At 45.6% G+C, this 118,168-nt stretch overlaps 7 protein-coding genes across 15 annotated transcripts; 4 read left to right on the forward strand and 3 right to left on the reverse strand.

Moving 5' to 3' along the window:
• The first annotated feature begins 5,626 nt into the window (after positions 1-5,626).
• Positions 5,627-41,509, forward strand: LOC121296970 (rho GTPase-activating protein 7-like). Of its 3 annotated transcripts, none has more exons than XM_041222947.1 (14): positions 5,627-6,188; positions 29,531-29,602; positions 29,845-29,926; positions 30,949-31,012; positions 31,257-32,584; positions 33,063-33,233; positions 35,122-35,281; positions 35,740-35,938; positions 36,028-36,244; positions 38,214-38,328; positions 38,520-38,723; positions 39,022-39,239; positions 39,588-39,761; positions 40,162-41,509. In XM_041222947.1, the coding sequence occupies exons 1-14, from the start codon at positions 6,074-6,076 to the stop codon at positions 40,268-40,270; spliced, it is 3,228 nt and encodes a 1,075-aa protein (XP_041078881.1). In that variant the 5' UTR covers positions 5,627-6,073; the 3' UTR covers positions 40,271-41,509. The 3 variants fall into 3 exon arrangements, with proteins under 3 accessions (XP_041078881.1, XP_041078883.1, XP_041078882.1); XM_041222949.1 differs by lacking the exon at positions 5,627-6,188 and adding an exon at positions 25,802-26,003; XM_041222948.1 differs by lacking the exons at positions 5,627-6,188; positions 29,531-29,602 and adding an exon at positions 29,609-29,739.
• A 5,116-nt stretch (positions 41,510-46,625) lies between these two features.
• LOC121296971 (protein KIBRA-like) lies at positions 46,626-65,781 on the reverse strand. Of its 2 annotated transcripts, none has more exons than XM_041222951.1 (22): positions 64,489-65,781; positions 57,360-57,469; positions 57,026-57,229; positions 56,769-56,845; positions 56,347-56,426; positions 55,613-55,742; positions 55,235-55,381; positions 55,082-55,155; positions 54,466-54,708; positions 53,884-53,973; positions 52,657-53,222; positions 51,845-51,959; positions 51,576-51,743; positions 51,101-51,293; positions 50,858-50,983; positions 50,644-50,744; positions 50,260-50,404; positions 49,918-50,082; positions 49,538-49,630; positions 48,924-49,157; positions 48,455-48,573; positions 46,626-47,452 (listed from the first exon to the last, which is right to left on the reverse strand). In XM_041222951.1, exons 1-22 carry the CDS (start codon positions 64,605-64,607, stop codon positions 47,386-47,388), a joined length of 3,366 nt encoding a protein of 1,121 aa, XP_041078885.1. In that variant the 5' UTR covers positions 64,608-65,781; the 3' UTR covers positions 46,626-47,385. The 2 variants fall into 2 exon arrangements, with proteins under 2 accessions (XP_041078885.1, XP_041078884.1); XM_041222950.1 differs by having other exon boundaries at positions 51,845-51,962.
• Positions 65,782-66,402: 621 nt separating this feature from the next.
• Positions 66,403-72,102, forward strand: arl10 (ADP-ribosylation factor-like 10). The gene is made up of 4 exons (XM_041222960.1): positions 66,403-66,719; positions 67,388-67,553; positions 69,555-69,730; positions 70,121-72,102. Exons 1-4 carry the CDS (start codon positions 66,549-66,551, stop codon positions 70,295-70,297), a joined length of 690 nt encoding a protein of 229 aa, XP_041078894.1. The 5' UTR covers positions 66,403-66,548; the 3' UTR covers positions 70,298-72,102.
• A 102-nt stretch (positions 72,103-72,204) lies between these two features.
• On the reverse strand, positions 72,205-75,298 carry nop16 (NOP16 nucleolar protein homolog (yeast)). The gene is made up of 4 exons (XM_041222961.1): positions 74,586-75,298; positions 74,239-74,308; positions 73,513-73,619; positions 72,205-72,445 (listed from the first exon to the last, which is right to left on the reverse strand). Exons 1-4 carry the CDS (start codon positions 74,751-74,753, stop codon positions 72,302-72,304), a joined length of 489 nt encoding a protein of 162 aa, XP_041078895.1. The 5' UTR covers positions 74,754-75,298; the 3' UTR covers positions 72,205-72,301.
• Positions 75,299-78,077: 2,779 nt separating this feature from the next.
• On the forward strand, positions 78,078-88,711 carry LOC121296974 (RELT-like protein 2). Of its 2 annotated transcripts, XM_041222958.1 has the most exons (7): positions 78,078-78,210; positions 82,589-82,820; positions 83,446-83,520; positions 83,618-83,681; positions 84,976-85,155; positions 85,361-85,539; positions 88,631-88,711. In XM_041222958.1, exons 2-7 carry the CDS (start codon positions 82,613-82,615, stop codon positions 88,666-88,668), a joined length of 744 nt encoding a protein of 247 aa, XP_041078892.1. In that variant the 5' UTR covers positions 78,078-78,210; positions 82,589-82,612; the 3' UTR covers positions 88,669-88,711. The 2 variants fall into 2 exon arrangements, with proteins under 2 accessions (XP_041078892.1, XP_041078891.1); XM_041222957.1 differs by lacking the exon at positions 88,631-88,711 and having other exon boundaries at positions 78,084-78,210; positions 85,361-88,568.
• A 758-nt stretch (positions 88,712-89,469) lies between these two features.
• On the reverse strand, positions 89,470-101,961 carry LOC121296972 (F-BAR and double SH3 domains protein 1-like). 5 transcript variants are annotated; one of them, XM_041222955.1, is made up of 22 exons: positions 101,644-101,960; positions 101,224-101,374; positions 100,857-100,935; positions 99,927-100,024; positions 98,696-98,741; positions 96,664-96,737; positions 96,179-96,347; positions 95,970-96,085; positions 95,767-95,830; positions 95,529-95,657; positions 93,550-93,672; positions 93,228-93,323; positions 92,808-92,927; positions 92,419-92,523; positions 91,914-92,075; positions 91,643-91,756; positions 91,477-91,560; positions 91,231-91,390; positions 90,515-90,735; positions 90,256-90,412; positions 90,088-90,143; positions 89,470-89,558 (listed from the first exon to the last, which is right to left on the reverse strand). In XM_041222955.1, the coding sequence occupies exons 2-22, from the start codon at positions 101,259-101,261 to the stop codon at positions 89,496-89,498; spliced, it is 2,274 nt and encodes a 757-aa protein (XP_041078889.1). In that variant the 5' UTR covers positions 101,262-101,374; positions 101,644-101,960; the 3' UTR covers positions 89,470-89,495. The 5 variants fall into 5 exon arrangements, with proteins under 5 accessions (XP_041078889.1, XP_041078886.1, XP_041078887.1 ...); XM_041222952.1 differs by having other exon boundaries at positions 90,256-90,735; positions 101,644-101,961; XM_041222953.1 differs by having other exon boundaries at positions 90,256-90,735; positions 101,224-101,443; positions 101,644-101,961.
• A 5,611-nt stretch (positions 101,962-107,572) lies between these two features.
• On the forward strand, positions 107,573-108,430 carry LOC121297480 (proline-rich protein 2-like). Its single transcript, XM_041223830.1, has one exon. The coding sequence runs from the start codon at positions 107,573-107,575 to the stop codon at positions 108,428-108,430; it is 858 nt and encodes a 285-aa protein (XP_041079764.1).
• The last annotated feature ends 9,738 nt before the right edge of the window (positions 108,431-118,168 follow it).

A 118,168-nucleotide genomic window follows, 5' to 3' on the forward strand; every position in this document is an offset into this window, starting at 1 on the left:
AGATCTGATTATGCTATTAACTGCAATTACCATGAACTTTTCAACAAGCAAGCGTAAAGCTCTGTAAGCAGGCACAAGCTGACTGCTGGAACAAATTAGTTAAAAGTTCAAAACATCCCGGCACGGTTTTAATGTATTTATCATTAACTGGCCCCTGTGATAGAAATGGCTTTCAGATCGAGCTGAAAAAAGGCAGACACCATAGCAGATTGAGATTTGAGAGCCCAGGCAGCATGGATCCACTGGGTAGAAAGCAGCGTTCTCTGTTACTAGAAAGTATACTTACATACCATATAGTCTTACTCTGTGCAATAGGGCTAGGGCTAAGGATAGGGCTAGGATTAGGGCTGAGGATAGAGCTAAGGATAGGGCTAGGATTAGGGCTGAGGATAGAGCTAAGGATAGGGCTAGGGTTAGGGCTGAGGATAGAGCTAAGGATAGGGCTAGGGTCATGATGATTAGTGGCAATCTTCACAAATGGTAATTATAACAAAGCAAGTGTCCAGTACCATACAGAATAAGTCTGAACACAGGACACTTTTTCAAATGAAACATGTAAATGCGAAAGGTAAGCTGCAGTTCAGATAAATAAAAAATAACCCTTTAAGAATGGCTGAAGGACATTGAAAACAGAGTAAAAAGGGCAGGGAATGAACTGAGACAAAAGATTCATTTAAAAAGAACAAAGATCTACAAGAACAAATGATCTACAATAAAGTCACAATTGCATTTTATGTTGCTTAATAGTTCTGGATAGGGCTTATGGAGCCGTAAATAATTTTATGGGTATTTTCTTATTAAAAATGGTTTAATTGCTGTTGGTTGTTCCTTGAAACACTGCAGTAGTCAGGGCAACCTTAATTGATTGATGCCTAGTCACATGCCCTCTGACTATATGGGTGTTTCTTCATTGATTGATGCCTAGTCACATGCCCTCTGGGCTTAGAAAGTTTCCTACAGAAAAAAGACTGTAAAGTGTAATACAGTGAAAGCATGATAAAGCATAGGTAAGCATTGTAAAGCATAGCCAGTGTAATAGATCTTGCAACTCTCAAGGTTCGTTGCCCCTTTAATTCAGGACACAGAAATTGATTTTTCTAGCGCTAACGCGCACTTAATAAACACAAACAGAAATAAACAAAACAAACACCTGGCTCTTTCCTGAGCACTAACTACTACACACAGGAACCTAACTAACACAGGACAGCTGAGCCGTTTACCTGTAACACACACTGACAAAGCAGGACACACAAAAAAGGCTTTTTCACACTATCTTTTTGTTTCGGCTGAAATCACCCTCAACCGGGCTCCTCGCACACCAGCAGCCCTGCAAACTGGCTGCTTTCTTTAAATACCCTGCACCTGGCTCTAATTTACAATACATACCAGGTGCAGGAGACAACTAATAATTAAAAAATAAACCCATTAAACACCCAAATGTGCATTCTCACATATTTTAGGAAGGGAAGGATTAACCCCCTCCCTGCCGTATTACACCAGGTATGGTAAAGTATATTAAAAACACATGGCAAACCTGGTTTAACTATGGTGAATGCATGAGGAAAGCATAGTACAACTGCAAAAATACAGTGGTAAACTTTTACAGGTATAAGGCCAGGTCTCTTGGAAACAGGGAAAGTGAGGTTTTGTACGCTTCTTGATAAACTGACTTGTCATTCAACCTACAAGAACAGTCAGACTGTCTGGACGTCAGACTCACTGATGCCGCATTCATATCTCCGGGATCAAGGCATTTGCTGTTAAAATGTGCTCTCCAATTGTGCGAAAGCTGCGCTATCAGAAATCAGATGCTCAAACAGAGTACAGTAAACGATAAGCATTATCATGATTAAAACTGACTGTGGGGGGTTCTTTGTCCAGACTCAGACCACCATTCATGAAGCACTTCAAGACCTGCTCCAAACTTTGGTCACCTCCAAATGTCTTATGAAATATTTGTATGATTATTAAAAAAAAAGTTAATGATTGTGAAAACAAGTCAATGATGCACTGCTACTGTAAAAGCTTCCTGTCCTGACAGAATGTAGTTCATGTCTTGAGACTAGGCAGGTGTACGGCTCTCCAGAATGCCCTCAAACTGAGCAGGTTTATTTCCCAGTTAGCATCATAGCAAAGAGTATTTAGAGAAGAAAAGAAAACATACAGATAACAACTGCCATAGAGAACCTTACAAATAGATTTTGCTAGAAGCTGGTTTCATATCTCCAAATTGCAGGAGTCACAGTGTTGAGATAACGTGCAATCAGGTTAATGGAAACAATTTGCTCAGCAGTTTCGTCAAAACAAATGTGCACGGCTTAAACCAAAATAAATAGTGACTATTCAGCGATTATTGGAACAAAAGCAGAAGAAAGGGCTTTACTTCTTCTTCCCTGTCCTCCTCACCGCAGGCTTGGTCTGTCTGTGTCAGAACTGCACGCCATCCAAAACTGTTTTGAACCTTCCTGCTTAACCGCTTTGCTTTATAAACACTGGTGCCTGCTGTTTCAATACAAACCGCTCCCACAGATACTGCCTGCTGCGTGTTGCAATCAGTTAATGACAGAATTGGGCAATTCAAGTAAATCCAGCACAAGAATATTGCACTCTATAGACAGCGTACACAACCCCTGGGATGATAGCAAGTTTCCTTATCTTCAGGTGAATTTGCAGCGTTCTAGCTATTATTCACGCTCTGAAATACCCTTTTGAAAGCAGTGTTATTTAAACAGTGCAATGAACATATGAAAGTGTGATTATAGCATTATTATTGACCTTTATATCTTAAATAAGTCATGCATTATCATTAAAGACACTGGCTGTAAAAAGATTTCTGCAGCCACAATTTTGTGGTGGCTTTGTAATGCACACTAAAGAAGTGCCTTTGTTATTTGTATTGGGTTTAAAACCACAGCTTGTATTTAATAGCTAAACCCGGGGCTGACTAGAACACATCTGCACTGAATAGAACCACTGTCATTATGAGCAGCACAAAAACAAGACTCCACAGAGGATAATGTGCAGTCCTTGGAATGGCAGCCAAGAGGGAGCGCAATCAACAAGCCTCTCGGAGTCTCCAGAGACACAGACGAGGGGCAGTACTGTAGGAAGGGGGGTCAGCGTGCATGCCTGAAGATGTGCTAGTGGACCAGGACAAGGCTGCACGGCAGACTCATCTGAACACCATGCAATGCAAGTGCCTGAGCAGGAGGGACAGACGCAACCAAGACCTACCTAGTGATTCATCCACAGTGAAACTGACCAGCTGGGGGAATCTCAGTCCAATATTGACAGATGGCTCAACCCTGTTTTTAATAAACTAAACAGCAGTGGAGCTAAGCACCGCTGTCTTCAGACCAGCACTGACACTGAAGTTATTAAGAGGTCTTGGTATTTGTGTGCTGTATTTAATGATGTCAGTAAGGAGGTCAATAAGTCATTCCACGTGGAAAACACAAGCAGGATCAATAAGGGCAGCAGCATTTCGATGAGATCATAAAGCTGCCCCCTACGTTTTCACAGAACATGGTTTTATTTGTCTTCCTTGTTCTGCACTCTCATTGTTATTTAATAAGGACAGTAGCAGCAGACAGGGTTGTGTTGTATAATATTATAGAGTAGATGCTTATTTCAGGTAAAAACATGACCCCGAAACTGGAATTTTTTTTTATTTTTTTTTTTTATTTTAAACAAAAAAAAAATAGTCAAAAACAAACAAAACAAAACAAACACATGTACAGGTCCCTGATTAACTCTCAGGACAGCTAAGCCGTTTACCTGACATACAAACAAAAACACTCTGGTTTACAAACAAAAAGGTTCACGCAGTATCTTTTCACACAGAATACCACACACAGTCAGGCTCTTCACACAGCAGCAGCCCCGAATGAACTAACGCTGGGGTTTATATGCCCTAATTTAACAATAATAAGGTCAACTGCCAAAACAATAAAGCCATTCATTAATAATTAAACAATGAACGTAAATCAAACAATTTTAGGCTGGCAGGGAGGCTTTTAACCCTTTCCCTGCCACAGAACACACACATTTACACGTGCAGTGCCCCTGTCCTGTTTGTTTAGTTTTTCTTCTTGGTACTGGTTCCATGGACCCACGGGTTTCTGTATTCTTTAAAGCTGAAGGGTCTTCAATATTCCCAAAGGGCTGTGTTCTCTGGGACATTGCTAATGTAGTTAGAGTCCTTGCGAAGCATGGTAAAACACAATCAGCTTTTCAAGATAACGCAATGATTTATATTTTTAAATTGGTTCTTGTGACATTCAGGTAATAAAATGCATATCTTTCCTGGAGATTAACATCTTGTTTTCTTTGCCTTCTCCACGGGGATCCAGCAAACAATCATAACTGGCTGATAAGGGCTGTGGATAGAAATGGCTCTGCCTTTGGATTTGCATTCGCCCAGGCAGGATTGGTTTAGACCCTGGATATAAGGGCTGTGGATAGAAATGGCTCTGCCTTTGGATTTGCATTCACCCAGGCAGGATTGGTTTAGACCCTGGATATAAGGGCTGTGGATAGAAATGGCTCTGCCTTTGGATTTGCATTTGCCCAGGCAGGATTGGTTTAGATCCTGGATATAAGGGCTGCAGATGGAAATGGCGCGTCAAATTTAATGCATATTTGACGGAGCGCTCGATGGGACCATGAGGTTTTATTCTACAGGCACCAGAGGGCGGACCTGTGCATGGAAGGAGCGCTGATAGGCTGATTTCTCATTGAAGCGCATCATGTCGATTAGGGGTTCAGTGAAGCGCAGTGAGAATGTGTCTTGATGAATGGGGGTTTAAGGGGTTGTTAGCTCACCCAAATAAACCCATCAACATGTCCTTCCACTGATATAGGATATGCTGCATCTTTCACTGTCAACTTTCTGTTTTGCACACACAGCATTACCCCCTTCGTTCCATGCATTAGATATGGCAGACCCCATTATCGGATAAGGCTGAAGTAATTCAGAAAGGAAATTTATGGGTAAGCTATTTGAATCCCATCCCCACCAACTGACTCGATTTAGAGGAGCTCTTGTAAAATCCTTGTAACGTAAAGCAGATGCTGATGTTGTTTTCGTTTACAAGATTTATCTTTCTAAATTCCATTTTAAATGTTTCTTCCGGACCGGTCGAGTCATCTTTTGCAAGTAATAGGAAAGAACATTTCTGCTTACATTAGCCTTGCAACAAAAGAGTTTTCGGTGGGAAAATAACGGGTTTGTGTGAAGAGAATATTAATGTTTCTCCTGTAAAAGGGAACAGAACATTGTGAATATAAAGAACTCCTCTTACTGTGCGAATTTACCTTTAACAAAACCAAACTACCTTTGTTTACACAATGGTAACTTAGTAACCAACAGTTCATAAACAAAAAAAATGAAGTCCACATGGCACAAATAACCCCATATGAAACTAAAATGATTCAACCCCACGATAGTGACCAAGCCTGCCACTGCACACAGACAGGGAGCTCTTGATCAGTGGGTCACACGGTTCAAATGTTACGTGCCAGAGGGTTTATTTAAGTGATCTGGATTCAAAGCTAACAGAGGAATAGCCTTCAAAATGGGAAGAAGCAGGTCTGTGCACTAGGGGAAGTGCAGCAATGTTAGCGATGAAGGAACTCGCTCAGTATTTACTCTACCCAATGACTCTAGTTTCTTCTTATTTATTACTCCATCTATGGGAGAAATGAGTGTGTTTATAAAATGTGGCAGCTGAGATGCAAGGCTGTGTTTTGCTCCAAGGCAAGGGGGACCTAGTGGGATGCAATTTCCTTTCCAGCCTGGCCTGACCCCAGCTTTCCTGGAAAAAAAAAAGAAGAGAAAAAAGCTTTTTTTTTTTTTTTTTTTTGCTGTGAGAAGAAGGGTGTTAGCAAATTACAGAGAGAGACTTTTCTTTCACGAAGTGTCAGGCAGGGAAGGCAGTGAGGGAGCTGCTCCACTGCAACAACTTGTGTTGCATTTCTTTTGATTTTCATCCTGGAGCTTTAGGGTCTCTCTTAATGGATTAACTTAAGTGTTGACTTGGGGGATTTGCTGAAAGCGGACCCCACTAAGGGGATGGCAAGCCGGGGGAAATTGCCTCTGAGGAGATCGTTCAGCGAGCACATCAAAGACTCTACCAACAAGGCTTGGGATCTGTTCTGGAAGAGCGCAAGAGAGAAGCGGCTTTCAGGTCAGGAAACACATCGTACAGCTCCTTCTCTCACCCTTTCTACAACTAGGTTTTGTGCAACAGAATCCAAGTAGTATATGCCAGTAGCACAGCCTGACCACTGGATTGTCTGTGTCTTGTGAATGATCTGTGTTAAAGGTACCCGAACAGCGTGACAGGAGTTTAGAAGGCAGAGGCTACTTTTGGAAAACTGTCAGCTACTCGGGTCACCTCTGTGCAAAAAAAGAAAGTTAATAAATAAATAGTAAGTTTTAAAATCTTCATAGTCAATAGTGGAGTTTGTCATGTTATAAAATGTTTTACAACCCAACAAGGCACCATACCTTTGACCGATTAAGTGACAAACCTTGTCTACATTATTTTCAGTGGTTGGGCTTCTTTGATGTTCAGAGTCTTTTTCAGAGCTAGCTCCTGGGAGTGTAAATAGTTCCCATGGTGATTTTGCACAGATATGTTACATTATTGTGATCGTGGAAGAAAACTTTTATTATTACAGCCAACGCTATGAACTTTATACAGACCATTAAAACAATCCTGCCGCCGACTTAAAAGAGTTCCCTGGTCCAATTCTGGTGTTTAACAAGCCCATAAAAAAAAAAACATCATTTTGAAGGCTAACCATGCTTTGTAAAAATCAGTCTTTTTTTTCCCTCTTGAATTAGAAAGTTTTGCAAGGGCACAAGAGGTCTCGTATTGCACAATGTTTTTTAGCGCAAGCCCACCCACCCCCTTTCACAATGACCCCGTACTACCCCCTCCAGGAGGTCCTCCCAATCTGACGCTAGTAATATATTGTACTCCCCCGAGGTCCTTTGATCTAAGCCCCGCCGAGGAGGTCTTTTTCTAAAGACCTCCGGTCCGGACCCTGCTCGTTAGACTGCAGATCTACTTTGATCTTTATAACATGAGATTTCGGGCTCCAGAAAAAGAAACTAGATTCGGGGCTGAAAGAGAAAAGATTGAGATGGACCCAGCTGGGACCACAGGGGCTATAGGAACATCTGCCACCCCTCCCCCCCTCTCCCCCTCCCCCCCCCCTCCCCTCCCTCCCCCTCCCCTCCCCCCCTCCCTCTCTCCCCCTCCCCTCCCTCCCTCTCTCCCCTCTCTCTCCCCTCCCCTCTCCCCCTCCCTCTCCCCCCCCCCTCCCCTTCCCCCCCCCTTCTCCCTCCCCTCTCCCCTCTCTTCCCTCCCCTCTCCCCCTCCTTCTCCCCTCCCCTAGGCCCCCTCCCCTTCCCTCTCCTCCCTACCCTCTCCCTCCCCCTTCCCCTTCCCTCTCCCCCTCCTTCTCGTCTCCCCTCTCCAATTGAAAGATAATATCTAGCTAGTTATGTTGCACAACTCTTTGTTAGGGTCCAGCGCTCTGAGAAATAGATCTGTTGCACACGTTGAGCTGAGCACCACAAGACAGCCTGGAGGCATCTGCCATGGTGCTGAGCATTTATTACATGTTTTATTAGTAAGAGCCACTACACAGGCTAATAGACTCCTGGGGGCCCACTGTGAGTAACAGCTTCTAATGGGGTTAAACCCAGCTGTGCCGCTTTCTTTAAAACAGCTGCGTGATTCAAGGGGATTGCAAATGCGAAGGTGACTTTATAAGCCCTGTAACAGGTATTGGAATAGTCAGATGCAAGCACTATTGGACTCCTCACAGTAGTCGACATAGTGGCTAATCCAAGCCCAGGTAGTCCTCACCTGTAACCCAAACCACGCTGCTGTCATAATGAAATGCAGCTTGATAGCAGCTGTGCAGAAAACACACTGCAGGACCTCGTTCTGTGATAAGTGAATAATACCATGCGTCTTTCAAATACAAGTCCACAGAATGAAGACGAGACCAGGCATTGCTAGCATGGTACAGATATAGCTTTGGAGCATTTGTGATTTCTTTGGTTCATTCGCTGATAGTTATTGAAATGAGAGTGTGGATCGAGAGTCCACAAACTGGACAATTGAAGCAATCCTGAAATATCACACACTGTCCATTAAACTGTTCTGTCTCAGGACAGGAGGGGAGGGGGGGAGTGCCAGCCACCCAATCCTGAAATATCACGCACTGTATACTAAACTGTTCTGTCTCAGGACAGGAGGGGAGGGGGGGAGTGCCAGCCACCCAATCCTGAAATATCACCCACTGTACAGTAAACTGTTCTGTCTCAGGACAGGAGGGGAGGGGGTGCTCCAGCCACCCAAACTTGCGTAAAGAACACATTGAGACCTTCTGAATTCCATTTAGCAAGGACAATGTGCTTCTGCAATCTCTAGAGTTACTCACTGTTGTGGTTTTTCAATGTCTTGTTGCCTTGTTGTAGTATTAAAGTACTTTTAAAGAGAGCAAGGACAGTTAATAATAATGTAATGATAATACATTTTATTTATAAATGCTTTTCAAGAATCTCAGTGCTGTACAAGGATACACACAAAAGTACATGACAGTACATAAAAACCACACAAAATTGTACCTTAAAAGCCATAATGAAAAAAAGAAGTCTTTTAACGAGATTTAAAAATGTTGATGAGTTAATAAGACCGACACCAGAACAAGGCCCGTGCTGACCTCTCCACTACAGAGCTGGCTCTCCAGGTGACCAGTAAAACGTTCGTCTTGAATAGCACGGTTCACGGTTCACGGTTCATGTCCAGCCCTTGCCTTTCTATTCAGTTCAATGGGCTGGGGTGCCAACTCATTCCAACATGAAGGTTTTGCAGGTCCAGGTATAATAAAGTCATCAATCTCTCCGTTTCTACTGAGCTTCGGGTCACTGGGTGGGCTGAAAAGCTTGATGCAATAACCTCCAAATCCAGGAAGATAAATCTCAAACAGATGTCATGAAGTAAGAATTCGGCACCAGGACATATAATAATAGAATCAAGCGCTGATCTCATTTAACTGCGAGATGAACTAAGAACCCACTGATGTAACTAAGGGGGGGGCGGTCTTGTTGCTATTCCCTCACTCAGGGCTGGAGAACACAATGTATTCATTTTTTTGCCTTTGATATTTTTAAACATGTAGTTTAAACAAACCTGTTGAAAGTGTCCGATTGTTAACAAGCAAACTATTTGTGTACTTTGACTGCAAATGCAAACCCCATGTGTGGCATGCCTCGTGGTGCCTTTGGCAGATACATCAGCGTGCAGTTATGTTATGCTCAGCACGAAACTGCTCAAAATTGGCATTCGATAAGCAATCAGTGACAAAGGTATGCAGAAACTGTGCGAGAGCAATGAAAACATACAGCACTCTAGAGGATCAAAACGCACTAGTGGAAGAGATAACTGGAAGTGTTCTCTATAGTAAGAGCAGCACAGCCCAGAGATAACTAGAAGTATTCTCTATAGTGAGATTAGCACAGCCCAGAGATAACTGGAAGTGTTCTCTATAGTGAGATTAGCACAGCCCAGAGATAACTGGAAGTGTTCTCTATAGTGAGAGCAGCACAGCCCAGAGATAACTGGAAGTGTTCTCTACAGTAAGAGCAGCACAGCCCAGAGATAACTAGAAGTATTCTCTATAGTAAGAGCAGCACAGCCCAGAGAAAACTGGAAGTGTTCTCTATAGTGAGATTAGCACAGCCCAGAGATAACTGGAAGTGTTCTCTATAGTGAGAGCAGCACAGCCCAGAGATAACTGGAAGTGTTCTCTACAGTAAGAGCAGCACAGCCCAGAGATAACTGGAAGTGTTCTCTACAGTAAGAGCAGCACAGCCCAGAGATAACTGGAAGTATTCTCTATAGTGAGATTAGCACAGCCCAGAGATAACTGGAAGTGTTCTCTATAGTGATATTAGCACAGCCCAGAGATAACTGGAAGTGTTCTCTATAGTGAGAGCAGCACAGCCCAGAGATAACTGGAAGTGTTCTCTATAGTGAGATTAGCACAGCCCAGAGATAACTGGAAGTGTTCTCTATAGTGAGATTAGCACAGCCCAGAGATAACTGGAAGTGTTCTCTATAGTGAGATTAGCACAGCCCAGAGATAACTGGAAGTGTTCTCTACAGTAAGAGCAGCACAGCCCAGAGATAACTGGAAGTATTCTCTATAGTGAGATTAGCACAGCCCAGAGATGACTGGAAGTGTTCTCTACAGTAAGAGCAGCACAGCCCAGAGATAACTGGAAGTGTTCTCTATAGTAAGAGCAGCACAGCCCAGAGATAACTGGAAGTATTCTCTATAGTGAGATTAGCACAGCCCAGAGATGACTGGAAGTGTTTTCTACAGTGAGTTCAGCACAGCCCAGGCAGCGCATCCCGCTGGCATGGCTATCCCTAGCTATGAGTACACCATGGTCGTGTCCTCGCTTGTTGTTTTGCATCGTCAATGCTCGATGGTCGTGTAAAAATTCTGATAAATACTCTTTCATGTTCTCTGTTGGTTTGCAGTCTGACAAAGACTGGGAGGTTGATTAATGAATACCAAGCAGTCGTGTACATACTGCCAACTAGAACTTGAAAACTCTGTTTAACATAAGAACATAAGAACATAAGAACATAAGAACATACGAAAGGTTGCAAACAAGAGGAGGCCATTCGGCCCATCTTGCTCGTTTGGTTGTTAGTAGCTTATTGATCCCAGAATCTCATCAAGCAGCTTCTTGAAGGATCCCAGGGTGTCAGCTTCAACAACATTACTGGGGAGTTGATTCCAGACGCTCACAGTTGTATAAGAAAGTGTCTCCGACCTCAATAGAATGTCAGCTCTGGTTACAGTCCTGCGACTGGGGATTTTATAAAGACTTCAAACACAGCTGCAGCTCTGTATCCAATGAGAATGAGGATCCAACACGACACTAATCACTGGAAATACTTCATGAAGAAGAAACCAGCTAACCTTAAGGGCTGAGCTGACTACCTTCTCCTGTCGATTTCCCATTTTAAAATATATATATTTTCCTTCACTTTGAAGAAGTGTCCCAGTTTGTGCTCTGACACTCACCTCACTCCAGCAGTTCAAGCCCTGGTGTCTGCAGTTCATTTTCGGTGTGCTTTTCTGAATTGAAATAGGTTGGGGGGGGGGAGTGGTGGAAGCAATTTGAGATACAGTCCTAACACAGGAAGGTAAATAAGAAACCATTACCAGATGTTCACCTCCCTCCCCCTCTCTCTCTCTCTCTCTCTCTCTCTCTCTCTCTCTCTCTCTCTCTCTCTCTCTCTCTCTCTCTCTAATCTCTCTCTCTCTCTCTCTATATATATATATATATATATATATATATATATATATATATATATATCTTATATATATATACATACTGGGGTTCAGTGATATATCACATTTGCCTGTGCACGTGTGTAATTTACATTAGCACATACAGATATCAGCGTTCTTTAAAATTTCCATTACTGATGGTCACCATGACGACATGTGGAAATACCAGAACAGCAGAAAGTTCCCCCGGGAGAAATCCATCCAGCCTCTAGCGAACGGAATTGTTTCCAGATCCCGAGGAGCAGGCTGAGCTCTGTGCCAGAGCCCTTTTCATTGATGCGGACACCAGCACACGTGTGTGAAGTGCAGGTGGTCGAGGCGACTGGCTGATTAAAGCCCATTTCTAGAAAGTTTCCTTCCAGGAACACTGGCTGTTGTGAGACAACCACCTGCTTCCTTTGAGGCGAGGAAAACCCGTCTCATTTGAACTGAACTACAGGACCTGAAGCACACACACACACACAATGTGGGACTGTTCACTTAATATCTGTATCCTATTGATTAGTCATCTGCTTAGCATTGTCTTTAATAAGTCACTCCTGAGCCTAGTAATGCAAACCATAGATGGGAAAATCTCACATGGGAAGCTCATACTGCTGTGTAATGAGGGTCTTGTTATTTTCCCTCTGTATAGTTATATAGGCAATAGAGACATTTGGCAAATAAAAACAGTCTCAGCATGGTGGAAAACAATCCCGGCGAATCGGGGAATTCAGAATGCTGAGCAACGTCAGAACCTCAGCTTCAAAGAGAGCAAGACTGGAGGAAAAGGTCCAGCCTGCCCCGAGCAGCCAGCCCTATCAGTGAAGGCGCAGAACCCGCTCCAAAATGAGCGTCCCACAAGCTTGTTTCACAAAGGCAATCTTCAATGCTCAGTGTGTTTAATGCCAGCATTATAATGTTAAGCCCTGGTCTTTGTGGTTCATTTAGTTTGCCTCAGTAGTTTTATAAGCTTTAAATACTATTTCCCAACTGTGCAATTATCACTTTCATTACAATCTACAATCTCACAGACACCGCTCTCCTGTTCAAAGCCAGTTCTAAGTCGTATCATTTATTTATTGTATTTGCTTCTGCTCCTGCCTGTGATCAGGCTTTCTATAAGCTGAAACGAATGCATTCACTGTACATTATTTATCCATAACAAGCTCTCCGTTTAATGCTGTTATCAAAGATGAGAGCGTCTTTATTATATACAGTGGATCTGAAACAAATTTACTGCCAGCCCTTTTTTAATAAAACATATCCAGAGGTCAAGATTTTTCACTACAGTCCTGCAGATTCCCACAGTCATGTGAAACCGATGGATTCATTGCCAAGCTGAGCCCATTACACTTTACACTGAAGAATTGGACTGGATTCTGCACTCGGACGCTTTTACACTTATTGTCTGAAATCTGAAATACATGCATTGCCAAGCACCCAATGAGGTGTCTGTGCTGTATGCAATTAAGCAATACAACGACAATATAAGCTGGTGTAACAAATCCCTTTCTTTATTTCATAGACTGATGTGACATATGTTCAGACCAGATACTGTATCACATACTGGCAGGGGATGTCTGCTTCCTTTTTATTATCATTCATGTACAGAGGTTCTCATGGTCAGCCACTGGAAAACAGACTGCATATTGAACCACTAAACATTTACTTATTGCTAACATTTTACAAAACAGCAGCTCTTAACATGAGCTCTCAAAGCGTAAAGTTGTTGTTTTATTGTTTGTGCGTGCGTGTGTGTGTGTGTGTGTGTGTGTGTGTGTGTGTGTGTGTGTGTGTGTGTGTGTGTGTGTGTGTGTGTGTGTGTGTGTGTGTGTGTGTGTGTGTGTGTGTGTGTGTGTGTGTGTGTGTGTGTGTGTGTGTGTGTGTGTGTGTGTGTGCGGTGTGTGTGTGTGTGTGTGTGTGTGTGTGTGTGTGTGTGTGTGTGTGCAAGTGTGTGTGTATGTGTGTGTGTGTGTGTGTGTGTGTGTGATGTGGGCGGTGTAAACAATGTGTGTTTGCTGTTTTAGTACCCAGCAAACTCATCCCATTTACTGTATGGATAATTTTGGCTGCAAAGCCGCTGAATCGGTTAATACTGTACTGTGCATCAAGGTCCTAAAAACAGAACGCAATTAAGGAACTGCTACCAGCAAGCTACACAAAGACAGCTGAAAACTGCATGAAAGAGAAGTGAAACAAGATGAGAATACAATGGAACCAAAGATAGTCAGACACATGCAGAAGTAAGAAAGCCACCTACTTACTGTACCTCGCTCTCTGTGCAGTGGTTTGGGTTAGTTTAGTTATTCACTGCGTGCCCCAGGCAGGGCCAGCACAGGTACATCTGAATAGTGCAGTACTAATACAATGAGAGACCCATTCCAATGATAACTAGATTGAATCTTGATGAATAGACATTATGTGTAGCACTAAGGCAGAACCATCCCCTACACAGTGCAACAGACCCTGGAAAGGTACATTTCTATGAATCAATAAAGCTACAAATGGCCCCAGAGAGCACGGCTGTATGCAGTTAAAATGTTGAGACGTCTGCTGGTTTCGTAAATTGAAAGGGATGGCTTCAAAAGCTGGTGAGTGATAAAACAATAAATCATGAGCATCACTCTGCAAGGCAGACACAGACAAACACAGACAACAAGAGCGGGGACTGCACCGTGATGTGGCCATGCATCAAAGAGCACTGCAAAGTGAGTTCACAATAAACCAACAGCTACCAGAAACAGAGTTCCAACTGGTTACTTCTCTTTAGATGCCTGGGTATAGAAACCCCTGTTAAAATCCACTTGCATGACTTGAGGAACTAGAACAGCAAAGTGAACAGCAGGTGTGCTAGACAGCATTTTTATATCAGGGCAAACCCATCACAGTAACAAAAAATGTCTAATCTGATCAACAACATAGTGTGCTGCGCTGCTGCAAAATTTTCATGAGGATTTATGACTGCTGTCAGCAGTTCGGACCCCAAAATCAGAAACACTGCATAGCGTCTCCGATTATTGTGTTTGCATGGTAGATACTACATGGTAATACATGTGTATTTACACGTGATTCCAATGTTATTATGCACAGTTACAATGTACTTAACGTGTACGTCTTTTTGCACGGTATATATGTAAGTACACAATGGTATCAGAAAAGAGTAAGGGTTAAGATTATATCATGTCTAATACTCTAAAAGGCTCAAGCATGCCTGAAAATATTGAGCAATGCAAGGGAATCTACCTCCAGTTAGTGGCTTGATGGTTGTGAACACATGAGCTGGAAATCCTCAGGCCTGGAGCGAGCCAACAGAGGACGTTATACCAGCGGACACCACAAAATAAAACCATCACGCATTACTGTATTGTTGTTTTAATAATGATAATAACAAGGGGAGTAGAAAAGAACAGACTATAAGAACACGGGTAAGATGCATAATAAACCAGGGGGTTTTCAATACATAAACATTTTGTTTAATAGCTGACAGCAAACGTGCAGAGTTTTAAAAGCTTTGACTGGCCATTTGACAGGTGAGGGAGAGAGCATCATAACAAAGGCCCTCTTGAGCGCAGTGATCAAAGGGTACGGTGGAGTTCTTGCCATGCAGGTAAAGGCAGTGCTAGGATGGAACCGGAATTAACAGAAGAAATACTTACAATTCTGAACTGGAACACCTGAGATTCTACATGAGGAAACAGGAAGGTTAGAAGCCATTTGGGCAGGCTGTATAGATTTAATAAAACATATTATACTATCTATACAATATATTACATGTTTAGTTTAATAACACAAATGTGTTCCAGCAGTTAAAGAACACACCTGCGTAACCTGCACATACTGGTGCATCTGTACTCCTTGGCATTCATGAAAGCCATCAGGGTGAGAGTCCTGTGGTTCTGTTTCATTCTTCTTGAGATGGTTAAGTACTTCACTGGAAAGCAATACTATTACTACAAGTGATTTGTCTTACTGGACTGATTAACCTTTTCTGTCTAATTATTTCTGGGTAATTTCACTCAGCGAGAGCCGTCTCCAGATTTTTCTTTTTAATTATTTTTCTTCCAGACTGCTCTCTTTTGTGTAGATAATGGAACCTGCCTTAATGTCATCACATTTTCCCCAGGAACGGTAATAGATTACATAACAGTTAATATGTAAAACCAAATTAACTTCATTGTTCGTTTAATGTGCTTTGATAGTTCCATAAAAAAAAAACAAAAAAAAAACTTATTGTAGAGTTGAAATATAGCAGCCCTTTAAAACTCTGCGCAGCTCCTGCAGAGTCTGAAAAGAATTATTCAGACTTGATTCAGCTTTTCTTAAGTACCTAATTGTACCACTAGGTGTCAGACTGGCAGTTTTAAAAAGATGGTCAAGCTGTATTTGGGATTGGAGCTCAACATCAAAGGTGCTGTGTCCTTGTTCAAGCAAAGCACTGCGCCATTTAAAATGAGAAGTGTAGTCAACACCTACAGGACGTGCTACAAGCTACAAGCCTCGAAAGGCTTTCATTTTGTTGTACAATGTTTTGAAACGTTACAGTGTGTTGCTGGTTCCAGACAGTAAGAAAGGAATGCTGCAGATACAGAAGTGCTTGTTTCCTTACTGTGGTGTGTTGAGGGGGGTTAGGACTGCTTTTTAGGGCTGCACTGATAAAGTACAGCGCTCCCTGTCCTTTGTAACGCAGAGCAGGTTATAATGTGCTAAGGTCCTGGCTCCCATCTGTCCCATCATGCTATTCCACTCTCATACCTATGGTTCCCGACTACAGTCTTGGCATGTCAGGATCCACACAAGCCCTGCTTTTCATTGCTAGTTAAACTGATGTTCTAAACTGGGAAGTGTCATTCTGTGCACTGTGTAGTTTTCAATGCATGTTCACAATAAAATGCTGGTGAAGCACCCATGTTATCTCTCTATCTGTCTATTCTCTATCCATCTGTCTAGCTATCTATCTATCTGTCTATTCTCTGTCTATTTGTGTATTCTCTATATATCTGTTTATTCTGTCTATTCTCTATCTGTCTATTCTCTGTCTATCTGTGTACTCTCTATATACCTGTCTATTCTCTATCAATCTGTCTATTCTCTATCTCTCTGTCTATGTCTATTCTCTATCTATCTGTCTATTATCTATCTCTCTGTCTGTTCTATATCTCTCTCTATTCTCTATCTCTGTACACTCTCTATCTCTGTCTATTCTCTCTGTCTATTCTATATCTATTCTTTATCTGTCTATTCTCTATCTCTCTGTCTATGTCTATTCTCGATCTGTCTATTATCTATCTCTCTGTCTGTTCTATATCTCTCTCTATTCTCTATCTCTGTACACTCTCTATCTCTGTCTATTCTCTCTCTGTCTATTCTATATCTATTCTTTATCTGTCTATTCTCTATCTCTCTGTCTATGTCTATTCTCTATCTATCTGTCTATTATCTATCTCTCTGTCTATGTCTATTCTCTATTATCTCTCTCTATTCTCTATCTCTGTACACTCTCTATCTCTGTCTATTCTCTCTCTGTCTATTCTATATCTATTCTTTATCTGTCTATTCTCTATCTCTCTGTCTATGTCTATTCTCTATCTATCCTATATCTCTCTGTGTATTCTCTGTCTCTGTATACTCTATATCTCTGTCTATTCTCTCTGTCTATTCTATATCTATCTGTCTATTCTCTATCTCTCTGTTTTCAATTCCAGAAACGTTCACTCTGATCAGGATTTGATCAGTTATGGAATATCACAGTATGTTATACTGCAGAAGTTATCTTGTGAAAACACTGCTAATCCCTGGAAGCTCTCTGGCACCCTCTGCTGGAAAAAGAAAGAATTGGATTTACACCTGAAGCAGAAGCGCACGGGGTAGAGTTTGATTTGCCATGTGCTTTGACACGGGCTAATTGCTAGTGGCAGTGCTACAGAAACTCTGGTCACCATAATCTGTATTACTGCAAATCAACCGATACAAGTCAAAGATGAGAAATATTACAGAGCGTTTTCAATTTCAAATGCAGTGTTATTTGTTTAACCAGGACTGAACTCTTGAGCTATGCTGTACATCTCATTTACAAGAGGGTCCTGGCGAGAAACGCCATGTTATAAAATCAATAGCAAAAACAAAAAGAAATGAGTCATTGGAAGGGTGGCTGCATCCCCCTGCGCATGAAAGAGCGATGGGTTTCCATAGCAATGCCGTGATTCAAGTTGTTTTGTTTAGTTAGCATCCTCGCATGGGAATGTATGAGTAAAACCTGGGCACGCATACGGAGCAGAGCATTAATCCTTGCAGTGCTGGACCCACTGATCCTCTCTGCTGTCTGGGACGAGAGCCAGGTATAGCACTAACTATCTGAGACTCCGTGCGAGAGACAGAGAGGCTGGATCATATGGAAATCAGACAATTTGTATATTGCTCTACATTGCACTTCAAAGCTGAGTTATGGATTAGCTATGTAAGAGGTGTAATTTTCCACAATACTACTTATCTTTACCATTCATGTTTTATTAGGGTTACAATGAGGTCCTGGATAGCATAGATAATATTCTCTCTCTCTCTCTCTCTCTCTCTCTCTCTTTCTCTCTCTCTTTCACTCTCTCTCTCTCTCTGTCGCTGTCCATTACTAACATGTGATACAAATGAAAGTCCCTTGAAGGATGAATATTTTGTGAAGGCTTGCACAGAATGCACCCATGAGGGCCAGCGCAGGACCCCATCACTTCTCCCTCCCTCTCTTTAGCTGTGAGGACGACAGGGTGAGAGCACTGGGGCAAAGCGCTGGGACTGGGATGAAGCTGACTAGGAGGGGCACTGGCTTTCCTCAGCTGGCACGGGCTATAAAAGGCAATTCCACAGCTGGTATACTTGGAGCTTCCTGAACTCCATGTTAGGTCATCCTCTGACCACTGTAACTAACCGGAGAAGAATCAACAGACTGGTCACTGCGGTAACATAACCCCACGCACACACACACGCACACACACACACACACACACACACTCCATTGTGCCTGTGCAGTCTGACCCATTCCTCCATGCTGACTCACACACACACACACACGCATACACACACACACTCCAGTCTGACCCATTCCTCCATGCTGAATCACACACTGTGGCTGGATATCTCAAACCGTTCTCTTTGTTGATTTGTATTCTCTGGAACTCTCTTACTCAAGTCTTACATTAACAGCAGGTTCAGAGCTTTGCGATGTTGAGAACAAACCCAGTTCACTTGGTGGAGCAACAGGGGTGGACCAGGGCAGCTTGTTATTTTTTGCCAAGTTTGGAAGCACTAAGCCTAGTCCTTTTCAGCTGCAGTGTGCTACAGACAACCAAACAATCTGTTCTGCTCATTAACTGCGCATCTTGTTATCAGACTCAATAGATTATAGCAAAGAAAGCAAAGAAACAGTATCATAATGTTCTGAACCCATGTTAGCTTGTCTTGGCTAAAATAAAGATTGAACTAGCTGACTAACAAAGGAGAAGAAGGTGTGCAATGATCGCTGGCACCCGCTTCTGCGAACGCTGCCAGCTTTGTGGCCCTTTGGGTTTTGACAGTGAAAAACAGGCTGTTAAGTGTTTGCATACATTGTAATTGTATACATTGGCTCTTAACTGCGTTTATTAATCAGCTGGCCCTGTGTGAGTGATGCCACTCTGCTGGAGTTGCAGCCATATGTGCGTCCTGGTTTCATTACAGAACCATTTGTAACGAAGAGAGAACAGTCAATCCCACATCTGCATTCTATCAGGCATACTAATGTTATTATACAACACAATACACTAGAACCCTTAGAACTTCCATCCACCAATCAGGGATGGCCGTGGAACATTCAGATAGAACGTCTAGACAGCAATGCCTCTGAATCCGGGTTCTGTTGTTTAAATGCAGGTGATGGGACATTCAGAGGTTTCTCACAAGTGCGGATGCACGCTGGTGCACATTGACTCATAATGCATGTTGTGATTTTTGAACAGAGCAAGCAGATCAGGAGATTCCTGTTTCAGCACAAAGCTCAATTCGGTTTGAAACAGTAATTTCATATTGGATGCGAGGCACCACTACTGTGCTATCGGGGAAGCAGTTGTGACAGACGAAGACGCTGATCAAATAAAAGCATGTGTCACTGTCTCTGTGCTTCATCTTTACAAGTGCATGGTGATTGGGGTGGTCAGGGGTGCGTAGACTGCAGCCTGCAGCAATGCTATCTTATACTGCACGCCACAGAGCTGCTGTGTCAGGCACAGGGAGATTGAATCGTCTCTTGTGGGAGACAATCACCACTGGCCAGGACAGAGGAAGGTCAGCAGGCTCTGAGGAGACAGCTGGATTCAAGCTCCAGTGCTTTCAGTCCCTCATAAGCAGTAAATTACATTTACAGATTAAGATAAATACTCAGTTACAGATTGCAGGTACTGATAATTAGCATTAGCATCAACATATTTAATGGTCTGAAGGTCAGAGAAGTGGATGACAGCAAAGGGCAGGTGTTTGAAAGTGGGGGGCTGGGTTCAGCTGCTTCTCAATCCCTTAATAGTGAAATCCTTTAAAGCCTCCAGCCCTTATTGTATCATCAGCCTGTTTTTCTCTGCAGCGTTGTAGGATCAGAGCGGAGCCAGCGTGTTCATGCAGCTCTTTGTGACAGGCACCAGGTGGGGATGATTGCGTGGTCTTCTGCCCTGGAACTGGAGGCTGTTGTGTGTGTGTGTGTGTGTGTGTGTGTGTGTGTGTGTGTGTGTGTGTGTGTGTGTGTGTGTGCTACAGGTACCCAATGTGACATACCTGTCAGTGGACAGCCCACGGTAAAAGGATTTGAAATTCTGCAATTTGCAATTGTGGTCTGAGTTCCCCTGGCTCAGCATTTGGAATGACACTCAAATCTGATTTTCTAAAGGAAATCAATTTATTTCATGCAGGGTCAGTGTGACCTTGAACTATTAAAGCAGAGCGGTGGAGCAGCATCGATGCACGGCACGCTCTCAGAATGACCAGTTTTGGAAAGAGCTCAGCAGTTAGCTAATGCAGTGCTCACGAGCTAGCTCCTCTACCCCTGTATTTGCCTGTTTCCTGGACCGTTCAAAACCACCCGGCACGTCTTCGTCAATTTTCACAAAGCCTCACTCTGCAGATGCACAAGGATTTAATTACATTTAGTGGATGATTGCAGGTTGTGAGATTAAATTACCTGCTGCAATTTGCCATTTGTTCCTATATTGGTTTTTATCATGCATGTAGACTACATAAGTAGTCCAAACTACTTGGCTGCTTCATTGATATTAGTATCTGAATTCAAGACTCCATAGCTAGTTTTAAACCTGGGTGTGAGCCTTTATTGATTCTGCTTTAGCAAGCGCCACTAGAGTAGAGATCGTTATCCCGAATCAGCTGGGGATACCTCTATAGATTCATACCATGCAAGGCACGGGTGTACAAGAGCATTATGCTAATAGCACTGGTTCCAGCAGCAGGATGAATGTATATAGGCACCAAGGACAGTCTTACCCACGAGAGATGTGTAAAATGATCCAGACACTTTCCTCTCCCAGAACGCAAACCCATCTGAACTCTCTGACGTTAGCAGCTTGATTGTGCTGGGCTCCTGAGCTGAACAAATATTCCACACACTCACTATCACAAAGCATGCACTACATACACACAGAGCCTGTCATACTCACATAAATAAATAAATACATGCATATTATTTTAAACAACAAGTTAAGCTAAAAACAATGATTGCAATCATCCTGATTGTCCAAGCACATGGGGTGATGCTGTCATACCTCCCTCCAAAACCCAGCCTTTCCTTGTTTTGAGGCCCAACGCTTTGCTTGGTGTTCAGGATCTAGGAGATATATATATATATATATATATATATATATATATATATATATATATATATATATATATATATATATATATATATATGAGGTATATGTGTAAGAAATATAATGCAATGCAATGGCTGTTTTCACCTGATAACAATGTTGTTATGTGAGTGGCACTGCTTACACCCTCTGGATCTGCAGGCTAGACTCTACTATTTTCATGACATTGTCAGACTCCTAATATAACTCTGATTAAAAGTGACTCATCACACCCTAGCAGAAAACCCCAATCTTTCCATCAGCCTCTGTTAATGTATCCTCCTATGCTGCTGTGTCTTTGCCAGGCAGGAATCTCCCTTGTTTCTTCAGATAGCGTCTAGACAGCAGAGGTTTCTAAAGCAGTGTGGATGCATCACAGAGCCTGGGTTTCCCCCGGGGGTTAAGAGACTAATAATTGCAGCCACTTATAATGATTGCAAACATCATATAAAGTTGAGACAGGAAACATCTAATTTATTGGTGCACTGCAAAGGGTGAACCAGGAGTCTCTGATAGTCAGCTACCGCAGCTACTGTACGTTTCCTGTCCTCGCTACCCTCGAATCAGATGCATCTGCACCTAACGGATAACATGAAATGCCTTTGAAGGAGCGATGTTGTTAAAAGATAATGACTGTCATTATGCAGCTGATGAACCGGAGAGGAAGAGAGGAGTGCATGCAGTACAAACACTCAGAGCTGTGCACGAGAATCGGAAATACCAAGCCAGAGACTCAACGGCTGGCTTTAGATGAAGTACCCCAGGGAGCTGTGCACAAGAGCACACTGCACACAGGGCTTTGCAGGCTCACTCCAGGGAAAGGACTATTCAGATTTGAAACCCTTTAACAGACTCCGGGAAAAGGAGATCTGGTTTTGCTAAACCTTGTTTTCAGTTGTGCACATTAGCAGCGGTGACAGAGAGGTAGTGGCACACAAGCTGAGACTGAGATCACAGAGCAGCAGATTGGGATGAATACAGTTCCTCTGCCAACACATCAAGAGTGCATGATTCTAGATGCTATCAGCTGCCATCAGGTGCACCAAGCATAAATCCATGAATTCATACAGTGAACATGAATCCATGAATTCATACAGAGAACATGAATCCATGAATTCATACAGAGAACATGAATCCATGAATTCATACAGTGAACATGAATCCATGAATTCATACAGTGAACATGAATCCATAAATTCATACAGTGAACATGAATCCATAAATTCATACAGTGAACATGAATCCATGAATTCATACAGTGAACATGGTCATAATGTTTCCACAAGGTGTTTCATGCATCAATATTCTTTTAAAATATGAATTTTAGAATAATGTTGCATGAAAATGGCTTTTCTCGACATAGATCCACTTTAAATTAGACAGTAAAATCTCTCTGTTTTCTCCTGGCCAAACAAAAGCCACATTAAGAAAGACAACGACAGAGTGCTTCCATGATTAATAGAGTCTGAAAGCATCCAGCTTCGCTCTTCTTTCAGCACCAAGAGGCACGTCGAATGAAGCAGTGCATGGAGAGAAAACCAAGTCAGAACAGCCCTTCCTTGCCCCGAGGAAACTGTAATTAAGTAAGCCGATGTATGGGTTCCGCTGGGTGACATCATTCCTGGCTGTACGGACAATGCAAAAGGGTGCAGAGTGGCTGTGGTGCAGGACTCACTCCAGGAGGACCAGATTAAACAGAGATCTGCAGTGTGTTAATATGTGTCTTTACAAAAGAGAGCGGATTCATACTGCATTCACAACAGATCAGCAAACAGTCATCTAGCATGTTTCTAACATTTTATTATACAAACTAATACTTCCAGTGGAAATCTTTTTATTTTTTTTTTTAATTTATGGAAACAAACTTGTGAAAAAAAATATATGAACTTGAATTTAACCGATCGTTTGTCAGACTTGGATTGCAGTGGTCTATTTTTCATACATCCGTTCATGAAAGTGTCTCTCTCTGTGTCCTGGATAGCATAGACAATACTCAATACTCTGGCTGCTGAAGGAGTTCAGCAAGGCGTCGAGCATCCTACAGCCAGAGGCGTACAAAGCATGCTTTCCTGTGTTTAAATTCCTCACATTTCCTTTGATACAGTGGGTAGTGGTTCAGCATCCAGGGGGGTAGTATAGAGCACAGTCTGTTCAAAGGTCCCCTGTGGTGTGCACAGTTGAAAGCAGAGCTCAATGCTGCTATGGAACATACTGTAATGGCAACAGCACTGTCCTCGCCGCCAGTGAGACGTCACCATTGCTGGGAGTGTGGCATGTTTACATTGTCTGTGTATACTGAAACAGAGTGGGGTGGGGCAGGTTATAAAAGGCTTGACGTCACCTCTGACACTGCTGTGCTGTATGTGTTCTCTATCTGAACAGGACTGACACTGCTGTGCTGTATGTGTTCTCTATCTGAACAGGACTGACACTGCTGTGCTGTATGTGTTCTCTATCTGAACAGGACTGACACTGCTGTGCTGTATGTGTTCTCTATCTGAACAGGACTGACACTGCTGTGCTGTATGTGTTCTCTATCTGAACAGGACTGACACTGCTGTGCTGTATGTGTTCTCTATCTGAACAGGACTGACACTGCTGTGCTGTATGTGTTCTCTATCTGAACAGGACTGACACTGCTGTGCTGTATGTGTTCTCTATCTGAACAGGACTGACACTGCTGTGCTGTATGTGTTCTCTATCTGAACACATTGCGGTGCAGAAGTAAACTTTTGGACTAGTTCAAGTAGTTTCCCTGCAGGACAGCGCGGGTGTGGCCAGGGCACTTGAGACTCGCTTTTCCTTGTCCTTAGGAGGGGTTCTGCATATTCCTGACGTGACTTTCTTACTCAATTGTGTTCAGGAAAAACACAATAACTTTGCTATACCAGGAAGAACACGAAGACACCATTTCATTCAAAAAGATGCTAACTGAGTTACTAAAAATCATGTTGTCAAGAAACGTTGCCGTACATTTTGGAGTAACTGGTGAATGCAGAGTGTTCTTAGTGAGGCCGGTGTTGTCGAAAAATGAATGGTTTTACACCAGCAGTCATCCTTTTCAGGACTTCACTGGGCACCAAGAGTACCGATTTATGCATGTTCCAGCATTTGCTCCTCTATCGCAGCTACTGGTGCAGAGATACATTATCCATCAGTTTAATACACAGACGCGTTTCTTCCTTCAGTTCCCTACAAACAAACCCTCCTGCAATCAATTGCATTCTTTCTGAAATCAAGCCTCCAATTGGAGACAGCAAGTTTCCCCACTTCTTGATTGTTAGGCTAGGATGCAGATATGTCTCGGTTCCGCACAATAGACCGGAGCCAGGGAGATCAAGCCACACACGCCAATCAAAACCCAGCATGGCTGAATCATAACAAGCTGCATAATATGAAGGTTTACTTTGCATGGCATCAAGAGTATTTAACTGATATGCAACTGCTCAGTTAATCAGCAGTTATTCAGCAGTTAATAAGCAGTTAAGAAGCAGTTGATCAGCAGTTTATTGATACAAGTGAGTGATTTGATAGGTTAGGGTTAGAGTTAGGTTCAGGGTCAGGGTTAGGGTCGGGGTTAGGGTTAGGGTTAGTGTCAGAGTCAGGTTTAGGGTTAGGGTCAGGCTCAGGGTCAGGGTTAGGGTTACAGTCAGCTCTGCCTCGCGGTGAATCTGCTCCAGTTGGTTGGTTGGTTTAGCTCAAAAGATTAATCTTACTTGTTCTTACTTTCAATAAAAACAACTCCCACTTGAAGATGGGTCCTTCTTACCCTGTATGTACATGATGTACATGAGATGTGAACTTAGCAAACTATTTCTGCAGCTGCTAGTCTGTGAGAAGCCGCAGCTGTGTGCCATCCAGGCCATGCACCCTCGGGGTCTGTGAAATCACTGGAATGAGGGCTCAGGAATTCATAGCAGGAACTATGGGATAATAACTAGAGAATGGTGATACATGGGTGGGAAAGAGAAGACTTGGCAGCCCAGTCTCTGATCTCTGACTGTATGTCTCGTTCGATGTCTGAGCTCAGAGACGGGTCTGAAGCACTGCAACAACGAAGCATGTGTTTATGAGAGTGGATTCTAGGAGGGGACGGAAAACAGCCAAGCGCACAGAGTGAACACAGTAGTAATCTGTGAGTTACTTTGAAGGCACTTTTCTGAAAGATAATGAATTGACTAATCTACAAAAGACAGTGACCGACTGCTCCTCCAGAGCCATTGTGACAGTGTGCAGGTGTTGGGGAGGGACATCTGGGGTCAATGAAATGCACAGTGGGGGAGGTCTAATACACTGGAACACTCCATTCGTTAATGTCGGGGAGGTACTTCACCACAAACTGGTTCTTCTATCTCTGTAGATTTATATTACATGCTTACTGCTTTCTAAGTTCTGCAAGAATACACACTGACACACTACGTTACTGCTGCTCTTAAGGTTTTTCCAATGTTCTTTTAATCACTTGAATCAGACTGACATTATGAGTCACCCCCATGAAGGCTGAGTGCAGTTGGTATAGTCCACCGGGACAATGAGAACGCCTCTGCTTTCATTTCACTCCTAAGCCAGATGTGCTGAAGGATAGCATTGTGGTGTTGAGAATAATTTGGTAATAAAACTTAAAGGCCAGTTAGGATTTATTGTTAAAGCAAACTCTGCAGAATGTGTCTTTAAAAATAATTAAAAAGAATAATTAAGAACCATCTGGAGATTTCATACCGTTAACGAGGACCTGAGAAAACAGAATGATCTTAACAAGTAAGTAAAGGTTATGTACTTTTAATGAGTTTAGAATCTTTTAATACAAGGTAATGCATCAGTATATGTGATCTGTCATGCTCTTACAATTACTTACTGCATAATATAATATTTGCTTAATGCATAAAGCAGGTTGTATTAAGCATAGACATAAAGCCAGTCATGTCTATTCATATTTTTGTATCTGTAGTTAACAGACCATTAGGACTAAAGTAAGCTAATGTTTTAAATAATATATTAAAGTCTCATGAGAGAACATTACTATGGCTATGAGCAAAAAAGTTGCACTTCTGGTTTGGTTTTCACTTCTGTAGGAATTTCTGAGTAACAGAAGTTTTGGGTATTTGAGCTGATTATTTATTACAGTGGTACTTATTAATTGGGTTCGTGTTGAATGGAAAGATTAAAACAAAGTCAATTTACTTTACGGTCAGAGCCAACCTGGCACTGCTTAGTATAACCGAAACAACAACTTGAAACGCATCAGCAATTAAAAATGATTAGAACCAGCTGGAAATGTTTTCAGTCACAACACTGCTGTAGCACTGCTTCCATGCACTGGGTAATATAAACACAAAACAAGCCTGTTTATACAGTGTGTGTGTGTGTGTGTGTGTGTGTGTGTGTGCATCAACTTGTTGGGCCTGGTTACTGCTGTCCTTACAGTAACACTCACACCAAGTCACTTGCTGATAAGTCATTGTATTTGCAAGCTAATTTCAACAGCAACGCAAAGGTTAGTGTTAATGAAGGATGTAGTGGAACTCAGCTCAAGAGCATGTTCCTGGAGACTGCAGAGTGTGCGAAAACGACAGACAGCAAGTGGGAGTTAACCTCGGGGCAGGGGTAAGGAAGGAGGAGGACAGGACTGTCATTGTGCACAGTTTACACTAGATATATATGTTTTGTATAGTGTATTGTGTACAGTATATATTGTGTATATTTTTTTGTCTACTGTGAAATATATATATACACAGTGATATATATCCACATAGCATAATGTACTGCATATCCCACAGAGAGAAAACGGTTTTCAAATAGATATTTTAAGTTCTTTCAAAAGTGTACAAACATATATGAAATATGCAGAATATTATATACCCTTTTGTGCCCCCGTCCCGTCCCCACCCGTGTGCCTATACTGTGCGCTGAACAGATGCTCACATAAGGATCTCATATTATTTTGGCCCGTAGAGAAAGCTGCCCTGTAGTGATACACCAGTGATACATCTCTTTTCTGTGAGTTTAACACATCAAGCTGGAATGTCCGGCCTCACTTAGTCCCCACTGCACTGTGTAGCTGGATATGGTGCCTGTTCATTTCCATGATGACACACATCCATGTGGGATGAGCAAGTGAAAGTGCAGCCTGCACTCTACTAACTCTGGGAATCCTGCCGCCTGACTCCTGTTGTTAGCAACCAGCTCACACAACAGAATAGAGAGTGACAGCACACTGGGAGCCACTGCCAGCTGCAGCACCATGAGAAAGAAAGAAAGAATGCCTGCTGAAGATCAGTGTCTAACAGCTAATAATTGGGTCGAGTGTGGCTACAATGCTCTCAGCACCTGCTACTATTAGCTTGACGCATCACATGGGGAGGCTGCTCAGGTCAGAAAGGGAGGAGATCTCTCACAGTAATCAGGTGGACTTACATTGGCAAAACAGATGCTTTTCTTCCTTTTTTTTTCACTTTAAATGTGGAAGCCGCCCCGGGAAAGCAAGCAGCATGGCTGTCTGAGGCCAATCTGCTCTTAAAAATAATAATAACCAACCAACCAAGCAAACAACCATGTAGGCTTTAGGAATGCATTCTCTGCACGCGGACAAGGCTGCACAAGCCTCTGGGTGTATGCTGAGTGTGTGGTATGCAGCACAGGCAAGTCTGCACGTAGCTCTCCAAGTACCACCCTATCCAGCTCTCCAGCTTCCTGAGGGAGGGGGTGCAAACTCCTGATCTGTTATCAAAGTATCTTCAGACTGGGAAAGAGCTTCCTCTGAGGGGAGCCAGTGTTTCCAATGGGAAATGCCTCTTTTGCTCACGGCTCTCATTATATTTATTTGAACAAGGCAGATATGATCGTTCTCATAGCATGAGGTCAACCCTCTCTGCTGTTGTGAGCTATTGCACTGCCACAGTACAAGCATACATGAAAAGTAAAATCTTTCATCCAGAGAATGGTAGCGTTGAACAGCTTTGTCATATTCGTTTTATATGTACATGTGTTTCTCATGGACCATCCTTGTTTGTGGAGTAACCACAGTACCTTATAAACGTTCATGGGGTGTCACCCTTCATCTGCCGCAATAGGATCCCTCAGAATGTAACTTAAATCTCAATATCGAAATGACTCAAGCGTTACATATTTCAACCTGATTGTCGGTTTTATTGTAAAATAAAGAGAAAACTGTATTTGCTAGGGGGCAATTTAAGAAGTTTGAATTACAGTTAGAGGTTAAGCAGTGGATGCTGGGCCATCTATAGGCATAACCTGAATGTTACATTACACTGTGTAACTGGGTACAAAAGATTTAGAAGTGAGTAGTTTTTCGAGATACTGTATTTACAGTATGATTGTAAATCTCGAAAAACTACTCACTCCTAAATCTTTTGTAGTCATCTTTGTATTACTTTAGTATAAATACATGTTAATTTGTATGCTGTTTTTTTCTGACTTTATGTGAACGAAAAGACACACATTTGCCCGTTTTCCCATTGGAAATAGTGATATTTTGAAATATCACTGCCCTGGTCACAAAAGCAAAGTTTGTGGGGAATAATAGCCATTTTCTACACTTTTGAGGCATAAGCAATTAGGAAATAACACTTACTACCCAGGAACAAAAATTGTGTTACACAGTGTTATCACTTTGTGTTTTGGGTGCTGCAACAGCCCTGTTGTCTAAACCCATACTAGTACACTTCTGCCTTGTTATATGGTGTCCCTTTATAGAAATGAAATGGAACAATCTCTTAACCATGAGTCTGGAACACACCATTATAAAAAGTCCTTGTTTCATCCTGCACAGTGTAAAGGGTTTATATGAAAGAGATGCTCTGAGCTGTTCCTTATTAGACCTGGAGTCTTGAGCTCTGCAAAAACCGTGCAGATAAAGAGATGGAATGAGGGACTGAACTCTTTCACAGCTTTCCACCTTCTTTTCCTTTCTCCAAGATAAAAACGTGAAGATATCTGGATGTTTGGAGAAATGTCCCTAGCTGCCGTTGGTGAATGTTACTACATTCCCAGGCGTCGATCCTCCTCTGACACAGTGCTGGTGGTGAGTCCATGGGAAAGTTACCACCCCAGCACAGAGTTTTAGAAATGTCCTGGAATCGCATGCTTAATGTCCCCCACCTGCTCTGGGCTGTATTGTGAAGGCAGATGGCTGGAGAAGCACAGTAATGTGTTAGAATGGGATGAGGCTGGCTGATCCATGCTCCAGGATTTTACTATGTGTTGAAAATGACCCTATTCCAGGAATCACAGAGTATATGTTTGTTTGCTTATTTATTTCATTTCAGAGATTGAAACAAAGGAGGCTTGCGACTGGCTTCGGGCAGCTGGATTCCCTCAATATGCCCAGTTATTCGAAGGTAAAACTGACTGGTGATAGTTCTTGACATCATGTGGGGGTACGGGCTGTATCATCTGATGCTGTTCTTTCACCATAATGTCCTGCTACACGTGCCATCCACTGAAATGCTATTTGCCATCCTACGGCATTTTCTATGTAAGAGTTGCCCTTTGCAAATCTCTAAAAAACATTGCTTATATGCTGTTTGACATATAACAGATCACTAGTAAAAACCTTCAAGTTGTTGTTTGTTTCTCATAGATTCCCAGTTTCCTATCAACATAGACCTTGTGAAAAACGACCACGAATTCCTGGACAGAGACTCCATCGATTCACTCTGCAGGTAAACTCAACCCCCACTCTAAATGATCAGTCTCAACAATATAATACTTTTCACTGGACTGAGCAGAACTAGGGTTTCATTCGTGCAACGTGTGTGAGAAAGGATTTGATTGTTCCTACTGAGCAGTTAAAAAAGAAAACGCCCACGTTTGTAGATAAACAGTAACCACCGAACTGATGCAAAGCCACATCCTAAAAGAACATGTTTCCACTTTTGCTTGGGTTCTTTTGTTCAGGCGGAAAGTTTAACTTTAACCGTGTCAAAGCATCGCATTCCCTCTAGTGGTTTTGTCAAAGCATCGCATTCCCTCTAGTGGTTTTGTCAAAGCATCGCATTCCCTCTAGTGGTTTTGTCAAAGCATCCCATTCCCTCTAGTGGTTTTGTCAAAGCATCGCATTCCCTCTAGTGGTTTTGTCAAAGCATCGCATTCCCTCTAGTGGTTTTGTCAAAGCATCGCATTCCCTCTAGTGGTTTTGTCAAAGCATCGCATTCCCTCTAGTGGTTTTGTCAAAGGCATTCCCTCTAGTGGTTTTGTCAAAGCATCGCATTCCCTCTAGCATGCATTCCCTCTAGTGGTTTTGTCAAAGCATCGCATTCCCTCTAGTGGTTTTGTCAAAGCATGCACTCCCTCTAGTTTTGTCAAAGCATCGCATTCCCTCTAGTGGTTTTGTCAAAGCATCGCACTCCCTCTAGTGGTTTTGTCAAAGCATCGCATTCCCTCTAGTGGTTTTGTCAAGCAGCAGTGGTTTTGTCAAAGCATTCCCTCTAGTGGTTTTGTCAAAGCATCGCATTCCCTCTAGTGGTTTTGTCAAAGCATCGCATTCCCTCTAGTGGTTTTGTCAAAGCATCGCATTCCCTCTAGTGGTTTTGTCAAAGCATCGCATTCCCTCTAGTGGTTTTGTCAAAGCATCGCATCCCCTCTAGTGGTTTTGTCAAAGCATCACACTCCCTCTAGTGGTTTTTCTTGCTGTTATGTAGACTGAATGAAACACTAAATACCTGTGCTTTCCCTTCCATTGTAGGAGATTAAATACTTTAAATAAATGTGTGGAAGTGAAGCTAGAGCTTGGGCAGCAGAGTCAAAGGGTAAGTCGGTTCTAGTGACTATAAACATTATTTATATACGCAGGGTTAATTGCTTGGTGCAGGCAGACAAGCATCTAGGCACTCAGCTCAAGCACAATCTATTGAGCTTTATAAGGAGACAGCCACTGTGGAAGTGGCATTTAACAGTATGCATGTTAAATTTGTTCAACCTTGTTTGAATCTGTTATAATTTCCATCACATCCCGCAATCACTCAAAACACACTTCTGTCTCTCCTGTTGCAGAGTGAGGATTCAGAAGATGAGGAGCCTTGTGCCATCAGCTCAAAATGGGCCTTCGAAAGACACAGCAAGAGATGGTCCCGCTTGGAAGACCTGGAGTTCTTCAGCATTTTGGCCCCCAACAGCTTCTACCTCAAAAGAACGAGCAGCGCTGAAACCACCTTTTTGGACAGCAGAGAGAAGCAGGATACATGCTCCTTGCACAGCTCAAGCAGCGACGGATCCTGCGTTCAGAAAACAGCCCTGGACAATTTGGTGACCAGCAGGAGCTCCTCCAGATGTTCCTCGAGCAAGCCAGCATCCCTGGACACCTCCTTCAGCGAACCCCCATCCCCGAGCGAAATCCAGAGATGCGGCGGCGGCGAGGAGAAAGTCTCGGAGAAGCCTCCAAAGAAAAGGGGCAAGAGCCTGCTGAGGAAGATGGAGAAGCTCCGAATGCACAGCTCCAGCCTGAAGAGGCCGCCCCGCGGCAAAGCCAAGCCGCTCATCAGTGGGCCGGTCCCACAGGAGGGCTTCGACGAGGACAAGCTGAGGCGCTTCAACTGCGTGGACATTTCAGAGCTTCAGGGAGAGAACAGCAGGAGCAACTTGTCACTTTCCAGGCTGTCGTGCAGCAGCAGCAGCAGCATCAGCATCAGCCCATCCGAAAGCAGCAGCTCCATGAGCACACCCAGCCCGGTCACGAGGGTCCGTAGTCACGCCAAGAGGGCCGGGCTGCATGATGAGCCGGAAACAGCAGACCTGCACAACGGGAACCTACAAGAGAACCTCTTCTTTCAAATCCCACAGGGGCATAAGCCAGGGACTTTCCCAAAAGCACTCACCAACGATGTTTTGTCACCCATAGACAACACCTTGGTAAATTGGAGAACGGGCAGCTTTCACGGGTATGGAGGCAGAAGGTCCAGGACTTCAAAAGACCATGAACTTGCCCGCAGCCCACTCGCTGTCGCTGACCACCGGATCAGCATTTATGACAATGTTCCAGGCGTCCACATTCATCTCAGAAAGCCGGGAGAGATTGGTGACGACAATGTTTTTTCGGAACTGGATGAGGTCATGGAACGCATCAATGGCATCCAACAGCTGGTCAACCAGTGGACAGAGAAGATGTCCGACGATGGAGACTCTGATTTTGCCAACGGCTCAATCTCCCCCTGCCCGTCTTCTCCGAATGAAATGCACCTTGAAATTGACAAGCATCTACAGGGGGATGACATGGGTTCAGAAACAGAGGTGGATAATGCAGATAAAAATGCCAACCAGCTCCAGTCTGCAGAATTCAGCTTCGTCAGAAATTCTGGAGTTGGATCTTTAAGACATCACAACAGGTTAGTTCTGCAATGAATTTAAAAATGTTTTTGATCCGAGAACTCCGTGGATCGACTTGTAGGTTCCCCAGAATACCAGCACCTGGGTTTTGGGTCAATATTGTCAGCTGCCAATATAGACAAGATACGGCAATACCTGGAACATATTGTTTTGATGCGAATTAACAAATGATGTAAAAAGTAATCATGCCCAAGTGGACTGTATTACTAAATATGCAATGTGTGTTTTTATTTTGTACTAAAATTCCCTTTAGAGCAATGAAAATACAATAATTGTCCACCAAGTAAAACACTTAAAGGGTAGGACCTTTTAAAACATACTTTTTATTTCATTTCGGCATTAATCATTTTCTATGAAACGATGCTGCATTCTGGTTACACCTGCTGGCTGTTTAATGCAGCCTGGTGCCTCGGGCACATGAAAACAGGATTGTGCACAAATACAGAACTATAAAACCTTGCTGTGTTTTCCTCATAGGAGGCAGAGGTTTCACTGGCCCAGCGAGCACAATCTCCACTCGGAAACATCCTGCCTGCAGATTGACAGGCAGTCAGCAGCTCAGCTGAACCTGCTACAGAAGCTGGCTCTGCTGAAACTCACAGCTCTGATGGACAAACACTCCCCCTCCAGCAGGCAGGGCTGGAACTGGTAAGGGATTAAAGGCAGCTTCTCTATTTACTGATGCGTATGACCTTGCAGGCCCCCATGAGGCCAGACAATAAACACTGGACAACAGGAGCTGCGAGCTCCAACAGTGCCACTGCAAAGTGAGGCAACACCAGCAACCGCGTGATCAGCATGTTGTGGCATTAGCTTGCAGTTCAATTCCTCTAGTGCCACTCTGAAGCAGTCGGTTGTGCAGGGTGAGGGAGAACCAGCAAGGAATAACTTTTTGTTTTGTTTTGTGTTGGCTGTAGTGGTATGAAATCTAATCCATTAGTACTGCAGCTGTCTCAGGGGAATGGAATATGGATTTCTAGGTATTATTTTAAAATGGTACTAACAACACAGTAGGGCTTCTCAAAGAGACAATGTGCATGGTGCAAATATATATAAATAAAAACAAGTAGCTTTCGAGTTAAGGTGAATGAAAGCAAAAACAAACGTGTTTTAGGGAGCTATGCAAATAAAGCATTACAAGAGCCAATCAAATACAGCTACTGTATTTTGACTTTTAAAACACTGTGACTGTAAAAGCCGTTAGGGGCAACTTTCAAGCGATTTAATTGGTTCTTGTAATGCTTTATTTGCATATCTCCCTCCAACATATATATATATATACACACACACACACACACGCACGCACGCACGCACGCACACAGATACACACAGACACACACACACACACATACATACAGACACACACTCTCACACACACACACACACACACACACACACAGACACACACGCACGCACACACGCACACACGCACGCACACAAATAAAAGAGTAAGAAAACATTTGATAATTTTTCAAGGAGTTCAGCTAAAGGGCAGCTGCTGTAAACAGAGACTGGGTCCTCAGCAAAGCTCTTCTGTTAATATTTATTTTTCATTTCAGTTGTGATCAGTGCTGAGAGACGTTTCATCAGCGCAGCTCATTCAGCACTAATGTACCGGCGTGTGCTTCCACAACTCGCGTCTGCACTCTGCAATTACTCTAAAACTTTAGCTGTTCCTTTTCATTTGTTTCTGTATTTTAAACCCAGACAGAATAATGTAATGGAGTTCTTTGAGAAGGAGGAACAGTGATTGCACTGTCCATCTAGAAATCATCACGCTAATCAGAACAGAAACAGGCATTGCAGCTTCCAGGCATTTCCATTGATCCTCGCTCCTTTAATCAAGGCCTTTATTCAGGGATAAATGACTTGATTTCAGAAGGTCGGTCTTGTTTCTGAATATCTAGAATATATTGTAAGCCAGCATGTTCCACAGCTAAACACTGCCTGCTGAGAGACAATCCCAGGTTCTGTCTCACATCCTTCAGCGTGTTCCTCCGGGGATAAGGAGAATGGAACTGGGCAGCCCCAGCACTTTCTCTCTCTAGCGCTGTGCAATGCTGCAAAGCTGTTCTCTCCTCCACCTCTTCTGTGTGAGAGTGTCAGTCTGCAGAGGGAACAGGCTATAAAACTGCGGGTGATTATAAAATCACTTGGACAACTCCTCGTGCTGCTTCTGTGGCGGTATCACTTACAATAGACAGGATAATGTGCATTGATAAAAGCACATTGACTGTAGCCACACCCATGCTTGAACTTGCATTAGTGGTTCTACAGGAACAGCTTGATATAACACTGGCCCCTGTTCACAAAGCTCACGGGTTCATGAATAAAACACACTTCACTGCTCTTCAAACCATTCTAGAGCTGGTGCTGAATTCTTGAACAGCCTGGACCAGTTTCATTCATGTAACAATTTAACAACGTTAGAGGAAGCTGACTATCAGACTATAGAAGAGCCGCACAGCGTACACGACAGCATTGTTTTTATCATTAGTGGGTGGTTAATTCCACAATATTCTCTGGTTTTTTTTAGGACAGTTCCCAAGTTCATCAGGAAAATAAAGGCTCCGGATTACAAAGACAGGACTGTGTTTGGTGTCCCACTACTTCTTAATGCTCAGAGAACGGGGGATCCTTTACCGCCGAGCATACTGAAGGCAATGCACTACCTCAGAAACCAGTGCCTTGACCAGGTAAATGTGCTCTACAGCAGGGGTGCTCTCTAACTGCTGGCTCTTTCACTTCACTCCAGTGCAGCATGCTCTTCAATATTGAATCAAGCAGATCAGAGTCTTGTTCCAACAGGTTATTTCATTGTTCATTTGAACCCAGGTGTCCAATCAAGAAGTCAAGGTCCCAGCTTGAATTGGACAGAGCCTCCAATGAGTAGCACTGCCCTGTATTAGCATCCTGAACTGCTTTGTATTGCCTTTCCTTAGTATGCTGTTAAATGAGAAGCAAAGGATTGTTCAATGCCTCCTAATGCAGTGCTCTCCACTGCAGGACAGTAGAGTTCTGCACATGCTGCTTTCTGTAATATATGCTTCTTGTATATTGCACTGATAGTGGGTACACTGTCATCGGTTTTACAAAGTGCAATGATTCAGCAGCAGCGTATTGACTTACCTTATTTGCTGTCCTATTCCCGCAGGTTGGACTGTTCAGAAAATCGGGAGTGAAGTCTCGTATCCAGCACCTGAGGGAGATGAACGAGACGGACCCGCTGAGCATGAGCTACGAGGGCCAGTCAGCCTTCGACGTGGCAGACATGGTGAAGCAGTATTTCAGAGACCTGCCTGAGCCCATCTTCACCAGCAAGCTCTGCGAGTCCTTCCTGCACATCTACCAATGTAAGCCTCCTTCACAATCCCCCTGTCTCGCGGCTCTCATCCACACAGGCACTGCAATGACGCTCTTCTTCCAATGTGTTTCATTGTAGATTTCCCCAAAGATCAGCAGTTGTTGGCAGTTCAAGCCGCTGTTCTCCTGCTCCCGGACGAGAACAGAGAAGCTCTCCAGACCCTCTTGTGTTTGCTCCGTGACGTGGTGGCCTGTGTTGCAGAGAACCAGATGACTCCTACAAACATCGCGGTCTGCCTGGCTCCATCTCTCTTCCACCTCAACACCTTGAAAAGGGAGAGTCCCATAACGTCCAGGTGAGCCGCCACGGGCTATTGAATCCAAGCTACAGTCAAACGAAAGAAAACAGACATCTGTGGCTTTGTTGTGTCTCTCTCATCAGCCCAGGTGTTGATGGTCACACTGCCCATTGTTTGGAGGAAGGTTGTTCCAAGCTTTGCTAATATTTATATAATAATCTTTTGCTGTTGTGGGTAGCAGTGGAGCTCAACTTGAAAGCCGCAAAAACAAACAAAAAAAATTGGGAACATTTGGAATTATTAGTTTTGTCTTTGTTGCAGTTCATCCATAAAGTTTGAGATGATCGTGAAACTATTAAAGAGGCCAACAGCAGCCCAGGACAGATTCCCCATCTTCAAAATGTATTGTATTCATTAAAACAGAAATGCTTTCTTTAGACAGCATCTCAGCCTGGTAGAGCTCGTCTCTGTTTTCACATGTTTAATACATGATCCGTTCACTTGCTCAGCAGCACATTCTTAGCCTGCTGTATTAACCTATGTGGCCCCCAAAGAGCTGCGGTACCCAGTCCAACACTTACCATATCAAAGATAGCAATATTATTCCAGTCCTGCTGTTTTATCTGGGAATGACATAATAAGCACGGGGGGGAAAAAAAAACACAAAACTATGCCTCGCATTGTGGGCAGCTGGGCACAAGCCTGGCTTATGCAATGCATTGCAGTCATACGTTCAGCAGTAATTACTTGCCGACAAAGTAGAAATTGTATCTGTAATTCGTTTGAGCTGTGTATGGAAACGCGGCTGGACTGGAGAAAGCGTCTTCATCTTTGAACTGGGTGTGCTCAGATAAAGATGATTCAGTGTTTGACATTGGGCCTCACATTTCAAAGTCGAGCTTTATCTAGAGCAGTGAAGCTGGCGGGCTCCGTTCAGAGTGCATTAGAAAGAGCGTCCTGCAATAACACTATGTAACACAATTTTTGTTCCTGGGTAGTAAGTGTTATTTCCTAATTGCTTATGCCTCAAAAGTATAGAAAATGGCTATTATTCCCCACAAACTTTGCTTTTGTGACCAGGACAGTGATATTTCAAAATATCACTATTTCCAATGGGAAAACGGGCAAATGTGTGTCTTTTTGTTCACATAAAGTCAGAAAAAAACAACATATGAATCCAAACTAACATGTATTTATACTAAAGTAATACAAAAATGACTACAAAAGATTTAGAAGTGAGTAGTTTTTTGAGATTTACGATTATACACTGTCCTGGTCACAAAAGCAAAGTTTGTGGGGAATAATAGCCATTAGCAATACTTTTGAGGCATAAGCAATTATGAAATAACACTTACTACCCAGGAAAAAAAAAAAAAAAGAAAAATTGTTACACGGTGTAACTGGAGTGCAGCGAGACGCAGCAGGACCGGGGTGATGTCATGCAAGGACAAACAAAAAAGGGAAAGGCTAGCAGCAGCACAAAACATTTCCACTGAGCTTCCCTCCTTTCAAAAGCTTCGGGTCCTGTTTCGAAAGACGTGCAGAAACCAAGGCTAACTGCACCCAAGGTGTTTCTTGCTAGCATTGTTCAGTTAAAATTGCTTAGTTCTTTTGCTTCATTTCAAAATAGGACTCTGTGTTTAAAAAGCAGAAGTGCCGATTACAGCCAGTGTGGCCCTATTCCTCTGAGTGCACTTTGTTCTCTTTGAAAAGCCCTGAATACCTTCTCCTTCAAGCCATGCTTTCACTGTGTGTATCTGTACCAGGCAGTATTGTGTGGTACACCGCCAATCTGTATGAGATGAGATAAGGGTAAGAGCTCTAGAACCAGGAATGGAGACAAGCCCAGCTCTATTGCATAGTGGTTAGGACGCTCACTTGAGGTGCGCGGGGTCGCCAGTTCCCTCCCAGCCTCTGTTACATATATCAAAATGGTTGAACTACGTGCACTGGCACAGTTGGCTTCAGCTTCCATGTGAGCGGTGATGGTGTTTAACTACAGTTTTTTTGCTCTGTTCTGATGCAGGTCTAGCCAGAGGAAGCACAGTCTAGGGATGCCAGACCAGAGAGATCTGAGTGAGAACCTGGCTGCCTCTCAAGGGCTGGCGCACATGGTAGCAGAGTCCTCTCGGCTCTTCCAGGTACATTCCACACCCCTTCTGGCACAAGAACAGAAGAAAGAAATCAGGAGCATGCAACCTGTGCAGCCCTGCCTGCTTTATGAGACCAGGAGCATGCAATCTGTTCAGACCTGCATGTATTAAACACAAGGGTGACTAAACCAAATGCTGGAATCCAAGTATAATGGAATATTTCTATATGTTTCTTCCAGGTGCCAGAATACTGGCTATTCCAGAATGAGGACTCTTTCAATGAAGAGATGAGGCAGAGTGAAGGGGGGCAGTGTCCCACACAGAACAGCACGCAGGCTTACCTGCACGATTCAATGCAAATCGTGCTGACGGAGGCCAGGGATAAATTCAAAGGCTGGACAACCTGTGTGGCCTCTGAACAAGTGGAGCTGGCTTTCAAAAAGGTACCGATTCAATTCAACTCTCAGTGCCGCAATGATGAATGTCCCGTCAATAGCTGCTGTGAGCACACATCCACAAACAGAAGAGACACTTAGAAAGGAACAAGCACAAAAAACAGCAGTCTAACTTCCTAAAAGCATTGCCACTCTCTATTAAATGCCATTTTATTTTGCATGCCAGAAGGGCTGTTTTTATTATAAAATGTTTCCATTGGCTCCTGTGCGCATGCCATGTTCTTTAAACCCGATAGGGGTTGGCCAAGCAAAAATTGTAATGTATTATTAATACATTATAAATTAGGTAGACGACGCACATCCTTTGCGAATCTGGAAAGCATCGGCCGAGATCGAGGCGTCCCAGGAGGAGGTTCTCAATCGAATACTGAGGGAGCAGAATATTTGGGACAAGAACTTGCAGCAGTCGAAGGTCATTGAAGCCCTGGACAATCACACTGAGATATATCACTATACAACACAGAGCGCCGTGCCTCAGCCACCCCGAGACTACGTTGTGCAAAGGTAAGCCAGACCAGTGCTTTATCCTGCAAGCAGCAAGCTATCACAAGAGCCAGGTGACCCTGGTGCCAAGCCTGCACTTCTGAATCACTGCAGGGCTCCACATTAGACGGTGTAAATTGTGCTATGCAGCAGCCTCTTTATCAACCCCAGTATAATAGAGTGGAAAGAGTCTTCATGAGCTGAGTGATCACTTCATGAGTCTCAGATGAATTATACAAGCTTGTTCATTTGCAACAGTGTACTGCAAATGATCCACACAGTAAAACTTGCTTTGATATTCTGCTGGTGCTTTTCATGGGAAGTGCAGTGGAGTGCAGTGAATATAAGCACCTGTGTCTTTCCTCCCAGGACCTGGCAGGCTGACACTCACACAGGTACCTGCGTTTTAGCTGCTGTCTCGGTGCAGCACGCTGGCGCCCTGTGTGAGGGGATCAGAGGAGAGGTGTTGGCGTGCCAGTACCTGATCCAAACCACCGGACTGCGGAAAACCAGGCTGACTCACATCTGCAGAACAGACTCCAGGTACTGCAGCTTGGAGAGAACGACAGCTTACTGACAGAGAGCTGGGTAACAATTAGCTGTATTCACCAGCACCTGAGCATTGCAATAAAAGAGAAATCATTCCTACATCGTAACTTTCTCCCACTTACTCAAAACCATGCACCTGCTGCTCTTCTGCATTTAATGAACTGAATTCCACGCAGAACACCTATTAGTGCACCAGAATGTCATTTTAGAATACAGTGTAGGTCTCTAGGCACACACTGTACAGAATAAAACAAGTAGACAGGGGACTTCTCGTTGTGTGTCCTGCTTAAATCATCTTACCCTTTGCAAAGGCGTGCATGTTTTATTGATGCCCCTTTCCACCTTTATGCCTGCTTTGTCTTGACAGAGTTTCTTCTTGTTCCCTTTTCCCCAGGGGACGAACCCCAGAGTGGTACAATAAGGTGTTCGGCCACCAGCTTGCTGCAGAGCTGCTCCGGGTACGAGACTCCTTCAAACCCGAAATGAAAGAGACAAAAATCTAACCTTCCTCTGTGGAGGACAACGGACAAACAAACACAACACAACAAAGGCACTTGAATGACTTCAGCAAACCAGGATGAGGCACTCTGCCAGCTGAAATGAAGGGCTTCTTCAGAAGTCAACCCTACAGTAATACAGACTTCTGTTTCTAGGCTCAGAACGACGACTGTTTGATGAACTGACAAGTGTGTCCAGTGGCTATGCATTATCAACCCTGAGAATAAAGGTCCAGAGCATGACACACTCCCGTTTCTTGTTCCATTCTGCAGTGCTCTGAGCCCCCAGGATCTTACTCTGCATTCAGTTCACCTGCAAGATGTTTAATTCTACCACTTTGAGGAAATAATATCTATATATCTATATCTATCTGTCTATCTATCTATCTATATATTGAATGCAAACAGATTGAAATGTAAGAAATAGAAGGCTCTCACTTCAGTATCGTCATGTTATTTAATTGCTGTTATTTGTGTGTCAGTTTGTTTTTTTTAAGTATCTAAAAGTCCTGTTAGAAATATTGGGCCCTGTTCACAAAGCTTTCCTTCCCGAGTTATTTAACAAAGCTTTTTTTTAAAAGACAATACAGTTCCTATTCAGAAATGTGTGCAGAAGAGTTGAAGATGTGTTTTGTCCTAAGACTCCAGGAGCGAGTGCTTGGGGAGCACGGCCTGCAGGCAGCTGCATGGTCTTGTGAGACCCTGGCATTGGACAGCGATAATCGCACACTATATTGTGATTCCCTTTTGTGTTTCTAATATTTCAGAATTTACTTTTTTCTTTCTGAAAGTCTGCGTATTCTTTCTGGAGTGGCCTAACAAGCGTATAACGCAGTTGTATAAAAGGGTTTCATTGTTGAGTGCCAAATATTACAGAAGAGAATATAAAGCAGCTGCTTTATTACAAACATCTGAATACAGAAACATTATCAAATCATGAGAATAACATAGCATACAAGTTACAGGAGAAGCCATACTGTATGCAAGGAGCTTACTTTGTATTAACTGAATATATTATTGTATTCTTTTTTACTTGATACTTCTTTAAAAATTAGGTTTCTTACAAGAATAAAGTATTTATGCCGACATAACATTTCTAAAAAAGAAGTTCCAGTAGTTTTTATCATTCCCTCCCCAACCCCCAAAAGAACATTTTAAAATAGCAGTGAAATGTCAAATTGCTTGCTTTATATAGATATATAATTATTGAAGTCTTACAACCAAAAACTGAGATAATACGAGAAGCTGCGGCTTCAGCCCTCACTCCTTATCCTGGACACACCGAGACAATACGAGAAGCAGCGGCTTCAGCCCTCACTCCTTACCCTGGACACACCGAGACAATACGAGAAGCAGCGGCTTCAGCCCTCGCTCCTTATCCTGCTGGACACACCGAGACAATACGAGACGCAGCGGGGTCAGCCCTCGCTCCTTATCCTGGACACACCGAGACAATACAAGAAGCAGCGGCTTTAGCCCTCGCTCCTTATCCTGCTGGACACACCGAGACAATACGAGACGCAGCGGGGTCAGCCCTCGCTCCTTATCCTGGACACACCGAGACAATACGAAAAGCAGCGGGGTCAGCCCTCACTCCTTATCCTGCTGGACACACCGAGACAATACGAGAAGCAGCGGGTCAGCCCTCACTCCTTATCCTGCTGGACATACCGAGACAATACGAGAAGCAGCGGCTTCAGCCCTCGCTCCTTATCCTGGACACACCGAGACAATACGAGAAACAGCGGGTCAGCCCTCACTCCTTATCCTGCTGGACACATCGAGACAATACGAGAAGCAGCGGGGTCAGCCCTCGCTCCTTATCCTGGACACACCGAGACAATACGAGAAGCAGCGGCTTCAGCCCTCACTCCTTATCCTGCTGGACATACCGAGACAATACGAGAAGCAGCGGCTTCAGCCCTCACTCCTTATCCTGCTGGACACACCGAGACAATACAAGAAGCAGCGGGGTCAGCCCTCGCTCCTTATCCTGGACACACCGAGACAATACGAGAAGCAGCGGCTTCAGCCCTCACTCCTTATCCTGCTGGACATACCGAGACAATACAAGAAGCAGAGAAGCACAAGTAACACCAAGAGGAATCAGGAAAACTAAAGAGCACAATAATAATAATAATAACAATACATCAGAGCTGTGTCACAATGAGGATGGGCTGTCTGCTACTGAACTGACAGAGGATCATGAGCACATGTTCCTCTTCATGGGAGCAATCACACTATTAACACTGGGGTGGAGTCTACACCACCCAGCGACAGAAAAACATGAACTCATTTCAACTCTGAAGACTCTGAGAAAGACTGCCAGTGGAAACGTTAGCCATTGGAAAATTCACACTCAAGACTCTGAGAATGACTGCCAGTGGAAACGCTAGCCATTGGATAATTCACACTCAAGACTCTGAGAATGACTGCCAGTGGAAACGCTAGCCATTGGATAATTCACACTCAAGACTCTGAGAATGACTGCCAGTGGAAACGCTAGCCATTGGATAATTCACACTCAAGACTCTGAGAATGACTGCCAGTGGAAACGCTAGCCATTGGATAATTCACACTCAAGACTCTGAGAATGACTGCCAGTGGAAACGCTAGCCATTGGATAATTCACACTCAAGACTCTGAGAATGACTGCCAGTGGAAACGCTAGCCATTGGATAATTCACACTCAAGACTCTGATAATTCACACTCAAGACTCTGAGAAAGACTGCCAGTGGAAACGCTAGCCATTGGATAATTCACACTCAAGACTCTGAGAATGACTGCCAGTGGAAACGCTAATTGGATAATTCACACTCAAGACTCTGAGAATGACTGCCAGTGGAAACGCTAGCCATTGGATAATTCACACTCAAGACTCTGAGAATGACTGCCAGTGGAAACGCTAGCCATTGGATAATTCACACTCAAGACTCTGAGAATGACTGCCAGTGGAAACGCTAGCCATTGGATAATTCACACTCAAGACTCTGAGAATGACTGCCAGTGGAAACGCTAGCCATTGGATAATTCACACTCAAGACTCTGAGAATGACTGCCAGTGGAAACGCTAGCTATTGGATAATTCACACTCAAGACTCTGAGAATGACTGCCAGTGGAAACGCTAGCCATTGGATAATTCACACTCAAGACTCTGAGAATGACTGCCAGTGGAAACGCTAGGTACTGAATTCACTGGGCTTCTCTGAGTATTTCTAACCCTTTCTGAACAGCACGACTCCGAAGCCAGCATGCTCCTCTCTGGTCACCTTGGTGTGGTACCAGCCGATCATCTGCACTGCGGCGAACATAGCCTGGAAGTGACCCGCCTTGCACAGGAAGAGGGCACAACATCACACTTTGAAATGATTCAAAAACTGAAATTTTATGGGTACCTCCTGAAGCAGTATAACCCTGGTCTATCACTTATAAAAAACTAAAAAAAAAAAACTAAAAAAAAAAAGTTTTCTAGCCGCAGGTAGCGATCTCATTGTGACATTCACACAGGTGTTCCCACAGCTCCCAAGTATATACCGTTGCGTGAGGCGTCTGCAATGCAATTACACTGGGACACTGCGCCTTTAACTGCCAGGCGTGCAGTGTGTCAAAGTATTGCACCGGCTGTGTGATCGGGGGTGCACTCGTGTTAGTGCGAATCAATAATGCCAGTGTGCTTGCTTGCGCGGTACTGACCTGCTGTTGAATTCAGCGACAAGGTCTGCCATGCTCTAGATTCAGCCGCACTCGTAACTCACTCCCCTCGGAATCGCCACACCGGCTTGACACTTCCTGTTGACAATAAGCTAAAGAGCTTTCCCCCTCCAAAGGAACAGAGCGCCACACTCTGCCCTCTTGTGGCGTGTATGTGTACTTGCAGTGATTATAACTACACTGCTGTCTAGCCTGATAATAACCAAATACTTACTTTAATAAAATGCATTGCTCTGCATATTTAGAAAAGATTATTGTTGGTATTTAATATTAGGATTTATAATTGTATTATCCTCTTAGACCGGTATCTATGTTAAAACAATGCTTGTGGTATCCTAGTTGCCAAGGTTACAATCTGAGAAAATATCATTATTATTATTATTATTAGGCAGAGTAGAGAGCAGAGGTATGAAGATAAACAGACCCCACCGTCCTCTGCTCTGTAAATCAATGCTGCTCTTACACTGGTGCTGTCCACAAGCTTGTCTCTCAGGATCGTATTATACAGAACCTTCTGCTCTATGATAAAGAAGAATAATTTCTTACTGGACTTAAACTACGGGATCCAGATCGGTTCCAATCAATACAACCTTTCAGCAACAAAGGAGTACACAAGAAAACACAACATACAGGAAAACAATGTACAAATTTTTATTGTTTTTTTATTAAACTACAAAACATTGTTTGTGCTGCTGGTGAAGTATTGTTTACAGGACTGGTGGGCGTACCTGGCATGAATCAAATTCACAGCTTCTACAAATCATCAAAACAAAACCAGGACATTGAAATCCAAAAAGTGCAAGAAATCCAGCCTGGATCTGAGAGGAACAAGAAAATCCCTGGTTTAGTACCTTAGTTTAAACAGCAAACAGAAGTGAAGTTATACAAAGATTAGTACTGTAAAACCCAAAACAGGAGGTGGGGTTTACCAGCAAGAGGAAGCGGCTCCTGTGAAACACATGGGTGCAAGTGTCTACTCACATGCTGTTCCTCTGCAGTGCTGATTGGCAGCTGAAGATCACACTTATTCTTTATGAAAACACAGAACACACAGGAAGCAGCAGAAGCAGTGTTAAAAAAAGATTAGAAAATAGATCTATTAACGAAAAGAGCCATGCCAAGCTGCTGGTTGCTTAGCAGCAATGTAAGAGTCAGGAGCATTCTGAGTGTCTACCTAGGAGAGTTCTAGTGGTTGCTCTCCACAGCTGAGCTGAAGCAGAGTAAGAGAGGACAGCGCCCCCTCTCTGGGAGTCTGGCTCAGCCCCAATATGAAGAAGTGGAGGGGAGAAGCCTGCGGCTGAATCTGTTTGCACTCGGAAGGGCATCCTGGTTTACAAGGGGAACTCATTTCATGAACTCTAAAGTTATTAGCACAGCACAGCTAGGCAATCAGACTGATGTGAAGACAAATACAAATGTGGGTTTAAGGCAATCACATGCTTGAGGAACAGCTGACATGAGGTTTATTACAAAAATAACATGTATATAAATAGTGTCAAACAAAACCACAAAATCAAGAAGGATTATATCATTGTTTCAAAAGCGTAGCCTTATATATATAGGGGTGGAGGGTGGAGGCTGGGAGCAAACCAGTGACCCTGCGCAATGCATGCAAGTGCCTTAACCACAATGCAACACAGCCGTGCTCGTGTGCATTCCTAGTCTCAGTAGTGATTCACACATTGTTTAAGATTCACAGTAACCCCCGCTCCCCCATTCCCATGCCCTAGTTCTGCAGCACAGCCTCATTCAAGGCCTTTGATCTCGTTCCATCTTTCAGTTCTACTTGCTTCTCACTACTCCTTTGCCTACAATAAGAATGAGCAATTTGTTTGGAACACACTGCTGGCGATACAAAGCATTATTCCACAGAAACACCTTTATTGGTAAAGCACTTGTGCGTAGACTGTTTTATTACTGAAATATTATCATCCTTCATTGGGAAAAGGCAGGCGGAAAAAAAACAAAAAACGTATTGATTACATTCCAGTCACACGCACACACAGCTTGCAAGAAAATAAAACGTTGTCTTTGTGAAAGGGGCATGTAGGAAATAATACAAAATTGAAACACTGACAAGGAATCAATCAAGTGCTACAACTTCAAAATGAAATCAACACAAAAACTAAATATAGAAGAACACACAAAGATCATACTCCCAAATCAGCAGAGACACTCTGCTGGTACCAATAAAGGTGCTTTTCTTTGGAAAGCTTTCCCGTGGAGAATTTAACCAAATGAAACAGTAAAAGCGAAACAATGAAACAGTAAAAGCGAGCTGCTGTAAAGATGCTTTTGTTCTGACACATGAACAGCAACACAAGGAAACTAACATTGAAAAAGTGCACGTCTGTTACTTCACAGTACCTGAGGTATGCTGGTGTCCAAAAAACTAAACAACTACCTAACAAAAACAAGCAGAAGAGAAACGGCTCTACAGTACAGTACCGAAGGAAATAAAACGCTAGACACTGGCGATTCCCTTTAGAGAAGGGCGACTCAAATACCCAATAGCTTGTCCTGGCTTTTCACTAAATGCAATCAGGGACAGCAATACGACTCCTATTGCACAGCAGTTTCACCATTCCAGGTTTTAATAGACACAGTGTATAGGTAACAAGCTCAGATGTGTCGGATTAAACCAGGAGTGTATCAAACTGCTATGCAATGGGAGTCTTATTTCTGATCCAATGAAACACAGATTTATACATACATACATGTAATATCGATAGCAAAGGCAATTCTGCATTTGTTGTGGTGCTGCACAGCAGTGTGATCATCACAGAGTCTTGTGCTTGCCAGTAGTTGGGGACTGAGAATGGCTGCTCCCTATTGGAACACTTGGTGTTCAGTTTTGCAATGGCTCAGTTTCATACTCTCCTGTAAGAAATCCCACAAGACTTGAGATGCACATCGCTGCTGCAGCTCACCTCTCTCCTCTCAATGAGATGCACATCGCTGCTGCAGCTCACTTCTCTCAATGAGATGCACATCGCTGCTGCAGCTCACTTCTCCCTCCTCTTAACGAGATGCACATCGCTGCTGCAGCTCACTTCTCCCTCCTTTCAATTGTTGTTCAAATGTTTTGGTACCAGTTTCAGTTTCTTTTCTACAGTTAAATAAGACAGGGTTTAACTCTACCAATCATGTTAAACTAACAAAAAACACAATAAAATAATAGTACAAGTGACAAAGTAGTTCAAACTGTTTGTTCTTTGTGCATTTTATACAAAAACTATACACAGCCTAACAAATGACAAATAAAACTAGAATAAATCTGTACATTCAAAGGGTGAGCCTCGATTTCCAATGTACACATATTTCTTTTCTTCATAAAACCACTACAAATAAAATCAATGTGGGTATGCGTGAAATATAGCAGTTGAACTCTGAAACACTTGAAGAGCTTTAAACATCCTCCACAGGTAGATCGGGTATATTAATCTTCGCTCTGGTGAAAAATGCCATCTTCTCTCTAAAGCAGACAAGAGGAAAAGAAACACACATGAAAGACTCCACTGGTTTGGGTGGTTTGTGCACAAACCAGTCTGCTGACACGCTGTGGTGTGTGCAGACGGCACCCAAACCAGTCTGCTGACACGCTGTGGTGTGTGCCCAAACCAGTCTGCTGACACGCTGTGGTGTGTGCGCAAACCAGTCTGCTGACACGCTGTGGTGTGTGCAGACGGCACCCAAACCAGTCTGCTGACACGCTGCGGTGTGTGCAGACGGCACCCAAACCAGTCTGCTGACACGCTGCGGTGTGTGCGCAAACCAGTCTGCTGACACGCTGCGGTGTGTGCGCAAACCAGTCTGCTGACACGCTGCGGTGTGTGCACAAACCAGTCTGCTGACACGCTGCGGTGTGTGCGCAAACCAGTCTACTGACACGCTGTGGTGTGTGCTTTTCATGTTGAATAGAATGGCAGCGATGGAAACGCTTGCACAGTGTTGATTGAAATACAGCTGTGTGTGTCCTTTATATACCTACCTGCATGAAAACTTCTGGGGCAGAACTTCAGCATTCGCTCAGTAATCAGTGACACAGAAACAATAGGCACTCGTGTGTGAAAATGTGAGACCACGCTGTTCTTTAATTAGGCATCTTAAACAACTTCTAAAAAGTCTCAAGCATCTGATCACTTGTGGCTGTGAGTTAATTTTCTTACTATTGTAAATGAATTGCATGTGCAGCCTATTAAAGTCATCAACGAAATTACACAATCTACTATTTCCCCAGATTTTCAGTTTCTAGGGGTTTGATTTCATATGCACAACAAATCAAAACAACAGAAGCAATGGGGGTGTTCTAATAACTATGAATTTTCACAAATGTTAGAATGGGGCTGAACGTGTATAAAAAGCACTCCAGATGCGCTAGAAGACAAGTCTTCTGCAAGCCTATAGAGTCTCTCTTGTTGGCTGGTTTTGAACACATCACGCCCAGAGTCTTACCCCAGAGAGCCCCTGGCCTTACCGGAAACTCTGCACCTCCAGATCCCCCTTGTGGCTCTGCCCTCGTATCCTGTGCACGTCCTTAGCGGCCGTCTTCATGATCCTCTCCACCTGCTGCTCCTGCGTGTGCTCTCCTGGAGTCTGTGCCAATCACAGCACAGGGAATAAGATTTACAAGCAGTGCAGTGCCGTCACATTCACTTACAAGCACATGAGGAGTGAAACTCAAGCTAAGGGAAGGGCGGATCCACCCTCACACTGTAACCAAACAGCAAACAGAAATAAGAAAGCAGGGGAACTGGTTTGATACTGCCACAAGGAGGAAGTGCTCTGGGGGATCAGTATATATGTATAGAACTACATACTGAAACTGAAACACTGCAAACATTCGTGCTCAGATTTTGCCCCTCAGTATGATCCACACCGATACCAGTGTATCTACTACATACAGTAATTATATAAGGGGTAAGGGTAAGGAGAGCCACTCCCACCTGTTTCTCTGCTTGTCGGAGGAGTAGTTTGAACCTCTCGTCCTCGTTGACCCACTCGGGCAGCTCCGTGTGCCCCAACGCCTTCGCCTGCTCCAGCTGCTCCTTCATCTCCCGCAGCACCAGGATCTCCTGTTTGAGCCGGCTCTCCCTGGTCCGGGACGCCTGCAGGTCCAGCTCCAAATCCAGGGATGTGCGCATCAGCCCGCCCTCCTGAGCCTTCGCTTTAAGCAGAGGCTGGGGAAAAAAATAAAGGAATGCCATTGGACCTTTGCAAAGTTTCATGTGGGAAAAGCCTAGCTTGTGCTTGTGTTCGTAGCTTGTGAATTCCTAGTTTGACGGCCTCAACACTGCAGACCTCTAAAGAGATACCAGACACAGAAGTGACTTGACAAATCAGATCCCGTCTCAGGTCCTGGAAAGTCCCTGTGTGCTTTCTGTGCCTCATGTGTGTCTCTGTGCCCCTCTGTGCTTTGTGTGTGATTCATTAACACACACTGCCACTGTTTATTCACTAATAGCACGGTTTGTATTTGTTTTACAGTCACTTGGTGCTGAAAGAGGAAGGTATTGGAAGTGCAATAGAAAGCTCTTTATCCAATGAGCAACGGCCTCACCTTCTTCACCCAGACGCTGCGTCTCTCGGAAGCGTTTCGAACAAAAGCCCCCTTCTTGGACAGGGTGGAGCTATCACTGTCGCTTCTGTTTATCTGGGAAACAATGAAGAAAAGTCTGAAAAGTGTTGAATATTTCCCAGATATTTACCCCCTGCGTTTACACAGGAGGCATCCAAACAGCAAGGTAACAAATACACAAAGTTTCCTTAATATATATATATATATATATATATATATATATATATATTTTGGGGGGGATATTGTATAGCTCGATTTGGTGAGCCAATTGCATGCGCTTACCTACTGCTACACATTGTCTGTCAAACCAATCAGATGTACAGTGCATGTGTGCTTTCTCTGGTGCTCAGTTGGGATCTTACCCTGCATACATATCGACTCTGGGCCCCGGGAGAGAATGTCTTTGAGCGGATGATTGGGCTTCCTCTAACAAAGGGGTTCTGCTGGGCAATGGGGGCTCGCCTCTCCTTGGGGCGCACCGCTGAAGCAGACTGTGCAATGCTGTCAGTGTTGGTCTCTTTATCCACCTGGAGAAATGACACCCATACTGCTAATTACACACTTCGCTCAGAGATTCAGCCCAACACCAGAAATGAGCATCCAGCAGCCGTTCAGCATAATCTAGCTTGCTGATTTAGCACTTTATTTGAACCGTTTCAGACTCTTTCCTGACAGGCTTACAAACGTGCAGAAGCTGAACTTGCCTTTTCTGAAGCTGTTTCTGTGCCAGACTCCTCCTCCTCTCGTCCCACCTCCTCCTCCTCCTCCTCCTCTCCTCCCTCCTCCTCCTCCTCCTCCTCACTGCAGCCCCCGTCCGCCCAGAATTCAGCCTCTAAGTGCTGCCTGTGCCTGTGGAGAAGAAGGGACTCCTTAAGAGATCTCCCTGGACAATGACTCTGTTCTCACTGCCATCAACACTTCATTCTCTCAGTGCTGAAGCTCAGCAGTGTGACCACTCTACACAGACGTGTACAGTCGCCCTAGACACACCTGAGCATGACACTTAAAACCTGGAATGGTCGAAACTGCTATGCAACAGGAGTCTTACTTTCATCCTTGAATGGTCTTTATTTAACTCTGAAACTGACCACTCCTCCTGTGCAGTCGGTGTGTTTTCTGTACCGTCCGCCCTTTTCTCTACAGCTTCCAGCTCTGCTGCAGTTTCCTCCAGGAGATCAGAGACAGAACCCTGTAATAAAGGGGCGAGGATCAATGCCTCCCAGAACGCACGACAATTCAAATCAAGGTTACAGCAGCATTGTAATGAAGCACAGCCGGAAACCCAGCTTTAAAATGAGCTACCTTTCCCTCCGTGTCTGTGAGCTGCTTGCTGGGCTCCTTCACGTCCTTGTAGTTGAGAAGGTTGTACCAGCTTGTAGACCTCTCCCCAAGGCTGCTCACTTCAGCAAGACTAATCTGCGCTCCAGCCTTTAAGAGACGGAGCACAAACAGGATGTTAGCGGAATACTGAACTGGAGGAAAAGCATCTCAAACTGCAGTGCCCTCAGTCAAGCTGAGCAGCTGCACGGCGGCGCGGATACGAACCAGGCAGTCCTCCCGATGAGATCGAGTCGTGCAGCAGACGTCCACTTTCAGAGTCTTCTGTCGCAGAGTGCTGTGCGACACAGAGACCCAGAACACCTCACTGAACTGCAGGCTCTCACAGGGGAACAGAGGCCTGCTTCGGAAGAGACAGATGGTGGTTTCGGAGCAGGGGAGCACCGCGGCACGGACATACCTGCACAGGGGCGACAGCAGCCAGTTTTAGGAGGAGACTATCGGACGAGCCTCATCTACATTGTCTCTTGCTTCAAGTTGTTTTTAACAAGCTACAGGAAGGAGGTATGTTATATATGTATACATATACATATATGATATATATATATATATATATATATATATATATATATATATATATATATATATATATTATATATATATATATACACACACACACATATATATATAAAAATTCGATTGTGCGGTTCTGTGTTTTGCACTAAGCACCCCCTTTACTTACACTTTCTCCTCTGGTGGCACTGCTAGCGCTGTGGCGCTGCGAATCTGAATTAGAAGCAGTGCGAATCTCTTCTCTTTAGCGTCGTACTGCATTCCCAGCTGTATCTGCGCAGTGCCCCGAGATCCTCCTTCTTCATCACCGTGAAACACATCGGATGCCTGGCTGGGTCTGAGAAACAGATAAGGGATGGTTTTAATCCACTTCGCACAGCACTGTAATGGGAGGTACCATGGGCTTTGTCTTTTTAACAAGCTACTGCTGTTAAGTACCGTGTCTTTGCCGGCTCGTACACTCCACTGTCTCCAGCCACTGATTCATCAGACACTGATGAAGAAACCCCTGGCTTTCTCAACACGGGCCCCAGCATCTTCGCTTGGGCCACAGCTTCTTAAAATAAGAATAACAACATATAACAACAAAAGCAATTTAAAAAAATAATAAAAGATGATTTCTAACCCAACCCCTTACTTGAACACAAAAACACTGAACACTAAAGCACCGTTTGCAGAAAAGCGATAACCATGCAATAACCATGCAAGAGAGAAGCATGCAATAACCGTGCAAGAAAGAAGCATGCAATAACCGTGCAAGAGAGAAGCATGCAATAACCGTGCAAGAAAGAAGCATGCAATAAAGGTGCAAGAGAGAAGCATGCAATAACCGTGCAAGACAGAAGCATGCAATAACCGTGCAAGACAGAAGCATGCAATAACCGTGCAAGAGAGAAGCATGCAAGAAGCATGCAATAACCGTGCAAGAGAGAAGCCTGCAATAACCGTGCAAGAGAAGAAGCAAGAGAGAATGCAATAACCGTGCAAGAGAGAAGCATGCAATAACCGTGCAAGAGAGAAGCGTGCAATAACCGTGCAAGAGAGAAGCATGCAATAACCGTGCAAGAGAGAAGCATGCAATAACCGTGCAAGAGAGAAGCATGCAATAACCGTGCAAGAGAGAAGCCTGCAATAACCGTGCAAGAGAGAAGCGTGCAATAACCGTGCAAGAGAGAAGCGTGCAATAACCGTGCAAGAGAGAAGCGTGCAATAACCGTGCAAGAGAGAAGCATGCAATAACCGTGCAGTACCTTTCAGTTGTTCTCGACGGACAGCATGCTGTTTGACCCCGGGCTCCTGGCCGCTGTAGTGATCCGGGGGGACAGGTCCTGCATCTCCTCCCCGGCTCTCCTGGTTTTCCAAGCGGAGCTCCGCAAGCCTGCTCTGTGCCTCCTGATTGAGTCCAGCGCCGCCCTGGCTGAGGAAGCCGTCTCCAGACAAGAAGTGAGAGTCCGTCACCAGCGGTGAGCAGGGTGGGGACAGGGAGGACAGGGAGGACCTCGGAGACAGCGAGCTCATGGACAGACGCAGAGCCTGAACCCGGGAGCTGGGGTCCAGGTTGGGGGTCTTTATCACCTCGTTCTCGTGGATGGTTGTGATGGAGCTGGACGGCCGGAAGCCAGCGGTCCCCTCCTGCAGCATGAGGTCCAGCTTGTACTGGTAGTCCCAGTCGGCCGGCTCCAGCTGCTCCAGGTACAGGTCTGTGAAGCTGAGCGAGGAAGAGGAGCCCTGGCTGGAGGTGGCGAGAGAACCTCTGCTGGAGCTCAGAGACCCCCGACTGCTGCCCGAGGAACAGGACAGAGTGCTGGCAGAGAGGCTGTGAACGGATACCAGGAGGGTCAAACTCAGCAATCCCTACTCAGACAACGACTGCTCACTAATCCAGCAAAAACCCCTGACCCACGCCACTGAACACAAATTATTAGAGCCTTTAGTTGCACAGCAGGGATGGAAATAATTCACCTACTGTATAGCAGTTTGATCCAATCCAGGTTTTACTACGAGCTGGATTAGCTAGTGTATAAGCAGCAAGCACAGGCAAGTCATAGTGAAAACCAGGAATGGATCGAACTGCTATGCAATGGGAGTCTTATTTACATACCTGCACAGGAATGTTTAATTTGTCTGACTGAGAAAGTATGCATAAAAGAAAGGAATATAAATAAAATCTAAAAAGATGCAAGTGTTTCTCCTTGTGATGCTGTCATGTTCCAGCCCCTGTGAAACCTTATCAGAGTTTTGTAACACTAACCCCCCCCAGATTCAAAGAGACATACATCAGGCCAGTCCATCTTGAAGGACTCCACGGGGACTGTATCCACAGTGAAACAGAGCAGGACAGCCACATTTATAGCGTCTCTTTAAAATGATTTTATGGCTCACTTTCTCAACCCTAGATTATGAAGAATGCATTGTCATTCAAATGGCTTTGGAATTCGAATTTGAAACCATTCATGTAGAAGCACAGTCACCATCACCTTTTCAGCTGGGAGTGGAGCGAGGAGGCCAGTCGCGCAGTTTCTTCCAGCTCTCTGACTAATTTACTCCTCTGGGAATGCAACTTCAATCTAAATAAATACAAGAAAAATGAAGACGCTTTAAATCCTGACTCATTCTTTTAGTGTTTTTTAATCCAGTACTATTGAGTCTTTCACAGTCCTGGGTCGTGTTGATTTCATGCGAAGCCTGGCAGAACCCACGAACATTAAACACACTGAAATTCAAAGAGAACAGCAACAATAAGAAATGCCCTACACATTTATCTGTTGCAATCAAAAGACAGAGGCAACCGTTTGTGCTCAAAGGAGCTCCAGAATGTACAGAGCGAACCAATCGCTGCTACTCCAGAAACATGAGCACACAAAGCTCATGTCTACAGCCAAAGAGACACGAGGAAATGTGGACACTGCCCTAGGTCAAGCTACATCCATCTTGCATGCACAAATGAAAGAGAAATGTGTGACTTGTGAGATACATTTACCAGCTTTGTCACATATAAAAACATTACATTACAGAGCACAGACACACAAACACAGACAGAGACAGACACACGCACACACCTTTCCGTCAGTGCTTTACTCTGACTGGCCCTGGCTGTCTGCAGGTCCTTCTCCAGCCTCTTTCTCTCCGTTTGGAGCCGCGCAGCGTCACACGGAGCTCGCTGGCAAGGCTTGGTGTACTGCAGTTCTTTCAGAAGCTCCTCTTTCTCGTTTATTAAGATCAGCCGGTCTCTCTCGGGGTCCATTAAGCCAGGCCAAGCCTCGCTGTCCAGCTTTGCTATCTGCACCTCAATGTTAGCGATCCTACAAACACACACAGAAACACATCTCACCAGGTACAGGGCAGCACTCCAGGCAATCACAAGATGGGCAAGACTGTGGATTCACAGGTTTTCATTCAGATTGCTGCAAACATTTCAGAGATGATCTTGTGATGCAAGAGTAAACAGCACACACAAAATCCACCCACTTCGCACCTACTGCATGGCTGCTTCTCCCACTCCAGGATTTATTACGAGCTGGATTAGCCACAGTGTAGATGTAACAAGCTCAGGTCTGTCCTGTTAAATTCACAGTCGAAACTAACTGCTATGCAGCCAGGCCAGGGTATGATCCTGAACACACACATAACACAGCAAGGACACAAGCACCAAATAACAGGGGTTTGTATCATTACCTCCTCTTAGCATCTTCATACTTCAGGCTTACTCGGACCTTCTCAGCCAGCTTATTGTTATTGACAGATACAACCTGCAACACAAATAAACAGCAGTTAGGAAGAACACACAAACACAATTCCTAGTTTCTCTCAGCACACACATCGACTCACATCTCCTGCGATGTCAGTCTGTGACCCTGCATCCGAGCAGAGTGCAGGAATGGACAGCTTGGAATCAGCTAGGGAAGAGCTGCTGGCCCAGAGGTCCGAGTGAGACCCAGAGTCGATCTGGAATCCATCCTTGAGCCTGGCAAGGGTCTGAAACGACAGGTTAAAGAGCCTGGATCAGGGTTACAATGACTGACAGCAGTGTGGCTGCTGTGCTGCAATATTACAAACGTCACTGCTTTGAAGGGTGTCACTGCTCAGCAGACTGCAGCACTGCGAGGGTTAACGTTAGCATGCCAATGAAAGCTCTCTTTGAGGCGAGTGCTGGCTGTACTGATCAATAAAGTCAGTATTCCTCTGTGCCATGTTTCATTTCTTTACCTGCAGGAGTTCGTGCTTCTCTTTCTCCCCTGAACGGATTGCCTTGTTGATGGATTTGACCTCGTTCAGAATAGCCTGTGCTTCGTCTAGTTGATATCCACACGGAGCGCCGGACAACTTCTCATCAATCCTGTTGGGAAAACAAAGGAAATTGTGTTCTGAGGAAAAGGGGGGATGGAATGAGAACACCGGTTCATATGAACGGTGAAACAAGATCGTGGAAGAAAGTGAATCTGGATGCCCTGTTTGCAGAGCCTGTCTGCTGCTCTTGATGTGAATATAACAATGAATCCCACAGGCACTGGAGCAACAGGTTTGTCTGCATTCCCAGCAGGGACAGCAGCACAATGGACAGGCCCTCCAGCTTTGAAGCACGAGGAAACAAGATCTCCATGCATTCCTCTAGAACCTCACAGCATCTCTGCTATGCCATAAGCCCTCCAGCTTTGAAGCACGAGGAAACAAGATCTCCATGCATTGCTGTAGAACCCCACATCATCTCCACTATGCTTCACAACAACTCCTCCGTTTATCAGCATGCATTCCCTCCCAAACAGTCTCAGGGGAACACATCTTTTTAGATTGGGTTACTTTTTGCACCTCTGTTTCACCCGGTTTGAAAATGTATTTTGAAGATCAGAAACGTGTTGATATTTATTAAAGTTTTAATACCAGGATATGTGCAGAATTTGCAGGGGAGCCTAAATTCAAAGGAAAACCGGTGTATCACTTACCCTTTCAGTGTTTCATAGCCCTGCTCTTTATACTGGAGTTCCTGACGCATACAGGACAGATCTCTCTTAAGCTTATTAACCTAGAAAGCAAGAAAAACACACAATCATCTTGTGCACGAGACTAGAAGATACAACAGTTAAGATTCACAAAGCTAATCGTTATTAGTAAAACATTTTTTAAAAAGGTACCAAAAACAGAAATAAACAACTCACGCATTTAATTTGGGGGCTTGTAAGAAGTCAAACTCTGTTCATTATTTGTTTTATGTTGTAATTGATGCTTTTTTTGTAGCTTTGAGAACATGCAGTAGACTTGTGGATAGTTATTAGTTCAATAGTCTAATTGAAGCCTGCTTAAAAAGGTCCACACACTTTCACTGCAAAAATGGCACAACTGAAGCGAGTGCAGGTTTAATCCTTACCCTGATTTTTGCTGTCACAATCTCAGCTTTGAGGATCTCAGGGTCATACTTACTGCTGGAGGAGGATCCTGAATTTACTGAAAGAAACATTTACATTTTGGATCAGCTGCATATGATTGGAGCATTTACATTTCTCATAAGCTGCATCTGATTGGTTAATATGTTTTTTTCTGCTTACATCATGTTTGTGGTTTGCAGAGACGCTTGCAGGACCGTGTTTTGGTTGGTTCTTGATTATTAATTCTCTCTGTACTTACAGCTGGTCTGGGAGGTCGATTTGTCCCTCCATGCCTCGCTGAGTTGCCTGTACTCCTGCTGGGCGAGCTGCAGCCTCTGCTCCTTCACCTGGAAAATCTGCTTCTGAGCCACCAGGGAGTCCTGAGCGACGCCCAGGTAGTCCTTCAGCATGCTCTCCTGCTCCCTCTGCCATTGCACCCGCGGGTCCTCTATCTGAGTGCGCTCTGAGGACCAACAATAACCATCATATACAAGCACACACAGCAGAGACACTGAAATCACAATGCAATCCCCTTCCAGTCTGCAAGGAGTCCGCTACGCAAACACATTCTATACCAGCATGTCAGCACTCACGAGTATTGTGGTCCACATAATAGCTCCCGACTTGTGGGTCGTAGGCTTTTTCCCAGCCCACTGGCAATTCATCTCCGATGCAGTCAGCAAACGATAGAGGCTTGGTGTTCCTGTTGGGGGAAGAGAGACTAATTAATGCCTTTATAAATATGAACAAAAAATGCCTTTGATTAAAATCTCATTAAACTTTTAGAGCATGTTAAGCACAGTTTCAGTGTTGAAGACAACAGTTTCAGTGTTGCGAGCACAGTTTCAGTGCTGAAGAGCACAGTGACTGCTTTCAATACACAGGTCACTTTTCAAGTTATCTACTGCATTCTTAAGCAAATGTTTTGCGGCACATCCATGTACAGGTATACATGTTGTTTGCCTTGACAGTGTGCACATAGCCTCTAGGGAGTCCCTCTCCCCTGACACCACACAGTCAAGCTTTTATTAGAACACTTAGCCGATCTGCTGGAACACTTTCAATTTGCTGCAGGCAACCCACTTTTCAAACCACTGCCTCAGCCCTGGCATCAGGGAGCCCCACGCTGACAGTCTGGGCATGTACTGGCAAGCACGCAAGCAGGCAAGCAAGCAAGCGGGCAGGCAATCAGGCAAGCAAGCATGCAAGCAAGCAAGCAAGCAAGCGTGCAGGCAAGCACGCAAGCAGACAGGCAAGCAAGCAAGCGGGCAGGCAATCAGGCAAGCAAGCATGCAAGCAAGCAAGCAAGCGTGCAGGCAAGCACGCAAGCAGACAGGCAAGCACGCAAGCAGACAGGCAAGCGGGCAGGCAATCAGGCAAGCAAGCAGACAGGCAAGCAGACATGCAAGCAAGCAAGCAAGCGTGCAGGCAATCAGGCAAGCAGGCAGGCAAGCAGGCATGCAAGCAAGCAAGCAGGACAACAGAGTAAAATAAATACTGAACCGCATTACAAATACAAGCAGACGCTTTTCTCCCCCTCCCCCCATTTCTTTTTTCCATTTTATCGTTTAACACATGCTTTGATGGCCGAACAGTTCATTATTGAAGGCCATTGCTTTAATTTAGTGGTTTAATTACTTATTGAAATGATTTAATGGATGGTAAGCAGTGCAGTACATACAGTCAGTGATTTACTGATCTTCCTCAAATAAAAAAAAAATCTTTAATTACATGATGCATCAGGCTCCACTGCAGTTCAATCTTCCTGGAAGACATCTCTGCCAAGTGGAGTGACGCTCACAAAGGGACAACCCTTCACTGACGCAAAGACATACAGCAAGTGCTAAAGAAAGGTTCACCTTGACGAAATCAACGACGACACCTTTCTACAGAAAAGCATCAAATAAATGATACACACACACACACGCACGAACACATGCACGCACACACACACTGCCCAGCACCTGTTACTTGATACAATGTCAACTATATGACATTGTAATTGCAAGAAGAATCCAGCTGCAGCAGTCCTGCGAGAGAGTCAGTGCGAGTGTATTGTTATTTCACTGATTTGTGTGGTGCCAAGGGTTATTCTGACATAAAGCATGTGCAGATCCCTCCTGAGCGCCTGGTGTGCCGTGCCCAAAGTGATTCACATGCATTTCTCTCATGCCTGCCATTGCTTAAGGAACCAGAGAATACACTCCTTTCACCCCCAGGGCGGCTCCACACAATACACAGCTCTGCCCAGCATGTGCTAGGGAACAAAGGCATGCATTCCTGCAGTCATGCCTCCATATCTCCTGGAGATTGCACAGGCAAAAGCTTTTCAAAATCCCTCCGCAGCAAAGAAGAAACAATTACAGCTTGCGTGTTTTTATTCTTTTTTATCTCAAAGACTCTAAGCCTACGTTAAGACTACTTAATATCTGAAATCAATAGAACAGTGGTGGGAACGTTCCCGGCGCTTGGTGAACACTGGAGCTGGTATCGATGGCTACTGTACAACACTAGATAAAGGGGATTTACAGTGGGGGTTCAGGGATGGAATAAGACTCCCATTGCATAGCGGTTTGATCCATTCTTGGCTTTGCTATGCAGTTAATAAGACACACCTGAACTTATTATCTATATACACTGTGACTAATCAAGCTTGCAGTAAAACCTGATATGGTGACACTGCTATGCAATAAGAGTCTTATTTCCACGCCTGCTGAAAATTCACTCAAATGGCACATGGTCCTGCTCTGCTGATCACATCCCATTGCTCTGACTGTGCGGAGCGGTCGTCACAGGGAAGAGACGGCAACACTCCCTGTGCTGTGCCCAAACATTTCAAACCCCTTTCCAGGACCTATTGCAGGAGCATGTCCAGCATTAATACAAACTGATGCCATCTTAACATTATGGATCCCCTTTAAAAATGTCTACTTCATCCCAGCTTTTTCTTTTTTTTTTTGTTTTTGCAGACAACCAAATATTTCCCTTCCACCTTTTCAAGGGGCAACCAAAAAAAAATTACAAAAATAATAACAGTAACGCACGCCTGCCTGCGTCTCTTGCTCTGTGTCTCTCTCGCTCTGTCTGTCTGCCTGCCTCTCTTGCTCTGTCTGCCTGCCTGCCTGCCTCTCTCTCGCTCTGTGTCTGCCTCTGCCTGCCTGCCCCTCTCTCGCTCTGTCTGCCTCTCTCTCTTGCTCTGTCTGTCTGCCTGCCTCTCTCTCGCTCTGTCTGCCTCTTTCTCTCACTCTGTCTGCCTCTCTCTCGCTCTGTCTGCCCCTCTCTCGCTCTGTCTGCCCCTCTCTCGCTCTGTCTGCCTCTCTCTCGCTCTGTCTGCCTCTCTCTCTCACTCTGTCTGCCTGCCTGCCTGCCCCTCTCTCGCTCTGTCTGCCTCTCTCTCGCTCTGTCTGTCTGCCTGCCTCTCTCTCGCTCTGTCTGCCTCTCTCTCGCTCTGTCTGTCTGTCTGCCTGCCTGCCCCTCTCTCGCTCTGTCTGCCTCTCTCTCTCGCTCTGTCTGTCTGCCTGCCTGCCTGCCTGCCTCTCTCTCGCTCTGTGTCTATCTCTGTCTGCCTGCCTGCCTGTCTCTCTGTTTTAGGTAACTTGGCTGTGGAGGGCGATTTATCCATACCAACAGTGATAATTACCCTGCTCTCCTGTAATACAGTTTGATGGGCGTTCACTGATCAGACAGGACCAGGTTTAAAGAACACAGCACCATGCTGGCACACTGGAAAAGAGGAGGAGCTGCAAAATCACAGACCCTGAACATGGCATCTACTGTAGCTCTGGACCTGGCAGCGCCCGGAAGGATTACAGAATTATTTGATTCGCTCTGTGAACTTCTAACAAGGAACAATGGAGCACTGTGCTGTTACGATAAGCCATGACTAATTTATCTTAGCAATGTCAAAACTGGTGCTACAATCCCGCTTTCTGCACCTTTCCCCTTTAAACTACACATTGTGCATCTCTAACACTTTGTCATTTAACTTCTGCAAAGGGCACCGTGCCAGGGGAAGCCAAAAGCACAGTCTAGTGTTATTATGAAGGCTGATTCTTATTACAAGTTACACTGAGTGAAGTCAGAGACAGTTATCCCAATATAAACCACGTGCTGGGGTCTCATGTAGTGACAGCTTCAGCCAGTGAACAGTTTTGTTTTTGTAACCGACTCTGTGCATTTGTCTTTCAGATCGCTCCTCATTCAAAGAAGATGCAAAATGTAATTCCCACAGCCACTACACCAGATATATGCAAACCCATTCAGGGGAGACACACAGCACATATTCAAAGTGGTTCCAGAGTGCTTTCTGCCAGCCCAGGACAGGCAGGCTCTTCCAGTCCATGTCCTCCATTGCTTAACTGATTACAATGTTACCAAATTGAACCTGAAATGGAACTGGCCATTCATTCTCAGCCTATTCCTTTGCAAAAGAGATTCCAAGGCTGCCAAGCATGTGTGTGCAGCTCCCTCTGCACTCAAACCCACTGCACTAGCCTCCCCCTTTCTATGTGTCCTCCTTACTAGCACAAGCACACATCTGTGCCGGTGTGCAGGGACACCTGTAAATACAGAGTGCACCCATGGAAGCGTTGCACAAACGCTGTACACTGGTAATGCAATATCAAAAACAGGTCCACAAGTTCAGCTTTCAATGCAGCATTATTTTTACCCAAGGTCTCAATGTGAAACTGAGTAGACTGGGCCACTTGTGACAATGGTACGCTTGTCACACTAATAAGTCATCCTTATCACATGAACTGCATGCCCAAGATGTTTGTGGTCGTGGGTTTGTCCTTGTGATAAGACAGGAGTCTGATGATGACTAATCTAATGCAACAAACCCTGCATTTTCATGGAATGCGTCTGAATGTGTTTGCCATGTTCCTTTTCAATCTTAACTTAGTGAGTGTCGTTCCATTGCCTGTAAATGATGCTGAGAAGCAAACACTGTGACCGTCATTCAAATGCAGAGCAAGTGTTTCAATAATTCATGAGCCAAAGCTAGCGGAGGGTTCTGTGTGGAATGACAATAAAATCAACAGACTCAGGAGACTGAAAACAAGGACATCCATTCCACAGGACAAGTACAGCTTTAAACTTCACAATTGATCATGAAAAGTACAGGCCACAGTCCAAAACCTTTATGTCTTTCTAGGACTCCTACAGTGTTGATATGAAGCTACTTTCCCATAATCCCACAGTGTCTCAGATAACCTGCATTCAATCAGAAAGCAGATCTAACCAAATAAAGATGCATTGCCAAGCACACAGCACAGTAATGAAACCTGCTTGTCTGATTACTACTGAAACCAGCACAGCACTGGAAACCCTTCTATCCAGCACACTGCTGTGTTTGTATTATTACTGACCACAGCACTGGAAACCCTTCTATCCAGCACACTGCTGTCCCTGCTCATTCACACTGCTGTGTTTGTATTATTACTGACCACAGCACTGGAAACCCTTCTATCCAGCACACTGCTGTCCCTGCTCATTCACACTGCTGTGTTTGTATTATTACTGACCACAGCACTGGAAACCCTTCTATCCAGCACACTGCTGTCCCTGCTCATTCACACTGCTGTGTTTGTATTATTACTGACCACAGCACTGGAAACCCTTCTATCCAGCACACTGCTGTCCCTGCTCATTCACACTGCTGTGTTTGTATTATTACTGACCACAGCACTGGAAACCCTTCTATCCAGCACACTGCTGTCCCTGCTCATTCACACTGCTGTGTTTGTATTATTACTGACCACAGCACTGGAAACCCTTCTATCCAGCACACTGCTGTCCCTGCTCATCCACACCGTCCTGCTTGTTTTGCTGTGTTTGCATGCTCTGCTTCCTAGTTACCTGCAATGAAGGAAATGCCGTTCACATGCCAGGCATATCTGGAGTTCACCTATAATACAGTCATGAAATGAATTCCAATACTACAGTAGGTACAACAGGCCAAGGCACAAGCTCAAAGTCCCGCTGCCAGCCTCCTCCACTGCAATACATTCCAGGAATGCGGTGCTGGTGTCTTGTTTATCCTTTTTCACCTCTTTGTATCCAGGATACCAAAGTGACCTGACACATTCCACGAGCCAAATACAAGCCAGTTTGTGTGTGTGTGTGTGTGTGTGTGTGTATGTGTGTGTGTGTGTGTGTGTGTGTGTTACCATTCCACTGCTCTGAAAATACCTTCTATCCCTAAGAAAAGGGTCTACACAGCAGCCTGGCTTAAACTTCTCATTAATGAGTACCAGACATTTATGACCTCGGCTGAAACTGTTCAGGGGATCTCCTTCACTGAACAGGCAGGCAGACTCTGGAATTTGCTCATGATTTTAAGAATTCAGGTCTACAATAAGATCTTAAGCACATTGGTCTGTGGGAGCACAGAACAAGCACCCACTGTCACCTTTGCCAATGGATTACACTGTGCAATTTCCTACATTACTGCATGAACACAACTTCTTCAAGAACTAGTGCTCTCAACTCTTACCACCAACTGAGATCTATCTTATACACAGCACATGCTGCCCAGAGCTGGGAAGATACAATACTGGTGTGGAAAGAAGACTCATTGCAAAGCAGCACCACCCATTCCAGGTTTTACTGGGAGCTTGCTTAGCCCCGGTGTACAGGTAGCATTGACGCTGTTGCTTTGGTCTTCCATACTGATGCATTAGGACAATGTGTCCAGTCTTTTAAAGTAATCTTGACCCTTGAAGCTGTTCATGCACACAGTGCATTGGTACTCTTCCCAGATCCTAACTGAGAATTTTCTATCAGCACTGCTTTGATGTGCATGCATGAGACAGGCTGGCCTATAAATCACCTTCTCGATCACACTCAGTTCGATTTCCAAACAGGGACGCTGAAAGAGGACGCTGATGCAGTCCGCTGTAGAGCGGTTTGGATCCTCATTCCTGAGCAAGGTGGGGTATTACAATGTAAGTATTGATATATAAAGAGAAAGGGCACTTGGTATGAACCCAATCCGACATGTTATGCGGCTTTCATTTTGACAGTAAAGCTGGGGATGACAACGTTAATACCCCGTGTCAGTTTCACCTGTGCATTAACCTTGTCCACTGAAGCGAGACACAGAGCTCTCTGTCTCTGTTTAAAACTACTAATTACACACACACACACACACACACACACACACACACACACACACACACACAATATATATATATATATATATATATATATATAGATATAGATATAGATATATAGATATTATACACACACATACACACACTTACACAGGTGTATGGTTTCCAATGTAAAGTGTCCTACACCCCAGCGGCTGTCACAGCCTACCACACATGCACAGCGGCTGTCACAGCCTACCACACATGCACAGCGGCTGTCACAGCCTACCACACATGCACAGTGGCTGTCACAGCCTACCACACATGCACAGCGGCTGTCACAGCCTACCACACATGCACAGCGGCTGTCACAGCCTACCACACATGCACAGCGGCTGTCACAGCCTACCACACATGCACAGCAGCTGTCACAGCCTACCACACATGCACAGCAGCTGTCACAGCCTACCACACATGCACAGCGGCTGTTACAGCCTAAGACACATGCACAGCTGCTGTTACAGCCTACCACACATGCACAGCTGCTGTCAATCTGTTTCAACTCAGTGCCGCGATTGTCATGGTTACTTGTCGCCGCGTTCGCTATTCGTGACGTCACCGCTCTTACCTGTCTCTCGGGTCGATCCAGCTGGTGGTTTTGTTTTTGTGGTCAATGTAATAAACTTTCCCGTCGAAATCCAGCGCCTCTTCCCAACCCTCTGGCAATGGCAACTCCTCCCTTGGCATTTCAGGAAAGTGCCCACATAGCCTCCTCTCTACTGCATCAGAGTGACAATTACACAGACAGTGCCGGACAGCAACGGTCCCAGTTTGAAAAGTGTGAATGACTTTCCCGTGTCATGAGACAAGTGATAACCGCTCTGCTTCACCAAGACAAACAGCCTGCTACTTTACAATAATAATAACAATAATAATAATAGTAATAATATCCAAACACTCCTTTTCTTCAGTGTATGTCTTCTGTTATGCTTTAAAAGTAGCGGGGGGTTTTGTAATTGATGTCAATGTTTCATTCACGTCATGAAGTCAGGCAAACACGTTTTTTTACATTTAAATATATTTTTTAAAAAATCCACGATCTTCCTCCATAGTTTATTTTTATTTCCTTAAAAATGGTGTTTTTACAAAGCATTGCTTCACATTAACACGTACGTGTCTTCGCTCTTGGAGCAAGTAGATTGTGTTTTACTGTTTCCTTTGCTACCCGCTTTTTTTTTATAATGATTTAAAAATAATAATAATTCTGAAATGCGTGAACAAAAAACTAAACTTTTCCTTCTGGTTTCTTCCAGTGCATTTCTCTCTCCACCGGGTCCCGTGTTGCTTGTGTTGAGCCCGCTCGTCTTTCATTCATTCAGCCTCCCGCTCGTAACGATGCAAACAGCAGGTCCCTGCCGGGCTCCCGGTGAGGAATGCTTGCCTGCAATGTTTAAGGATGCCGCTCTTAGCTTTGCCCCATACCGTCCACCATATTTATCACGCTCCCTCTCGACCCAAATTCAACCCTTCCAGATCACCGACTGCAGCACTTTGCACCGGCAACGAGATTCCTCTGATCCTTCACCGAGGGACTGTTTTGCGTTTCTTTCTTTCTTTCTTTCTTTCTTTTCTTTTCTTTTTGAATGTTTTTCTTAAAGGCACAGCGCCAGTCGCTCTCCTGTCCCTGCGCCGGTTGCTTCTGTCGTCGTGATGCGGCTGATGCAATTACGTCATCCAGGTGATTACCGTAATTCGCATAAGAGTAAGAATAAAACTATTACTGTAATTAATGTAACAGAGCGGCAACTGGCAGCGCATTGTCGCTGTACAACCGTGTTATATTCGGCATTTATCTCAGTAACTCTGCTTCAGAACCAGGAATCAATAGTAAAACAAGCCCCTATTTTATATCCTATTACTGATTTGTACCTCCCAGCAGTCTAAGATCAATTTAACTAAGCAGGTAATATAACCCAGCACTGCAATGATATGTTATTATACTGCTGGCCAATTATACCAAGGTGCATGCTATGGGGCGTGGCTTTTAACACTATCTCATTAATATTGAATAAGATAGGCCCTAAATAGAACAACAGAATGACATCAGATTAGGAGCGTCTTTTTCTTTCTTTGTTTCTTTCTTTTTTCTGCAGATTTTTTTTTTTTTCAGAGTGCATGGCACCCCCTCCTGGTCGCATATCGGAATTGCACCCAAAAAAAAACCACATTCTGTAAAACAATATGCAACTTTGCATGTGCTGAACAAATAATGTGTAAATGCACGACCCTATATAGTGCAGTACACACGCTGTGAAGCTGTCGTTGTCGGAGCGTGTTAACGATTTGTTTATATACTTCTGGTTTCATATATTGACTCTTATTTAGAACATCGTCCAAAGAGATTACTTACAATAGCTTGGCCAGCCGAGTACCAGTGCTGATAAACACACACGATTAACCCGTTCTGCTTCGTGATTACCACACGAACTAAACCGCAAGCACGGTGCGGGCACACACGTCGGTGCCCTGTATTAGCACCCTCCCCCTGTAAAAGGGGGCGGGGGGGTGACGTGTGTGTGCGGTTCTGAATGGACAGTGCGGGTATCACATGACGCGGTGGGTACGCTGGCTTGTTTTCCAGGCTCCGGTCCGCTTGCCAGCTGGGTGTCCCGGGAGTCGCTGACACACATGGTCCTGCTCCGGCAATTCACGCTGGCCATCAGCGCCGCGGTGGCAGCCCTGGGCTCCCTGCTGTTCATCGGCTGGAACTACTTCTACAGGAGGCGGTTACCGGTGTGCGACTCGGGGTCCCGCCGCCCCGCCGTCAGGAAGATTAGGACGTCGGAGCCGGGGAGCGGGGTGAGTGGCTGAGGCAATGGCTACTTACTATCGACCGAACTGATATGCTAACATATACGGCATTGTACTGTGGACCGTTTGAACTCTCTTTGGAATAGATAGACCGTGTGCGTATTCGTTCATGCAGCAGGAGTACCATGCGAAGAGACCCGAGGCATGTAGAGATCTGAAATAAGAAATTTCTAAAACACCCATTCATTCCACTGCACACACAAGTGTTCATCTGCGCTTGTTAACAGATCTAATGAATTACGTTTTCCTGCTTATTAAAAATGACCCTGATTTCACGATCTAAAAGGCATAACATATGTGAGTTAGTGAAGGGCGTATACCGGAAAATAAAGGACTTTTACAATTCACTGTTAACATTACACGGCCTGACAGCGAAATAATCAAATGAAGTCAATTATTGAACGGTGAAAGTGGGATGGAAATAACGCTCCTAATGCATCGCTATTTCACCCATTCCAGCTTTTACTTCAGGCTTGATTAGCCGCAGTGTAGGGGTGTCTCACTAAACTCATAGTAAAAGCAGGAATGGATCAAACTGCTTTGCAATGGGAGTGTGCAGCATCCAAGGCAGTGCAGTACTGGGACAGGTTTGGATTTTGAAGGGATGTTGGTGCGTGCGGGTCCCTGCAGTGCTTGCTGACGCGTGTGTCTGGCAGGTGTGTCCGGAGAGGCAGGTGCTGGTGCTGGGGCTGGATGGTGCTGGGAAGAGCAGTGTGCTGCGGTGCCTCTCTGGAGCAGGGGTGAGACGAGGCTCTGGACCCACCTGGGGCTTCAATACGGTCTGTGTCAACAACCCGGGCTGCCAGCTGCACTTCCTGGAGAGTGAGTGAGCTTCCAGGGAGAGGGGAATATTATATGGGTCAGAATATATGATCACACATTATGTCTGGAGATGGATTTGGGCAGTAATGCATGAGTGGTGCCTATGCACAGACACACAGCTGGATGTGTGCTAGTAATGTCTGCTTGACTGTCTGAGAGCTGAGCTCACTGCTCCTCCCATTACAGGTAAATGCATTTTCATTACTGTACTGTCAAGACAGACTTCTGATTCCCACAGCCCAGTTAGTAACAGTGTGAGTGCTGATTCCTGTATGCAGGGTTCATGCAGTGTGTGTGTGTGTGTGAGTGCTGATTCCTGTATGCAGGGTTCATGCAGTGTGTGTGTGAGTGCTGATTCCTGTTTGCAGGGTTCATGCAGTGTGTGTGTGAGTGCTGATTCCTGTTTGCAGGGTTCATGCAGTGTGTCTGTGTGAGTGCTGATTCCTGTTTGCAGGGTTCATGCAGTGTGTGTGTGAGTGCTGATTCCTGTATGCAGGGTTCATGCAGTGTGTGTGTGAGTGCTGATTCCTGTATGCAGGGTTCATGCAGTGTGTGTGTGAGTGCTGATTCCTGTTTGCAGGGTTCATGCAGTGTGTCTGTGTGAGTGCTGATTCCTGTTTGCAGGGTTCATGCAGTGTGTGTGTGAGTGCTGATTCCTGTTTGCAGGGTTCATGCAGTGTGTGTGTGAGTGCTGATTCCTGTTTGCAGGGTTCATGCAGTGTGTCTGTGTGAGTGCTGATTCCTGTATGCAGGGTTCATGCAGTGTGTGTGTGTGTGTGAGTGCTGATTCCTGTTTGCAGGGTTCATGCAGTGTGTCTGTGTGAGTGCTGATTCCTGTTTGCAGGGTTCATGCAGTGTGTCTGTGTGAGTGCTGATTCCTGTATGCAGGGTTCATGCAGTGTGTGTGTGTGAGTGCTGATTCCTGTTTGCAGGGTTCATGCAGTGTGTGTGTGTGAGTGCTGATTCCTGTTTGCAGGGTTCATGCAGTGTGTGTGTGAGTGCTGATTCCTGTTTGCAGGGTTCATGCAGTGTGTCTGTGTGAGTGCTGATTCCTGTTTGCAGGGTTCATGCAGTGTGTGTGTGAGTGCTGATTCCTGTATGCAGGGTTCATGCAGTGTGTGTGTGTGAGTGCTGATTCCTGTTTGCAGGGTTCATGCAGTGTGTGTGTGTGAGTGCTGATTCCTGTTTGCAGGGTTCATGCAGTGTGTGTGTGTGAGTGCTGATTCCTGTATGCAGGGTTCATGCAGTGTGTGTGTGTGAGTGCTGATTCCTGTTTGCAGGGTTCATGCAGTGTGTGTGTGTGAGTGCTGATTCCTGTTTGCAGGGTTCATGCAGTGTGTGTGTGTGAGTGCTGATTCCTGTTTGCAGGGTTCATGCAGTGTGTGTGTGTGAGTGCTGATTCCTGTTTGCAGGGTTCATGCAGTGTGTGTGTGTGAGTGCTGATTCCTGTTTGCAGGGTTCATGCAGTGTGTGTGTGAGTGCTGATTCCTGTATGCAGGGTTCATGCAGTGTGTGTGTGAGTGCTGATTCCTGTTTGCAGGGTTCATGCAGTGTGTGTGTGAGTGCTGATTCCTGTTTGCAGGGTTCATGCAGTGTGTGTGTGAGTGCTGATTCCTGTTTGCAGGGTTCATGCAGTGTGTGTGTGAGTGCTGATTCCTGTTTGCAGGGTTCATGCAGTGTGTCTGTGTGAGTGCTGATTCCTGTTTGCAGGGTTCATGCAGTGTGTGTGAGTGCTGATTCCTGTTTGCAGGGTTCATGCAGTGTGTGTGTGTGAGTGCTGATTCCTGTTTGCAGGGTTCATGCAGTGTGTGTGAGTGCTGATTCCTGTTTGCAGGGTTCATGCAGGGTTCATGTGTCTGTGTGAGTGCTGATTCCTGTTTGCAGGGTTCATGCAGTGTGTGTGAGTGCTGATTCCTGTTTGCAGGGTTCATGCAGTGTGTGTGTGAGTGCTGATTCCTGTTTGCAGGGTTCATGCAGTGTGTGTGCTTGCTTGTTTGGCAGTTGGCGGTAGTGTGAACCTGCGCACATACTGGACGCAGTACCTGCAGAGCGCGCACGTACTGGTCTACGTGGTGGACTCTGCTGATAGAGAGCGCCTCCCTCTGGCCAAGGCAGAACTGCACCGACTCATGGCAGCGGACTCAAAGCTTCCCTTGGTAGTGCTGGGGAACAAGCAGGTGAGGCTTTATTCTCTTCAAGCGTGATGACATCTATAAAAAATATTAGATTTATTTAAAAAAATGAGTTATTTAAAATAGATTTAACAACATAACTGAGCTCAAGGAAATATATATTGACTGTAATAAATCTAGAACACTGTAGTGTTCAGTGCAGTACAAACGGACATTCACTCAGACAGCTGCCCTCTAGTGGGATCACAGGCCACTCTGACCTTAAGACTGATTCCTGTGTGTTTATATATTATTTGGTGAAATCAGCGTGATTAAACAGTACAGCTCATTGTAATGTGACATCTGATACAAAAACCAGTCCCTCATTGAAAACAGTATTGGGAGCAAACTCTTTTTGATAGCTCAGTTGTGGATCCTGTTACTATCCCTCCCCAGGATAGACATGCAGCCCTCCGTGTCCCTGAGCTCCAGGAAGCTCTGTCCCTGGACGCTGTGGGGGACGAGAGGAAGTGCTTCCTGCTGGCTGTGCAGCTGGATTGGGACGGTGTGGAGCTTCCTCACACCCTGAGGGAGCTGCAGGAGCTGCTGCTGCAGCTGGTCTCCCCACGCTGAGGTCGGGGGCAGGGGAAGAATGGCTTTTCAGAGTCGTTCTCCAAATAGTTATTCGACAAATAACTTGAAGCACCAAGTCACTGGCTGTTTTTAAACTTGACTTTCAACGCCACCGATTCGTGCACATTGGGAGGTATGAAACTAGTGTTAAATTGTACTTTTAATTCATTTCACTTTTTTTCCCCTCAATAACTTCTTTTAAAGTTCAGAGCACAACTCGTATGTGCAATACTTTGTAGATCCAGCAGCGGGGGCTAGAGTGAATCAAGGAGACTTGAGCTGAGCTCCTCCTAACAAAGGAATCTGTGTTTCAGAACAGCCACACTTGCACAAAGCAGCCTGTGTTTAAGCTGAAGAAACACATTCAAAATGTTAATTAAGGATTGCAAGGTTTTTTTTTTTTAATTCCCCAGGATTTTGCACATTTCAGAGTATGTAATTATTTTAGACACTTATGTTTAAACAGTTGTTTTAGACACTCACAGGGACCCCATGGTGAATGTGTGAAATGTGTTTTTAATGTGTTATTCAAACTCGTGTCCATTGCTAGATCCGTTAATATGCCATTCAGCTGCCCTAATGTTCTTGGAACGCAGTCCTTGCTTCAATTGTGGGAAGTCGATCAGCATTACATTATCATGTCTTGTAAGACACATGGGCTGCCCACTTACCTGATTAAATACAACTAGAAACTTTAACTGAGCAGAAATCTACCATCATGAAAAATCTGCAAAATCTAAGATACTGCTCTGAATTAACAAAGCGACTGGGACAGTGAACTGCATATCATTACTGAACTAGATATGCACCAAATGCCTAGATTCCTCTCAGCAGTTATTTTACTTCTCAACTTTGAATACGTTGTATCAGTCTGTCTCAGTTGTTCCACAGAACATTCCTTTTTTCCAGTCCCTGTCCGAAGCCTTCCGCATCGGTAGCTAATTCGTGTGTTGGTTGTTTCTGTCTGCTATGTATACTGTATACACTCCTTATTACTAACAAAGACCAAATGTTTAAAATCTTATTTTTTCTTACGCCATGTTGCCTTAGCATTGAACTAACGATCTGGGGCCTCATAATAGTTGCTGCCAGGGCCATTGCTGTACTTTCTAATGGCCAACAAACACGCCAGTCTTTGTGATTGAATTGATTGAATCCAGGACACAGGCTGTGCTTTTTTTTTTTTTTTTTAAATACAAATGCTCTGTATTTTTTTTTTTGAGTATTTGTTTGGAGGGCGTGTTTACGTGAATCACTGTATTTCAATCAGAATGCACTTTTCAAACTGTGTTATTAATGATTTTAAAAACTCTATCCTGCATTGCCATGTTCCAGTAAACCACGGCTTTGTTCAGATTGTTATTTTTATTGCCACTATTCTATTTGTTTGTTTAAAATTCACAACAGGAAACCTCTACCTCAGACTTGGTGATGTACTACTGATAAAAAGAAGTTTACGCTGCTGTATGATTAACAGAAATTAAAATGAATTATTGAACACAGCGTGTGTTTATTACTGGGTATTGAAGCTGTGTATCAACAGTGACAGGAAGCACCATCTAGAATGGACAGGGCAGGTTCAGTCGAAGGACTCCTACCCATGCTGCTGTGGACTGTTAGCAGAAACAATACATTGATTTGGGGGGTTGGTGGGGCTTTTGCTTCTTGGTTCCACGGCGAGTATCCAAAAAGGAACCCCTCTATGAGATGACCTTCTGAACACAGCAGAGAAGCACTCTGTAAAGCACAGTGGTTTCTTTCGATTTGGCAGCGATAGATTTTCGGTCACACTTGTTTATACAGCCAAGCTGTGTTACACAGACATGGTAAACTGTGCATCAATCCATTAAATTTTCTTCAGTATCCCCGCACCTCAAAGGAGACGAATACCAGAAATGTAAACACCCTTAAAACGACACAGTTTATTGAGAGCTAAGGAAAGTAGATTGATTCGACACCTTTGTCTACAACAGGCATCAAGTATTGCAGGGGGAATAGGACAGGCTAGGACAGTTCCATTTTCTGTTGTTTCAGGGACTGCATGAATGCCTCGTACTCCTGGGGGTGGTAGCGTCTGTACAGCTCCACTTTCCTCCGGATCTGTTTGGGTGTGTCCTGGTAGTAATTCTTCTCGTCCTTTGCCATTTCCTTCAAATCACAGAGAGACAGAGAGATGCATTAGCACATCAGGGTGCAATAAAATAGACTGAAGACACCGAGCAAAACTTGTAATCAAAATGTTTGTCATTGAAGTCTCTTGCAGTAATTCTACAATAAAAAGAAATTCATAATACATTAAAAGACTATAGCTCCAGCACTGTGCAGTTTACTTACGAGGGGCATAACAATTCACTGTGCATCGATGATTCGTGATACTTTCTTTACATGGTATTCATAACATAATACAGTTATCGTTTGTATTGTGAGCCAAGACTGCAAGCACAGCACGGCTCACTGGAATTCTCCAAACGTTTCTTGAATGAAGAGTAAGTGTGTTTTATAGTTGGTATGAATACAGCTCCCGATCTCATTTATTTTTTGTCTCTTAAAACAGTCCAGCACTAAATGACCATTTGAAAGGAGCGTGCTAATAGGGTGGTCAGCCTCGTACCTTGTAATTGTCTCTGTGATGCTTGATCATGTACTGCACATACTCAATCATGTCTCTGGAGATAGAGTGTGTCTTCTTCTCTGGGAGACTGGCCTCCGCGACCAGGGCTGTGGAACAGAAAGAACCAGGAGGAAAGGGCATGAACGCTTCATATGAGGCTGTGTGAATCGAAGAGCAGCACTAAGCATTGCCTAGTGTTCGCTCGTCGTGAGTGCTGGCTGAACGCACTAGCAGACTCGCTGCATTGTTGTGCAGTCGTCCCCCGCGCGGTTGTGTGAGACTGACAGGGCGTGCACACACGACAGCCTTCACGTCGCACCACACAAACCCACGTAGCTTTTGCCGCACACACAGAAGTGCCGGCCACGGTGCACACACACGACGGACGGGCGCGCCAACACTACGAGACTTCCCACGACTTCGCACACGCTAGTCCCAAGGGGTGGCGCGCGTGACGCGACAGACCTCGGGCTGTTGTGCACATCGACAAACTTTCCCACTGCTGTGACAACACATAGCCTGCGACGCGGCGTGTTGTGTTCTGGTCTGCAGCACTAAATGACCATTTGAAAGGAGCGTGCTAATAGGGTGGTCAGCCTCGTACCTTGTAATTGTCTCTGTGATGCTTGATCATGTACTGCACATACTCAATCATGTCTCTGGAGATAGAGTGTGTCTTCTTCTCTGGGAGACTGGCCTCCGCGACCAGGGCTGTGGAACAGAAAGAACCAGGAGGAAAGGGCATGAACGCTTCATATGAGGCTGTGTGAATCGAAGAGCAGCACTAAGCATTGCAGATACCTTGCACAACACACGACAGACTTCCCACGGCGCGCACAACACACGACAGACTTCCCACGGCGCGCACAACACACGACAGACTTCCCACAGCGCGCACAACACACAGACTTCCCACGGCGCGCACAACACACGCACAACACACAGACTTCCCACGGCGCGCACAACACACGACAGACTTCCCACGGCGCGCACAACACACGACAGACTTCCCACAGCGCGCACAACACACTACAGACTTCCCACGGCGCGCACAACACACGACAGACTTCCCACGGCGCGCACAACACACTATAGACTTCCCACGGCGCGCACAACACACTACAGACTTCCCACAGCGCGCACAACACACTATAGACTTCACACAGCGCGCACAACACACTACAGACTTCACACAGCGCGCACAACACACTATAGACTTCACACGGCATTGATATCAATAGACATTCCTGATCTGGACACTGAACAGCGCGCACAACACACGACAGACTTCCCACACGCTTTTTTTAATAATGCAGTTCCTTGTTCTTACAATCCACAACGTAGGGTTTCTTCACCAGTGTTCCACTTGCCTCCGAGGTCTCGATCTCCATTGCTGCCGCCTGCAAACAAAACACACAAGGGTTACAGTATAGCCTGCGCTTCCTGTAGCTCCACAATACATAGTCTAAGAGTCACTGCTGTATAGGGGTGGGGACCAGACTCCTATTGCATAGCAGATTCACCCATTCCAGGTTTCAATATGAGGTTGATTAGCGACAGTGTCAGTAGGTAACAAGCTCAGGTGAGTCATATTACACTCATAGTAAATCCAGGAGTAGATCAAACCGTTATGCATTGGGAGTTTTATCTCCAGTCCTGCTTGTATTGTATACGCACCTTTTTCCTGAGGACGGGGAGCGCCTTGTTTGGGTCAAACGCCAGGCCCATTTCTGCCAGGTTCTGAGCCACCGACTTCTTCTCATTCCATGCATTCCTGAGCTGGGCACTGAACAGAGAACACGACACGCAGCGAGACACGGTCATCTCATTGATATCAATAGACATTCCTGATCTGGACACTGAACAGAGAACACGACACGCAGCGAGACACGGTCATCTCATTGATATCAATAGACATTCCTGATCTGGACACTGAACAGAGAACACGACACGCAGCGAGACACGGTCATCTCATTGATATCAATAGACATTCCTGATCTGGACACTGAACAGAGAACACGACACGCAGCGAGACACGGTCATCTCATTGATATCAATAGACATTCCTGATCTGGACACTGAACAGAGAACACGACACGCAGCGAGACACGGTCATCTCATTGATATCAATAGACATTCCTGATCTGGACACTGAACAGAGAACACGACACGCAGCGAGACACGGTCATCTCATTGATATCAATAGACATTCCTGATCTGGACACTGAACAGAGAACACGACACGCAGCGAGACACGGTCATCTCATTGATATCAATAGACATTCCTGATCTGGACACTGAACAGAGAACACGACACGCAGCGAGACACGGTCATCTCATTGATATCAATAGACATTCCTGATCTGGACACTGAACAGAGAACACCACACGCAGCGAGACACGGTCATCTCATTGATATCAATAGACATTCCTGATCTGGACACTGAACAGAGAACACCACACGCAGCGAGACACGGTCATCTCATTGATATCAATAGACATTCCTGATCTGGACACTGAACAGAGAACACGACACGCAGCGAGACACATCATCTCATTGATATCAATAGACATTCCTGATCTGGACACTGAACAGAGAACACGACACGCAGCGAGCTTTTACCGCCTCACGATCATCTCATTGATATCAATAGACATTCCTGATCTGGACACTGAACAGAGAACACGACACGCAGCGAGACACGGTCATCTCATTGATATCAATAGACATTCCTGATCTGGACACTGAACAGATGCTATTATCTATGATATCAATAGACATTATTATTATTATTATTATTATCTGGACACTGAACAGAGAACACGACACGCAGCGAGACGCGGTCATCTCATTGATATCAATAGACATTCCTGATCTGGACACTGAACAGAGAACACGACACGCAGCGAGACGCGGTCATCTCATTGATATCAATTCCTGATCTGGACACTGAACAGAGAACACGACACGCAGCGAGCGGTCATCTATCTCATTGCAAACAGATCTCAAAGCGCCTGATCTGGACACTGCTGGTTTGGCGTCTTCCCTGCTCTCCTCTCCTGTCTCACACGTGTTGTCGCCCAATCGTCTATGCTTGTGTGTGTGAACTTCGACCCTTCCACCTCGTTAATATTAATGAGAAGGCGGGGTAATGCTCTGAGCCATCGCAGAAGCTGTCTGCGCAGTTCTGTGCAGCCGAGCGCTCGACGCATCTTCGGCAGCCTGGCTGCACAGATCTTGCAGCCGAACACGCAGCTGGGTTTACAGATTTGTATGAAGGACCTGTCTTCTAGCTGTCCCCTGTACTGCGGGTCATTTCCACTGAGTGGACGCGAACACGACAGCATCGTCTTAATATCCCGTAACCCTGGCCTTAGCACACAAGGAATCAAGCGCTTGTTCAAACAGCTTCTTCTTAAAATACACCTGATAGTGAGTCAGGTGTCGAGGATCCTGACAATGTATTTGACCAGATCCAACCTATTAATACATTTTAAACCTGGTTCGTACGCGCCATTGCAGAATTAGCAATACACATGCGCGCAGAGTCGATATAACCGTGGTGTTTATCGTATTCAATTAGTTTTATATCTGATCAAACAAACAAAAGGGTTTTTGTGGAGAAAAGCCAACTTCCCAACCTTTCACTGTGGTTAACATACTTTTGTCAAGGGAACCTGTTTTTAAAACAAGCAGTCGAGGTACTTCAAGGTTTTTGATCTCAAAGCAAAGTAAAGCAAAGCAAAGCAAGGGATCTCAAAGCAAAGCAGTGGATCTCAAAGCAAAGCAAGGGATCTCAAAGCAAAGCAAAGCAGGGGATCTCAAAGCAAAGCAAGGGATCTCAAAGCAAAGCAATGGGTCTCAAAGCAAAGCAAGGGATCTCAAAGCAAAGCAAGGGATCTCAAAGCAAAGCAAGGGATCTCAAAGCAAAGCAAAGCAAGGGATCTCAAAGCAAAACAATGGATCTCAAAGCAAAGTAAAGCAAAGCAAGGGATCTCAAAGCAAAGCAAATCAAGGGATCTCAAAGCAAAGCGAATTATCTCCAAGCAAAGCAAAGCAAGGGATCTCAAAGCAAAGCAAGGGATCTCAAAGCAAAGCAATGGGTCTCAAAGTAAAGCAAAGCAAGGGATCTCAAAGCAAAGCAAGGGATTGCAAAGCAAAACAATGGATCTCAAAGCAAAGCAAGGGATCTCAAAGCAAAGCAAAGCAAGGGATCTCAAAGCAAAACAATGGATCTCAAAGCAAAGTAAAGCAAAGCAAGGGATCTCAAAGCAAAGCAAATCAAGGGATCTCAAAGCAAAGCGAATTATCTCCAAGCAAAGCAAAGCAAGGGATCTCAAAGCAAAGCAAGGGATCTCAAAGCAAAGCAATGGATCTCAAAGCAAAGCAAAGCAAGGGATCTCAAAGCAAAGCAAGGGATTGCAAAGCAAAACAATGGATCTCAAAGCAAAGCAAGGGGATCTCAAAGCAAAGCAAAGCAAGGGATCTCAAAGCAAAACAATGGATCTCAAAGCAAAGTAAAGCAAAGCAAGGGATCTCAAAGCAAAGCAAATCAAGGGATCTCAAAGCAAAGCGAATTATCTCCAAGCAAAGCAAAGCAAGGGATCTCAAAGCAAAGCAAGGGATCTCAAAGCAAAACAATGGATCTCAAAGCAAAGTAAAGCAAAGCAAGGGATCTCAAAGCAAAGCGAATTATCTCAAAGCAAAGCAAAGCAAGGGATCTCAAAGCAACGCAAGGGATTGCAAAGCAAAGTAAAGCAAAGCAAGGGATCTCAAAGCAAAGCGAATTATCTCAAAGCAAAGCAAAGCAAGGGATCTCAAAGCAAAGCAAGGGATCTCAAAGCAAAGCAAGGGATTGCAAAGCAAATCAAGGGATCTCAAAGCAAAGCAAATTATCTCAAAGCAAAGCAAGGGATCTCAAAGCAAAGCAAGGGATCTCAAAGCCAGGTAGACAGAGTTAGAAAAAATAATAAAAACAAAACATTGTTGCAAAATAATATTCAAGTGTATCTGCTTTGTTGTGATGCTGTTACAGTATATCATCTCCTGATGGGACATGAAACGCGTTTACATATAGGGACCCCCCCCCCCCCGTTTTCATATCATAAGACTTGAGTATTTTCCCTTTAAATTTCCTTGTGTACCCCTCTCCCTCCCCTCCCTTCCCTTCCTTCCCTTTTTACAGTCATCGCTGTCAGTGTTTACCAGCATTTCCGAAGACAACGCGCAGCAACAGCAGCCGCTCCGCTCACTGATCCCGAGTCGAGGGCGAGGCGGACTCTGTTAAAACCCCACCGAAGAGTAAGTGCCCTCTCGATCCGATGTTTAACCGAGAAGCGTTTGAGTGGGGGACTCGGCGCAGGGAGACAATCATTGGAATGTGCATCATGGCGAGGGGAGTGAGCGGTGTTATCATTTCTAGTCTGGTGTGTTGGGAAGAACAACAGGGCAGATACGTTGTGTGTGTTGGTGCTGCAGAGCAGGTATCCGAAAACACGTACAGCTAGAGATAAACTGTGCATTTATAACAGAACGCGTTTATTTTCAAAGACGTGTGACTAACAGAAACGAAAAAGCTGCTGATGATCTCGCTGGAAAATATGGTTTACTAGGGAGGAAGGGCTGATATTACATTCAGATTGATATATTGATATATTTGTTTCAAATAGAAATACAGTGAATGTTCACATTCAAGTGTTTTTTTTTATAGATGTATGTTTTTTATTTTGTGTATCTTCTAAACACCTTATCGTGGAAGCTGCTCGTAATACTAGTGTAACAATGTGTCCTCATTGAGAACCGCAAGGACAGGTGTGTCACGGCGCTGCTGGTAACAGATCATTATGGATGGCAGCCTGGAAAGATGGAGGCTGTGTGCCGCGGGGGAGACAGCATGGACTCGCGCTGGGGCAGGGAGGGAGTCTCATTATTTCCTATCCCAGGTGTGTTTTATCTCGGCGACTCCGAGTCGAGAAGCGCCATGGCGATTGTCAACGGGAAACGTTATTAATATTAATAATTATAAGCTAAAGCACTAGCCATCACTGTCAAACAACGCCTGAAGCCGGTGCGAGGGGAATGTGATATGGTGATAAGCGCATTCACAGAGAGACAGGACGCAGGGGTGAGATAGAGAGGAGAGGATTCGAGGTGACGGGACTGCGTTACACAAGTATCCTGCTGCTTTACATCCCTGTTTGTGTGCCCTTGTTTATCAGCAGCAGATCTCAACGACCGCCTCGTTTGTTTACATCGCCTAATGTTTTGTTATTTTTTTCTTCTTATTTTGATTGTTATTTGAATGTAATAAAATTATTTATTAATAATAATAATAATAATAATAATAATAATAATACACAGTCTAGTGTGCTGTACACATTGAGCTCTGACACTGCAGTCCTGCTTTTAGATTTCACAATAGAGGACAGATCATGCCATGACCACCTGAAAGTGTTTCCTGCAAAGCTGCACAGAGCTGGGCTGCGTGGTTCTGATAGGGAGAGCCTACACAAGGGGGAGGAATGCTTTACCAGACCTCTCTGTGCTCTACCAGACCTCCCTGTGCTTTACCAGATCTCTCTGTGCTTTGCCATACCTCCCAATGCTTTACCAAACCTCCTTGTGCTTTACAGTGCTTGCAACATGCTGTATTACACTTTGCTGTGCTTCTACTACAGGAAATGGTTTCTGAGGGTTAGCTTACTAAAATATGATGTCATAGGTTGTGTGCAGTAATGTTACAGGACATTCTCCCACCCGCCCCCCCCCCCCCCCACCCCCCCCCCCCCCCCCTCCCCCCCCCCCCCCCCCCCCCCCCCCCCCCCCCCCCCCCCCCCCAGAATAGTTTGAGAGGAGCTGCACAGCGGAGTGGGTTTGAATACATTGCATGCTTTAGATGTTTCTATGAGTGAGTGCACTGGACTGGTCATTGCTACTCCCACTCAGGCCAAATCCCTTGTTATTACTAGGCAGCATCCAGCCACAGCACTGCCATATCTGAGGGGATGATCCACAGTGCTGCTGTGTCTGAGGGGATGATCCACAGTGCTGCTGTGTCTGAGGGGATGATCCACAGTGCTGCTATATCTGAGGGGATGATCCACAGTGCTGCTGTGTCTGAGGGGATGATCCACAGTGCTGCTATATCTGAGGGGATGATCCACAGTGCTGCTATATCTGAGGGGATGATCCACAGTGCTGCTGTATCTGAGGGGATGATCTACAGTGCTGCTGTGTCTGAGGGGATGATCCACAGTGCTGCTGTGTCTGAGGGGATGATCCACAGCACTGTTGTATCTGAGGGGATGATCCACAGTGCTGCTGTATCTGAGGGGATGATCCACAGTGCTGCTGCGAGGGGATGATCCACAGTGCTGCTGTGTCTGAGGGGATGATCCACAGTGCTGCTGTGTCTGAGGGGATGATCCACAGCACTGTTGTATCTGAGGGGATGATCCACAGTGTCTGCTGTGTCTGAGGGGATGATCCACAGTGCTGCTGTGTCTGAGGGGATGATCCACAGTGCTGATGTGTCTGAGGGGATGATTCACAGTGCTGCTGCGAGGGGATGATCCACAGTGCTGCTGTGTCTGAGGGGATGATACACAGTGCTGCTGTGTCTGAGGGGATGATCCACAGTGCTGCTGTGTCTGAGGGGATGATCCACAGTGCTGCTGTGTCTGAGGGGATGATCCACAGCGCTGCTGTATCTGAGGGGATGATCCACAGTGCTGCTGTATCTGAGGGGATGATCCACAGTGCTGCTGTGTCTGAGGGGATGATCCACAGTGCTGCTGTGTCTGAGGGGATGATCCACAGTGCTGCTGTGTCTGAGGGGATGATCCACAGTGCTGCTGTGTCTGAGGGGATGATCCACAGCGCTGCTGTATCTGAGGGGATGATCCACAGCGCTGCTGTATCTGAGGGGATGATCCACACCGCTGCTGTATCTGAGGGGATGATCCACAGTGCTGCTGTATCTGAGGGGATGATCCACAGCGCTGCTGTATCTGAGGGGATGATCCACAGTGCTGCTGTATCTGAGGGGATGATCCACAGCGCTGTTGTGTCTGAGGGGATGATCCACAGTGCTGCTGTATCTGAGGGGATGATCCACAGTGCTGCTGTGTCTGAGGGGATGATCCACAGTGCTGCTGTATCTGAGGGGATGATCCACAGTGGTGCTGTGTCTGAGGGGATGATCCACAGTGCTGCTGTGTCTGAAGGGATGATCCACAGTGCTGCTGTGTCTGAGGGGATGATCCACAGCGCTGCTGTATCTGAGGGGATGATCCACAGCGCTGCTGTATCTGAGGGGATGATCCACAGTGCTGCTGTATCTGAGGGGATGATCCACAGTGGTGCTGTGTCTGAGGGGATGATCCACAGCATGCACTGCTGTGTCTGAGGGGATGATCCACAGCGCTGTTGTATCTGAGGGGATAATCCACAGTGCTGCTGTGTCTGAGGGGATGATCCACGGCACTGCTGTATCTGAGGGGATCCACAGCGAGTGTGAAAGCTTTGGTTATTGTACTTGCTATCCCAGATTTCTGTATACCTTTCTGTAATAAGATCTTTTGATCTGTTTTGTATGTGTAATTGACTCGTTGAGAGTGTACTTCCTCCTGCACTTCTTTGCATGGCAGGCCCCGCTAAGAGTGAGTGAGAAGTATACTCTCTGCTTGACTGGAGGAAGCAGCAGAGCACTTCTACCCATACGTGCATGCAGTGGTGGAGTGGTGGGATCAGCTGGATGGCAGTGGCAGATCTTGCTCTGTTTGTTTGCATGATGATATTCTCACAGGGTTTCTAAGAGGCGGTCCGGGGAAACGTCCTGGGAAATTTTTCTAGGGATACTCTCTGCTCCCTGCCCCAGCTCTTCCCTATTTCCTGTATTGATGCTCTCTGCTCCCTGCTCTTCTCTATTCCTTGTATTGATGCTCTGCTCCCTGCCCCTGCTCTTCCATATTCCCTGTATTGATGCTGTCTGCCCCTGCTCTTCCCTGTTCCCTGTATTGATGCTCCCTGCTCCCTGCTCCACCTCTTCCCTATTCCCAGTATTGATGCTCCCTGCTCCCTGCCCCAGCTCTTCCCTATTCCCTGTATTGATGCGCCCTGCCCCTGCTCTTCCCTATTCCCTGTATTGATGCTCCCTGCTCTTGCTCTTCCCTATTCCCTGTATTGATGCTCTCTGCCCCCGCTCTACCCTATTTCCTGTATTGATGCTCCCTGCTCCCTGCCCCTGCTCTTCCCTATTCCCTGTATTGATGCTCTCTGCCCCTGCTCTTCCCTATTCCCTGTATTGATCCTCTCTGCCCCAGCTCTTCCTTGTTCCATGTATTGATGCTCCCTGCTCCCTGCCCCTGCTCTTCCCTATTCCCTGTATTGATGCTCTCTGCCCCAGCTCTTCCCTGTTCCCTGTATTGATGCTCCCTGCTCCCTGCCCCTGCTCTTCCCTATTCCCTGTATTGATGCGCCCTGCCCCTGCTCTTCCCTATTCCCTGTATTGATGCGCCCTGCCCCTGCTCTTCCCTATTCCCTGTATTGATGCGCCCTGCCCCTGCTCTTCCCTATTCCCTGTATTGATGCGCCCTGCCCCTGCTCTTCCCTATTCCCTGTATTGATGCGCCCTGCCCCTGCTCTTCCCTATTCCCTGTATTGATGCTCTCTGTTCCAGGGCTGTGGGTCTCTGGAGTGAGGGATGGCGGACGAGGAGAGCGCTCCACAGGGGGAGGCCCCGGACCACACCCCCCCCTACATTATCTTCCTCCTGGTCCTGTTTTTCTTCCTCACCGGCCTGCTGGGCTTCCTCATCTGCCATGTCCTGAAGAAGAAGGGGTACCGCTGCCGGACAGGGGAGCCTGAGGAGGAGGAGAGTGAGGGCAAGCTGACCCGGGAGGACACCGAGGGTGGGTACAGACATTCAAACAATACCGAACAATTCGAAAAACTACAATGAGCAATGAAATATCACTATACTGATACACAGTAATGCTATAGGGCTGTCTTCCTATGTCCTGATTCACTGATACACAGTAATGCTATAGGGCTGTCTTCCTATGTCCTGATTCACTGGTACACAGTAATGCTATAGGGCTGTCTTCCTATGTCTTGATTCACTGATACACAGTAATGCTATAGGGCTGTCTTCCTATGTCCTGATTCACTGATACACAGTGTTGCTATAGGGCTGTCTTCCTATGTCCTGATTCACTGATACACAGTAATGCTATAGGGCTGTCTTCCTATGTCCTGATTCACTGATACACAGTAATGCTATAGGGCTCTTCCTATGTCCTGATTCACTGATACACAGTAATACTATAGGGCTTTTCTTGTCCTGATTCACTGATACACAGTAATGCTATAGGGCTCTTCATGTCCTGATTCACTGATACACAGTAATGCTATAGGGCTGTCTTCCTATGTCCTGATTCACTGATACACAGTAATGCTATAGGGCTGTCTTCCTATGTCCTGATTCACTGATACACAGTAATGCTATAGGGCTGTCTTCCTATGTCCTGATTCCAGATTGTGTTCCAGATGATCAGGCAGAGGACCAGGACACAGTGGAGCAGATAGTGAAGTGCATCATTGAGAATGAAGGTAGGAGCCCAGCCTTCATCACACCAATCCAACCTCATGGAAATGCAAGTCAGGGTGCTGAAGTGCAGCATTAGTCCTGTTGTGTTTCTCTCCCCAGCGAATGCAGAAGCCCTGAAGGAGATGCTGGTGAACCAGGAGCCAGCGGAGCGGACAGACCCGCGGTGAGGACTGTAACTTTACTTATGTGTGTCTGTCTGTCTGTCCGTCTGTCTTTCAATATATCAGTGTGTTCAGCAGGGAGGGAGAGGGGCTGCAGACCAGTGTATTCAGCAGGGAGGGGGGGGGGGGGGGGGGGTTGCAGGGATCCATAACCATGGCTGCTGATCCTCGGATTAGAGCCCCAGCCTGGCCCCAAGCTGCAGACAGGTATCGATGTGCTGTCATTCATTAAAGTATCTGATTGAAATCTGTCCGAGTCTTCAGTCAGGTTCAGAGTTGCCCGGGTGTGCTAGAGCGAAGCTGTTTATCTATAGATCGATTTGATTGAAGGCTGCTGCATTAGATTTTGTTGAAGTGTCCTCAGAAACACAGATGCTGTAACCGCGGTGCATGCTTCCTGTGTATCCGTGAGCAAGCTGCTGGAGCATGACAGCATTCTGGCAAGCTTCCAGGAGGATTAAGGGATTATCTACAAATTTACCAAATTTAAGAAAACAATAAATGAATACAAACTTTGCAAAGAATATTTCCTGTGACTTCATTTAGCACCCTCTGTCTCCTGCCTTCCCAGAGCTAGCCCTGCAGCGAGCCCTCCTCCCTTCCTCCAGTCTCTCCAGCTCTTCCCTCACCGGCTCTGTCACAGAGAGAGGGAATAGCCCTACAGCCAGCCCTCCTCCCTTCCTCCAGTCTCTCCAGCTCTTCCCTCACCGGCTCTGTCACAGAGAGAGGGAATAGCCCTACAACCTGCCCTCCTCCCTTCCTCCAGTCTCTCCAGTTTTTCCCTCACTGGCTCTGTCACAGAGAGAGGGAATTGCCGCGGGGGAAGCAGCTGGGATTTGGGTTTAGCATTGCCAGGGCAGGGATTCAGTAGATTTTCCCATGCCACTTTGCTCTCTACCCACTCAATGGAGATGAGATGAAGAGAGGAGGTGCTGTCTGCACAGGTGCAGATACAGAATGCACTTCCTGCACTGTGAACCATGTGACCAGGTCTAAACCTCTGTCTCTGTGTGTCTCTGTGTGTCTCTCTCACTCTCTGTCTGTCTCTCCCTCTATCTCGCTCTGGCTCTCTCTCTCACTCTGTCTGTCTCTATCTCTCTCTCTCTCTCTCTCTCTCTCTCTCTCTCTCTCTCTCTCTCTCTCTCTCTCTCTCTCTCTCTCTCTCTCTGTCTCTCTCTCTCTCTCTCTCTCTCTCTCTCTCTCTCTCTCTCTCAACGCTGTCCACTCTCTCCCTCTCACTCTGTCTGTCTGTCTCTCTCTCTCTCTCTCTCTCTCTCTCTCTCTCTCTCCTCCCAGGTTTTCTCGACAGGACAGCGCTGGCAGCTTGCCGCCCCATCACCACACGGTGCACTCCGGCAGCGAGCGCACAGCCTGCCACCACTGCAACCAGAGCCGGGCCAAGAGAGCGCGGGGGCGAGCGAGGGCTCCCCGGAGCAAGACCCGCCTGAGAGAGACCACCGTCTTCTCAGTGGGGAGGTAACAGCACTGGGGGTTACTGCTAAGAGAGAAATGACATCATAACAAATTAGCTGTACTGTGTATCTCATTTAACTATATATTAGAGATTGTAGTCTGTACTGTACATATTATAAACTAGAAAAAACAAATCCTTGAGTAAGCGATCTGGAGTCCAGTGATCCTAACAGCAATGTCTCCTCCCCCTCCCCTCCCCTCCCCATAGGTTCAGGGTGACCCACATTGGTAAAAAGTCTGGAAATCAGGAGAAAACCGGACAATCAGAACAAGCCGAGGGTGACACCCTGCAGAAGGATGGCAAAGTCGGACAATCGGAGACAGAGTCGCATGAGAAGTGCAGCCTTCGAGAAATGTTCAAAGACACGCCCACTGATGACACAAATGGTGCGTTCCAGAGAGGGACTGAGCCAATGGGCGAGGAAGTCAGCTTGGAGATGGGGGGAGGCAATGATGGGGAATCCCATGTGGAGGGGCTAAAGAATGGCACAGTCCAAACCGAGAGCACAGATAAAGGCACATCACAAACAGACAGCACCCATAATGGGACAGCCCAAACCAAGGACACTAATAATGGCACAGCTCAAACCAAGGACACGAATAATGGCACAGCTCAAACCAAGGACACTAATAATGGCACAGTTCTAAAAGACCCCAATAATGGCACAGCTCAAACCAAGTACACTGATAAAGGCACTGCCCAAACAGGGCACATTGGTGGTGATGGTGCAGCACGAAGCAAACGTCTTCATCATGGTACAGTTGTGATTGGTGGAGCAGCCGGCAGGGAGTTCCGTTACAGCAGAGTCCAAACGGAGGACGAAGAGGTGGCACAGACAGAGGATTCGAAAGACGACATGGTTCAGATGGAGGACATTAAAGACTGTAAAGTGAGCCAGGAGGAGGGGGGAGAGGAGCCTCAGCGAGGCCAGTGTGTGGAGAGCAACAACCGCAAGAGGGGCGCCGCCCACGCCCCCCACAAGTGGTGAGGGCCCCAAGGGTTCAGACTGTCTGCAGCTTCCTCTCCCTCCCTGTCCATCACAGGAAGGCAGCCCCAGAACCAGCACCCCCACTTCACGGGAATCCTCCATTCGGAATCTGAAGTTCAGACTTTTCTCAAATGCAGATATTTCATCATGTAGATTTAAGTGACCGTTTCAGACAATCCTGTAGATGCTGCCATGACTCTGAATCTGTGAGGTACCCCAAAAATAAACCCAAAACAAAACGAAACAAACATCCAGTCAAGGGTTGCTGTGACCCCGACTTTTCCAACACACTGCAGCGCTGGTCTCATTACCCCTGTGCCTCCCCTCTGTGATCAACAGACAACCAGGGCATTCCCCAGCCCCCCTGTTAGAAGACCCTGTGAATCAGCTAGCTGTTAACACTGCGCTTGCTGTTTTAATCGATGAGCCGGTCGTGCTGTCTGTCTGGAGTGCAGTGGCTCTGGCCCTCTCATGACAGTGTGCGTATTCATTTCCTGACAGGACCCATATCCATCCCCTGTGCTTTACTGGAGGCTCCCATTCCTTCAGCTGGCCTGGTACTGAATTAATCACAGTGCCAGTGTGTCTGCTGTACCTGCCATGTGGCTGCATTGTTAACTCTCCCTGGTCCATTTGCTTTCAACAATAACAAAATGCAGCAGCTGTGAATCATGCTGTCTGGATTTCAAGGTTTAAGCCAACTTTGGTTCAGCTGAACAATAAAAGCTGAAAACCACGTAGCGCCTGTTCTGTATCTGACACTGCGGATAACAAGCAAACAGCCCTGCACACCTGCGCTGGATTTACTGTTTAGTGAAACAACATTGCCACCTGCTGTGTGTGTTCAGTATTCCACGGGCTGCACCAACACTGCAGAGCTGAGCTGCACGGACAGCCCTCTATCGGTTTCAGCTTAGGAGCTCTGTCAGTCTGGGAGGTCTTCGCTTTCTTACCATGGTCCTTCGCCTGTACCACAGCAGCTGTACAGACCCTCCGCTCCTGGTCTGAGCAAGTGGAAGGTTCAGTCCGGGGTTGAGGTTCATGTAACAGTCTTAGAATCCTGGTCAGTAGGCTAGATGCTGGAGACCAGGCAAGCCTGTGTTGAAGCTGGTGGAAATCTTTACACATTGGCATTCTACTCGCTCAAGGTGTTTTACAACGGGCTGCAGTTTATCTTCAGAGGGATAGAACCCGGGTCCTCCTGCAGTTGGTTCCTTTTCCACCGGATGGCATTGCTGTGCACATGTGCAGTGGGTTATCTGGGAGTAGATAGGATGGACCCCTGCAACAAGGCAGACAGTTTTATAAATTGTTGATGGTTGGTTTCACAGCCCCAGATTAGCAGTAAACTTGAATTGCTATACCTAAGGAACGATCAAGGTTCTCAAGTGCTAATCGGGGTCTGTGGAACCAGGAGTAAATCACTGAGACGGGTCAGTTAGTGTTGAGCTGTCTGCCCTTAATAATGGCTTATAGGGTTCTAGAAAGAGAACAGAGTCGAGCTTGACGGAGAGAGATATAATCAAGCCGGTCCCATTCTGTTCCCCCTCAGCTCTGGCTGTATGGTCAAGTCAAGCCGGTCCCATTCTGTTCCCCCTCAGCTCTGGCTGTATGGTCAAGTCAAGCCGGTCCCATTCTGTTCCCCCTCAGCTCTGGCTGTATGGTCAAGTCAAGCCGGTCCCATTCTGTTCCCCCTCAGCTCTGGCTGTATGGTCAAGTCAAGCCGGTCCCATTCTGTTCCCCCTCAGCTCTGGCTGTATGGTCAAGTCAAGCCGGTCCCATTCTGTTCCCCCTCAGCTCTGGCTGTATGGTCAAGTCAAGCCGGTCCCATTCTGTTCCCCCTCAGCTCTGGCTGTATGGTCAAGTCAAGCCGGTCCCATTCTGTTCCCCCTCAGCTCTGGCTGTATGGTCAAATCAAGCCGGTCCCATTCTGTTCCCCCTCAGCTCTGACGGTATGGTCAAGTCAAGCCGGTCCCATTCTGTTCCCCCTCAGCTCTGGCTGTATGGTCAAGTCAAGCCGGTCCCATTCTGTTCCCCCTCAGCTCTGACGGTATGGTCAAGTCAAGCCAGTCCCATTCTGTTCCCCCTCAGCTCTGACGGTATGGTCAAGTCAAGCCGGTCCCATTGTGTTTGTAGTGGGCAGCAGAGCAATCTGTGTATCGTGGCCTTACAATGAATAAGGATGTTCTTCTTGCATGAATTTCTATTGATCTAAAACTGTGGAAGCATGGGACTAAGATATTGGTTGAAAAATGAAGTCTAATGACAAGTAAGAATGGGTTGGATATACAAATCCTTGAAACCAAAACTGCATCTGAGAACATGGGAATTCCACCTGAGAAGATGCTGGACTGTTCCATTTTAAGTTATACCAGATTTTAAAAGACAAGTAAAAAAGATAAAGCTATGCATTTTAACAGAACTTCACTCTGTTTTGGGTCTTGTGTTTGTATTGAAATAATGTTTTTTTTTTTTTTGTTTTTTTTTAGCCCTCAGATTCACAAACATTCCCACTCTGTACAACTGACAACAGTAGAGTGGTCGAACCTCCCCAGACATGAAGAAACACACACGAGAGTTCTGAAGTTGTCCAGCAGGTGTCACTGAAAAGCAGTACTGACAGAGGCTTGGCTGAGATTGTATTTTTATTGGGTCCATAAGTGAATATTGCAAACACACTGGCACGGCACACGGGGCTCTGCACAGCAAGCTTCATGGAAACCAACTTCCACTGTTCACAGTATCGGGGTACACAGGCATGTCCGCAGCGTAACAATCTGAAATGAGACGGGCCCGTTGACAACACACGGGAAACATCCAACCGAAAAAAACTAATTAAAACTAAAAATAATAATAATAATAATAATAATAAATAATAATAATAATATGATCAAGTTCAGGTAGAGCACTATTTGTAGGTTTGCATTTCAATTGCTTATTTTTTATGCCAACAAAATAAATAAAACCGTGAGACAAGCGTGGAAGCCGCCCCACAGAGCTACACATGCACATCCAGCTGCAAGGGAATGATATGATTGTGCCAGGAGGTCAAACTGCAATGCAAGAATAAAGATGGAACAGAAAATCCAATAAATAAACTGATAATAATAACAACAACAACAATAACAAGTAGAATATTCTTTTAAATATATTAAATGAGACTCTTAAAGAAAAAGAAAATCCTCCACAGAATACTGAGCGGGGAATTCCTCTTCTAGATCTTCTACATCGTCCAGTTCTGTGGTTCCAGGGTTGCAACGATTGTCCAGCGCACACAGGAGATGAGTGGCGTGCTGTGCGGTGCAGCCCAGTGGCAGGCGGACGTGTGGCAGCGCTGTGGCAGGCTGGTTCTACTCAGACAAAGCGCTCATCGGAGCAGGGGCTGGGGGAGGGGCGATGTCGAGGAGGTGCACGAACCTGCAGGGAGCAAACAGAGAGAGAGACGCAGATCAGAACCACTGCAGTGCTGCACCATCAGAACTACTGTCCCAGGGAAATATATCTTATTGGCTGGTATGTTAGGAGACCCAGTTCAATGATGCCTATTTAAAAGAAAAAAAATACAAACAAGACTATCTTTAAACTTTAAATAAGTTCAATAAGTACAAATGAAGAAAAATAAACCATGCTAATATATAGTGTGCAGTGACACAGGAAGACTAACAGGAGGGACTGTTTACAGCAGGTATATATGCTGTGTTCAGTATTACTCTCTGTTTAGTTATGCAGTGCTCATAGTCTTCGGTCAGCTCTGTGAATTTCAGCCATCACTGACCACAGCTGCCTGAGCGTTCTGGAACTGCTCAGCTGTATGCTACACTGCCCACTCTCCAACTGCACACGACACCAGAAAAGCTTCCCCTGTTATGATTTTATTCCATGCTGCCCAACATGAGAACAGCCAGCAATGGACACACCCCCTGGATGGGAAGAAAAGCACACATACCGGCCTGGCAAGCCGGGGAGAGTGATCGGGGGAGCTGTGGGCACTGCTGCCGCTGTCTGGAGAGGAAGAAGAGATGCAGTCGTTAAAAACCTTCAGAGCATTGGCAAGACGCACACACTGACACACATAGGCACTTTCCCATCCCTCCCTCCCTGACCACACTCCTACCTGCTCTGCTGTCAGGCTGCCTGAGCAACCCCAGCGGAATCCCCTGCAGCCTGTCCTCCAGTCTCCCAGGTAGGGAACTCTCCGGGACTGGCAGTGATGGGGCTCCAAGGATGGGGACTGGGGGGGAGAAGGGAGGAGGGCCAGGGGACAGCAGCTCCTGAAACCAAAACAGATACTTTTTTTTATTATTATTTTTTTTGAGTCCTGATTTTTTTTTCATGAAAAACTGCAATAAAAAATGGTTGCTGTGTGTGCTCACCTTCCCATCCTCCTCCTCCTCCTCCTCCTCCTCCTCCTCCTCTCCCAGCAGCTCCACCACGAGGGAGGGGAAGACCCCGACTCTCCCATTTAGCTCCCCCTCCCAGAAGCCGTCGTCCACCCGGACATCTCGACAGCGCAGCAGCCGGATCACAGCCCCCTCGGGGAAGGACAGCTCCTCCACACTCTGCCCACAGTACGGGTAGAGCGCCCGGGCCAGGCCTGCGGGGGAGCAGAGCGAGAGGAGCAGCCATCACCAACACTGACACAATACAATACCAGTACAATACAGCTTGCTTTTATAAAGTGCTCTTCATACAGAGTATTCCAGGATGCTTTACAATAAAATAAAACATAAAAAGCCGCAGGCCAATCAATGCAGCTCAAGAACAAGCCCTCATCAACACACACTTTTTCAAATTCGATTTCCATGGCTTGGGACAGGTGGCATCTCCTCACCCTTCCTGATTTTAGACAGCAGAGAGCAGTCGCTTGACTCTATAAGGAACTGATGAATCATCAGGCCAGCCTCATCTCTTCAGTTCTATCATTCAAATTTAAAGGCATCACCAGCATCATGGTCGCTGCAGAATTTTAACAGGACTGGCTTCTATTTAGACAGATGTGGTGTCCCGAAGAAAACGGCTGCCACAGTCCTTCGAAGCTCAGGATGCAGCGACAGCAAGTGACGTGCTTGCAGTAGAAACAGATTCTCACCTCCTGTGCGTGCCTGCGTGCCTCTCCCCCGGGACCCCAGCATGCACCCTGACAGGGGGCTCCCCGGGACTCTCTGTGACACAGCGTCCCCTGCTGACAGGCACGGGAACTGCAGGTACCTCTTGGGCACGTACCCCACCTGCCCTGAAGCATTTCGAGCCTGAGGGAGGAATACAGACACGCATACAGAGTCAGACACAGATACAAAGATGCATAGAGACACAGACAAGTAGTGAAGTGTCAAACCTTGACCCAGTCCTCCATGTCTCCATCTTCTATCACTTCCAGCTCCTCGTCCTCCGTGATGGACAGCTCGTCCGCCTGGCAGGCCTGTGGAGGAGGGAGAGAGGAAGGTGTGGATCTAGAGGAATATCACTGCAGAGGAACAGTGCACACAGAGCCGCTGTCTCACCTGGTAGCTGTAGAGGACCCGGCAGGGCAGGGGGTAGCTGCGGGGGCAGGGGCTCGGCGCAGACTCTGTAAAAGTCTCACCGTCGTCGAAATCATCGAAATCAAACTCATCCCACTGAGAGCACAAACACACACACATTTCAATGATTTAATAACACTGAAACAAGCCGACGTTTATTTTACAAATGTTTTTACATCAAAACGTTCATGATCCAATGTAATAATGCTCCCCCTGTTTTATACTGGTGCTCTGGGAAGGCAACGGGACTCACCAGGGGGGAGACGTCTCCATTGGAGATTCGTGCCTCGCTCAGTTGCCGCTCGCTCTCCAGCTCCTTGCTGGCCTGGCTCATGGCACTCATCACCCAGGCGTCCGTCTCCACGCCGGACAATCGCAGGAGAGCCAGACGAGAGTGCGCCTTCACCCGGCTCACCTGGGGACAGGAGATGACAAGGGCACCCGACTGACAGCCTCGACCCGCTCTGAGCAACACCTCATCTCACCTTCACCTCACCTTCACAACACCTCACCTTCACCACACCTCGTCTCACCCTACCTTCACATCTCACCTCACCTTACCTTCACAACACCCTCACCTCACCTTCACAACATGCAATGTTAAGTGTTTGGGTAGAGCTCGTTCACACGTGGGTATAAAGCCACAGGAGGTTAGTGTGTCTCTCACTCAGGTGTGCTCGTGGGAGGTTTGTGTGTCTCTCTCAGGTGTCTCTGGTCTGTCTGGGAGGTTAGCCTGTCTCTGACTCAGCCTGACATACCTCAGCCTTGCGGATGCTCTCCTTCACCTCCTCCATCTTCAGCTCCACGTCTGCTACCTCGTCCTCGGAGACCAGCTTCCTGCGCTTGTCCAGCGTCTGCAGAACCTGACACACGGACATACGGACACTGAGAAGGGTGCCTCCAAAAACCATCTGCCCACCTTAACTTAGTTTCTGTTTGAGTTTATAAGGATCTTTAGGATGGGTCGGGGGTCCATGATACCACTGAAGACAGACAGACAGACGGACAGAGAGCAGGTATCTGACTCAGGGGGACCCTGGCTTGGATGCTAAAGATCTTGATTCAGGACGCTTTACTTAGAAAGCACAACTTAATTAAAGCTCTCTATTAAGATGCGATGGCGAGGTGTTTGTTTCTCTGGACTCACCCTTTCCCCGTGGGTTTTGATTTTATAGTCCTTGGCTGCTTTGGTTGCCCATTTCCGTGCCTCCTTCTCCAGACAGCTCTCCCCCCGCTGGGCACTGTCCTGATGAACCAGACCGCACACCTGCAACGGAAGCACAAAATGCTAAAAGACTTCTATTAGTTAAACATGAAATCACCAATTACTAAAAACAGAGTTCTACACATAGGGCCCAACCAGTACAATTTTAACCTCTGACCAGCAGATGGTGCTGTGCATCACGTGCACTCTCACCACAAGGGGTGCACTGTTAAAAAAAAAAAAGCCTAGACATTTATAAGATGCGTGCAAAAGTGCACTGAAACAGAAGACAGCCCTTCCGCGTCAGTTTTACTGAACGAACATGTGGAGTGTGGAGGACGCCGGGGTCCACTGGGCTGGTACCTTGTCGCTGGGTGCCCCTTGGAACAGGAAGACGGGTGCCTTGGTGAAGACAGGGTTCTCCTGAAGAAACAGCTGGAGGTCGTGCTCTCGGGACACCTGCACACAGACATAGGAATCCTCCACCAATCAGACACACTGACACAGAGCAATTATTTATCTCAGGCAGAGAGTTAACACAACCCGTTTCAAATAGGTCAATAAGCAAGAAAACTTTATTTATACCATACACCATATCACACCATACAAAAAAAAAATCTATGAAGAAAATGGACTGGGTGAAGCTGCTGTGCAGTGGGGTCCTCTTTTCCTCTATGCTGGGTACCTGGCAGGAGTCCTGCAGGACCCTAAGGAAGGTGCTCTGCGTCGCCCGACAGCTGTCGATCTCAGTCTGGCTCAGCAGGGTGAAGTGCTCCTTCAGCCGCTCGTACAGGTCCGCATCCATGTCCTGAAACACAGGGAGCGGAGCAACAGAGCACGCTGTGAGGAGTCCTGGGAGGAGAGGCTTGTGCTGAGGGCTGAACCCCAGCCAGTGTTACTGAAACCAGAGATCTCTCCCTTTCAAGAAAGAGCGGCATACTAAGTATACCTGCACTCCGCTAACACTGCGAGAGACTCCTCCGACATTGAGGAGAGAGAAATCTTGCTTGCTGGGTTTGTTAAAATAAGACTCTCAACTGTAGCTACTTTGCTACATGCAACACCACCTTTCAAATGCTGCATTTCTACGCAGAAAAAAAAAATTGTTTTTGGTTTCTTATAAAATCTTTTGGATCTCTGGTTAGATCAGTGTCTCATCAGCAGATCATACACGATCCTGGATCAACACAATTTCCTGGAAACTACGACCCCTGTTCAAACACAGTGAGAGTTTTAGCAGAGTAGGGAGAGATTCCAGTGACTGACACAGCCCCATTGAGGTAAACAGTTCATCAATGGAGAGAGAGGGGGGAGGAGAGGGAGAGAGTGAGGGAGAGACAGAGGAGAGGGACAGAGGAGAGGGAGAGAGAGAAGGAGGGAGGGAGAGACAGGAGGAGAGAGCAACAGAGTGAGAGCGAGAGGGGAGGAGACACATACAAGTGCAAACAAGCAGCCAGAAGGTCTGCCAAACCACAGGATGTTACGCACATCGCTAGAGGTATTAAAGGACCGGTTTATCGCCTTTAAAAAACAGCCCTGCTTCTGCTGCTGTATGTACAGCACCATCAAAATACTTTACAGATAACATTTCACAGGAAACATCTAGGGCAAGGAGCTCATATTTCAACACTGGTCACAAGGTGGCACAGTATCCGGGTTCCTCAGTCACAGTGGCAGGGCGAGTCATGCGCTGTGGTTCTCCCACAAGTGGTTTCCCCTCTCTTACAGAAACATGACAGCCAGCCTCTTCTACACAGGAAGCTGCTGAGCCACAGGACTCGAGTGCTCATCAGGGAGCTCTCCCACACTGACCACTGGCAGCAAAGCCATTTTCGACCCAAACCTTAACTTGAGTTATAACAAGGCCGCCCAAAGTGTTGTGGGAGAGAGAGGAGACAGTTATACTGGCCCAGGCCCTGTTCCCATGCAGACCTGGTGAAGTGAAGAGGGAGGCTTGTTAAGAGTCATGCTTGTTTCATAAGAGTCACGCAAAGGTACAAACAAACAAAACACTGCATTGGTTTGTTCAATGCACCGAGACTCAGACTCCCTCTCCCTTTATTTAAAGCAGATCTTATCTCAAGAATAACCTGTTTATTTATACCAAGTTATTAATAAAATGGGAACTGTATTTCTCTGTAATTTTGAAATAAAAAAAAAAACAAACATTCAAAGTACATGTTAAAAGTCCTTAAGGTTTTGTGATTAGGGCCCAAGTCCGACTGTTTTGGTGAAGTCAACAAAGTTCATATGTATTAAACTGTTCCAGTCCAACAGCAGTTTATAAAAGACTCATGACTTTTTAAAACAAATCAAAACAGAAAAAAACTAACTGTTTTTCCAGCTAGTCAGTGAAAACAAGACGACAGACTTCCTCTCTCCCACCACTGAGGAAGAAAGTAGCACTGCAGCTGAGAGCAGAGACAAAGAGCCTGATGATGCGTTGCCTCTTGACGAGAGCGGGGGTGAGTGCGTTGCCTCTTGACGAGAGCGGGGGTGAGTGCGTTGCCTCTTGACGAGAGCGGGGGTGAGTGCGTTGCCTCTTGACGAGAGCGGGGGTGAGTGCGTTGCCTCTTGACGAGAGCGGGGGTGAGTGCGTTGCCTCTTGACGAGAGCGGGGGTGAGTGCGTTGCCTCTTGACGAGAGCGGGGGTGAGTGCGTTACCTTGATGACAGCCGGCAGGTCCTTGCTGTGATAGTGCTCGTGGTGTGAGTTCACAGCGGCCAGGGTCAGCAGGTATTCGTTACGAGCCTCAGTGAGCTGCAGGTTACACTCAGACAGCCGATTGCTCAGCTGCACGGTGAGAGAGAGAGAGAGAGATTTATTTCAAGCTTTTTCGCTGGACCAGTGTTTATACTGGGCACTCTGCACTTACACAACCCAGACTCCCGGGGAAGCATACCTTTGTGTTCAACTTCTGCAGGTTTGTTCTGAAATGGAAAATCCCATAGTCATTCTTTTTGGCTCTGAAAGAAGAAATGAAACCTATGAAAATGTAAATAAGATTGCTGGTTCAATCATTGTGATATTATATATATATATTAGTGTTTCTTTGAATATATATATTAGTGTTTCCTTGATGGCGTTGCCCTGTTTTTCACTCACTTGACCCGGGTGAGCTCAGTGATGCGCTCCAGGTGGTAATAGCGCTTCTTCACCTTGCTGAGCTCTCGCACCGCCTCCACCAGCTCACCCTGCACGCACAGCAGCTGCTCCAAGCTCTGAGGGACACAGAGAGAGGGGTGTGATGCACTGGACAGGGGGATTCAAGGAAGATGTGTCTGAAAGCCTCCGCTCCCTCCCAGAGCCCCCACCTTCTTGGCACGCTGCTCCTTGGCCGCTCGCAGGGTCCTGACGGTCTCGCTGGTCAGGGCGCGATAGTTCTCGGACGCAGCAACTCTGGACAGGCTGGTGTGGACAGTGGCTTCAATCAGGGACCTCCACACTGTGAACACACTTCTGGGGGGGGCACCGGTTACCAGACTATTCACATTAAAAAACAAACAAATCAACTGATTCAATAAGGTATGAACTATTGTAGACCGTCAAAGTTTTCAAACATTTCCTTTTTTTATTTTATAAATAACAACACCTTGCAGCTCTACAGCTGGTCATTGACATGAAAAAAAAAGAAACTTCAGATCCGCTCTTGATTATGAACGCTGGAATCTGTCCCACCCACTCAAGCCTATCGAACGACTCAGCCAAGTTACTGTATTGATGAAACATTGAAATGAGCCTGAGGTGCACAGAAGTCATGGCAGACATCCTGAAGGCTGTGGATCAGAGGGTACGGTACCTGCTGTCACTGGGCTCCCCTTTCCCTCGGAGCCCGTCCCTCTTCATGTACTGGGAGGCCAGTCTGTGCAGAGCCTGTGAGGAGACACCATCATTTCACAGTGTGAAAGCACTATTTTCAACACAGGCACTCCCATTAATTTACTCCGAGGTGAAACCAGAACGATCAGGGCACATTTTCAAAGGGCGTGATCCTGTCTTATCACACGGATAGAAATGAGGCTCCCATTGCATTGATTCGTTCCCGGTTTCAGATGTCACACCTGAACTTGTTTCCTACACCCAGTGGCTAAACAAGCTTGTATCAATGCCAGAAATGCTGTGCATCAGGAGTCTTATTTCCATTCCTGCATATCACCTATGCAATAGGACTCAATATATGTGCTCTTATAGTATAGACTGGAGTAAGTGCTGAAAACATGCCTAGTACAAGAGACTAGCATGCCAACAGTGTTAATAACACACAATTAAAAACTTGTCCGCTTTGTATGAAAGAGAAACACAAGTAAATCTGGCTCCAACCGGCCTACCACACTTCTAGCTGGCCTCGTGCCTCTGTTTAGTTGGAGCTGCTGCACTAGTAGGACTGATCTCTCCCAATTAGGACAGGATTCAGAGCAGCTGAGATCCAGCACTGCTCAGAGCCACTATTCAAATCTACCAGTCAAATCTACACAGGATCTACACATCTAAACATGGACACAGACCTTGTGAGAAGGACCAGGGGTCACAAATGGAGATTAGACAAAGGGGCATTCAGAACAGAAAATAGTAGGCACTTTTTTTTACAGAGAGAATCGTGAGGGTCTGGAATCAACTCCCCAGTAATGGTGTTGAAGCTGACACCCTGGGATCCTTCAAGATGCTGTTTGATGAGATTCTGGGATCAATAAGCTACTAACAACCAATAGCCGAATGGCCTCCTCTCGTTTGTAAACTTTCTTATGTTCTTATGTTCTTAACTGACCCCCGCTGGATGTACAGTCTCTGCTCACACTGAGCTCCTGGTTTGCTGATAGTGAGGAGAGCACACAGCAGCAACCGAAAACAAACAGCTAAACAAAGTGGCTTCAGTTTCCAAGCTGTCCTGTGAGATCCATCCTGAGTACTCACTCACACATTTAGCCTGTCGGCTACATTCCACAGTGACATCAGTCCAGGTGAGCAAACACTCCATGTGTGTGTGTGCGTGCGCATGAGTAGGACGGGTCTGTGTGTGTGTGTGTGTGTGTGTGTACACGAGCACGATGGGTCTGTGCATATGTGTGTGCAAACTAAAGTGAAACAGAACACCAGCCCTCATTTAATCAAGCCAGATTTGTCCAGGGTAAACCATGTTCTCCATTTCTTGGAATGCATGGGATGTTTACAAAGTCAGTTCAAGTCAGACTCTTGAATATAGTTTTGTACAACCCACCTTTTCCCAAAGCTGTGTTGAAACCCCAGTAGCAGCCTAAACCACAACTATGACTTCCATCATCAGATATGCAAGTGAAAGCAGCTGCCAGGCCAAGCCTGAGTTCAGCGTGCACACATGCACACACACACACACACACACACAGCTTTAAGAAATGGGGAAACCAGTCACCCCTTTCCATACAGGGATAGAGCTGTCTGGTTAGTTGATAAAATCTGACAGACCCCCGCCCCGCCCCCTCCAATACATTCATCAGATGCAAACTCCACATCAGGGCAAAATTACCAAGCACCCTTTGTGTTACAAGCATGATGTGGCTTTCTCGTGTGTGCTTTATAGATTTAAACTCGTTAAAGATGAAGCTTTGCTCCCGAGTGGCGCATCTGGTAAAGGCACTCCGAGTGGAGTGCAGGATGCTCCCTATAGCCTGGAGGTCGCCGGTTCGAGTCCAGGCTATTCTATTGCCGACTGTAGATGGGAGCCCTCCAAGGGGCGGCACACAATTGGCTGAGCGCCGCCTGGGCTGAAATAAGTATTCAAATTAAAATCCACTATAGACAGCCAGTTGCAAACTGCCAGTGCTGCATCAGCAGTAGAGAGAGCTGTAAATGCTTACCTGGCCATAGTCTTTCTCAATGGCGGCTCTCTGTTTACTGAAGGACCTGAAAAACAGGTAATGAAACAGCGTCAGACCCACCTTTAAAATGAGAACTGCATGAAGTACTATTATATCACAACCTCTTACCTTCAGCTGTGTGCACCATGCGCATCTGCACCCCATCACCTCTGCACCCCAGCATCCCTGCACCCCAGCATCCCTGCACCCCATCACCTCTGCACCCCAGCATCCCTGCACCCATCATCCCTGCACCCCATCACCTCTGCACCTCATCACCCCAGCATCCCTGCACCTCATCACCCCATCACCCCATCACCTCTGCACCCCATCACCCTTGCACCTCTGCACACAATCACCTCTGCACCTCATCACCCCAGCATCCCTGCACCCCATCACCCTTGCACCTCATCACCTCTGCACCTCATCACCCCAGCATCCCTGCACCTCATCACCTCTGCACCCCATCACCCTTGCACCTCATCACCGCTGCACCTCATCACCTCTGCACCTCATCACCCCTGCACCCCATCACGTTCATGATAAAGATACCATGGATACCCAGGCACAGCAACTACTGCAGGAATCACAGATTATACAGGGAACTGGGTGGGGGAGCATCATTCACAGCAAACAAACAGCCACTGTAATCGAAAATAAGAAGAGGTTCCTTGTGCTTCCGACGCTCATGCTTTTTGGGTGTGGTGTCACTCGATTAATCAAAACACAAACAAACAAAAATGTGTAGCAGCACTACCTGACTACTCAAATATTTCAACAAACTCAGAGCTGAGCACTGACCTCAGAGGAATACACCATTCATCCTTAGAATTGAATATTTACAATCTAGTCAAACTGCCTCCTCCTCATTCACATGCTAGCAGAACTCTGACTCATGGACTACAGGTGCACAGTGTTTCTCTGACTCATGGACTACAGGTGCACAGTGTTTCTCTGACTCATGGACTACAGGTGCACAGTGTTTCTCTGACTCATGGACTACAGGTGCACAGTGTTTCTCTGACTCATGGACTACAGGTGCACAGTGTTTCTCTGACTCATGGACTACAGGTGCACAGTGTTTCTCTGCCCACTATTCACTGGGATCTATGTGAGACCATCACACTAATTGCACCGGTGACCAGAGCCATTGTCAAACTCCAGTCTAGTGAATTAGCGCACTGCACAGCCCACCCCTCTAAAGGCAGCACTGCAAGCCTGCTCCTCTCACCGGATCTCCTCCAGGAGCTCACTCTCCTGCTGCTGCTTGCTCTGAAGTTTGGCCGCTTGTTCAGCAAAGGTCACCTTCACCTCCTGGGTCACCTTCACCTGAATAAAGGAAATAACGGAAGACACATCCATTCAATTCAGGTTAGCTCTTACAGTGTTACAAGGATGCAATAAAAACAAACAAATAAAAAAAAACACTGCCTTGACACTTTATTAGGATCCTTCAACCCACTTGGATCTGGCATCACCCTGGTGTGTGACACGGCTGGGATCAGGGCGAAGGATGATCGCCCTGGTGTGCGACAGGGCTGGGATCAGGGCGAAGGATGATCGCCCTGGTGTGCGACAGGGCTGGGATCAGGGCGAAGGATGATCGCCCTGGTGTGCGACAGGGCTGGGATCAGGGCGAAGGATGATCGCCCTGGTGTGCGACAGGGCTGGGATCAGGGCGAAGGATGATCGCCCTGGTGTGCGACAGGGCTGGGATCAGGGCGAAGGATGATCGCCCTGGTGTGCGACAGGGCTGGGATCAGGGCGAAGGATGATCGCCCTGGTGTGCGACAGGGCTGGGATCAGGGCGAAGGATGATCGCCCTGGTGTGCGACAGGGCTGGGATCAGGGCGAAGGATGATCGCCCTGGTGTGCGACAGGGCTGGGATCAGGGCGAAGGATGATCGCCCTGGTGTGTGACAGGGCTGGGATCAGGGCGAAGGATGATCGCCCTGGTGTGTGACAGGGCTGGGATCAGGGCGAAGGATGATCGCCCTGGTGTGTGACAGGGCTGGGATCAGGGCGAAGGATGATCGCCCTGGTGTGTGACACGGCTGGGATCAGGGCGAAGGATGGCAGGGTCCGATATTCGGTACAGGTCCTATTAAAGTGACCAGGCAGAATACAGTATAATAGAATATAATGCATATATTACTTACACACACACACACACACACACAGGCTCGCTCACTCCACCCTCGCTAGAACACCCTTCATTATAACGAACCTGGCCCCTGGACCTCAAATAGAAAGAATTTAAAAAAAAAAAGATAACATAAAACACACACACTGTCAACATCCCGGTCTGTAAGCACAGGAAACAAACTCCTGAGCCACCTTGTTTAAATGTAAATACATCACACTGGCTCTGCGCCCCAGTTCATCTCTGTGCACAACACAGAGCGATGAATGTTTTGGGTCCTGTCAGCTTTAATTTCCAATTCCCCAATCTACTCATACATTTCATTATTTCTTTATTCACAGCTGTACTTTGTTTCTTTGTATTTTTTTAAGGATTATCGACTCACGTGTATAGTATATATAAGAATAGTTCATTCGAGAGCATAGCAGAAGTGTGCCATTCTTCCGCGAGTCTCGTTGCTTTGCTTTATATATTGGTATTGCTCTGGGGCGGAGTCTCACAGCAGGCCGCTCGTAGGGAGGCTCTGTGAGGTTTTCCTGGTAGGAAATGAGAAATGAAGAAGCGTCTGCACCGCATCATAACTATAGCAGTGTCATCATCGTCAACTGTGTAAAAAGAACACAATGAATTCAGTGCGTCTGCTAAAAAAATTTTTTAAAAAACCCATAACCTAAAACAGCAGCACTAATTTAGTAAGTTACATTTCGACAAAGTGTCCCGTTCGCAGAGACCAGGACGCTGTGACAGTATCCTGCAGCAACATCTCTGAGAGTCTGCGCCGATTTATTCATTCAACCCCCGGTACCTTTCTCGGTGGAGGCTGCATTCTCCGTTTGTGTTCCGCTCTCCCCGGCGCCGTGTTCAGTCCAGTTTCTGCCTCTGCGTCTCTCTCGTTTCTCGCTATCGAGGCAACACCTCCCCTGTCTCCGAACCTCTTTCTCGCTCTCTCTCCGCCGCTCTGTTAAAATAAACGGGCTGTAGCGGAGGCGGCGCCGCGGACTCACCTGCCGGGCTCACCTGCAGAGCAGCAGCGCCGACTAGTGGCCAGGACTCGAACGACTGCTGAGCAGTGAGAACACCGGCTGGGCGTTTCAAAGACAGCTCCAAAGAACAAGATTACCCGTTAAAGATACAAAACTCAGAGCAGGTAACAGGTGTGTAATTCACGACAGATTCGTTAAGATAGGGAGTTTACATTTTATTTTATTTATTTATTTATTTATTATTTTTTTAATTCCATAAATATGTTTTATTTTAGTTTAGTTTAGTGATCATAAGTTTAGAGAACGGAAAATTGATAATTACTGCATATTAATAATTAATTTTGTGCAGTAGCGAAATCAACTAACAACTGCTAATCAATGCATAAGCAATTAGGGTGAATGTGCTGTACGTGGTGAGTGAGGTTATTAATATTCAATTAGGGTGAATGTGCTGTACGTGGTGAGTGAGGTTATTAATATTCAATTAGGGTGAATGTGCTGTACGTGGTGAGTGAGGTTATTAATATTCAATTAGGGTGAATGTGCTGTACGTGGTGAGTGAGGTTATTAATATTCAAGTACAGTATAGTTCTGAAATAATATAGAAAAAAAAAAAAACTTGTCCCAGCAAGCATGCAAGCTCTAGTGGCGGCTTAGATCAGAAACACAGCACGAACTCCTCGGTATGAAGCACATCTGAGAAACTATGCCAGAAGGGTTTTCTTTCTTTCTGTGGTTGTCTTATCAAAGGTTTATTACAGCAATAACTGAGACCAGGTCGGCGGCACTATATCCAAGTCATAGTGTTGCTGTTTGTAGGCATGCCTGTTCTTGATCTGCGATCAGGTTGTAATCTGTTGGGCGCTGCAGGGTACCATCAGCTGCGGTACTCATTTTCTGAGTGACAATTTAAATGTGCTTATTGAGATGTGACACGCCCTTTCCTTATATAAAAAGATAATAAACGCACAGCAAAGTGCAATCAAGCACATGGAAAGCATGGTAAAGCATAGCGAAGCACTGAAAAGCACACAGAGGTACGGTAAAGCATATTAAAAAAAAAAAAAAAAAAAAAACTAACCTTATAAAAGCCTCTCCACAGTAAAAGTGCTTACTACAGGTGCTGCATTATAATACCTGCAGCGTCGTTATGCAGCCCTATTCTGGAGACAGTAGTGTGGGTATTCTGCAGCAGTACAGCACAACCCCTGCCTGCAGAACACTGCAGAATTTGCACTGCTGCACCTTTCATGAAAAGAGCGCTTCTTGGATGCAGCGAGTGCAATGCTGCTTACTTGCCAGCAAGCATGATGCAAATAGTCAGTGCAAAACTGTACAGAAAAGACACAGTGTGCAGATTTGAGTGTGACCTGCTGTTCACATGCATCCTGAGCTCAGGTGCTGGGGTGCTGCATGCTCGCTTCTTCACTACGCAGTTTGTTGCCCTTCAAGTCTGCTCCTCTGGCTCTGTCGTGTTTCCTCTCTGGTGTCTCTGAGGCTCAAACTTACACCCAGCGGACCTGCTTGTTGTGTATTGCAGTCCAGTCCATGAGTGCTGTGAGAAGCTGTGACTGTCATTGGGTTTGCAAGCCTCTCTCTGTACCTGCAGCTTCGTCATCAGCCAATGCAGAGAGTCAGCCAGAGCATCAGATTAGAGCACTTGCAAGGCAGAGCCATCTGCTTTTCAGCACTGCCTTCACCTCGCGGCCATCCTCGGGCAGCTTTCGATAAGCACTTGATGAAAAACTGGACAACTCCACCTGCCCTTCACAGGCCTGCAGTCCGGATGGGAGGGTAACGTGGATGCCAGTGGGGTGTAAGCAGGAGTTTTAACTCGGACACAGCACTGGGAGGAATGGCACTCGTTTAAATCTGTCCTCTGTTACTCTGAGCTGCATCCTCCAGAACTCCCTCCGGACACAAACCCGGAGACAAATGAAAAAGCACCGTGGGTATGGAGAGAAGAGAGACACGCAGCACAGGAGGTATTGAGGGTAAGTAATGAGTCTGAAACATTTCCTTTAAAAAGAGAATGTAGTTTCAATGACGTTATTGACTCAGAGCAGACAGCAGAGATGACCCCTGAGAAAAACAAACCCCAGGGCTGTATAGAATCCCTGAACCCTCAGCTATTTTTATCTCAGTCGCTAATTCTTTTCTACTTTGAGACTTTTTTTCTTAAAGCCGCTGTTAGTAAGAAGGCATCATAATTAAAAAACGAAAACTGTTGTTGATGTTTTTTGACTTCCACTGCTATTTTGTTAAACACATAATAATAAATACATGTATTTAGTTTGGGGGAAGTGCTTGGTTATGAAGTCATTTCCTGCTGCGATAAGAAACAATGACGTCACCATGACATGTGTGGCTGTGTCCCCCTTGCTGGTTCCTTGTGGCTCCTGTGTGGGTATCAGAGCGAGTCGTGAGAGTGTGCAGGGTTCCAGTCTTGTGTGGCTGTGTCCCCCTCGCTGGGTCCTTGTGGCTCCAGTGTGGGTATCAGAGCGAGTCGTGAGAGTGTGCAGGGTTCCAGTCTTGTGTGGCTGTGTCCCTCGCTGGGTCCTTGTGGCTCCTGTGTGGGTATCAGAGCGAGTCGTGACAGTGTGCAGGGTTCCAGTCTTGTGTGGCTGTGTCCCTCGCTGGGTCCTTGTGGCTCCAGTGTGGGTATCAGAGCGAGTCGTGAGAGTGTGCAGGGTTCCAGTCTTGTGTGGCTGTGTCCCCCTCGCTGGGTCCTTGTGGCTCCAGTGTGGGTATCAGAGCGAGTCGTGAGAGTGTGCAGGGTTCCAGTCCTGTTTGGCTGTGTCCCCCTCGCTGGGTCCTTGTGGCTCCTGTGTGGGTATCAGAGCGAGTCATGAGAGTGTGCAGGGTTCCAGTCTTGTGTGGCTGTGTCCCTCGTTGGATCCTTGTGGCTCCTGTGTGGGTATCAGAGCAAGTCGTGAGAGTGTCCAGGGTTCCAGTCCTGTGTGGCTGTGTCCCCCTCGTTGGATCCTTGTGGCTCCTGTGTGGGTATCAGAGCGAGTCGTGAGAGTTTGGAGGGTTCCAGTCCTGTGTGGCTGTGTCCCCCTCGCTGGGTCCTTGTGGCTCCTGTGTGGGTGTCAGAGCGAGTCGTGAGAGTTTGGAGGGTTCCAGTCCTGTGTGGCTGTGTCCCCCTCGCTGGGTCCTTGTGGCTCCTGTGTTAAAAGCAATAGTGCGCGGAGGGTTCCAATCCTGCTTGGGATCACTCACTGCAAACAGCGACCCCTGCTGGTCAGACACCACACGAGTCCAAGAAGAGACTTCCAGGCTGGGCCTCGTCTCCAGGGTTTCAGAAGGTTCAAAGAGTCTAGTTTCGGGGGGGGGGGTGGGGGGGCTGCAGTGAACTGGAGCGATATGAATCATTACTATTAAATTATTCTCATCATCTTCGCTGTATTATGCATTGCTCTCTGCTGCTCTGTCTTCTGTCTTGGTTCATTCAATGCAAAACTAAATAAGAGCAGAGGATGGAAGCGCGGCTTGCATAAGAAGTGTGCTCGAAATGATTCATCTCCGCTGGGAGCGGGGCTCAGAGATAACACTGTGCAGCTTGACTCAGTTAATGAAAGGCAGTCACTCTTGGCCTGACCTACTTTGTCACAAACAATGCAATAAAAATAATTTTTTGAGAAAAGCACCTTGCACCTGATAAACATCACATATGAGTGTGATGCTGTTGCTCTCTGCACCAGGCTGGAAGGAACTCTTTATCTGATCGCCGCCCCTGATAGCCTTAAAACAGCCTTATCTGCTCAAGAGATGTTCCACTGCTAATAAAAACTAACACCCTTGTCACTGCGGCTATTAATACAACAGTGCTGAATTGTTCTGAAGTGCAGACTCATTGGAAAGAAGTCCCACTCATTAAGACAAACACACACATTATTATACAGCCCACTGGAACTGCAATGGGTAACATTGTACACTGTGTCTCTAATTACTGTGTATTTGCATAGTACTTACTTAGTAAATGCATGTATACTTATACATAATTACAGTGTTATTATGTAATGTACTAATGTGAACATCTTTTTGCATGATATAACCCTAACCCTAACCCTAACCCTAACCCTAACCCTAACCCTAACCCTAACCCTAACCCTAACCCTAACCCTAACCCTAACCCTAACCCTAACCCTAACCCTAACCCTAACCCTAAACCCTAACCCTAACCCTAACCCTAACCCTAACCCTAACCCTAACCCTAACCCTAACCCTAACCCTAACCCTAACCCTAACCCTAACCCTAACCCTAACCCTAACCCTAACCCTAACCCTAACCCTAACCCTAACCCAAACCCAAACCCAAACCCTAACCCTAACCCTAACCCTAACCCTAACCCTAACCCTAACCCTAACCCTAACCCAAACCCAAACCCAAACCCTAACCCTAACCCTAACCCTAACCCGAACCCGAACCCGAACCCTAACCCTAACCCTAACCCTAACCCTAACCCGAACCCTAACCCTAACCCTAACCCTAACCCTAACCCTAACCCTAACCCTAACCCTAACCCGAACCCTAACCCTAACCCTAACCCTAACCCTAACCCTAACCCTAACCCAACCTAACCCTAACCCTAACCCTAACCCTAACCCTAACCCTAACCCTAACCTAACCTAACCCTAACCCTAACCCTAACCCTAACCCTAACCCTAACCCTAACCCTAACCCTAACCCTAACCCTAACCCTAACCCTAACCCTAACCCTAACCCTAACCCTAACCCTAACCCTAACCCTAACCCTAACCCTAACCCAAACCCTAACCCTAACCCTAACCCGAACCCGAACCCGAACCCTAACCCTAACCCTAACCCTAACCCTAACCCTAACCCTAACCCTAACCCTAACCCTAACCCGAACCCTAACCCTAACCCTAACCCTAACCCTAACCCTAACCCTAGTCCCCCCTAACCCTAAGCCTTTTCTGAAACAATTGCAAAAAGATATGGAAAGGAAGCCCATTGTAACTATGTCTAATAAAGTGGGTTTGTGAGTGTGAGCACCTGCTGTCTTGTGTAAGTGTGTGGATCTCCAGGGAGGGAGGGAACCTCAAAAGCAAGAAGCTTCAACGCCAGGCTGGTATGCAAAATATTTATTCATAAAAGTGAACCATGTTTCTCTTTAGATGCAACTATAGATGGATATATAACTTACAAGTGAATAAATAGAATAAATTATATAAATAACAACAAGTGCAGCTGCTGGGTTTATTGCCGCAAGACATCCACATCCTGATTGTTTAAATAAAGGAAGAACTGCTGGAGCTGATCCATGAAGCCCCTGGCACTGCGCTTCGGGAAGCTGGTGCAAGAGCACTGGTCTCCTTCAACGGGAAAGCTTTCCTAGAAGAAAGACCGAGAGTTTCTCAGTGGATGTGCTGCTGAGTCACTTCACTTCAATGCAAGCCTTCTTGTAGGGCTGGTATCATCCATTACTGAAAGACTTCCTCGTTCTATTCCAATCATCATGATAAAATGACCTTTCACTCCTCACTGTATTTAAAATGCAGAGTAGATTTGGGCCAGCAGAGTTGAAAGGTCACATTGTCACATGGTTTGAATAGAATGGGAAGTTGGTTCAATGCTAGGCAGTTAGGATTCTCCAGTCAGGCTCCCAGCAGCTTCGAAGACACATATGAAGAGAAATGATAATAACTGACTGCTGGTATTGGAGCTCCAGAACCCAGACTAACCCCCAAGATGCAACACCCCAGAACCCAGACCCACCCTCCAGGATGCAACACCCCAGAACCCAGACCCACCCTCCAGGATGCAACACCCCAGAACCCAGACTCACCCTCCAGGATGCAACACCCCAGAACCCAGACTCACCCCCCAGGATGCAACACCCCAGAACCCAGACCCACCCTCCAGGATGCAACACCCCAGAACCCAGACTCACCCTCCAGGATGCAACACCCCAGAACCCAGACCCACCCTCCAGGATGCAACACCCCAGAACCCAGACCCACCCTCCAGGATGCAACACCCCAGAACCCAGACCCACCCCCCAGGATGCAACACCCCAGAACCCAGACCCACCCTCCAGGATGCAACACCCCAGAACCCAGACTCACCCTCCAGGATGCAACACCCCAGAACCCAGACTCACCCTCCAGGATGCAACACCCCAGAACCCAGACCCACCCTCCAGGATGCAACACCCCAGAACCCAGACTCACCCCCCAGGATGCAACACCCAAGAACCCAGACCCACCCTCCAGGATGCACCACCCCAGATCCCAGACCCACCCCCCAGGATGCAACACCCCAGAACCCAGACCCACCCTCCAGGATGCAACACCCCAGAACCCAGACCCACCCTCCAGGATGCAACACCCCAGAACCCAGACTCACCCCCCAGGATGCACCACCCCAGAACCCAGACTCACCCCCCAGGATGCAACACCCCAGAACCCGGACCCACCCTCCAGGATGCAACACCCAAGAACCCAGATCCACCCTCCAGGATGCACCACCCCAGATCTCAGACCCACCCCCCAGGATGCAACACCCCAGAACCTAGACCCACCCTCCAGGATGCAACACCCCAGAACCCAGACCCACCCTCCAGATGCAATGTGTTGTGTTGATTTCAAAACAAGAACAGCTCTCCTCCCCTCGTCTTTACAACTAGGGTCATTTCTATTTGAATCTCTGTTTGCGCTGGTGTGTATATTAAGTAGAGAGTGCAATATATATTTTTTTTGATTAAATGCATATTTGAACTGTGCATGTTGGAAAAAAACGACTAAAACCACTTTGACAGTGCGGAGCAAAAAAAAAGCTTTGTGAGAGGAAAAAGAACAGAAAGGTGACAGTGGGACTAAGAAAACAAAAGATAAGGAGCGCAGCGATACACCCACAGGGCACAGAAACAGAAGCAAGGGGAACTCATGATACAGCGTCAGACAGCAAGGCTGAAAACAAAGCACTCGGGCAGATCACAACACAGCGTGAACGACTGACTCCTCAATTACACAATTACAGTTAGAATTGACCTCAGGACTGCTGGCCGCTGTGTTGCAAAACCCCTGCAGACAGACCCGAGAAATGATCTGCTGTCATTCCCTCGTCTTCCGCTGCTTTTCATCAAACATTTGTTTCCGTTATTTATTTTCTAAATTCTTAGCATATTCTCCCCCGACTATATTGTCTTTGATTCGGAGACTTACCACCCGTCTCGTCTTCATGAATATGCTCAGTCTTTTGACCATATTTTTCCAAACGTTTCGGTTCAACACTGAGAGTGATGACAGTCCTTTTTTAAAGCAGCTTAAAGTGCAATTTGCCTGCATAAAACAAAACAGAAAAATGATAAAAGTGAGGAATAAATCAAGCATGGAAGAAAATCTTTCTTTTTGACACGACAACTAAACTGAAGCAAGCGGTAGAGGAGGGTGCTGTCTTCTCATAACATCTTATCAGAACACTGCTTCCAGAAGGAGGAGTCCGCAGCTTCTAGCTAAAATATCTGTGAAAATAAGCTCCCAAATATATTATCAAAGGCCACTGTTGCTGTCCCTGGGTCCGGTTTGACTTCTCTAGCTATTGGATAATTGTACATTTTTTTTTCTAAATGACAGATGAATAAAGTGCAATGCTGCCTGGTGTAACTGGACAGATCCATTGTTGAATATGGATCAGATTGGTATAACTCGGCCCTGCCTTCTCCCTGTCAGTCTTTGTCTCTCACTGAACCAAATGAACTGTTAGCAATGGAAAGTGGAAACAGATGAAGAATGCTGTTCGCTCTGTACTCCAGTGCTTCAGATCATAGCTGGGGTCTCCTTTATCCAAATCTCCTACTCTTAAACCCAGGTCAATCCAAATATTTAGTCCAACCATATTGGTCTGTCTGGGGCGACTTCAAATGAACTTCTAGTTTTACTCTCTGATCATTGCTGTTGTTTGGCTCCTGGCGTTCTTAACATATTTTACCAGGAAGGCCCACATGATGCACAAAGTCATACACAACGATGTAACAATGTGGTAATAGCAGGGTAATAACAACACAATGACATGTTACTAGTTGTGTAGTAAACATGTAACAACATGATCATAACTGGGTTTTAACCACTAAGGGTCACTACACTTACATGGCAACTACTATTGGAATACGTGTCACATTACCAAGCTGCTATAGTGTCATTACATTAACAGTATACAGCAGTATATTGTTACAATATGTTTACATGTACAACAGAAGTTGGCATGATGGTAATTACTATTACATGTTGATAAATGTTGGTAATTACATCGTTATTACAAGTACATAATTGTTGGTAATTACCTCGTTATTCTACTTTGGTAATTGTTGGTAATTACCTCATTGTTACATGTTGGCAATTCTTGTTAGCTATCTCGTTATTACATGTTAGTAATTGTTGCTAATTACCTTGTTATTATATGTTGGTAGCTGTTGGTAATTATCTTGGTATTACACATGGGTAATTACCTCATTGTTATATGTTGGCAACTGTTGTTAACTATCTTGTTATTACATGTTAGTAACGGTTAGTAATTACATCATTACTATAGGTTGGTAGCTATTGGTAATTACATTGTCATTACACGTTGGTAATTGTTGGTAATTACCTCGTTATCACATGCCTGTTTATGCCCTTCAATCACTACCTTTTTTGTGAATGTTTGATAAAAGTGTGTAAATATGACAGCACAGGTGTAAAATGAAAGGATTTATCAAAACTTTGTTACATATCCAGCTTTTCATTGAGAGAATCAGAATTGAAGCGCTCCATTAATGGAGAAATGTGGTGAGATGGAAGGTAACAGGCACTTACATAAGCAGAGCCAGTCTCCGGCAGGCTGTCCGGCGTGTGTACAGACTCATTCTGTACAGAAGAACAAGAACAAGAATAAAAAGATTCATTAGTGTACACTGAGCAACTGTCAGCACGTCACCCATCAGTTTCAATGGCCTTAGTTACATGCACAGACTCATGGCATTGAAGCTTCCTGTTTGAGGAATCCATTCCCAGATCCTCGCTCTATATATCCTGGAGCTGGAAGGGGTTCACAAGGTTTCACGGGATTCAGTGCACACAGGTCCCGGATCACAGAGTCCCCAGCCCCATATAAACTGTGCACTCGCATTCAAAACAAGCAACAACAAACACATCAATTCTCTATGCATGTAAACAGAACAGTTGAAAGTTATGTCCTAGGAAGTGAATCATTCACTCAGTCTTATCATCTCATATGCCTTCAGCTGAGTAAGTGAAGTCAGGTTGTATGACCTGATGTGTATCTTTGTTAGATGTCATTTATCTTGACATTACTGGCAACACCAAACATTGAAACTCAGAAAGCTAACGACACCATATGAATCAACACAGGGTGATAAAGCCACAAGTCGGAGAATGTGGTTGTTTTGTAAAATTTGACGTCATTATCTTAATATTGATATATATATAATATAGATTGTATCTATATATCAATATATATATATATATATATATATATATATATATATATAGGATTTCTTCAAGAACTGGTTTATGAAGTTGCTCTTTTATGATTTTTTTAATATCTGCTAAACTTTCAGAGATGTTTCTGTTCAGCGATGTGGCGCACTGCTGCAGAGTCAGGAAGGTGAGAAGGAGAACCAGTGTGCACCGTATCATTGCTGCAGGAAGCTGAAGACTACTTGAGTGAGCGCGTCTCTGTCAGGAGCGAGAGTGTGTGAGAATGTGCAAGGACTTGAAGACATCGCTTTAAAAAGACTTGAGTATAAAAATCCCTGCGAGTGGGAATTCCCACTGTACAGGTGAGAGCCCCGACCGCACACACACACACATGCACACACACACGCACACACACTGTCGTACGAACCCTCCCCCTCACAGTGAGCAGCAAGCACTCCCTGTGGCTGATGTTTATCTCAGTCTACTCTTAGAGGAAAAGTCTTTAGGATTCCTCAGAGAAAATATTACTGTGGTCTTGATTTCGTTGTACCTCCTCAGAAACTCAGAAACTATGACAGCTAGGGCTGACAAATAAGTTAATATATACAGCTGACCCTGTCTCTCCTATCAGTTAATATATTGACCCTGTCTGTCGTATCAGTTAATATATACAGCTGACCCTGTCTGTCATATCAGTTAATATATACAGCTGACCCTGTCTGTCATATCAGTTAATATATACAGCTGACCCTGTCTCTCCTATCAGTTAATATATACAGCTGACCCTGTCTCTCCTATCAGTTAATATATACAGCTGACCCTGTCTCTCGTATCAGTTAATATATACAGCTGACCCTGTCTGTCATATCAGTTAATATATACAGCTGACCCTGTCTGTCATATCAGTTAATATATACAGCTGACCCTGTCTCTCATATCAGTTAATATATACAGCTGACCCTGTCTGTCATATCAGTTAATATATACAGCTGACCCTGTCTCTCATATCAGTTAATATATACAGCTGACCCTGTCTGTCATATCAGTTAATATATACAGCTGACCCTGTCTGTCATATCAGTTAATATATACAGCTGACCCTGTCTCTCATATCAGTTAATATATACAGCTGACCCTGTCTGTCATATCAGTTAATATATACAGCTGACCCTGTCTCTCATATCAGTTAATATATACAGCTGACCCTGTCTCTCATATCAGTTAATATATACAGCTGACCCTGTCTCTCATATCAGTTAATATATACAGCTGACCCTGTCTCTCATATCAGTTAATATATACAGCTGACCCTGTCTCTCATATCAGTTAATATATACAGCTGACCCTGTCTCTCCTATCAGTTAATATATACAGCTGACCCTGTCTCTCCTATCAGTTAATATATACAGCTGACCCTGTCTCTCATATCAGTTAATATATACAGCTGACCCTGTCTGTCATATCAGTTAATATATACAGCTGACCCTGTCTCTCATATCAGTTAATATATACAGCTGACCCTGTCTGTCATATCAGTTAATATATACAGCTGACCCTGTCTGTCATATCAGTTAATATATACAGCTGACCCTGTCTGTCATATCAGTTAATATATACAGCTGACCCTGTCTCTCATATCAGTTAATATGTACGGTCGACCCAGTCTCTTATATCAGTTAACATGTCCAGCTGAACATTTCATCTCATGAACATTTTGGGAGGGCAAGGGTCTGATCATATATCCATTTAACAGTGCAGAATACATCGTTCACACATCCATGTCTTACACATGTTTAACAGTGCAGAATACATCGTTCACACATCCATGTCTTACACATGTTTAACAGTGCAGAATACATCGTTCACACATCCATGTCTTACACATGTTTAACAGTGCAGAATACATCGTTCACACATCCATGTCTTACACATGTTTAACAGTGCAGAATACATCGTTCACACATCCATGTCTTACACATGTTTAACAGTGCAGAATACATCGTTCACACATCCATGTCTTACACATGTTTAACAGTGCAGAATACATCGTTCACACATCCATGTCTTACACATGTTTAACAGTGCAGAATACATCGTTCACACATCCATGTCTTACACATGTTTAACAGTGCAGAATACATCGTTCACACATCCATGTCTTACACATGTTTAACAGTGCAGAATACATCGTTCACACATCCATGTCTTACACATGTTTAACAGTGCAGAATACATCGTTCACACATCCATGTCTTACACATGTTTAACAGTGCAGAATACATCGTTCACACATCCATGTCTTACACATGTTTAACAGTGCAGAATACATCGTTCACACATCCATGTCTTACACATGTGCCGAGGCAACTAATAACGAATACCGATACCAACGTTTTCTCACAATTCATTCAGCAATAAAAAGAAGTCTAGAGCCTGGAAGCCATGCCAGTAATTCCATTAACACCAGACTCCCCCCTTCATCAATAATCCTCACTGGTCTCAGGGATGGAAACCCACTCCTATTGCACAGCAGTTCCATCCATTCCAGCTTTTACTAGGAGCTTGATTAGCCACACTGTATAGGTAACAAGCTCAGGGGTGTCTTATTAAACTCATAGGAAAACCAGCAATGGATCACTGCTATGCAATGGGAGTTGTATTTCCATAACTGAGTCTGTAAAGTTTGTGGCTGTTTTTTATTTATGTAAGGAAAAGCAACCCTGGTCCTGGAGAGCCACAATCCTGCAGGGTTTCTGGGCATCTTTAAATCCGCAGTGTCTAAAGACCTGGAATTGTTTTTTTCGGAATTGTTGACCAATTCAGAAAATAATTGGTTCACTGATTGAAAAGTGGTGTGGAAAGAATATCAGAAGACAGTGCGGCTCTCCGGGAGCAGGGCTGGGGCACTGGCTCTTTATTAATCAGTAATGAAAGAAAAGGATTGACAGCGTAATGAGATAGGCTTTGTGACTCTCATTGATTTTTATCAGTGTCACTTCTGACTCGGAGAGGTCACCAAGCACTCTTCCAAGAACTGCCTCCCTCCTGAAACCTAGTTATCTGAGCTCAGTGGGAAGGCAAGCTTCCCTGCTCTTTATCACCGCTGCTTTTTAATTCCCCTCTGGTTGTTCCCTCTGCTTATTTGTTCCTTGCCTCCGGGGGTAAGAGCCTTATCTGATTTCTGCAAGACGAACACTTTCCTAGAAGGTTCTCGGGAGGTTAGTTTGGTGATTGAATCACTGATACAATCAAGCAGCTTGTGTGTGTGTGTGAGTGTGATAAGATCAAAATGAGTAATTCAGCATGTATCCCTAGTAAGTAGGGCATGCCTGCCTGATCAATCACTGACAGGATAGCGTTCTAAAGCTGGCTCTGCGAAAGCCGCTGGTGTGATGCGTCGGGGTGTGGAGTCCCAAGTCCTTCAGGGTTTCTAGGTATCATTAAATAAGTAACTCATTCTTTGGTTCAATTAATAAATTCAGGGTGCAGGTGGAACAAAGACAGAGGAGCAGAATTGTGCAGCCATGCTGTATTTAATGCTGACTGCATTAAACCCTCCTTTTCCAGTGCTGTCAGTGAAATTACCTTCAAGGAGCTTCAGTATTTGTTTTCCACATAAACACACCTCCCCACACTGGGGGCCTGTCAATAATATCTTTGTACCCAGAAAACTCAGAATAAAACCAAGGAAGGAGTCGCATTTAAAACACTGCTTTTTTTATCACCGTGCACCGAAATCAGTAGCACAGTGATGGACAATGTAAATATGTATTCTGTCAATATATATCGAAAGAAATATGGTAAATGAAATCCATGTATTTGTATTTCTCGCCTATCAGAGACGTTTTGATGAGACAAAAAGTCTGTTCACTCAAGCAGTTCAAGCCTTCATCTGTTTCCATGTAAAGCTTGAACTGTTTTACCTTTTTTCAATGTAATGGAAAGTAACAGAGTTCTATTTGATGTTACCCGTTACTTCCCAATGCTGGACACTCTGCATATGCTTTATATAGTCCAGTGGATCTCAACCCTGGTCCTGGGGAGCCCCTGTGGCTGCTGGCTTTCATTCCAACTCAGCTCTCAATCACTTAGCTAAACCTTTTCATTGAACTAATCATCTGTTTAATTAGACCTTTTTAGTTGTTCTCAGCTCCGAAAAAGACGCAGATTAAAAATATTACAGCTAACTTGAAATCTGCAACTGTTCAAGAGCTGAAAACAAGTAAAAAGGTCTAATTAAGTAAATGATCAGTTCAGTGAATTCAGTTAAGTAATTGAGAGCTCAGTTGGAATATACAGGGGATCCCCAGGACCAGGTTTGAGAAGCCCTGATATAGTGTAACAGGGCGCAGGCTGAGTGTGAACCTGTGACCCACGCACAGCAAGCGAGCGTCTCAACCACAATGCAAAAGAGCCAGGATCGTCTGCATTCGTGGTTATAGAGCTTTTAACCTCCCCTCACCTCACCGACAGGGGACAGGGTCTGTAACGACAGTGCATCACACAACACTGCCCGTTACAAATGATTTCCATGTGTTAGGAAGCAGGTGAGAAGAAGCTATTCTGCTTGGGAAATGATTTTCCCTGTTCTTTTAATTTCTGTTCATACATCTCTCTGGCGGTGACTGGATTTGTATTTTTTTGTATTTTTATCTTCTAGACTTTCATGACTCAGGTCATGGACCTACTTTTAGAATTGTGCATTATTATTCTGCTTATTAAAATGATTCAAGGTTCAAATAATCAAGCTAGATAGCCTTACTGCTTCATTCAGGCCTCTGGCTTGGAAGCTGCTGGCAGCAGAGTGCTTGCCTGTCACAAACAGACGTGTGGCTGATGCTATTATTGCACAGCTAGTTCCCTGAAGTTAGGAGTGTGTGCTTGAGGGCCCGAGGAACAAAGAGCCCTGTTGAAAGCGGCTGTGAGGACCGGAGAGGAGGAGAGTCAGGGGAGACTTCCAGGGTCTACTCTCTGCTCTGGATTCAAAGTAACCTGCAAGAGGCTTTGGCTGTGCCACCGAGGAGCATCACAGCTCCCCTGACTGTGCGAGAGGAGACTCTGGCAGGCATGGGACTCTGCTCTAGCAAGGCGTGCGTGGCGCTCTGTTCGAGGGCTGAAGTGGCGAGCATGGAGTATGGCAGCAGAGAAGCTGGATGCAGGAGCGACGGCACTGCCACCTGGAGCGAGAATTCTGCAGTGATTGAAGCCACCAAGACAAAGGAAGAGCCTGCGGTGCGCACCGGCACCAACCCCTCATACAAGGGCTACCTGGAGCTGGGGGAGCCTCAGCCTGGGAGAGGAGAAGTCCAAGAAGAGGAGGAAACAGACACCGATGGGCAGCCTGGGAGAGGAGAGGTCCATGAAGAGGAGGAGACAGACACCGATGAGCAGCCTGGGAGAGGAGAGGTCCATGAAGAGGACGAGACAGACACTGATGAGATAGAGAAGCAGCTCAGGTTCTCGGAAAGCGAGGGCAGCGAGTTCATCAACTGAGACAGACAGAGAAAGCGAAGAAAGGGTAAGCCAAGCGAAATGCATTGAACCAGACAACAGAATGATTCAGGAATGAATGGATGGACAGCCCTTAAAAACAACACCAACAAACAAACCCGAAGGAACTTGTGACCAACAGGAATTAAACTGAGACTGCTTAGCTTCTCCACCAAGGACATAACATGAAGAGTTAAAATAGTGCTTCTGTTTGATAGTGGTTACATTATTGCAAGGTCTGTGTCCTTCTAAATGTACAATAGCAGGGCATGTTCCTTTAGAACTGTGCACAGTGGTGCAGTAATAATACTATAAAAGTACGAAGCTAAGCTAATGCAGCCCTATCTCAAGTGCACTGGAGCCAGTGGTGAAGGAGCTGTGATGTGTCCATTGAAGTACTGCATGTGTTAGCGACAGTAGGAGCTCTGGTTTGTTAATCTTTTTATAGTACTGACTTTTTATCTGTGTGTATAGCTGGGGTTTTTGTTTTTTTTGTAAATTTATATTTTCACCTTTCAAAAATTCAGAGCGAGTAAAAGAATTTGAAAATATCTTGGTTTTCTTGCTTTGATTCGATTTTTTTTTATTTTTTACCTAGCTTCAATATCTCTTTTTTAATATTTGGTTTTCTCATTCACAGATTGGCAGAGCTGCATTGCATGTTCAGGTCAGTTTCCTAGATGTTTTCTTTCAAAGAATAAAAAGATTAAGAATCCCAGAAGTTGTGCTGAATAATACAGATGCGTTTCTCTGTGCATTCATGTAGACTTTGTTTGACAGAGCCAGCTGGTTTCTAGTAACACAGACATTGTGCTGGTTTCATTTCCATCTGTCATTGGAAATGCATGGGGACCCAGGAGACGCTGTAGTTAACAACGAGGCTATCCACAAATCTCAACACCCCCCCCCCCCCCCCCCACACACACACACAGCACGATAGGAGGCAGTAGATGGACTGAGTTAAGGTTATCAGTGTCTGATCCAGCGAAAGCACTGCCTTGTGGGGTGCTGGCTGAGTCTTGCCAGCATGGTTACAATCCCAGCGGTGCCCAGTTGGTGAGCTTGTCTGGGGTTGGGACAGAAAGCAGGATGGGAACGGCTTTGCCACGTGGAGTTCCAGAGACCACGACTGGGCACGTTCTGTCTGGGTTCAGTTTGCGATATCCGCTGCTTGTTTGCGTGGCGGAATGCAGATCTAGACACGGGGAGTGTGGGCTGCTTGTTGATCTGCAGTTCTCTCCTACAGTAAGTGAGTTGTAGTGATAAGGCTAAAGGTAAAATCTCTAACCAGCACAGTCCCATTCCCCACACACCAGCAGCTATCTACCATTCTATCACAACGTTATCAGTAAACTACTTGTTTTTATTCTGATGTTTATGGGGTTTTTTATTCTTTTTTCCTTTCGATGCAAA

This window comes from Polyodon spathula, chromosome 22 (assembly GCF_017654505.1).
Source record: "Polyodon spathula isolate WHYD16114869_AA chromosome 22, ASM1765450v1, whole genome shotgun sequence".
NCBI classification, from domain to species: domain Eukaryota; kingdom Metazoa; phylum Chordata; class Actinopteri; order Acipenseriformes; family Polyodontidae; genus Polyodon; species Polyodon spathula.

Excerpts from the sequence above, each read along its gene's own strand:
- LOC121296971 (XM_041222950.1), bottom strand. The coding sequence starts at position 64,607 with ATGCCAAGGGAGGAGTTGCCATTGCCAGAGGGTTGGGAAGAGGCGCTG. Across the intron at positions 56,846-57,025 it reads ATCGACCTCCCAGACCAGCT|TAAATTCAGGATCCTCCTCC; the intron begins GTAAGTACAGAG and ends TGTTTCTTTCAG. Across the intron at positions 54,709-55,081 it reads TATGAAGATGCTAAGAGGAG|GATCGCTAACATTGAGGTGC; the intron begins GTAATGATACAA and ends GTGTGTTTGTAG.
- nop16 (XM_041222961.1), bottom strand. The coding sequence starts at position 74,753 with ATGTCTATTGATATCAATGAGATGACCGTGTCTCGCTGCGTGTCGTGT. Across the intron at positions 74,309-74,585 it reads TCCCCGTCCTCAGGAAAAAG|GCGGCAGCAATGGAGATCGA; the intron begins GTGCGTATACAA and ends TTTTGTTTGCAG. Across the intron at positions 73,620-74,238 it reads GAAACCCTACGTTGTGGATT|CCCTGGTCGCGGAGGCCAGT; the intron begins GTAAGAACAAGG and ends TCTGTTCCACAG.
- arl10 (XM_041222960.1), top strand. The coding sequence starts at position 66,549 with ATGGTCCTGCTCCGGCAATTCACGCTGGCCATCAGCGCCGCGGTGGCA. Across the intron at positions 67,554-69,554 it reads CCAGCTGCACTTCCTGGAGA|TTGGCGGTAGTGTGAACCTG; the intron begins GTGAGTGAGCTT and ends CTTGTTTGGCAG. Across the intron at positions 69,731-70,120 it reads TAGTGCTGGGGAACAAGCAG|GATAGACATGCAGCCCTCCG; the intron begins GTGAGGCTTTAT and ends ATCCCTCCCCAG.
- LOC121296974 (XM_041222957.1), top strand. The coding sequence starts at position 82,613 with ATGGCGGACGAGGAGAGCGCTCCACAGGGGGAGGCCCCGGACCACACC. Across the intron at positions 83,682-84,975 it reads GCGGAGCGGACAGACCCGCG|GTTTTCTCGACAGGACAGCG; the intron begins GTGAGGACTGTA and ends CTCTCCTCCCAG. Across the intron at positions 85,156-85,360 it reads ACCGTCTTCTCAGTGGGGAG|GTTCAGGGTGACCCACATTG; the intron begins GTAACAGCACTG and ends CCCTCCCCATAG.
- LOC121296972 (XM_041222952.1), bottom strand. The coding sequence starts at position 101,261 with ATGCTCTCGAATGAACTATTCTTATATATACTATACAC. Across the intron at positions 100,025-100,856 it reads CTGTGTGTGTGTGTGTGTGT|GTGAAGGTGACCCAGGAGGT; the intron begins GTGTAAGTAATA and ends TCCTTTATTCAG. Across the intron at positions 92,076-92,418 it reads AGAGCATCCGCAAGGCTGAG|GTGAGCCGGGTGAAGGCGCA; the intron begins GTATGTCAGGCT and ends TCCTGTCCCCAG.
- LOC121296970 (XM_041222947.1), top strand. The coding sequence starts at position 6,074 with ATGGCAAGCCGGGGGAAATTGCCTCTGAGGAGATCGTTCAGCGAGCAC. Across the intron at positions 6,189-29,530 it reads AAGAGAGAAGCGGCTTTCAG|AGATTGAAACAAAGGAGGCT; the intron begins GTCAGGAAACAC and ends ATTTCATTTCAG. Across the intron at positions 35,282-35,739 it reads GAAACCAGTGCCTTGACCAG|GTTGGACTGTTCAGAAAATC; the intron begins GTAAATGTGCTC and ends CTATTCCCGCAG.
- LOC121297480 (XM_041223830.1), top strand. The coding sequence starts at position 107,573 with ATGCAACACCCCAGAACCCAGACCCACCCTCCAGGATGCAACACCCCA.